Source organism: Vitis riparia, chromosome 10 (genome assembly GCF_004353265.1).
Source record: "Vitis riparia cultivar Riparia Gloire de Montpellier isolate 1030 chromosome 10, EGFV_Vit.rip_1.0, whole genome shotgun sequence".
Classification (NCBI taxonomy): domain Eukaryota; kingdom Viridiplantae; phylum Streptophyta; class Magnoliopsida; order Vitales; family Vitaceae; genus Vitis; species Vitis riparia.
Genome location: NC_048440.1, coordinates 21566497 through 21700390, shown reverse-complemented (window position 1 = coordinate 21700390; position 133894 = coordinate 21566497). Strand labels below are relative to the sequence as shown.

Genomic DNA, 133894 nt, shown 5'->3' with positions numbered 1-133894 from the left:
AGAAAATGATAATAACCCTTATATAAGATGTAAAAAAATAAAAATAAAAAAAATTGAGATTTACTTTAAACAAAATAGCTTATAAAAATAGTTTCTGAGAGTTTGTAGATCTTACGGAATACCTAACAATAAGGTAACACCCAAAGGGAATGAATGAATGATTTTTAAAACTAAGAGTTGGGGTTTTTAACCCAATTAAGCATGTGAAATGGATTTAAATCTTTTTAATTCAATTGAACCTTGATAGATTAAAGAGATCAATGAAAAATCAATCACACACAACATATAATTTTACATGAAAAACCCTTACACAATGCATAGAGATAAAATAAAAATAAAAAATAAATAAAAAAAGCCATGGAATCAAAGACCTTGTGTGCTCAAGTGGATCTTGCCTTAGCTTCTAAGAGAATGCAGGTCTCCTTCACAACCCAACAAATAAAAATCCAAATGTATTTATGAGTTTTGGATTAAGTGCAAAGAATAATGACTAAAAGTATAGGTGCATTCCACTTTGAGAGAACGCTCCTAATAGATATATATATAAGAGAAAATCTAGTGAATTTGGAATCAATTTAGAAATTATATTTTACCAAAATAATAATTTAGAAACTTAAGAATGTTAGAAAGATTTGAAAATTTTTCATATTTTAAATTCAAAAATATTTGGGAGGATTTTCTTTTTAAAATTCTTAATTTAAATTCTTTTCCAAATCTCTTTTCTAAATTCCTTAAAAGATTGGTAGAGATTTTCTTGATAGGACGATTTGATGTTAGAACCACCCGATTTGGTCCAATTTTCAAAATATTGGTTTTGATCAAATTTAAATCCTTAGTTATTTCTATATAAAATATAACATATATATCTTATGTTTTTAAAAATTACTTTAAGAAATTTTAAATTTGATATAGTAAAAAAAATTTAATACCTCAATTTTATTTTATTTTTTAAATTACTATGCTGTCAATGTAAGTCTTTAATAATTCTTACATTTTATATAAGAGTTACTATAATTTTTTATTTTTTAAAATATGAAATGAGAGTATATCCCAAGAACACCTAATTAGTTATAAAGGAGAAAATAAAAAAACCAATTCTTTCTTGAACATGCCAAGATTCTTGATTATAGCATATATTTAGATCATACTCAAAACTCAAAAGGCTCATTAATGTTTAGCCCAAGCCTACCAGTAGGATAAAAAAGGCTTCAATTATTCTTTTAGATTTCATAAAAGAAAAATTCTAGGATATCGATTTATTATCATACTGGATTTTAAATTTGAGTCATTGATTTAGGATATAGATTTGTTCTTAAACTTTTATAGTGGGTTAAATTACAAATTTATCATTGAAAGCTATTGTTGTTGGAGTATTCTACTAGCATAATATTAATTACAATGTGTCTACTAATACAGTCATGTAGAATGAACTACTAGACTTCAATTATTTTCTTCAATGTAATGATATTCCATACCTAAAATGTCATATAATACTAGGTTATTTTCTTATGCTATATTTTAGTATTTTAGTAAATTGAGTATTCCTATACTAGCCTGTTTGTATGTTTCATATAATATTAGGTTGTTTACCTGTAAAATCAATATTTATATGATTAAGTATTTCAGTAATTTATTTTTCCATTTATGAAACATGATCTATATAAAAGCACTTTTCCATCAAATACTTTTCAATATTATGTAAAACCAATCAACAATATCTCACATTTTTGTAAATAGAATGAATTGTGAGAGACTCACCCAACTTTTGGTAGAGGTGGATACTTCATGGGATGCTAGTGGTGATGACCAAAACCCAGTGGAAAGGGCCTCTGAATTGTCCCAAAGACAAGAAGGGAAAATCCCTCAAGGAAGTACTTCAACTAGTGAGTATAACAAAAGCGTTGAAAATCCATTATTGTTGGCAACAATATCAAACATTCAAGAGATTGTCAAAGCAATACTCAATTGCCAACCTCAAGTGCTTGAGCATACCAATAAGAAGTGCGAAGAAAATCCATTATTTTTGGCAATAATATCTAACATTCCAAATATTGTTAGAAAGATACTCACTTTTCATCCTCAGGCCATTGAGCTTACTAATAAGGAGGGAATGAATATATTACATGTGGCAATCCTTTATCGTCATACTCAAATTTTTGATATGGTGGTAGAAGAGTTTGAAGTACTTTCAAGAAGGCTATTATCAGCTAGAGATGATAAAGGGAACTCATTACTACATATGGTTGGCCAAAAAAGAAAAAGTCAAGTCAGTGAAAAGATGCAAAGCCCTGCACTCCAATTGCGACAAGAGTTATTGTTATTTGAGGTAAAATTCTACTTACCCATTAGATTGTCAATCTTTCATTGCCAAAAAGAATAAGTTTTAGGTAATGGATGAGAAATATCCATCTAAGTTAGGAAAATGATAGGGTATTTAATGGGTGCTATATAAATTCCAAATTAATTTGAGTCATCAATGTCTAACAAAATCTAGATTATCAAATAAAAATACAAAATATGATATTTAGATATAAAAAAATAAACCAAAGGACAAAGAAATGAAACTTTAATACAAATAAATAAGACTTAAGTATAAATAAATAAAACATTTAAAAAATATATATTTAACAAATAAGGTCATTTTTTACCATGTATCAATTTTTTTTTCTATCACTTTTCTATATTGTATGAAAATTAGTTTTTTAGGATTATAGAATGATAGATCAAGTTATCACTACACTCTATTTTTAGATTTACACAAGGCTCAATAAACGCATAGGGAAAATGAACACATCAATGAGATTCAAACTAAGGATATCTCATAGTTTTTCTTTCCATTTTCCTTTTTTTTTTTCACAAATTTTATAAGAATCAAAACATAATCTAGAAGTTCATGAATAATTGGCTTGAGTGTCTTTGTTTTAATTTAAAGTATTTTTGTCGAAGGGACAAGACAACCACAAGATTTGGAAAAATAATGTCAAAAAATTGTAAATATAACCTCAATGTAACATTTTTATCCTATGCATTTGTTTCCAAAAGTGTTTGGATATAAGATAGGGATAAATAATAATAATAATAATAATAATAATTTAATTGTTATTATTGATGTAGGATATTTTTGTTTAAAAGATATTATACTTCATGTTTCTAAAATATAAAAATTATTTTTTGGAATATATAATTGTTTATCCCTTTTAATTGAATAACCTTTTTAATTTATTCTCTACAAACCGCAAAATAATTGTATTTAAATGTATTACAAGAATTACTTGCGATTGTATGTGCATGCAGAAAGTGAAGAAAGCTTGTCAGTTGCATGTCACCAAGCCTCTCAACAAAGAGAACAAGACTGCTGAAGAATTATTTGTTACTAGGAATGAGAAACTCCATCGGGAAGCCAAGGAATGGCTAATGCGCACCACTGAGAATTGCACCCTTCTTTCTGTTTTCATAGCCACAGTTGCCTTTGCAGCAGCCTACACCGTACCAGGGGTCCAGGAGGTCCTGATCAAAATACCGGTATTCCAATCCTTAACTGCAAACCCTTCTTTGTGGTTTTCATTATAGCTGATGTGATCTCCCTCACTTTGGCTTTGACAGCTGTGGGTATATTTCTCACCATCCTTCAATCCTCATTCCTATTAGAAGACTTCAAGAAATATCTTTTTGAGAAGTTGATACAGGGAATTATATGTTTGATGCTCTCGGTCTTAATGATGGCGGTGGCGTTTGGAGCAACAATCATCCTGATAATGAAACATAATTGGAAAAAGGCTGTTTGGCATGTTGTTGCATTCCTTCCCGTACCCATTTTTTTCCTCTCATATTCACCTCTACGTTCAATAGTCCTGCTAATTCACATCAAAAAATTGTTGAAAGAAGTTTTAAAATCCATCAAAGGTGTTGCTCTTGTGGCTCTAATAATCCTTCTTGGCCTCATTATTCGTCTCTGTAGAGCTTGCATGGAACTGTTCAATACTGTAGCAAAGGCTTGTGAGTTTATTATATGTAAACCTGTTCGTTGGACATGTTGTCAGCAAACTGCAGCTCTATGTGCTGAAGTTTGAAAGGACAAACAGAAACTCTTTTCAGAGCACGTGCATGGATGAATTGTCTTCTCCTTTCCTATATATTTTCAAGTAGTAACAGAGCATGTCTGTGTAAAGTTAATTAGCATAATGAGAACGTAGTATCAGTTGATGACTCATTATGATGCATGTGTGTTTTAAATTTTAATTTTAGAGACTGTTATTATGTATTTAACTACATGATTTTATTATTTGTTTTTAGTATTGCTTTCCTTTATCAATTTTACGAGTAGATGAGACTTTTTGGGAGAGTGTGGGGTTTAGTATAAGTGTATAACAAACCCACCTATTCGACTCTTCGCCTAATCCTTTTTATATATTACATAAGTTCTGGAGACGAGGCTGCAGAATAAAAACTCTATACTGATATTTTCTCCTATTTTTGAATTGATTTTGATGGGCAACGAGTACACTTAGTTGTTGGAATCAATTTTCCACAACACTTAGAAGATAGTTGTATCATGAGGAGCAGCATATTGGCCTGGATTGTAGCTAGTTATACTTCTTAGCTCTCCTTCTCCTGCTACCCAGCAATCATAAGCACAGGCATAAGACCGATGTTGGAGATTCCCATACCGAATATTCATTATTTATTTGGAGGATAAGATAAGACGTATTACCAAACAACTTAAATTTATAAATAATTTTTTTTTATTTTGCCAGCTCATGTACAAGAACTGTGTACACATATCCACGTGCTTGGCTATGTACACGTGGCATGTGTCTGAGATCCACTTTCTACGGAAGTATGCCACAAATCCCCAGTATTCGCTTTCTTCGGTTCAATATTGACCGTTGATTTTGTTGAGATAAAAATTGACCTGGCATTTGATTTAGGTTAATAATAAATAAATGGAATTCATCAAAAAACGGGTTCCGCTTTCGGAATTTAATATGATTTTGTGTACAGTACACCACATGGGATGTTTCAAAAGGTTTATCCATCCACCATGAAAACGGAAGACAGTGGACCGATTCCAGAGGATAGAGCTGGTCACTAGATTCTCGGCTATAAGTTGTAGCCTAACAAAAATTATTTATTAATTTAATTTTAGATTAAATTAAATATCAGAAATTCTAGTATTAATTGACTAATTTAAAAAAAAAATTAATAAATTTGTTGAAGAATTCAATTAAATAAGAAGGTGTTCCATAAAACTGAAAATTAAGTAATTAAAAATTTTAATATTGCAAATTAAGAGTTAAAAATTATTATTTATTTTTAACAAAAAAAATATGACTTATATTTTTATTAAAATTTTAATATCCATTTTTTATATTTGGGTCTTATTATAATATTGAATTGCTACATATCTAAAAGTACAATTAATAAAATCATGTTGCATCATAATGAGCATTATCGGCATACTTAAACGACATTAAAGGGATTGTACAATATGGTGTAAAATAGTAGTATTGATTATAAACTTGAAGAGTCCTAAGACATATCGCACTCGATGTCTTCGTTCAATATCAAGTGATATATAAAATAAGATAATTAAAAATTATAAAAAAAAAAAATATATATATATATATATATATAAATTATAAAAAAGAGATATAATTAAATAAATATAAAAAATTAATAAAACAAAAAAATTTCATATTTAACTCAAAATTATTTATAATAATACTAAGAATTAGGGATTTAATTATCACTCTCCAATATAAATACATTTAATTTATCATTAAATCCCATTCCATACCATCCACATCATTTTACTTTAACAAAGTGGGGACTCAATTCTCGTAATATGTTACCATTAAATCATATGTCACAACAACCATGTAAATTCATATAAAAGGCAGTTTTTACTTTACCTAATTTCAGCTCCTAATCTCCTCCCCTCCCCTCCCCGCCCTCACAGCACCGTTGCTGTGAAGACCCACAACAGACGACACCACCTGCAATGGTGAATTTGCAACTATGCAAGACCCAACACTGGGGGAGCAATCTAACTGTGAGGGGTTGCCTTGCCGACGTTGCCGTTGTAAGATGCAGTCCACTTGACGAGTCACCACCGCCACACCAAAGCTCCACCCTCCGGTAATGATCGATTTTCAGGAAAATCGGGTAAGTAAATCCTAAATCATGCCCTCATCTTTCGGTGGTTTCTCCTCTTATTTCGGAACGGGTCAAGCGTTGGGTTTTTTCTTCTTCATTTTCTTTGATCTTCTGGGTTAAAAGTTCCAATTTCAGAATCCCGAGTGTTTGCTTTTGAAAGGGGTATCTCTGATTTTTTTTTTTTTGAAAATGTTTTGATATGTTAATGTGATTAGGTTTGAAAAATTTTCTGTAACCGTGCCGAGTTTGTGCATTATATTGTATCTGGTATTGTCGAGAGGCGGATACGACTCAGCCGAGTTGCCGATACTTTGAACCCTGTAGCCTCACCAAATCCACATTACCACCCAGACATATCATGACTGTACTGTAAGAGCCCATCCCTCACTGCTAATTAAGCCTTCTTCTCTGCTATCCCCTCTCCAAAGACGCTCTCATGGCGGACAACCATGATATCAGACAAGAGAGCATTGCCGATCTGTACAAGGCTTTGATGAAGAAAGACTACGAGAATGTGGCTAAAGTCTGCCATAAACTTCCAGAAGGGCCGTTGCAGAGAATCAGTCTTCACAATGACACAGTCCTCCACGTGGCCGCTCACGCCGCACAAAGCGATGTGGTACTCGACTTGCTGAATATGTTGCCTAAAGATCTCAACCGTCCACTCGCTGATATAAAAAACAACGACGGCAACACTATTCTCCACGAAGCAGCCACCAGCCATGGCATGATCGATGTAACAGAGGAGCTGTTGAGGAGAGATGCGGGCTTGCTAATTGCGTGCAACAACTTGGGAGAGAAGCCTATTTTTTGTGCAGCCCGCTATGGTCAAACTTCAATGTTCGACTTTCTGGCTTGGAAAATGGGACTAGAGCAACAAAATCCAGAAGATTGTAAAGCTCATTTGCAGAGGAATGATGGAACAACAGTTCTTCATATTTCCATCGCCACTGAGTGTTTTCGTGAGTTACTTACTCTGCTTTTAATTCGTCTCCAAGTGCTCCTGCTCCATTTCTATTTCTACAATACACCTGAACGTAGGACCAAAAAAAAAAAAAAATCTATTATCCCATTCTATACCCAAAAGTGTATTCTATGACAAAAATAGCAAGCCACTTAAAAGCTCAAGCTTTTATATATATATATATATATATATATATATATTAGACTACTAATTTAATACTCTTGTTTCTCGTTTTATCTCTGTAAAATTGATATGAAACAGATTTAGCCTTGTTCATCACCAAGCGCTACCCATTCTTAATCGAAGAAAGGGATCAATCCTCAATCACTGCTCTTCAATATCTCGCATGCAATCCAACAGCATTTCGAAGGGGGAAAAGACAAATAAGACGAGGTTTCATAGAACAACTCAGCAAATCAAAAATTGAAGCGAGACGAGGATCCATGGGAGAAGTATTTTTGGGGTCTCTCATCTTATTATGTATAGTACCTTCAACTCCTTTATCATCATCATCTATTCTTCATTTACTCAATTATTCTTCTTAGCATTTTTATTTAAAAGTCAAAATTTTGTTGAAATTGGGTATGTGGTTAATGTCGTTTTGGAATGCTAGATATGCTTTTATGTATTTTCTCTTTTTGAAAAAATTAGTTTAGAGTTGAGTTAACTAGCTAACAATCTTATAAAATGCAGTGCATTTTTTTTGTAATTAATTTACATTGCTTTATAAAACAAACATACGAACAAATGTGTTAGATTGCATATAACTACTTAGAGAGAGGTGAATTGATAGTTACAAAAATTAATTTTAATTTAAATATTCAATGAACAAAAAGAGTACAAAAAGTGTTAGGTGATATATGTATATAGACACACACATACTCTCCAAGCTTTTTCATTGAAGTAAAACCATGGATCTAGTCTATTGCATAGAAAATTTAATGAATTATCTACTTAGATTAGATGCAACTTTGTTCGAGGGACTTACTCTAACACTTGTACTCTTCTTTAATGTTTTTTATATCAACCAATCCACTTTAGGCTAGTGCAAGCATAGATTGCTTCTTTCATCATCAACTGCATCAATGGATTGCTTCATTCATGTGATATTCAAAACTCTTTGATTTTGACACTTAATTTTTGTTTTATATATTTTTAAAAGTCTATAGGTTAATTTATCACTCAATTTAATTGACTTATATGGTTTTGACTTCAAAGAAATTCCTAATTTTGATAATGTTCCAAACTAAATTTTACTAGAATCACAAATTGACTTGTACATATATCGATGTGGAAAAAAATAGGAGAAACATATAAAATAATATATGATGTACATTCAAGATTTCAAGTCTATCTAACTCAATTGGACCCATTTTAATTGCTTTAACACATAGCAGTAATGTTTAATAGGACCCATGATGTAAGCTACATATGTAGTAGAATGGAATTGATTAAGTCATATTCCATGTCCCTAAAGACTTGTGTTGTGAAATGGGGGCTTTGATGGATATAATTGTTTTCTTCCCAATTTTTCTCTAACTAAACATATTTGTTCTCGATTGGACTCATTTTAATTGCTTTAACACATAACAGTAATGTTTAATAGGACCCACGATGTAAGTTGGATATGTAGTAAAATGGAATTGAGTAAATCGTATTCCATGTCCCTAAAGATTTGTATTGTGAAATGGGGGCTTTGATGGATATAATTGTTTTCTTCTCAATTTTTCTCTAACTAAACATATATTTTTTCTCATGGATTTTGTTTCTTAGTCTATATATATATGTTCATTAACTATTTATTTCTTTTTTGTTACATATTTTTACTATTTTTTTCCTTACGAATTATGGCATAAACATCTCACAAACAAAGTTCTATTTCAGATAAGCTACTATTGAACCCAAGAAGAAGCATGATAAGAGATGAAAGGTGAGATATGGAAAGTTTTGATACATACCTTGGATATTTAATTTATTTTGATGGTTAGTACTTTTGAAAGCTCTTGCATAAGAAATTTAAAATATAATTAGTTAAAGGAGAAAAAACAAACTTCGACTACTTCTCATTATAGTTTGTAATTGAAAATTATTAAGAGGTTTTGCAAATTGCTTCTCGAATATACAAAGACATGAATTCTTTATCAAACATACAAAAATTCCTAATTTAGCATATATTTAGACCATTCCATAGGCTTGATGTTCAACCCAAGTCTACTATATACTGGGCCCACAATGGCTTTAACGCTCATTGTTCAACCCAAATGTAATACTAGGCCCAAAAATGCTTTAACTGTTCTTCGACTTCAAGATTCATAAAAGGAAAATTCTAGAGTCTTAATTTATCATCATATCAAACATTGAACTTGAATCATTGATGTGTATAAATGAATTTAAATTATTGAACAAAAAAAATTACTTAATTATGAAAAGGAATTAGACGTAGATACAACTAAATGATAAAATTTTAAGAAAGAATAGATATAGAATTAGGTTTTAGATTGATTGTTATCAATCTACTAGTTAAAATTTGAAGATAGAGAATAGGTACCTTATGCCTAACTCATAATATGAGTTGTTGATATATATGATAAAATTATATAAAAGAATGAAAATAAGTTACAAAAAATGAGACATTAATACAAAGTCAATATACAAAAAAAAAAGTAATCATTTTTTTCCATGTGAATATTTTTTATTGGACCAATTTTTAATAACTTCTAAAAGGTTGTTAGAAAAAATTAAAAATAAAAAAGGAAAAGTCTTCTTTATGGATCTTAACCCACTAATTGAAAGTTGTTGTTGCAGTATTCTATTGGTATAATATTAATGAAAATGTGCACAAACATGTTTAGATTCATATTTAGAATAAACTATACATTAGACTTTAATGTCATAAAATACTCGATTATTTAATTACAACAAATTTTAGTATTTCGGTAAATTAAGCATATTTAGTACTAGCTTGTTTCCATGTTTCATATGATATTAGATTGTTTACTTGTAAATTTAGTATTTATATGCTTAATATTTTAGTAGTTCAATTTTAGATTTATAAAATATTATCCATATCATAAAACCACTTTCTATCAAATAATGTTCAGTATAAGTAATCCTCAATGTCTTACATCACTAAAACAGATATTCACTTGAAGAACTTGTCACTCTTTTGGTAAAAAAAGATACTTCATGGGATGCTAGTATTAATTCTCAAGCAATAAGCCTAAGTGAGGGTAAGAAGGAGCCCGAAATAAAAGAACATTCCTCCAAATCATCCCAAATAATGGAAGGACAAAACTCCCAAGAAAGTTCAACTAGAAAATACAAGAAGAGCGATGAAAGTCCATTATTTTTGGCAACAATGTCAGATATTAAACAAATTGTCAAAGCAGTACTCAACTTCCGACCTCAGGCACTCGAGCATACTAATAAGGAGGGAATGAACATATTACATGTGGCAATCCTCTACCGTCATATTGATATTTTTGATATGGTGATAAAGTTTGAAGTGCTTGCAAGAAGGCTATTATCAGCTACTGATAATGAAGGGAACTCCATACTACATATGGTTAGCCAAAAAAGAAAAAGTCAAGCTAGTGAAAAGATGCAAAGCCCTGCACTTCAACTACGAGAAGAGTTGCTTTTGTTTGAGGTGCACTTCTACTCGCTCATTAGTCATAAATATAGACATTGTTCATATTAAAGGGTGTAAATAGGGTCGCTTTGATCAATTTTTGAGTAAAAAAGTGAATCAAATTGATATAGTTGGTTTTATATATGATAGAAACGGAGCTAACCAAATTTGAAGTGAAAAACCAAATCAAACCAAGCCTTTTAAGGTCGGTTTGGTTCGGTTTTTGTGGATTGATTTAGACCCAACTTAATGACCTTCTTTAGTCCTTAGCCCAATTATATATTTATGTTTTTTTTTAGCCTAAAACCCATTAATTTGAGTTTATATTTAGGCCTTAAGTATAATTTGCTTTTAAAATAAATTGAAACCAATTTGGATTTAATGTTAAAAATATATTGAGTACATTTAGAATTAATTTGACCATAATATAAAAACAATGAATCATTTTAATAGAATCCAATATAAAAAAACTTGTTAAATATCAAACAATTATATATAAGTTTTAAAATATTGGTTTGGTTTGATTTTTATCGGTTAAGAGACATGAAAATTGAAAACTAAACCAATAAGGTCGATTTTCAAAATTCTCAAACTGAATCGATCTTTTATTATTAAAAATTGAACCAATATGATCAATTTTGGTTTGTTTGGATTGGTTTGTCGGTTTTTTTTTTTTTTTTTTTTTACTTACGCCCTTAGTTCACATGCATTCACATGTGTCAAGCCATTTGATTCTTCGTCTTCATTACCAAAAAGTAAGTTATTAGCTAGGTAATAGATGAGAAATATGAATTAAATTTGAAAAATGCTAAGTTATTGAATGGATATCACACCTAATTTTAAATTTGAGCCATTATTGTGTAGAGCAAAATGTAAATTGTAAAATAAAAATGCTAAAAGATGAGATTTAGATATAGAGAAATAAAATCAAATTAAGTATAAAAAAAATATAATCTAAGCATAATTAATAAGTAAAACTTTATTAGAAGTATAAACATATAAGATCATTTTTCTCATATATCAGTTTTTTTGTTGGCTATCACTTTTTTATATGGTATGAATAGCAGTTTCCCTATCATAGAATGATCTATTAACTTATCATTGTAGTCTTTTTTACACTGACACAAGGCTGAGTAAATGCACAGTAATGAGATTCAAATTCAAGATTTCTCAGATGCCAAGATACCTATTAAAAGCTACTAGTTGACCATAAGCTTAAGTTGTTGGATAAATAACGATATCAAGCTTACTAAGATTAAAACTTAAAAGTTAATGAATAATTGGCTTGAGTCACCATGTTTGATTTAAGTGTGGGTATAGATGAAGGGGTTACAAACAACAAAAATGCTTGCATGCATTCCAAGAATAACGACTCGTGATTGTTGTTAAACTAACAATTTTTCTAAAAGCCTAAGCTTATAGGATTTAAGTCCAACGATGTATATCATGCTTCCTTAGGCTTTATACCCTCACAAAGAGAGACGGACTAAATTTGGTAAATGCAAATTATGGAGAGACAAACTAAATTTGGGAAATGCAAATTGTGGAGAGGGGGTTGAACCCAGGACTTCTCGCCAATACCATGTTAAATAACCAATTTTCCTAAAAGCTTACACTTACAATATTTGAGCCCAACAATGTATATCATGTTTCCTTAACAATTGTATTGTATGTGTGGGAGCAGAAAGTGAAGTCGGCCTGTAAGATGCATTTCTCCAATCCTCTCAACAAAGACCAGCAGACTGCGGAAGAATTATTTGCTGCTAAAAATGAGAAACTCCATCAAGAAGCCAAGGAATGGCTAATGCGTACCACGGAGAATTGCACCATTCTTTCCGTTTTCATAGCCACTGTTGCCTTTGCAGCAGCCTACACGGTACCAGGAGGTCCTGATCAAAGCACCGGTATTCCAATCCTTAACTCTAAACCCTTCTTTGTGGTTTTCATTTTAGCTGATGTGATCTCCCTCACTATGGCTTTGATGTCTGTGGGTATATTTCTCTCCATCCTTACATCCTCATTTCCATTAGAAGACTTCAAGAGATATCTTTTTAAAAAGCTGATACAGGGAATTATATGTCTGGTCCTCTCGGTCTCAATGATGGCAGTGGCGTTTGGAGCAACAATCGTCCTGATGATGACACATAGTCCAAAAAATGTTGTTTGGGATGTGGTTGCATTCCTTCCAGTCCCAATTTTTTTTCTTTCATATTCACCTCTACGTTCAGTAGTGCTGGGACCTTGTCGAGAATGGTTCGGAAGTTTTGTTCAAAACTTCCTCATAGTTGTTGCCATTCTGGTTGTAACATTCCTCCTTGTCCTCTTTTTTCTTCTCTTTGGAGCTTTTGACGGACTGCGCTGGACCTTTAAAAAGGTTTGTGAGCTTATATGTAAACCTGTTCATTGGATATCTGGGAAGAAATCCGAGCCCAAATCCGATACCCAATCTCCTCAGCCAACTACTCAAGTTTGAAAAAAGAAACAGAATCTCGCTTCAGAACTCTTTTCAGAGCACCTTTTCTATTTCCAAGTAGTAACAGAACATGTTTGTGTGTTAATAAATTAGCATATTGAGAATGTAGTTTTAGTTGTACTACTAAGTTGGTGGAATCAAATTTCCACAACACTTGAGATCTCTGTATCGTGCTAGAGGAAAATCACTTCCAAGCAGAATCATTCTATCATAAGGGAAGAGCGCCAATCAACTCTATGTGAAAGAGGGTGTATTTTTTCTTGAGAGAGCGGTTAGATGATCAGGTTTTCCTAATCCTCATTGTTTTCTGATTAATATAATATTGGTTTATTATAATTAATGATTGAAATTTATGCCTATCAATTACTTTCTATCGATTGCATCCCATTAATGTTCTTTTTAATGATGAACACCCAGCACATTGGACTGGATTGTAGATGGTTATACCCATTAGTTCTCTTGTTACCCAGCAATCATAAGCACAAGCATAAAACCGATGTTGGAGATGTTAAGAGATTTCTCTGCAGATGCTGCCACCTCAGCAACCCCTCCTCACTCTTTGGTCTCCATTTTCCTTCACCAAACTCAAACGATTCAGTTGCAGCAGCTTCAACAAATTCAGTTCCTATTTAACCAGTTTGTAATTCAAAATTTGTTTTATCTTTTCTTTGTATATAGGCATTTTTACGTCTAACGAATTGCATAGCTCTTGTATATATATACTGACCCCGCACAACAAATTAAATCAATGAAGTCATTATTCAAATCATACAACCTTGTGAGGAGAATGTCCAAGCTTAAAGGAAGGGCAGCTCAGCTCCTACGTTCACAGGCTCTGCGCCATTCTATTTCAATTTGCTGCTTTACGAGCCATCTGCTAATTTCATGATTCCACCAATCACCAATATTATCCACACGATGAATAGAGTTTGGCCATTGCATTTTATCTGAGGTTCATTAAGTAATGTTAATCACATTAAAAGATGCTCTAAAATTTAAAATAAATAAAGAGGGGATTTTGCTTGTGCCTATTTGGAATTTCAATTCAAAGAAGCAATTCAAGTAATTGTATATTTTGTTTAATTTATAGCATTATCATTTAGGTAAACTGACGTGTTTCCAAAATGGTAGAGTGCGCGGACTCCATGATTTAATCATTCAAGAAAATATTAGTGATTGTTCCAACTTATGCACGTAAGAAATGTGAAATTCAATTCAAAAGAATCACAAATAAAGGGAAAAAAAATAGACTCCAAATACGTTTTCATGAGATTTCATTTTCTCCAAATACGTTCATAGACTCCATTATTTATGTCTCATGCTCATGACTTGTCCCTTTTAAATTTGCTTAGCTCTCATCATGTTTCTCAAAACTCGAGTCTCTCTTTAAGCATATTTGATCCTTTGCTCTTCTTTGGTTGAAATTGACTTTGCATCTTTTTCCTTTCATAAATATGAAATTAAGCTCAAAATGTATGTTAGATTCATAACTAGCATCTTAGCACCAATTCAAGTTTAATTTGGATGAGTTGAACGTTTTATCATGCATATGATTCGTAAGATTCTTTTTCCAAATCCCAACTTCATTTGTGATATCATGAGCCAACCATTTTGCTCTTTCTATTCCTTATTTAACTCCCCGATTCCACCCGACTACCGTTGTTCATCTTCTCGCCCAACCTAATGCAAATGGAGAAGTCAGAGCTTTAAATTTGAATATGCAGATCTCCATGTAAAGAAAAGAAGAGATGTTTGTCTTTGATTCTTAGGGCTGAAGAAGGTCTATCTATCGTCAGTTTGGAAAAGGTTTGGAATATGATTTGGAATAAAGGACCAGTTAAGGATTATATACGGTACCTACGCTAGTGGTGAAGCCCACTGATGCAATAGGTCTTTGGTAGCAGTATAAGTGAGCTTGCTGCTATAGCACTTGATATATGGCTACATTACAAATGTTCACACACTAAAAGGCCATTTGTAGAGTTCCTCTTATTGCTACAACTATAAGCTTACCATAAAATTTTCGCACCAAACTTTCCCTCTTTCAAGACTTGTGGGCACAAATAAATTTTGAGATTTTTTTTATCCCACTAAAATTATGTGGCTATAGCTTCTAATTTTTGTAGTGATATATGTGTCATTGGAGCACATATTTTGATTAGCTCCAATCATAGCCTTTGAGTCTAAGTAAAATTGTATACTTAATTAATTTCATAATTAGTTATTTTCTATGCATATTAGACATATGGTCTCTACATTTACAGGATTTTTATATGAGACTCTATAAGTGATTTTTCGCACCAATTATGCTTTTCTTGGTGCGATTGTTTGATAATTCTCATTCCTAGATATTTGCATTGATTAAAAAAGGATTAGAATTATGAAAAATAAAATTAATTTTTAACTTAAACAACCGTAGCTAAACACTCCCTCTACATAGTCTCATAAATGAAGATGAACAAACTTTCATATAAGTAGACCATTAAATGGATAATACGAGTTTGTCCATAACCCAAGTAACATAATAGTCATAGGGGGCTACATCATATAAAGCAAGTAAAAGATAAATGGTTGCAATGAAATCTCTATCTTCAATTTTTTTTAGTTCCAACTCCAAATATCTACTCAAGCAAGCAAAAAAATATCATTAATTTATATAAACTTCATTGTTAACTTAAAATATAACAAACAATATTGATAAGAGTTTTTGTATGGATGAGAACTATTACTTACTATAAATTATAGTTTTTAATAAATGGAGAATGGGATATCCATAGTGCATCAAGTCCTGATAATGTTTAATCTTTATGGATTAAAAATGCAAGATGAATCTTAATATATAGAAGCTTATAGAAGTAGAAAGTTGGGGGAATATAATAATGCCTGAAGTACAAGCATCAGCCTTATCTATTTTATGAGTAGCTTTTTCAATGAATTGATTTAAGAAGAAAGATAGCATTTTACTTTGTTTCTGTTATCATATAAATAATTTATGAGCCCCGGCAGTGCACGTGTTCTCAATATCCACAAAAATAATAAATAAAGATATATTATTTGAATTTTTATGAAAAAAAAAAAAAACTTTACATTCACTTGAAGCCTGTAGACGAACTCTCCTAGGTATATAATTTAATGCTGTGTTATGTTAAAACTAGAGATAAATCTAAGTGTATGTTATTACATAATATAAATGTTAGAAAGCTATTAAACTTTTTGTATGGTCTAGATTTTTATCAATATTTCTAATTTTGCAAGAGTAAGTATATATATATATATATATATATATATATATATATATATATATATATATATATATATATATATGTCTTGTTTCAAAATTTCTTGAATTTGTAAAAGATAAAGTTATAAGAATATATAATCATTCTTGAAGGACAACTTTTTCAGTAGGCAACTTTGCTCTTTGCTCTTTGATGGCAGGCTTCAATTTTCCATACTAATAAAAAATGTGACAAACTTTAACTTTATTTGTCTTATGAAATAGGTAAAGAATAAACAAAAGATAAACCTTATGAAGTAGGTAAAGAATAAAAGAATAACTTTGTCAGACTTATGAAACAGGTAAAGAATCATACAAATAATGCAAATGCTATTAATTAAATTTGTTAATCTTGTCCTAATGTACACATTTTTCAAAGCCAAAATGTTCACTTAGCCCACAGAGAAAATTGATTCACTTGGGCATGATCTAAATTTTTATTTATATCATTTTCAATATAATATCTACAAAGGGCAAATATAATTTTTTATTTTTTTTTTTAATTTTCAAAGCATGTTCATACGAATAATCTAAAACCATTAAAAGTCCAGCATGAAAATTGACATGATACAAGTTTATAAAAGCAGAAGCAGAATGTTCTGGAGTCCAGTTCCCTACCACATAGCCTTTATTTCTTTGCAAACTGTTTTGAGAACTTCTCGAAAGCACTTTTATTTTTTTTGGAAAAACAAAAATGTAATAAATAATAATAATAAATTTTAAAAAGCAAGCTTCAAAAAAGGTGACACACATGGCTTTTAGCAAGTAGGGAATTTTTCTTCTTTTTGTAGCATTAGGAATTGGATAAATATGATGAGATATTCACATTTATCATAGCCATAAATTAATACTGTGGGCACACTCAAATGATATAAAATGGATTTTGCTGTGGCCTCACCAAATCCATATAACCACTACTGTAAGAAGTAAGAACCCATCCCTCACTGCTAATAAAGCCTTCCGCTCCGCTCTCCCCTCTCCAAAGACTCTCCCATGGCTGCTACCAATGATTCCGAACAAAAGGAACGCATTGCTAAATTGTACAAAGCTTTGAAGAAAAAAGACAACGAGCATGTGGCTGAAGTCTGCCATGAATTTCCAGAGGGCCCGTTGCAGAGAATCAGTATTTACAACGACACAGTCCTCCACATGGCCACCCACTCCAAACAAAAAGATCTGGTACTCAAATTACTAAACATGTTGCCTGCAGACCGTCAACTTTCCGATATTAAAAACAACGACGGCAACACTATACTCCACGAAGTAGCCACCAGCGATGCCATGAAAGATGTGGCGGAGGAGCTGTTGACGAGAGATTCTGACTTGCTAATTGCGTCCAATGACTCAGGAGAGACGCCTATATTTTGTGCAGCCCGCTATGGCCAAACTGAAATGTTTAAGTTTCTGGCTGGGAAAATGGGGCTAACGAAGGAAGGTCCAGAAGATTATAAACTCTATTTGCGGAGAAAAGATGGAACAACAGTTCTCCATATTTCCATCGCCACCGAGTGTTTTGGTGAGTTATATATTCTGCTCTTAGTTCATCTCCAAGTACTGCTAGTCCATTTCTATTTCTAACGTGTCTCTTTCTCAAGCGCCACGAATTAAGTTTTTCGCTGCTGAATGGCTTAAGAACTTTTTCTGTTAAAAGTTGAAGTATTTGAATATAAAATATGACTTTTAAAATATTTGAATATATATACATGCAAGACATGATAAAATAGGAGGAAAATAGAAAATATGTTCCTTGGAATTGATTGATTTTTTTTAATTTTAAATCATTTTTGTTGTATCTAATTTTTAAGATAAATCAAACAAAACAATTTAAATTCTTTTTATTTTTACATTTTTTTTCCTTTTCCTACTATTTTTTTACAATCAAAGCAGTGCTTTTCATAGTGTTTTGTAATCAAAATAAATACTGAAATTTTAAAAGATTGATTTCATATCCTAATTAAAGCCTTATCTGACATAAGCTAAAAGCTTTAGCTTCTAAAAAATGTAGAAAGAGTTTCTTAAAAATGGATTTGTTAATGCCACATTTAAATGAAGTTATATTATATTCATGGAAAAACCATTTTTTTCTTAAATAAATATTAAATTCGCAAAGCCTTTTTGGTCAAAAGTTTCTAAATTGTAACTTTTGTTAATTTAGTATTTTCATTCAAAGGATCCCCAAAAATATATGTATATATATATATATATATATATGAAAAGAAAATTCATTATACACCCAAAAGTGTATCCTATGACAAAAATAAAACTTAAGCTTTCAAAATATACACTTTATAAATTATTTATAGTAATTTTAATTTAAGCTTTCACTTTATATACTATTTATAGTAATTTTAATTTTGATATAAATATTGCAAAAAGTGTACTAAACTACTAATTTAATATTTATGTTTTTCATTTTATCTTTGCAAAATTGATGTGAAACAGATTTAGCCTCATTAATTGCCGAGAACTATCCATACTTAATTAAAGAAAGGGATCAATCCTCAATGACCGCTTTTCAATATCTCACATGCAATCCAACCGCATTTCAAAAGAGGAAAATACAAAGACGAGGGTTCATAGAGCAACTCAACAAATCAAAAACTCGAATGAAACAAAGCTCTATGCTACAAGAATTTGTAAAATTTTCCATGGAAATTCTCACGGAATTATGTATGGTACATTTAACTCTTTCTTCGTCATCATTTATTCTTCATTTACTCAATTACTCTTATTTGCATTTTTATTTAAAAGGCAAAATTTTGTTGAAATTGGGTATATGGTTAATATAGTTTTGTAATGCTAAATTTTGTTGATTTTTTCAGTGCATTTTTTCATAATTAGTTTACAATGCTTTTTGAAAAGAACATATGTACAAATGTCTTATTGCATGGGACTACTTAGCGAGAGGTGAATGGATAGTTCAAACAAGATTAATTTTAGATTAAATATTCAACAAGATCAAAAAATAAAATACAAAAGGTGGTAGATAAACAGATGATATATATGGGAACTCCGTAGAAACTCTCATTCAAGCAAAACCATGTATCTAGTCTATTGTATAGAAAATTTCATTAATCTTTTACTCATATTAAATGCAACTTTCTTCAAGGGACTTGCTTTACCCAAATGCTTATGCTATTCTCTAGTGATTTTTATATCAACTCATCAACTTTAGGCTACAAAAGTATATATTGCTTCTTTCATCATAAACTGGTCCAATGGACTATTCATGTGATATATATTAAACACTCTTTGATTATGCTACTTTATGTTTTATATATTTTTAAAAGTCCATAGGTTAATTAATAACTCAATTCAATTGACTTATATGATTTTGACTTTAAAGAAATTCATAATTTTGATAATGTTCTAAACTATATTTTACTAGAGTCAGAAACAGACAGACTTGTATGTATATTGTTATGGAACAAAAGAGGAGAAATATGTAAAACAATGTATGATGTACATTCAAGATTTCAAGCCTATCTAACCCAATTGAACCCAATTTAATTGCTTTAACACATAGCAGTAATGTTTATTCTCCATAAATAAAATAGGACCCATGATGTTAGCAAGATGTGTAGTAGAAAAGAATTGAGCAAGTCATATTCAATGTCCCTTTTTTGTTGACTTGTGTTGTGAAATGGAGCTTTTATGGATATAACTGTTTTCTTCTCAATTTTCCTCTCTCTAACAAAATATGGATTTTATCCCCATGGATTTTGTTTCTTAGCCTATCTAATAAAATTTGATATATATTTTTTTTCATTTTCATTCACCAATAATTGCTTACTTTGATTTCTTATAATTAATAACTATTTATTTCTTTTTCTATTACATATTTTTATTATTTTTTCTCTTACAAATTGTGGCGTAAACATCTCACAAACAAAGTTTCATTTCAGATGAGGAAACCTTCAAAAGAGATGTGATGAAAAATAAAAGGTGAGATATGGAATGTGTTGGTACGCACCTTGGATATCAACTAATTTTAATAGTTAATACTTTCAAAAGTTTTTACATAAGAAATTTAAAACATAATTAGTTGAAGGAGAAAAAACAAACTCGAACTGCTTCTCACTATAGTTTGTACTTGAGAATTGTTAATAGGTTTTCGAAATTGCTTCTCGAATATGCAAGGATACGAATTCTTTCTCAAACATACAAAAGTTCTTAATTTAACATATATTTAGACCATCCCAAAGAATAGATGTTCAACCAAGTGTATAATATACTAGGCCCACAAAGGCTCTAATGCGCAATGTTCAACCCAAGTGTAATTCTAGGCTCAAAAAAGAAAATTGTAGTGTTTCAATTTATTATCATATTGAACTTTGAATTTGAATTATTGATATGTATAAATAAATTTGAAGTATTGAACAAAAATAGAAAAAAAAAATGACTTAATTATGAAAAGGAACATGACCTAGATAAAAATTAAAAAAAATTATAACATTTTAAGAAAGAATAGGGAGAGAATTAGGTTTTACATTGATTGTCATTAATTTACTATTTAAATTTTTAAGAAAGTACAGAATAGGAACCTTAAGCCTAACTCATGATATGAGTTGTTGATATATGTGGTAAAATTATACAAATGAATGATAATAAGGTATAGAAAAATAAGACGTCAATACAAAATCAATATACAAACAAATATAGCCACTTTTGCTATGTGACTATTTCTCATTAGCAATGACCCAATTTTTAATAACTTTTAAACGATTATTAGAAAAAATTGAAAAGAAAAATGAAAAGTCTTCTTTATGGATCAATTGACCAACTCATTGGAAGCTATTGTTGTTGCAGTATTCTATCGGTGATATAATATTAACCAAAATATGTATAGGCATTAAGGACTCATATGTAGAATAAACTATTAGACTTCAATATTATATGATACTAAGTTATTTACTAATGATAAATTTCAGTATTTTAATAAATTGAGTATTTAGTATTAGCTTGTTTGAGTGTTTCATATGATATTAGGTTGTTTATTTGTAAATTCAATATTTATATGTTTCAGTATTTCAATAGTTAAATTTTAGATTTATGAAATATGATCTATATTATAAAAGCACTTTTATATTGAATAGTTTTAATTATTACATAAAAGTAATCCTCAATGTCTTATGTTACGGGAAACAGATTGACACTTACAGCACTCGTCAAGAATTTAGCAAAGCACGACACTTCATGGGATGCTAATATTAATTCTAAAGCAGTGGGTCAAGATGAGAGTAAGGAGCATGAAATAGAAGAACACTTCTCTAAATTGTCCCAAAAAAAGGAAGGACAAAACTCCCAAGAAAGTTTAACTAACAAGGACAAGAAGTGCGATGAAACTCCATTATTTTTGGCAACAATGTCAAACATTGAAGAAATTGTCGACAAAATACTCTACTTCCATCCTCAGGCATTTACACATACAAATAAGGAGGGAATGAATATATTACATGTGGCAATCCTTTATCGTCATATTGATATTTTTGATATGGTGGTAAAATCTGAAGTACTTGCAAGAAGGTTATTATCAGCTACGGATAACAAAGGAAACTCCGTACTACACATGGTTAGCCAAAAAAGAAAAAGTCAAGCTAGTGAAAAGATGCAAAGCCCTGCACTCCAACTACAAGATGAGTTGCTTTTGTTTGAGGTGCACTTCTACTTACCCATTAACCACAAGCATATACATTGCTCACATGCATTCACTTCGATTAGGCCATTTGAGTCTTGATCAGTCTTTATTACCAAAAAGAATAAGTTATTAGCTAGGTAATTGATGAGAGATATGTGTCAAGTTAGAAAAATGCTAAGTTACTAAACGATTACCTCAACTAAAAGATGAGACTTAAATATAAAGAAATCAAATCAAATTAAGCATAAGAAAATATAATCTTAGTATAAATAAAGAGAACCTTGTTAGAAGTATAAACAAATAAGATCAATTTTTGTCATATATGGGTTTTTCCTTGGCTATCACTTTTTTTATATGGTATGAAAAGTAGTTTCCTTATCGTAGAATGATGTATTACTTAATTTATCATTGTAGTCATGCTGGACAGACACAAGGCTCAATAAAAGCATGGGAAAATAAACACATTAATGAGATTCAAATTCCAAGACTTCTCGTAAGCCAAGATACCTATTAAAAGCTATACTAGTAGACCTATAAGTATAAGTTGTTAGAAAAATAATGATATCAAGCTTAAAAGTCACCATGTTTTAATTTAGTCTGGTTATAGATGAATGGATTACAGGAAAAAAAAAAAAGCTTGTGATGGTATGTGTGGGTGCAGAAAGTGAAGTCGGCCTGTAAGATGCATTTGACCAAGCCTCTCAACAAAGATCACCAGACTGCTGAAGAATTATTTGCTGCTTCTAATGAAAATCTCCATAAAGACGCCAAGGAATGGCTAATGGCTACTACTGAGAATTGCACCATTCTTTCTGTTTTCATAGCCACTGTTGCCTTCGCAGCAGCCTACACGGTACCAGGAGGTCCTAATCAAGAAACCGGCATTCCAATCCTTCACTCTAAACCCTTCTTTATGGTTTTCATTTTAGCTGATGTGCTCTCCCTCACTTTGGCTTTGACATCTGTGGGTCTGTTTTTCTCCATCCTTACATCCTCATTTCCTTTAGAAGACTTCAAAACATACCTGTTTAGAAAGCTGACACAGGGAGTTATATGTCTGGTCCTCTCGGTCTCAATGATGGCAGTGGCGTTTGGAGCAACAATCGTCCTGATAATGACACATAGTCCAAAAAATGTTGTTTGGGATGTGGTTGCATTCCTTCCTGTCCCCATTTTTTTTCTTTCATATTCACCTCTACGTTCAGCAGTGCTGGGACCTTGCAGTAAATGGTTCAAAAGTTTTGTTGCAAGCTTCCTCATAGTTGTTGCCATTCTGTTTGTAATATTCCTCTTTGTCCTCCTTTGCCTCTCTTTCCTTCCGCTTGCCCTCGCTTTCTTTTCGTTTTCCATGGTGATTGTAACATTCATCGTTCTCCTACTTCTCCCCATTTTTCTTCTCTATGGAGCTTTCGTAGGACTGCGCTGGACCGTGAGAAAGGCTCCTGAGTTTTTATGTAAACCTGCTTATTGGATATCTGGGAATAAATCCCAGCCCGAATCCGATACCCAATCTCCTCAGCCAACTACTTCTGCTCCTCTTACCGATCAAGTTTGAAAAAAGAAACAGAATCTCGCTTCAGAACTCTTTTCGGAGCACATGCATGGATGAATGATTACTTATCGCTGGAATTGTCCTCTATTTTATATATATATTATTATTATTGTTTATGATGACTCATTATTATTATTATTATTATTATTATTATTATTATTATTATTATTATTATTATTTATGGTTGGAATTTAAGCCTATCTAAATTACATTTTTATTGTTTGCATCTTAAATTAATATTTATTCAAGATAGTTTGATGATTGGGAGTTAAAAGATGGTGTGGAGGCTAATGGAGGCCTTTGATGAGTTAAAAATTCAAAAACATTCGGTTTGGTATGATATAGAGAATAAAATGACCTGATCAATTTCAAGGAATGGAAAGTTTTTTGTTGATTAAATATAAAAACAAAAAACAAAAAAATAAGAGATTTAACTTTGATAGCAATTGTGAAACAAAGCTAATTAACTTTAGAGAATCACCCAAGATATGAGTCATATGACTGAATTGGTTTAATATATTAAAACTTTTTTTGAAAAATGACAATAAAAGCAACAAAACAAGTAAATAAATAAGTAGTTAAGATGAGAGAGATGCAAACTCTTTTTATAATGATTCGATAATCTGCTTACGTTCACTCTTTTCAATCTTCTAACCAAATAAAAGTTTCATTAATCACCAAGACATTAAGGTCAAAGTCTTCAACCTTCTTACACTTGAATTCACCGGTTTGCTCGATGAGCTTTTACAATCCTTTCCAATTTTCCACCAACTTGGAAAATATCCCACTCAAGAATGAATAGGTAGAAAGGATTTTAATGTTCACAATCCTAATACAAAAATGGCCCACAATGCAAAATAAAACTAGAATGGAATTCGATGGTGGACTGAAAAGGATTCTTCAAGTTTTGAACTAATGCACTTTAATGAGGAAGTTTTGAAAAAGAGAAAAGGAATGGTAAGCAAATAAATGCAAGTATTCCCTTGTTAATAAATGCATAGACTCCAATTTATAGAAAACAAACATCTAAAACAACAAAGTTGTCTTCCACTAATCAATTTCCAGTTCAATCAATTGACTAGTCGTTGACACATTTAATGCACAACTATTAATTATTGCCTTTTTTAAGGTTCAACCAACCCTTGACTAGGCCTCAATCGGACCTTGACCAGAGTTAGATGTTCTATCAACAACACCAAGCTACTAGAGAGAAAGAAGAATTTTTTTGGCAACTCGATCGATCGTCAATCAAAAAAGCCTAATTGGTTGAACTGATTCAAACAATTCAAGGTATCCTTGATTGATTGGGCTAAAAACAACCCAAAATGCTTATGAACTCATTTCTAATCTTCTAATATCTTGACCAATTCATTTTAAAACCTATGTAAGACATTTTTGAAAGACTTTAACCTAAGGTTTTGAGGTAAAAATAAAATTCATCAATTTTTAAAAATAAAAACCATTTTAAGTTTAGATAGTGATAAAGTAGAGAATCTTTGAAGGGCGTAAAAAAAAGGTTAACCATAAGTGCAACGACAAAAACCATCTTGCAATATTTTCCTAGGCACTTGAGTCTTCATGGTCCAAAACTTCATGCTTTTGAAGTGTTTCCTTAATGCTTGAGCTTTCTTCAAAATTTGTGCTTTTAAACTTGAGCACTTCACTTGACTCAAAACATTAGTAAGCTTAACCTTTGTTTTGTAATTATCAAAACTCAATTAAGAAAATACTTTGGCTAACAAATAATATTAATTAAGGTTAAGTTTCATAAGAAGCTTAATTGGGATTAAATTTTTGTTTAAAATGTACATCTAGATTTAACTATGATTAAGTTTAACAAAATCACCATAATTTTTCATTGATGCAAATTGTTACTCACCATCATTAACCTTGCTAGATAGATAAAATGTTTCAACTCCTTTTAGGTTATTGTTTACCTCTCTTAGATCTTTTTCATAGCTAATAATGAAGAGTAATTAATGGTTCATCTCCAGCTTTTTTTTGTGAAAAACAAAAAAGGATAAGATAAAAAAAAAATGTTGAATATTTACATCATTCAATTATTTCTCATGACCAATGATAAAGATTAGAGGAAAGAATAGTGAGGACTTCTTTTACTTTACAGCAAAGCAAAACATAAGGAGAAAAAAAAAAAAAAAAGAAGGGAGTCATTGGGATAGGTGGGTCAAAATATTCACAAAATTGTAAAAATGACTCTTTTATTAATTTTATTAAAATTTGGCTTCCTTTTAACAAGTTTACCTCTCCATTTTATTGCCCTCCAAGGGTTTCTTTTTTTTTTCTCTCTTTCATTTCTTTTAATCTCTCCACACCTGTTTGTATCCCTAGCTCTCCCATAAATCCAACATAAATTGTCTTTAATTGAGTCACTTAACACCAAAACTTTCTTTTTTTTCATTTACTTTCTAACTTGCTCTCATTTCTTTATTAGTCTCACTCTTTTTCTTTTTTAACTGATGGATGTTCTAGAAAAACCCTCTCTCATGATAATGATTTCTCTCATAAAACATGTTCTTACCATTATTATAACTATTAAAAAAACTAGATAAATAATAAAAATAGAAATAGAAAATTAAAAAAAAAGGGAAACTTGTGTTTTGATACGATGATATGTCAAATATATATTTTTTAGAACCCAATTTTATAAAATCTGAAAACTAGCTGTTAATGTGAAAATTATATTTTTTTTCTCCACTCTGAGCCGGCTCAATTTTTTTGTGCCGAGATTGCCCCTTTTTTTTTTCTTTTTTTCCTTCCGCGCCTCTCCCTTCCTCTCCAGTGAAACTGGCCGGCCGGCGTCATCACCGACCGGCAGGCAAAGGTTGTGTTTTTCAACCTGGCTCAAAAATCGTGCATTTAGGGTTCGTGAAATTTAAATCCAAAGGCACAAAAGCAAAGAGACCCTAGAACAGATCCAGAAAACACAGGGAGCAAAAAAAATTCCAAATCGTGGATTTGGGTTCGTGAAATTTAAATCCAATGGCACAAAAGCAAAGGGACTCCTAGAACAGATCAAGAAAACACAGAGAGCCAAAAAAACAATTTTTTTGGTTTTCCTTGGGGGTTTCGTATGGATTTTCTGGGAAATCAAACGAAGATGAATTTTCCCGGAAATCGTGGATTTAGGGTTCGTGAAATTTAAATCCAATGGCACAAAAGCAAAAAGGCCCCTAGAACAGATCCAGAAAACACAGGGAGAAAAAAAAAAAGCAATTTTTTTGGTTTTCCATGGGGGTTTTGCATGGATTTTCTCGGAAATCAAACGAGAATGAATTTTCCCGGAAATCGAATGGGGGTTGGATTTTCTTGGGGATCAAATGGGGATTTTTTTTTGCTTCCGCTGCCGCTGCCGCCGCCGCCAATGATCGCTAGAGTTGCTGGTTGCCGCCGTCAATGGCAACCAGCAGCGCCTTCTTCCCTCCGGCCCTGGTTCTCTACCATTGCCACCGCCTTCTTCTCTCTTAGTGATGTCGAAAGAGAAGGAAGAGAGAGGAAGAGGGAAGAGGGAAGGGAAAGGGAGAGAGGGGGAGATTGCGCGGCCGATGATGACGCCGGCCGGCTGGTTTCACTGAGGAGGGAGGGAGAGGCGCGGGAGGAAAAAAAAAAAAAAGGGCAATTTCGGTACAAAAAATTGAGCCGGCTCAGAGTGCACAAAAAAAATATAATTTTCACATTAAATGCTGATTTTCAGATTTCATAAAATTGAGTTATGAAAAGTATATATTTGCCAAATTACCCTATCAAAACACAAGTTTCCCTACAAATCATTCTTCTTTTTGTTCTCATTCAAGATATATTGTCAATTCATAAATTTAGTATAAATTAAGAAAAAGCTTTCATGATATACAATGGTTAAATTTATTTATAAAGAATTTAATTAAGATTAAGTTTGTAAGTTTAATTTCAAAATAATTTAATTAGGATTAAATTTCCTTTCATTAACAAAGAACTTTATTAAAGTTATGTTTTTAGTTGGAACGTTTATCTACATATAAATATAATTAAGTTGCATTTATGATATTGTAAGGTATTAAGATTGAAACTTTGATTCCGCAATCAATTGAGTGTGATCCAAGGTTTTCGTTAAAGAACTTGTTGAAAATCAATAAATTTTAAAAAAGAAAAATGCAACAACACCAACTAAAATCCAAAGATTTAATCGATGGTAGCTTTCTAGTTAACCTTATCCTCAATATTATCAAAGTTCATATGAAACTATAAAAAAATCCTAACCAAAAACAAAAAGAAAAGAAAAAAATGGAGGATGTGGCGAATCTCAGAAAACAAAGAAATATGAGACAACATCACTCTTTTATTTTTGACATGAATAAGATTTTAATCTTTAGTTCCTTGATCTTTGCTTTTAGGGTTTAAACTTCATTGAAAGAGGAAGTAGTAAAAACAGGGGGAAATGGGCTAGAAATGAGATATACATAGTGTGTTTAAAGTAAAGACAATGGGTCATTTCCAACTTGGCCAATATCTCTTAACCAACAAATGATGGTTGAAGCGTTGAATCTGATACAGCCCCCTTTCCAAAACCAATAATGTCATTCATATTCTGCAGGATCCAATGAAGCAAGAAGTACTAAATCAATGTAGCTTATGAAATATAAGTGTTATTCTATAAAATGAATTATCTTGGAGTATTAATTTCACATATATGATCTGATTCCTGGCACAGGTGCTAGAAATCTAAACCTTTTTGGGTTTTGTGGCTATGGTCTAATCTATTTTATCTGACGATGATTTATAAACAAGATTCTTCAGTTCATTCTCCATTTATTCTTATATAGAATCCAACATGTCTCTGGAGAAGCATCACACTACTAAGAAATAGTCTTTTGCTTTGGCTCAAGGTACCAATAGGGAGCTGCCTTCCTTGATGAGCACAAAGATACTGCCAGCATCTCCCCTAGAGATTCGAAGATCTTCATCAAGGTATGTGGTTAGCAGCCATGATTCAGCATTGCTGTTTGGGATAGAGAACTTCAATGGTGGTTGGCTGGAGATTGTCTTGGCAACAGAAGAAGCTGTATCTTGGACTGAGGTGATCAAGCCTTTGAAGGGTGTCAAGTCAATATTTTGTCCCAGAAATTCCACATTCTCTGGTAACTCGATCGAGTCAGTCAGCTGTGGAGTGCCAATGATGCCTTCTTGGAACTTGATCTGAATTTAAATAAAAATGCATACCAATTTAGAGCAGAACCTTGTACCAGCCCCAGTAAGAGGGTGGAAAAGAACTTTCTTGTTTTTGAATAGAATTTACAATCAAATAGAACCCTGAAAATGCAGGGGCATATACAGGAACAATAAGGAAATGAAAATCATTCAACTTTGTTTTGGTGGAGCATACAAACAATTCAATAAGTAAACTGGAGTGTTGAGTGGAAAAAAAAAATCTAAAATAATAAAAAATATAAGTTATTGAATTCCAGATACTAATTATTACCATTATGAAAGACGAAGAACCATTTCACCATGTTTTACATGTTGGAAAAAGAAAAGAAAGTGGATCAAGTTCATGCTCATAACCTTTCCTATGGTCCAAATATTCTCCTTCAACTAATTCTCCACCATTTTTCTCTTACTACTATGGCAAGTGTGAGAATTTTTTTGATTGAGTATACACAAAAGAAGGATGATGATCTTTAAAGAAGATACAAATAAAGATGCTGACATGTACATTGAGAATGAATCCTAAGAAGCGGTCAATCACTAACCTTTCTGTTAAAATTTGTCACCATGATAACCAGGGAGTATATGGTTCAGGTACAGAGAAATACCTGCACACGCTTGGGACTTCTGACTTCAAATTTAGCATTGGTACTGATGGAAGTGGTAGCCAGAGGCCCAGAAAACTGGACGGAATTCTGGACTGTGAAATTCTCCGAGTCGATGGTCTGTGATATCTCCTCAACCTTCACCAGCGGCAGTGTACCCCTTGACAACAAGGGGAACAAACCAGCAAAAGATGTGTACCTGCAGCACCACACAAAAATCTCAGTAACACTATCATGCCCAATTTGAATCCCCTTCAAGAGAGTTACAACACACTAACACTGATGAACATGCCATATTCACCATCTCTAGAGAAGCATGCAAATCATAATCACTCCCGGGTTGGACATGAAACAAGAAATAGAATCAGGGAAAACTCCCAAGCATCAGGCAACACAATAGAAAATATGGCTGGAGAAAAGAATGCAGAGTTAATACAAACACGAGTTGACATTAATATAATGTTCTCTTGTGCAGGCATCAGAATGAACTACACCCGTAGCTAAGTCTAGCCATTGGGTAATCTTGATTTTGCTGCCAAAGAAAAGGACTGAACACAGTGTACAATTTGGTGTATGTAAAGCAAAAGCAGAGGAAAACACATAATAACTTTGAAACATATATGAGATCTCCAAGGTTATGTTTGGTTACAAAAAAAATTGTTATGGAAAATGATTTTTCTCATATTTGATATTAATACGGAAGATTTTGAAACCAAAGTCAAATTAATTAAAATTATTAAGAAATTTACATAAAAGAGTTAAATAAATGAAAAGAATTTAAAGTAACATATAAAAAAATAATTCATTGACTTTAAATTCATTTCCTGCTTTCCATTCAACTTTCCAAAAACCAAACAGCGCCAAAAAGATTACAACATAAAACAAGATGATTCTGCACCCTACTTGCACATATTGACTCAGACAGCCATAGAATTATGCAACATCACCAATCAGATTGATGGTCAGAGCTCAACCTCGATTAATCAAGCAGCTGCCTCAAGTTTGATTTTACAAAATCTAAAATAATCAGAGAAGGCAAAGGGGCTTTTCACACACCCGTTTCTTCTCCTTAGATATCTCATGTAAGTCCCAGTCACTCCCTTAATTTTGATTCAGTGATCCATCAGCATCAAAGAAAGCAACTATTACAAATAAATAAATCCGAAGATGCATTTTCCCTCTGTTAATCAGGAAAAATTGAGAAACATGCTCAACAATGATCCGTGAGGGAAGTCATTTTAAATAACTTACCGTTCTTTTTCCCCTAGTCTTTCCCAACAACCAAACGGAGAAAAAAGAAAAAAAAAAAAAAAAACTAAAGCAAACAACTTACGCTAGAATCCATTTCCCATTGAGCAGAGTCAACGCCTCAGTTGGCGCCGGAGTCGGATTCTTCGCCTCCAATTGAGTAATAAGCTCCACAATCTCCGCCCGAGTCTCGCTCGTCGCCTTCAACCCCCGATCAGTCCCGTAAAACGAATCCACCAACGCCTTCTTCAAACTAGTGATCTCCTTCGACTTCTCCTCCTCCACCACCGCCACCGTCGACCCTTCCCCCTCCGGCTCCACCTTCTCCGGCCCCCACTCATCATCCAACGCCGTCCGAACCAAAACAACAGGCCTTCCCCTATTCACCTCCCCCGCCGAAACCCTAACTCTCCCCACTGCCTTCCCCACCACCCCCACCGAATTGGCCGGAAAAAAAGCCAATTTAGCCCCAGACTGTAACGGAGGTGCCGCCACGGCGCAGGTCTTGCAGAAAATTTGATTGAATTGAGAAACTCCAGCCATTTTCAGAATCTCAAAGTTCGAATCTTTCGCAGAGAAAACAGAGAAGAAGCGAAAACGCAACTACTCTCTATTCAGTGAGGAAACAACGTTAGAAATAGGCGGGTACGGAAGACGGTTATGCCCTGGAGACCGAAGGCAGTTTGGCCTCATTGGTAGGGGTAATATCGGGAACCATGGCCTAGTTTTCTTTGCCACGTGGAATTCTCTGTCTGTGGGATGAGTTATTTTTTCAGACAATAAGCCAGCGAGGGGGTGTGAGGCTGAAATTGGTTTTGTATTTTGTGTGAATTTAGCAAAGCCGTGTGGATCCACCACTCCACATTCTTCTCTTTTGTGGGTTTCTATTCAGTGTGAGAGCCTTCACGAAGCTTCCACTAAAATATCTCCTTTATGAGCTAGCTTATTGGGCTGGGCTAGTTGGAAATGGGCCTGTCCCTAGAATTCTCTCCTCATGTTTGGATTTGTTTATGAAAAAGTTAATCAGGGATAGGCCCAATTATTTTCTTGGGCCAGGGCTTGCCCACTTCCTTTTGTTGAGTCCAAGTGGTCCAACACTCCCATAGTATATTCGACTTACCAATAAGTGAATTCCAATAATTGACCCAAAAATATTGGGGTCCCTCAAAAGAGAATCAAGTATTAAATTATAACTATGAAAATTATTTGAATAAAAAGTTGTGTTATACTCAACGTTATAATAATCATAAGGTGTCTACTTTATCTAGATTTGAATCCATTGAAAAAGGAGGTCCAATTATGTGCAAAGGAGTGAGGTCCAATTAGTTTGATAATATAACTTCAACTTTTGGTCAAATTAAGCAAAAATTTTAAATTTCTTTTAATTTGTGATTATGCATTTTGTAATATATTTAAAATGTTGATATTTAATTTAAATAAATGCTTAAAAAAGAAGCACGGCACGACGAAACCTATAAGATGCCTTATATTGTAGCCATGCCAACAACTGCCACATGGCATGCGCCGGCTTCCATGGGCTTTGAGTTTGCTTTGGCCAGCGAAGACCATTTCTTAAGCATTACAAATGGAGTATAATAAAATATGATTAATTAATTAATTAATCATGAATTATTGTCCTAACCGACCTATAATTCATTTGCATTAATTTATTTCTTTCAATTTTCAAATTATCAGTTACTAATTAAAACAATTAAATAGATATAAATAATTTTTTTAGGAAAATAAAAAAATGGTAATTAAATGTCAAATCCCTTCTCTAAGAAGAAAATCTCTCTATTGGATAAATTATAGAATGCTTGTTAGGTATGCAAGAATCAACTCCAAAAAATTCTTCTTAAAAAATAAATATTTAATAAATATATTTATTGGATTTAGTCATTTTCATACTTATTCAAGAAAAAAAAGAAAAGGAAAATAGTCAAAATACAATTCATCAGGGTATAAAATTGAATAAAATTTTATTAAACAGAGGAATAAAGTTGAGCAAGGATGCGCAGAAAACTAGAAGAGAACTGTGTACAGACTCACATTTTCTCATTTCTTTTGTTTTCTTTCCTACTTCTATTTTGTCCTTGTTTGTTTCTTCAAAGCTTGAATACCCATCTCATCGATGACGGAGCTGCCTATGATCTCAAAAACCCATTGTATATTCACTTTCCAACCGTGCAAAACCGCTTTCTTTGGACCCCATTTCTTAGTTTGCTTCTGTCGTTTTCGTATTTGTGAATTGAAGACGAGGTGGGGGTTCTGATTCTTGAAGAAACTCACGAGACTTACATGGATGAAGCAGGCCAACTCGTCGGCGTGATCAGTGATTGTATGTACTCTTCTTCAAACCCCTTTTTTTTATGATTTCTGGAAATTTTTTTTCGTGGGTTTGTGTGAGAATGAATGGAAACGGTGAAAACTCCCTTGTCCGTTTGCAGGAGGCGAGAACGCTGCTGTGGTTCCTGAGAGAGGAAATGGACGGTTTGGATCGAATCGGGAGGTGGAGGAGTATAAAGCGACGGCTGGGATTTAAGAAGATGAGCTGCTGCGGCGCGTCCTGGGGTTTCAGGCCGTCGACGATGACCGTGAGAGAGGATGACAATGACGACGACGATGGAGTCCAAGCCCAAGCCCAAGCGCAGTCCATGGCTCAGGCCCAAGAGGAAGTGGGTCAGGCCTCTCCGGGGATCAGTCCGGACCGGGGCTGCGTGGGCGAAGCTCCGGTGTCGCCGAGGATGAACCTGGCGACGGCGCTGGCGGCCGAGCGGCAAATGAGGGCGGCGCAGGACGTGGCTACCGTGGCGGTGGGGCCCACGAATGGTGGGACAAGTGAGGGTGCACCTGGGACGCCGCTGAGGGTGTCGCTGCTGAGACTGCTGGAGGAGTCGGACGGTGGGGATGGGGAGATGGAGAAGGAGAGAGGAGCGGGGAGTGATCAACTGTGCTGCGTGTGCATGGGAAGAAAGAAAGGCGCAGCTTTCATACCATGTGGTCACACCTTTTGCAGGGTGTGTTCGAGGGAGCTGTGGTTGAACCGAGGCTCTTGTCCCCTCTGCAACCGTTCGATTCTCGAGATTCTGGACATATTCTGAGCCGTCAGATCAACCGCCTCGGGATCCGACGGTTGATGGGTGGACTCAAGGAGGGAAAATTTTTCAAAAGGGTGATTCAATTTTCGATGTTACGAGGATTTATTTGTAATTTGATGATTTTATTGCGACTTCAAATTTGTCTATTTTTGTGAATTTCCATTTTTGGGGTGGTGCATTGGATTCTTGTGAACCCATTGATTGCCCATTTATTGATTTAAGTCCTTAATGGGCCTAGGAGAATGATAAGGGCGAAGAAAAGGGGGATGATATAATGATTGCATTATCAAAAAAATTGTCACAAAGTGGAAGAAAAAGGAGATAATAATTGATTTTGCGTTGATTAGGATGAAAAAAATTCTTTCAATCACAAAAAGTCGTGTCTATCAATTGGGATTTGGCCTTGACTTTTATGTTATGAATCATTAGTTTAATATTTTTTTAAAGGATCATTTTAATAGGAAATTAATTAAATATCAAATAAATTTTTATATAAGTTAAAAAAGGAGTTTTATATGAAATAATATTATCTAGCTTTTACATCAAATTTCCCTTTTTTGATTATAAATTTTTTTTCAAATATAAAATAATTTTTCAAATAATCAAATTAAAACAATTATTAGTGTTGAAGTTTATATGTTAGAATATTTTGTTAATTTTAGTGAAATTGTTTTAATTTTGTCAGGAAGTTAGTTTTATAATGACAATTATCTAAAGCTCTCATGTGACTGTTTAGTAGATTAATCCATTGAGTCATAATTACTTTAAATATTTGCTTAATGTTTCTAAAATAACAAAGAATTTACTAAGTATGTCTTAGTTCGCACAAGATAACAATATCTTTTTTGAATTTCACTTACATTATTTCTCGGTCCCAATTAGATCTCTCAAAAAAAAAAATTCTTTGATTAATGCCACCTAAATTTCTCTAAACAATGGCAACCTTGTTATTTTGTGTCTTTTGCTCTTTCTCATGTAAATGTGCACATTTTTTTGAATTTTCAAATGTCCAAACCTACAATTTGTAGTTATATTGTTTATGTTCTTGTTTCTTCTTCATTATAATTTGTACTTTTATTGTTTATGTTCATCTCTAAGAAAGAATTGTAAATGTTACACTATATCAATAAAATTGATTCGTCCTTTTGTCTTACTTATTATCTTGGTAAAATCCATATCAATAGTGAGATAGTTCATAGAACTTCTTATTCTCATACTCATAATAAAATGGTGTGACTAAAAGGAAGCATTCTCATTTCATTAAATATGGTATCACTTTTCTAACAAGGTTATCTATGCCTTTGAAATTCTAGGACGAGACTTACATATCAACTGTTTATCTGATTAATAGGCTTCTTATACCAATTTTGCACAAAAATCTTCTTTAGAAGTGTTATTCGAAACTTAGCCTAATTACTTCATACTTCGAGTCTTTGAATGTGCTTGTTATCCAAATATAAGACCTTTCAACAAACACAAACTAGTCTTTCATTATATTTATCGTACATTTATTAACTATAGCCTAAATCACAATGGTTTTAAATGTTTAGATCCTATTGGCAAAATCTTTATTTCATAAGATCTCATCTTTGATTAACAACCCTTTCCATCTTTTGCCAGTTCAATCGAAAGTCGGCTCCACGCTTATCTTCTTTTAGTTTAGGGTATTTAGCATTGGTAGCAATCTTATCTCTTCCCAATACATCTATTCACTCTTCAATTCAAACACAATCTAATTCTTCGATTGCAAATGTCCTTGTTGAAAGTTCTTACACAATTCCTACTTCATAAGAAACTTGTTTTTATCAATTACAACATTTTTAAAACCCACTTTTACTTCTAATATGCAAGCTTTGTGGTTGTTACTCACACATATGCTAACAATCCAACATCAATGTAGGCTTAAAAGAAATTAGAAGTTGGTAATGCACACTAAATAGTCACAAGGTCTAAAGTAAGAACCTTTAAACATCAAGTGTTTATGGTAATTAGTGAGTCATGACAAATGAATTTTTTAATTTAGTGAAGAATGGAACCTAGTGTCTTATACTTCTGCCACTAAGGAGAAAGGCAATTAATTAAAAGTGGGTATTTAAAGTAAAAGAGACTAATGGCACCATCAACAAGTACAAAGCTTAACTTATAGCCAAGGGGTTTCACCAAATGGCAAGTTTCAATTTTAACAAAATCTTTGGTCCAATAGTGAAACCAACCAATATTAGAGTGGTTTTGACTATGACTCCAACAAAAGGTTGGACTATTAGACAATTGAATATTAATAATACATTAAAAGAATGTTTATGGAACAGTCTCAAGGATCCATTGATCCTAAGTCACCAAATGTGGTTTTCAAATTACACAAATCCATATTTGGACTAAAGTATGCCCCAAGAGCTAAATTTTAGAAGTTGCATAGTGCTCCTTTCATTTGGTTTAGTCTAAGCTAAATATAATTAGTTTTGGTTTATTCAAATCATACCCACTCACTCAACTTCTGTCCTTATCTATATAGATGACATCTTAGGGATAAGAAGAATTAATATAAAACTATAGAGCTTAATTAATAAGTTGAATCATATTTATGCTTTGAAAGACCTTAGTATTGTAGACTATTTTTTGGGAATTCAAGTTAAGCACACAAAGGATAGGATTCATCTGTCACCAACAATATACTACTAGTCTAAGATCTAGTAGGCTTTTGTGATGCAAATTAGGCCACAGGCCCACATCTCAAGGTATTATGTCTACTTAGGTTCTACTCTAATGTCTTGGTACTCTAAGAAGCTACATATAATTTCTAGGTCTTCTGTAAAAGCTAAATATAGAAGTATAACATATTATAGTGGTTGAAATAACATGATTGTACTTATTATTAAGAGAATTAAGGGTAATTGTTCATAAAACTCCAATTATTTTATGACTACTTGAGTATAATCATGTTGCCCGCCAATTTAGGTCTTCATGTGAGAACAAAATATGTTGAATTAGATCTATATTTTCTAAGGAAAAATGTTTTATAAAAGAGAATTCAAATCTGTCATATGCCTTCATTAAATCATATAGTTGATGTATTTACAAATCCTAGTTCATGCTCTTCATTCCATTAACTCTACCCTTTGAGTTTGAAAGGAGTTGTGAATGCCACATGTAAAATATTCTACTACACGTGTCATTATTTAAAAGGAGTTATTATAATTAGTTGGAAGTAAATTGTATTTGATCAATGAAGGAAGTCATAACAACACACACATAAAAAAAAAACATAAAAACAAAAAAAAAAAAATTTAGACTTATTTTATTCTCTTAGAATTAGAAATAATAGTTTAAGATCTTTAAAATTATGGACTATAGTACTTAAAACAGTTCAAAGATTTGCTTTTCTCTTTTGGGCCTTAAAGCCATGCCCCCTTTGGCCCATCCATCCAAGGTTGCCAGTCTTTTATCCAAATGGGCCTATATTGGCCCATTACTCCTCAACCTCAACCCAAACTTCAGACTTCAAACTCCAATAATATTTAATTTGGTATCATATATATCCCACGTTTGTAAAGCCTTTTGGCCAACTTCAAACAATAAAATAAATGTATTTTCACCTTCACATACCAGCATGCAATCTAATTAACCTCAATACGCTCAAAAAATAATAAAAAAATGCCAAAAGCAGTTCCCAGAAGTGCTTAAATGGTAACGATTCTCGTTGTCCAAGCACTTGCCATTTATGAGTAAAAGGGCATGCGGGCGTGTAAGAAAGGAACAAGTGGGGAAGGTGGATAAGCATTAAAGCAAATAGCCTCTTTCACAATGGAAGTAAAATACAACATGCGTTTTGCCAAACAGTGGCATGTTTTTAAAAGCAGAAGATAGCTGATAAGCATATAATTCTGAGCAACTCTGAAATGGATGTTTCTGCGTTACGTACAAGGGATGTGTTTTTGAAGGCAAAATAAAGGAAGGGGACAACTCGAAAAAAGCTTCTTCAACTTTAGGAAAAGCCTCTTTTGAGGGTTCCAATTATTTCATTTTTGCCTTCTTTTATTACTATTTTATTTTTTTTGGGGGGGGGGGGGGGGGGTGGTTCACCCTTTTGTCTGATTATGATATATACAGTGAAGGTCTTCCCATTTTCTTTTCAGTTTGTAGATTTCATGGATTGCCTTCGGGTGGTATTTGAGTACTTGTATGGCCTTCTAAGCTTTTCATGTTCATGCATTTGTGTAAAGTACCACCATGGGATTTGACATGATAGAGGATGAAATGAGTATCAAACATCATAGTGGGAAAGATAAGTCAAATAATGGAGCAACACTAGATCTTTCTGAAAGGAAAGAGGTCACTACTCAAATCTCAAAAACTTTATTGATATTTTGTACATGCCTAAATTCTTAATTTGTTGGGCCTAGGCTCATACATCAAACCATGCATTATTTTCTAAGACATCATTCTTGGGAAAGTTCTACATTTATTATTTGTCGAGACACGGTATTTTGTAAATATAGTAATCTCTCCCTTAACATTTTTCAAGGAGCACAAAACATTATTTGTCATTTCTGTAAGAATTTCTATCTCAATATAACTTTTTCATGACTCCAGTTTATAACCCATATATGGTATCATCTGTTTGATTCAAACTTTAACTATCTCGATTAACTTTTAAGCTTCACTTCATAAAGAATCTCTCTTCAAGTATAACTTTTTCATGACTCGAGTTTATAACCCATATATAGTATTATTTGTTTGATCCAAACTTTAACTATCTTATTTAAAAGTCATTTGATTTCCAATCTTAAAGCTTAGACCCTAAAAAGTGGTATGGTAGGGATTTGAATCACGGAAACATGATGCAAACTCCAAAATAGGTATGAATACCTAACTTCTTTTCTTGTCAAATGTCATGGGTCCGAACGGTAATAATATCACATAAATTTCAACATTGGTGCATTTACTATAAAAGGTTTAGTCTCCATCGCTATCACCATAGGAGGTAGTTGAGGATTCAAGTCACTAGAATATGACGTGAAAACAATAAAGTGGTGAATTAGGGTTTTAGAACTATAAATACAATCACAATGATTTAGTATAACTCCATAAAGTAGATATATCCTCGTGAAACAAATGCTTGAAATATGTAGAACTTTCTCATCAACAGTATATGATGAGAATACTTACACGGGCTTTTGTACAAATTAATTCACAGTAGCACGGAAAACAAAAGGGCAGTGGTTGGTACAAAAGATTATTGATTCCATTCAAGGACTAGAAGATGAGCAAGTGGTCAATCACACGATTAGCACGCAGGATAAAACTAGTGCCACAAATCAAAGATGGTCCCATGAATCCCATGAAAGATTGAGGCCACAAGACCCTTTGATTTGATATCCTCTGACCCATTCCCGAGGAGAAAAAAAAGGAATCCCTAATTAGAATTTTTGATACATGGACCACATAGTTGGAAGGAAAAATGACTCCTTTACCTAATTAGAACTTCTCAATCTTATCAATATATTTTTTTTTTCTTTTATACGACAAGACCGTAATCATCAAGCATAAATTTAATTAAAATTATAGATCTAAATTTAAAAATTAATTTAAGACCATAATTGATAATTACGATTTTGATCATTTAAAATAAAATTCAAAAATCATAATTACTAACTTTTTATACGAAAAAGAAATTTTCATCGAAGTTTTATTTTAATTGAATTATTTTTGCTCAAAAGCATGGATGATAGATATCCATGGTGGGGGCCCAAGAAAGGCATGGTGTATCCCCACAAGGGTGGCACGCCAAGTGCATAACTCCAAGGTGTTATCTTTGGTCCATGGTCACTATTGAATTGGCTTCCCGTGTAACCTTTCTTATATGGAAAAAAAATCATTGTTTTCATTCATTAGGTTCTCTGTACAGCCATCGTCCACACAAACTTTGGTCAAGAAAAGAATTCCATGGCCATCTTCCCATTACTTTTCTAGAGAGGTAGTTGTAATGCAACTTGGAGATGTTGATGTTTTTCTTTTAAAAATAATAATGATAATAATAAGAGTTTCTACGCGTTTGACGGGATTTTATTTAAAAGCTTTTAACTTAATTAAAAAGAGTTTAATATAGAAATGAGAACAATTTTGCTTTGGGTAGAGTTGTTTCTTTTTCATTTTTTTTATTAAAAAAATATATTCATATTTAATGTAACTTTTATGCTATTAATATTAATATCTCCTCGAAATTATGAACTTCGCATGCATTTCAATTTTCATTAAAAGGCAAAATAAAAAACCTAACCTAAAAGTCAAGCTTTAGCTCATTACTAAGGGACAATATCATCCATATCTTAGAGTTTGTTTGGGAGTGGAGGAGGCTAGAAATGCCTTTGCTTATTTGAAAGATTTTGAATAAAGTTGACACGAACTCAAAAGATAACTATTGTGTTTTCTTTGTAACGTTATTTCATGAACGAACAAATCATAAAAAGAAACTTATCTCTTTAGAATATTGTTATTTTATATAATAAGCTCTAAAACCCTAATTAAGTGAAGGGAGAATTTTCATAATTAGAATGTTATTTCATGCAATGAGCTCCCCTAATTATCTACTCAACCGATCATAAGAATTTTATTCCCTTTAGATGTGGTATATTTTCTACATGGAAGCTGTATATAAAGACCTATGATGATTTCATTAAATAATTAGCTGTCCAACTATAATGGATTGGTAGGATGTCCATTTCAGAATTTATGCAACAATAACTGATCATTTTTGTGGAGGAAAGAATGTGTCCCCTCCTAGCTTTTCCAAAATTATGACTCATCTACTACCCTCTTTCTCTCAACTTTTCTTGTTTAGATTATCATCCTTGGTCCTTTTCTCAACTATTTTTTTCTTTATCTAATAATTATTCTCTCTTCAACTTTGATTGAGAAAAATATCTACCCCAATTTCACCCCCTTGAATGTGAATTCAATCTAATTTACAAATTTTGGTATGGAAAAAAGTGAATTCAGAGGCGTCCCGTTTTCAAAATTTTGTTTTTTCAAGTCCCAAATTTAAAATTTTAATGAAAAAATAATAAAATTAAATAATATTAATGACATAATAAAATGTAATAAAGTAAAGAGATTAAAAATAAAAAATGTTTTATTGTCGAAAATCTTGTATATATCCACACTTTTTCCTAGGCAACAAAAGACCTCTATATAAGTTTTTGGTCTTTTTCTCGTACCTTTACAAATTTAAATAAATTTCTTATGAGATTCCTTAGTCTTTCACAAATTTATTATTAAAGAATGATCTAATAAGTGATATATACTAATATAATAAATTCTCAAAAAAGGCTTACACTTAATCTAATAATAATGTGCAAGTTATAGATTATTATAAAGGAATTATGACATTTTAAAGAAAATTAGTAGTTAGACACATTTTTCACTCAACCAATCAACCATTATCCTTATTTAATTATACGAACTTAAGATGCTTAACACATCAAAATCCTATTAGAACTTTAATGAGTCTTCCTTTACTTTCACTAAGACATTTTAAGCTCCTTTATGTATAGGTTTTCCTTAATCGATCCATGATGATATTTGTACTTGAAATTACTTAAATTTATTTTATTATTATTATAAAACTTAAGTTTAATCAAACATTCAATTGATATTGAAAACTCGAATTAAGATTAACAGTGAAGTCTTTACCTAATACCGAAAAATCGAAACAAAACTAGAAATAAGATTCGAAGAATTTTCTAAGATTATGATATTTGAAATGAACTCGTGTATCATTTGTGCAATTAACCATAACAACCAAATATGCTTAATTTAAATTACTTCGATTCAATTCCATTGATACTTTTATTTAAAAACAAGGCAGTCGATATGGATTACATTTTAAAACACGAATTAATTCCACTTTTAAGTATTTTATATAAAATCTAAAAGTGATTAAGTAACTAAAAAAATAAAATAATCTAAATTAATTTGATTCTAAATTAAAAGCAAGTTATAGTTACCCCACCATATATATATATATATATATATATATATATATATATATATAATGCATACTTTCTCCTGGAGATTTTGGGCTATGATTCATGCATGTCTTCATTGGCATTCATTGAAAGATTCCATGCTTTATTAAACCATATCTATAGAATTTATTACAAAGGAGCATAATCTCACTATCAAAAAAGAGAACCAAAATAAAGCATGAAGTCAATGGAGAATCCACCCAATTGCACCATTTAGACTGCAATCTTTTTTACTTTTGATGGTTAGAGGAATCTGATCCTCAAATATCACCTCCACATCTATTTCTTTCAATTTTTTTCTTTTTTTAGATTGAGCATTTCAAACGTGCTTTTAATATGGCTGCTAAAACTTGATTTTATCATCAATTAAATATAAATTAAAAATAATAAATTTTGAAATAATTCTTGAAATTGGATTCACACACAAATTTAGTAACTTGTAATTTTACAAATTAGTTAAAATGAATTTAGCATTAAGTTCTTAAGATAATTCAAGACTTAAACCCTTAAATTCATATTAAAGTTTTGATATCTTATTTATTTGCTAATTTATATATATATATATATATATATATAATATATATATATATATATAATATATATATATATATATATATATATATATACACTACGACAATGAAAATGCATCATCAATCAAATAGTATTAAATATACATTTTCAAGTCTTATTTATTTGTATTATCTTATTGTTGGTGCATGGCTAACAATATTTTTTTTGGAACTAGCTTCTTTCAAGAGAGGTATATAAAACGTTGTCAGAATAAGAGATCATCAAACATCAAATTCAAATATAACCTAAGCTCTCTAAAATTATTATAATTCGTTTCTTAAAGAAAATTGACTTAAACTTTGGAGAGATGTATCCGGAAAAACCATCTGAACATACTTTGTTATAGGTATGTTTGTCGTTCACTCAGATGAAATTAATCAGAAAAAAAAAAAGAAAAAAGAATATTATTGATCGTGTACCAATACTTACCTTGATTTCATTTATTTGTACTTTCATCCAACATTTTAGATCTCATTACACATATTCAACCATCCAGATTTGGATATCGATCCGTATCATAGATTAACATTTTCCTTTCCCTATATACATATAAAAGTATTTATAGAATTTCATTTGTTGGGATTTGTGTAGAAACGAATAGAGACGTAGGCAAATGGCAAAGTATTTGGAGTTAAGGAATGGGATCCACGTCCTCATCAACTTGTGAGTTACAAAACATTGCATGTGCACTACATACCGAACTGTATTTTTCCCCAACTTGTACTTCTATTTTCTCAGCAACCAAACACCATGTCAGCCACTCATATTACCATCAACTCACACCAGCAAATTTGAAAGTTGATGAAGAAAGTACCTCAAATGAACACAATATGATGATTTATTTTAGATATGAGACCTTGCATTATTTGAAGAATATTAGAGACCACAAAAGAAGCAAAGAGAAAGTTTAATTGAATGTGAAGCTTGACCCCAGCATCATAAATTAATAGAGAAAATATAGGATCATGTCTCTCTACTAGGGCTTTTAATCATGTTATAGTTAGGAAGGACACATCAGAAATCAATGCAAATTCATGTCATGAACAGAAAAAAACCAAAAACAAGAAGCTCTGGGAATGTCTGTTTGCCCCACTTATATTAGATTGGTTTGAAGTAGAATTTACCCAAAAAAAGAAAAGCATGATTCATCTTTATCCAAAATATTGAACTATGTGATGCTATAACGTGTGAAAAGAAAAACGGAAAAAGAAGTCGGCATTACAATAATGTTCTAAACATATGATCAACACAAGATCATAATTTTTCGAGAAACCTTAGAAGGATGACCGTTAGCATTACGTATCTCGAATAATCAAGAAAAATCAGTCCAATCAATCGATTTGCCTATCGGAGAATAGGAAACAAGATCAGACAATGAGATATAAAAGGATTGTGAAAACCTGATAATTATCCATTAAAGAAAAAGAAAATGAAAGAAAATAAAAATTAGATTTAAATTTATTTAATTTTTTTTCATACTAGTTATTAATATAAAAATACTTTTTTTAAAAATATATATATAAATTTATAATTTCCATCATATTCAATTTTTCTCAATACCTTAACTTTCTAAAATCCAAATGGAGTCTAAATAAATTCTTTAAATACTATATAAATGTCTAACCTTTATAAAGATTATATAGGCAATTTTTCTTTCTATTAAGGGAATAACAACTGATTTCCCTATTTGAATCAAACTAAATTGACTATAATATAAGCAATAATAGTAGTTATCCAGAAGTCTTCTTTGAAAGTGTAGGCTTGTATCAGGTTTCATCTTAGCAACTCTTGACTTGAGACCTGCATAAAATATTCCTCTCTTCTCAAAAGAATATGCACTCAAGGTATAACCCTTTTTGGCTCTTGTTTTAGGTACATCAATTTTCAAAGAGTGGGCCCACTAGCTCTTATTGCCCATCAACAAATTCAATTTCTTTACAACTACCTCTTTCTCATGATAAGTTTCTCAAAATTTTACTATGAAAAATATTTGTAACATCCAAAATTCACTCATATATTTTCACCCATTTTAATTTAATTAATTGTAAATATTTTTTCAATGATATTAACTCTACATTATGTTTAAATTTTTAATTTTTTTTAGAAATAATAAAATTAAGAGTATTTAATTAGATAAAATATGACATAAAAATAAAAAAATAAAATAAATAAAATAGTTTGGAGGGAGATGAGAAAATGCACTAACATTTACCAAAAGACATTGCATGTGCCCATGAGACCAAAAGCTAAAAAGTTTCAAAGGAGGGGCCAACTGTTGTCAACTCGAACTCAGAACCCCATAAGCTTTTTCTTGCCTCAAATCATGAAATCAATGGAAAAAAAAGTAAAAAATAAAGATAAAAATAAAAAATAAAAAAATGGGAAAGCCCATTGTTTAAGTAGCAGAAAGAAGAAAGCAAATTTATAAAAAAAAAAACACCCACTTGTAACTCCATTTTTTTCCTTTTACAAGCATGAAGCACCACAGTACCGAGCCAGTACAATTCCCACTCACATTGATGTTTCACAAAGCCCATTTCCAAGAAGTAATTAAAGAGGGAAGGAAGGCATGCATCTAAAGTGGGCGTGATTGAAGCAAACTTTTACTTTTTCTTCCATTTTATCATTTCAATTCACTTAAACAGACTTTATTTTCCTCTCTCTCACCACACTTGTCTTTCTTTTTTTCCATCTATCCTTTTGTTCCCCTTGTTGATGATGGACCTTCATTATGTATCTTGCTTTTGTTTTCATGTCATGGTTTTGCCATAAACAAGACAAAGAAAATGGCAAAAAGATCCAACATGACCTACTTGATTGGGTTGGTAATTATTCCCTTCTTTTTCATGTAGAAAATTCCTATGATATATGCTTTCTCGTGGCTACTATATCTAGCTTCTCATAATAAACCCTAAACCATTGAACACTGACGTAAAGAAATAACACTCACCCAAGTACGAATAAATTGGTTATAAGTATAAGGAAATAAGACCATTGTTAATATGCGAATAAAAGGAGGCCTAGCTATATGATCTGTTTGCTACTTTCAATTGGGTTTTGCTTCTCGGTACGTAGCCAAGAGATATCTTTTCAATACTACCCAAAAGAAAAAACCCACCATTCATAAAAAGAGTGGTTGTGAACCTTGTGGCAATCCCCTACAAAAAGGGAAAAAGAAGAGATCATTGTAGAAAAGTTTTGACAGGATGTATGATTTCATTGTATAGAGAAAAAGTAGAGTAAAATTGGTTCCTTGTAAAGTCCCTCCATTATTTTTCTCAATGGGTTGCATCATTGGATCATGCACTTGGAAATGATGAAAAGAAACTACAAAAATGGTTGGAAAAGGATTCCAGAAAGCTCCCCCTTGAAGACATTGTTTTTGTGGAATCTTGAAAGATGAGGGTTTTTCCTTTTTTTTTTCTTTTTTTTAGTGCAAAAATAATTGTTTTTGAGTTTTACTTAAAATGAAGCTTTTTAAGCATGGGCATGCAAATTATTATACCTCAAGATGGGTTAATATGAAAATGATAAGCCACAACCTAGAGGTAAAACCCATAATTTGACCTAGAATATTATGGACTCCACATCTTAGACAAATGGATTCAAACTCAAAATCTATGCTTAATCAAAGTTCTAATATCTTATCCCGGAGAGGAATAAACAAACGATCATATTTGCTTTTCGAAAAGTATTTAGAAAAAAAATTAAGAAAAATAATTTTCTCATATTAAATTGTAATATGAAAAATAATATTTAAAGAAACATACAAAAAGAAATTATTTTTTATTTTTATTTACATTTTCTTTCAAATTTTTTGAAAACCGAACACAACAAAAGATCCCAACTTGAAATCATTACTTAATTAAAACTTTGATACTATGTTAAGCCATGGATTTGATCCAAAAACTTATACCATTAGATAGTGAGGCAATGATGTTATCAGGCCAATACTTTCAGCTGTTCTAATTGTTATGGAGGGATTGGACCACAAGAAATTTATTTGATATTTACCTTAATTTGGTGGAGGTGCGTTAGCCCAGAAGTCCCAGTGGAAACTTCAATTATATCATGTAATGTCATGTTCATGCCAAAACAAGTTAAAGAATGGCGCATGCATGGGAAAAGCAGCAGCCACCCTGGTTTGGCCAAGAACCAATCTAGGAAGGGAAGGGTGACCAAGGTGGGTCCCAACCACCTAAGCATGATGGCTCAGCAAGGAAGAAGAGACCATGGTCCATGGCCATGGATTCAGCCAAAAGAAGGTAGGGGTCCATCAGGATGTGTTCACATACATCCTCCACGAGTCCTGTTTTTCTTTTTTCTTTTTTTAATTAAAAAAAAAATTCTTGCTTTATTTTTTTAACACAGATTTGGATATATAATTTTAATATTTTTGAAGCCCCCACAGTCCTCTATCTTTTTCTCACCTCCCACTCCTTGAAATGACTATAAATTGGAGGCCACCCCCACATAGATTGATGCACAGATTCACAAACACACAGTGGGAGAAGCAGTTGAGAGAGAGTGAGATACACAGAGAGAGATGGAGAGTTTCCCAGTTATTAACATGGAGAATCTCAATGGAGAAGAGAGAGCAGCAACCATGGAGAATATCAAAGATGCTTGTGAGAACTGGGGTTTCTTTGAGGTATACACATATCACATATACAGCTAGTTATAAGCTCTTTGCTTCTTGCTTGTAAATTTCATCCGCAACTATTTGCAGAGCTTTACTGAGCTTGGTTATGGTGGGTTTATGGTTTTTCTGCAGTTGGTGAATCATGGGATATCCCATGAGCTGATGGACACAGTGGAGAAGTTGACAAAGGAGCATTACAAGAAGTGTATGGAGCAGAGGTTCAAGGAAATGGTGGCAAGTAAGGGTCTGGAGGCTGTTCAGTCCGAAATCAACGATTTGGACTGGGAAAGCACCTTCTTCCTCCGCCATCTTCCAACCTCCAACATGTCTGAAATCCCAGACCTTGAAGAAGATTACAGGTCACAATTATAAACTCTACTCGTCTTTCAGTTCACAGTATATTTTTTGGTGTGAAGCCTATGAATTTTGTGAATGATATAACAGGAAGGCGATGAAGGAGTTCACCGCGCACTTGGAGAAACTCGCTGAGCTGCTTCTAGACTTGCTGTGTGAGAATCTTGGGCTAGAGAAAGGGTACCTGAAGAAGGCCTTTTACGGGTCTCAGGGGCCAAGCTTTGGCACCAAGGTCAGCAACTACCCTCCATGCCCACAGCCAGAGCTGATCAAGGGTCTGAGAGCACACACTGATGCTGGTGGCATCATCCTACTCTTCCAAGACGACAAGGTCAGTGGGCTTCAGCTCCTCAAGGATGGCCAATGGATTGATGTTCCACCGATGCGACACTCCATTGTCATCAACCTAGGTGATCAGCTTGAGGTATATGCCCAGAAGACCCAAGTTTCAATCACTTGTTTCTGTTTCAGTCTATCAGGGATACTGACTGCAATTTCATGATTTTCCCATGTTTTTCTTGTATGTAGGTGATCACCAATGGCAAGTACAAGAGCGTGATGCACCGGGTGATCGCCCAAACTGATGGAAACAGAATGTCATTAGCATCATTCTACAACCCAGGCAGTGATGCAGTCATCTACCCAGCACCAGCATTGGTGGAGAAAGAAAAGGAGACAAGCGAAGTGTACCCGAAATTCGTGTTTGAGGACTACATGAAGCTTTATGCTGGTTTGAAGTTCCAGGCCAAGGAACCAAGGTTTGAGGCCATGAAGGCAATGGAACCTACTGTTAATTTGGGTCCCATTGCCACAGTTTGAGTCCTTTGCCAACAGAAAACAAATGGGGTTTGTGTGTTTCTTATGCTACTATGCTAAGCCTAGCTACTGGTGAGTGTTACTGTAATAATGTTGGGAATCTAAGTTCTACTTTATATTGTGGGTTTATAAGAAAGATGTTTGGCTAGTGTGAAACTTAGGCTTGATGTACCATGCCTGCTGCTGGTGTAATGGTGGGGGAGATGAGGTGTTCTGTTGTTGAAAGTGACAAAAACTTAACCTCCTTTGCTAAGAACTTCAGATTCCTTTTGGCCTTTTCCGCTTAAGAGCATTTTTACTGTTTGATTACTGTGGATTTGCCCAAACAAGGATGTGTTTATTAATTATAATAGACGAAAAAGGACTTTCCGTAACGCAGAGATGACCCAGTTTAAAGAGCCACCCCAATAATTAAGAGCATTATACCTCTTGAATTATCAAACACCTGAACATGTTATTGATGTTGAACTTCAACAGAGGAAAGAATAATTTAAGGCAAACAAACTGTACTGTGTCATGTACAGGGATAGCTTAGAATAGTAGGGGAGAAAAAACATGGGAATCAGCTTTTCAGATTGAATTAAAGGAGATGCTAAATGGTTACATCTCCTTTAAGAATAAGGTAAATTTTGCCTTGATTATGATCCATCACAGTGTTTGCTTACCTCATTATGCCTCGATATCCAGCTAGAGATTCAACTAAGGCAAGTGGAGCACTTAAAAAACAAATGAATCTACCTACCACGCCATGGAAAGATGATCTCTGCATGACAATTATGAAGTAATTCTAATTGCTAACACCGAAAGCACGCACACGAATCTGGGATATGAATCCAATAAATCCATGTTACAGTTTCCCCACTAATCTGGGGGACCCAGATTCTTCTCTTGTGGTACAGGTTCATTGGGATATATAAGAAGTATGTTGATGGTCACTTTCTTAAAAAAGAAACAGCACTATAACATTTCTTGAGGTCGCATCCCTCCTTCTAATCATCATATAAACCACACAATAACATGTTGATAACTAAAAGATAATGGAGTCATCCTGGTATCATTAAAATTTTAAGTTTTCTTTCCATCCTTGTCAGCAAGGAGAGATGGCATTGATGATACATTGAAATCCCATAATATTTCTTCTGATTAATCAAGCTTCTGGTCTTGATCATATCTAGAATGTAGAGAATCAATTGAAATAATGATTATCAGTGACATCAAAGGGAAAATTTTCATGCCAATGAGCTGCCATAGCTCAGTTGGTATGTGGGTGGTGAGGTTTGGGGAGGGAAGGATGCATGAACATGGTGGCAAAAAGAGAGGTTGGCCAAGTAAAACGGAAAAATAAGATAACACAAACAACAAAGTCAACTCTATAATGAGAAAACATCTGACCGAAGAACCAGTTGCCTAAAAGTTTGGTGGGATGCCCCATTTGCTTGAAGAACCACAGCTACTTCTTTGCTCCAACTAGTGCTGTCTAATAATGGGTAAGACATCTGAGGAGGAGAAACAAAGTGTTAGAGATGAAGTACTAATCAAGTTATCACTAATTCAATGAAAGTACAATCAAGTTACGTAAGCATTTTGCATTTTTCTTTTTCAGAGAAAAAAAAAACAAAAAAAAAAAAACCTTTATCGCTCACATAATTAAACCATCTGAAACAGGTCGGCAAGGTTATGCTTAGTGTGTGTTGAAAAGTTCAGAGAGGATGTGAATCTTCTAACAAGTTACCCATGAAAAAACTAACTAAACAGAGTAGATAATTCCAGTCTAGGATTACAGCAGGGAGAATTGAGGGGGGGAAGGAGAAAAAGAACTGGCACCGATACTCCAAACTATTAGCAGTAAGAATTGTATGAAAAGAAAGCCTGGGAAACCACTTTAATATGTCAAATGTAATAGATTCTAAACCTAAAAAATAGGTAAAGATGGAATATCAACAACTACAATAAGAACACCAGTTTGTGGCACAAATTAAAGCTCAAGGTTTACAGACAACTTGCATAATTAGTTTATGTTAAAGAAAATCCCCGAATGGCTACCATGTATTAGGATAATCGAACCAACAAGTAAATGTCACACATGAATAACACATTTAGGAATTGAAAATGTTCGACACTTGCATATTTTTCAAGTTTAGACTACATCCTTGGTTGCCCGTGTCAAAACAAATGGTTGCATCCTTGGGAATTCAAGGTAATAGGTATCAGAAGATTATTAGGGTGTATTGACAGTCACAATATATCTGGTCTCTAAAGCTTACATTAAAGGGGATATAAGAGAGGAGCTGGGAGATATCATAATCAATTTAAAGCAAGCTTTTTTTCTCAAGGACACCACAGCCTCATGTTCCCAAGGGGTAAAGCAAAGGAATGTTGATGGGGGCTTTCAATGGGGAGAAACAAAGCAATTCACTTATCAGGGGAGATGAATGTGCTCCACAGTGGGTTCCTAGAAATGCAGATTTGGAGGCAGACAGCTTCACCTAAAATGTGATCAACATCACCAGAGGACTTCTTTAGCACTACTATGCCCTGCTAGACTGGTAAGTTTCCTCTTGTCTCTCTTCAATGGTTTCTGTGGTTTTCTGGTCCAATAATTTTGCTTCGATTGTTTGGAATCTCTGCCACTTGCTTAATAAATCTCTGATTATTTAGAACAGAAATTTTGTAGAGAGAATCAAACATAGACACAAAAGAATAACAGAGTAACTAGTTGAACCAAGACTCAATGAGATTGTCTCACAAGCTATAAATCACCAAACTGTCTTAAAGAAAATTATCCAGTGTGGGATAAGATGAATGACAGGAGTCACAAGTTAGTAACCATTGAACGTCTTTAGAATCAAACAGAGCAACCAGTAAAATCAAACTCAATATAATGAGATCATCTAATAATGGAATAACAAGTTTTTTGCTCAACCATGAGGCTAAATGTAAAAAGCAGAGCAATATCAGTGTTCAAATACTAAGCCATCTTTTGATGAAGGCTTTTTTTAATTTTTTTTTTTTATAGGTACTGTCTCTTTAGATAAAAGTTACCCATAACAAGTAACAAATCAATCATTGGAGCCTCTTCAGATACCAGACCAGTGCTAATAAAGATCTAGCAGCATTTTTGAGACAAAAAACATAGATCAGAATAAGACTTAATAGAAAATATTTCCCAACAAGACAACGAGAGGAAATGGTTTAACTCAAAAGGACACCTAGAGAATATGATTTAACAGAAAATATAACTTAGATGGAGAGAAATTATCTTGATATTGATGGAAGGGACATCTATTAGTTAAAAGGTCTCATCAACCCAAATGCATTTCTGTGTCTCATCCAAAGTCGATTCCTAAGTGTTTGAGGTTACCTTTCAACAAAAATCCTGTCCCATTCTCTCAGTTTAATCCTGGATCATCACTCATGCAATGCTGCGGAAACCTAACATGGAAAAAGAGTGATAACAGTTTCTAATGACCCAGTTATATTGGAAGTCTAAATTTCTCAATGATTGGGGGAAGTTTTCACATACAGGCCCCGAAGTCTACTCTTCATATGCTTACCCAAAAAATGTTCCAAACATCTGTTAATAACATAAAATGAGTGGATTGTATTTAATATGCAAACTACCAGTCTACTACTTAAAAACTTCCATCCTGGGTACTAAAGCCACTAGTTTCAAGAATTAAAATAGTTAAATGATAACAAATTGTTGAGACAAAGCTTGCCATGATGAATCACCATACATTTCAAGATGGAGAGGCCAGACCATAAATCAGATCCTGAAGCACATAAAATTGTTCACAGAAAACTCATTGGTGTTTCGAATAATGTTCTGAACAAGTCATTTTGAAGGTTACCATGAAGAATTTAAAACCAAAACTTCTCAGTGATTACACAGCTTTGCAATGTTGCACCCAATGTTTCTATTTAGACACAAATCCACCCTCTTGCTGAGACAAGTTCTCCCTTTTGCCCATTCAAACTTGTGGTTAGGGAGAAAATATGGGCCTAATTTTGTATTGAAACTCCTGCACACAGAATATATCACTTTCCCGATACTTGATCAACTTCATTCTTATCATCTGTTGTCCCAGCCACATCGGTGCTTAAATTCTCAGATTTTTTTTCATTGCTTTCTACCGCATCCCCATTGGAGGAATGGTTCTTCAGAACCATTGAAATGTCAGCCTCAGAAGCTCCAGCAAGCTTAAAGCGCTCAACAGCGGCATCCAGGTTCTTCTTCCAGCCATCCAGCCCTAATTTGCATTCAACTTGGGATCGCTCAAACAGCATGTTACCCCAGAAGAGATGTATCTGTGATCTCATCACTGCTGCTTGTTCTGCTGCTTCTTCAGCCGAAACCTCTGCCTGCCCACCAATTACAGAGGACTCAGTTTCAGTACCACTTCCTTGTTTCTTCCTTCTCTTTAGCAGTTCTTCTCTCTTGCTTGCACTTGGATCTTTTAGCTCATTAGCTCTCTGCTCCTCCAGCTTCTCCCACATCTCAGTCGCAGCTTTCATCTTCTCCTCAGCACTATCAAAAAGCTTAATCGTTTCTGTAGCATCCCAGCCTGAGAGGTCTAATTTCTTAGCCAAAGCAAATGACCAATGAAGTTTTGCCATTTCAAATTGCTGTTGCCCCAAGGCCAGCAACCCCTCATAAAAGTCAGGCTTGATCAAAAGGGCCTCCTCATACTTCTCTCTGGCCAAAGAATATTTTTCTCTGACCCAATCATAAGCCACTTGAAGTTGGGTTGCCATTACATCTTTTGCAGCAGATTCATCCAAAGGAATGCGTTTCCTTGCTGCACACATATGAACATTCCCCCAATTGAAGAAAGCCAATGCAGCTACCTCCTGGAATTTTGAAGCAGCCTTGTCAAACAGGCTTTGAGCCTCTTCACTTGTCACTGTCTCCTCAAGAGCTTCAGAACAGAGCTCCATCCCAAGCTCATGTAGGTCAATGTGAGCATCTGGGTCAATACCAACATGGGTTCTGAACAGTTGAGCAAACTCAAAGAGCCAATCATCCATCTCCACTTCCTTGGACTCAGGGTCCTCCGAAGCTCCAGCTTTCTCCTTTGGAGCTTCCTTCTCTGTCTTTTCAATCTCTGTACCTGCAGTGTCCAGCACTGAATCACCTAGTGAAGAGTGAGACCCATTATCCTCTCCCTCAAGCCCCTCGCTCTCAGGAGGCCTCTCCTCCTCTTCTTCCAATAAAGGCGGCTCCTGCTCAGGATTCACCTCAACAATATGCAACCTCAACATTCCAATTGAGTCTGTTTTATCAGTTTCGGTTTCCTTCACAATAAGGCTGTCCACAAAGGATTCTGCCAATCTGAGTTCTCCTGCACAGGTTATGGTCACCAAATCACCATCACTATCCTTATACTTAATCAAAACAGACTTTGATGATGGAAAGCGTTTGCTCACAATCTCCCTCAACACTCTAAAATTACAATTCACTGGCATTTGGGCAAGCCTTATGTCATGATCATAAACAAGCTTCAACGGCCTCCAACGAATCACAGCCTTAATAGCCTGCTCACCAGCAGACAATGCACCCAATGAAGATGACTGTTCCTTCTTGTTACTCTTACTTTGATTAGAATTGGGTTTGGAAGAACCATTTGAAGGCTTCAACACAAGTTTCGGAAGCTGGGTCTTAGTATCAGAACCATATTCAGCAACAAAATTGGATTGAGCCTTCTCTGGCTTATTATTTGGTGACACAACTGACCCCACTTGTGCTGCCGGCACTGCCTTTTTCTGCACCGGCCGAGCTGGTAAACATGGTCCAAGACCACCAATTGGTGCTCCTCGAACTGCTGAAGCCCCAAGGGCAGCCGGGGACGGGCGGCTCTGCAAGTCCTGCTGAGCCTCTTGGCGTGGCCCAAGGGCGGTCCTAATCCTGCGGGCAATCTCCAAAGCATCTCGATGATTCGGGTCAGCACCCAACAGGGCTTGCACATCCTGCATCGCCATTTCATACTTCCCTATCGCCTCAAACGCCCGAGCCCTCCTAAGAAGAGCCCGGACAAACCGGGGCTGAATCTGAAGCGCCATAGTACACTCAGAAATAACAGTCTCATAATCTATGGGCTTCATTTGCATCAAACAAGCCGCTCTATTGCTATGAAACACCGCCCTATCTGGGTGGGTTTTCGGCGTAAGCCGGAGCGCACTATCATACTGCTCAAGGGCACCCACATAATCCTTCGATTGAAACCTCTTATTTCCCTCTTCTTTCAGCTCGTGGGCTCTTCTCAAAAAGATTGACGAGTCCAAATCAACACCCCCATTAGCATTTGGAATTGGGTTATCTCCCGACTCTGGCTTCACACCACCACTCTTCTTTTTTCTCCCTCCAGATTTCCCCATATAATACCACTCTCACCCACCCCAAATACAAAGAGCTTGAATCAAAACAACACAGAAGACGCAACTTTGCAGTGTCCACTACGATGATTTCCTTCTCTGAGTAATGAAATTCAGAGCTTTTACAGATATTGCGAAAAAAAAAAAACAGAGAGAGAGAGAGAGAGGGAAATGGCAACTTACAAATGAAAAAATCCAACCTCTGTGTAGATTCTGATGCTGAGTGATTCACCTGCGGAGTCCCTAACACTAGGGTTGGATGGTTTGATGAATAAATATCGCAGCAAAGCCCCTATAGGGAGATGGGGTTTTCAGAAAAGCGAAAGGAGTTCAAACCCTAGATAGCAGCATCAGAATCCACCTTGATCATAGCCTGACCGTTGGATCTGTAGACTTGTTGGTACAGTCGTTGATTTCATCACGTCACAAATGCACCTGAGGGACCCATCAATCTCTGCTGTGAGGATGCAACACGTGGCAGATAAATAGACGTTGAATTCAGGATTATTTCCATTTACCACCTCGAAGTTTCTAGAAATTACAAAAGTTACATCTTCTGATTCTTCTCTTTTCAGTTGCCCATTTATAGGCATATCTGTTTGGTCCGGCCCAGATAAGGGGCTGTGATGGACCAAACCCAACTCATCTCATATATTTAGTTCTTATTTATTAATTCTGTTTTTTGTGCTTAAAATTAGAAAATAATACTAAATTTTTATACAGAAAAAAAAAATTAATTTACACAAAAATAATAGTTTTAAAAATTATTTAAATTAATTTTTAAAAATATAAGGTGGATTTATACCTTTTATATAAATGTTTCTTATTTTAAAAGCAATCCAAATTAATTAAATTGGAAAATATCTAGATGTCCAAAAAATTTGTTTCCATGCTCTAACAAATTTCTACTTCGATTTTGAATTAAAAATGTTAGGGTAGCTACATCTACTTATTAGAGGCTCTTTTGGCAGACCTTTGATAAAATTTTATTGAACATCATTAAAGAATTATATTTTAAAAATATTTAAATTATTTTTAAATATAAAGAGATTATAATCCATGAATATATTATCATAAGTGTAATATTAATTATTAATAATGAAAAATATAAAAGTAGAATTAAATATTTTATTATTTAATTAATTCTTTGTTTGCAAATATATATATAATTTTGTTTGGTAATATTTTTAAAAATATTTTGAGAGTTTTTAAAAATTGTTTTCATGATTTTGTTTTTTTTTTGGGAAAAGTGAGATTTTTAAATTAGTATTATCTTCATTTATTTAAAAATGATTTAAAATCCATACACTTTTTAACGAACCATGCAATTATTCCCAAAAATGTAATTTTATTTGTCATGTCATCCAAATCAGTTGATAGCTAGATTCCTCTATGTTGATGTTTTTCTTCCTTTTTAATATTTTATTATTATTATTATTATTATTATATTGTTAAAATTTCATGCACTTTTTTATATGCAATTATTCTCAAAAATGTCCCTTTATTTGTCATGTCATCCAAATCAATTGACAACTAGACTCCTCGTAGATATTTCTCTTTCTTTTAGATATTTTATTATTATTATTATTGTTTTATTATATTATTTTATTATTTAAGATTTTTTTTTTCTTTAGAAACATTCTAAAGTAAGAATTTGAAAAAAAAAATTATTCTAGTATTAATTAGTTAAAAATAAATTCATATTATTGATAATAAATAAACCAATAATAAATTTAAATTTATTATATAAAATTAATAGTTGTTTGATATAATAGATAATAAAATTTGTTGGAAGAGTTTTTCAGATATAACATGTTTTACAATATGGTTGTATTTTGATATATGATATAAAAATAAATAAATAAAAATTTATATTAAATAAATTAATCATAATTAAAATAATTATATATTATTAAAATTATTATTTATTATTTAATAAACAATCTTATTACTTTTTGAATTGATAATTATGATCAAATAGGTTTTGTTTGACAATATTTTCTTTTAAAATTATAGGGAATAAAAAAAATTAATCCTATCTAAATAGGATTTTTTTTGTACAATATTTTCTAAACTTGTAGAAAACTAAAATAAGAATCCCACAAGTTATTTGTTTCCAAATAAAAAATAAATAAATCTCAAATAAAATAATAATAAAATATCTAAAAGGAGCAAAAATATTTATACGGGGAATCTAATTGTTAATTGATTTGAAAGATATGATAAGTAAAAGGACATTTTTTAGAATAATGAGATGACTCATTAAAAAGTACATATATTTCAAATTATTTTTAAATAGATGAGTATAATACTAATTTAAAAAATTTTGAGGTTTTTTTTCATGTATTTTCATATTAGTGAATTAAATCTCACTTTTTTCTTGTTTTTTTTTTCTTAAAGTTTGGTCATATTTTCTAATGTTTGTTTTTGAAAGATATTTTTAAGTTAAAAAAGAAAATGTTTTTTTAATATTTTATAAAAATAAAAGTATTTGATAAGTAATTTTTTAAAATAAATTCAATTAAATTTAATTCAAATATTATTAAAAACTATTAAAAATAAAAATAGTTTTGTAATTATAAATAAATTTAAAAATAAATAGTTTTAATATATATATATATATATATATATATATATATATATATATATATATATAGTAATATTATAATAAAATCATAATAATAATACTTTTTAAAAAATAAATAATAATAATTATTAATAATTTATTTAAAATAAATAGGGGATAAAGTTTATCTTTTTTAACATTGGCAAAGGGGTATTATCGTAATCGAGTAGTATCAAAGGTTACCTTAGGGTTGGTGATCGCTCCCTATAAAAGAGCATGCCGCCTTAGTCTCTCCTACACTCTAGATCCTTTAGGGTTTTCAGATTTCGTCACTCCAACTTTCTCGATCCGTAAGGGTTTTTGAGGTCTAGGTCTAGATCTTGATCTTGGTATGGCGGCTTTAGGAGTAGGTTCTTACTCGATCCGTAAGGGTTTTTGAGGTCTAGATCTTGATCTTGATCTTGATCTTGGTATGGCTTTAGGGTTAGGGTCTTAGTCGAAGATTCATTGATTTGGATCTTGATGTGGCTTTAGGGTTAGGGTTTTAGATGAAGATTCATTGATTTCGAGAAGAAAGCCTCTGCTTGACTGAGAAAATGAGAGACGAATGTGAATGTCTCGTCATTGATATCAAGAGGAGGTAGAGCGAACGGAAAGGCGAGATATCGTTTCAGTCGTCATTACTCTGGATTGGCGATTCGATTGTTGCTCGTCTACATTTCTTTCTTACTAATGTATTTTTATCTTATTTTCCTCTGGGAAAATTATTGGGTGAAATGGGAGGGTTGTTTCTTCACTTCGAACCGATTGGAGAGTTATAACTTATTTCTCCATGCGGACTGCTCTACGCCCTAATGCACTCTCCTTTTTCTTGCATAATGGTTTTTTTTTTTTACCCCAGGAAATAAAATGAAAGAGAGGATATGTTTGGACACGGGAAAACGTGTTTGGATATCAAAAAAACAAAAAAAAAATTGATTAAAATGTTTATAGGGAAAACGTAAGTTTATATGTAAGGAAAAAAAACGGAGGGAAATTGAATGAAAGTAAATAAAATGTAGATTTATTATTAATAAATTATTTTTATAGGTAATAAATAAATTTGATTTATTTATTTTTCTTGAATTTTAGTTATATTTATTTTTAAATACAATGTGAAAAAGTTATGAATTGTTGTTTAGCAGCTACAAGTAGTTAAGATTCAAATTTGGGTGTTTTTTTTTCTCATTACCTTAAAATGGTCGAGATTTGAGAGCATGAGTAGTGTGAAAGTGTTTTTGCCATTTTTTAAAAATAATCAGAATTTGTTTGATGGGTTTGAGAATGGCACTGAAAATATGAGAGTATCCACTCAAAAAATGATTTGAAAAATATTTTCAAATCTATAAAGAATCAAACATTAATTTGAAACAGCTAATTTTTAGAATTTAAAAATATTTGTTTTAATATAATTTTAAATTTTATTATATAAATTGAAATTATCTAATCTATAAAGACTTATAAAACATTAATTTGGAACAGCTAATTTTTAGAATTTAAAAATATTTGTTTTAAATTTTAATATTTGAATTGAAATTATCTTTTTAAAAATAAATCATTCAGATTTAAAGATGTTTTTTTAAAATAGGATACTAATATTACAGTGCCTGGCTAACCACATTACAATCTTTTGTTTTGGGACAGGAACTTTATTATAATTTTCTCTACGCAGACACTCCCAACTCAAACTCAATGCCAGTTCAATCCATCCCTATGAATCAATACGCATCAACGAACAACTCAAAACTCAATCCATCCCAATGAATATTTTGAATTGTTTCAACTACTACTCTTTTACGCGGGCGGTCTGGTCTGTATGGTATCTCTAGTTTTTTTTTTTTTTGTAATCTTAAAAAAAAGAAAAGAAAAAAAAAAAGGAAGACTCCAGAAACCTTCTCTGGTATTTTAGCTTTGGCACCTCCTAGAAGGTGGAGATGTCATTGGCAAGTGCTTGAAGCTGGAAATATCAAACAACTCCATAAACCTCTGGTCTGATATTCTAGCTTTGGCGGCAGCAAACCTCTGGTACTCATCAAAAATTGAAGACAGGCACCATCGTTGCAGCTTTCTTAAGCATCCCACAAGGCAACCAGTGCGGTGCTGCAAAGCATAAAAGACATTGCGCATTAATGGACAGAAGATTCAGAACCGAGGCATCTTTGTATGAGGTTACACCAAGCAATCCATCCTAAGAGGAGAGTACCTTCCCTCGTTTGCAATGAATGAGGAGTGGGTGATTTCTTTTATCTGCATGGCGGACAATTCAAGCATGGGTGAGCAGATTCTAAAGCAAGCAAGCAACCTATGTTGGGCACAAAGTTATTTAAAAGTTGAAGTGATTGTGATACCAAGGACCACTTTCAATGCTTCACGAATTGTGTCCTCTGGGATGTTTACGAAAGGCTCCTGCCAAGTGCCAACATTATCAACTATCAACTTTTTGAAGACAAAAGGAGTTTTTAAATGCAAATTTGTGATTATCTTTCTGATAATTATATAATGACAAACCGAAAAATTCCAACTAATTGTATAATGACTAACCAAAAATTTCCAACAGTACCCCTGTCTATTGGTAGAAAGTAAGAGATCACAAGGAGCATTGGAGCAACGTAAGGTTCAAACTATGGACAAATATATTCTGTGAACAAATTCATACCTAAGATCACAATAGAGTTCTCTGTGGAACAACCCACATGGAGCAAAGTTTTCTCTCTATGAGTCCATTCACCCAGGATGTTATTTTGACTTCAAATTTTGGGTTAATCAAAGAACACTGTTTCTGAAACAGATGAATGTTACTTCGCACGGGTCACATGGATTCATATGGATGTTATTTGGATACTCACTCTCAAACGAATGTTACTTGAGCTATGAAATTATGGTTAATCTAACAACTGCTTGTGAAGAACAGATGGTTATCCGAGAAATTCTGAGTTCTGGAATCAAATAGCCTTAGATCGAGCTATTTAAATTCCCCTAAAGCGTTCTTCAATCAAGACTAATAGCTATATTTAATAACAAGCAGAAAATAATATATCTCAGGAATTTAAGAAATTATTAACAAATATTTCGCTTTATCCACACAAAATATGGCCGTATAAATAACTGAGTTCGATTCTCATCTCCGTCTCAATTTCCAAGCAATTGAACCACATACGAGATTATGCTTTACCAGAAACTTATCAATTTCTAGAAATCAATACCAGATTTGGAACTTCATAACATCGAATCTTCAACCAAAATTCAAAATGAACAGCTCAACTTTTCCACTATCGATAATCAAAATTCCAGTACCATATACCTCATACTAGTAATTCGATTAGCTTCTCCGCATTATCAAACGCCAAATCGATATTTAAATTAATTAAAAAAAGAGCAAAACCGAACCTTACATCCATCGATCCCGAACTGGAAGAGCCGAATTCCATTACATTTGAGAAACTCGATGTTCGGTTCAGGATAAGGCTCAGGGCAGAGATATCTACATTAAAAACACACATATCATCAAATCCAAATCAAAACACCTGTTCACAACAAACAATAACCGAAAAAAAGAAAAAAGAAAAAGCAATAGCGATTCACTCACATGATCGAACGAAGGCCAAGCGTCTGCAAGAAGGTGAAGTTGGCAGTATCGGGAAAACCAGACCTGAAAACGCCACAATCAACCATCGCGAAGTTCAGAGGCGGCACGAACAGCTCTTCTCCATCTCTATCAGCTTCATCAACGCTCCCCTGAACCTTAGCCACCAACGAGATCTGCCCGGTCGGAGATGGAGCTCCGACAACCGTCGTACAGATCTCGACCTCCGAGCTTTCTAATTTCATGACTTCTTTTTGGCGCGAAAGCTTTGAATTTTAGGAAGAGAATTCAAGATTAATTTTCCGGATTCATCCGGGTTTCAGAATCTAAGAGGATCTGAGGAATGAACATCTTCTCCTTCTCCTCCTCCTTTTTATACACAGTGGAAAGGGAGGGTGACGTTTGATAACATGCGCAGTGCGTGATGAGTGAGCAGGGAGTGTCGTGGAAAGAAAGAAAACTGAAATGGTGAAACATTGACCGGAAATGAGAGAGCAAAAGCAAAAGGAAAAAGGCCAAAAAAAAAAAAAAAAGTTTAGAAATTGGAGGCTCCACTTGGCATAACGGAAATCCAAGTGTGAGGAGGGGGGAGTAGGAAAATGAGGAAACAAAGAAAAGTGGGCGTGCAATAAGCTTTGATTTAATACTTTAATTAATTTCTCCACACATCTTTTTCCGATGTAAAATAAAAAAAAATTAAGAGCATATATTTTTATTTTATGCTTTATAATAAATGAAATAAAATAATTTATCTTCTTCTATTGTCTTTTTAACCACCAAATATGGTATGACAACACATACGCCCGCGTGTTGACACATGTTCTATCGTTCCCGGACATGATGATTTGGAATGATTTTATAGTTTTTTCGTTTTAAAAACATGATGTGGAAACTTTAAATTATAAAAATAAATAAAAATAAAATTCAACGTAAAATAGCATATAACTAAAATAAAACTTGACTTTTGGCCTCTTTCTTCTTTTTTTTTTTTTTAAAAGAAAAAAATATATAAACTTCTTAAAAATTGATTCAAACAAAATTACATTTGCTTCAAAAAAAAATTGAGGAAAATAAAATAAAACAATTATTATAATATATGCAAGGATTGAAATTTCAAGATATTTTGTCGACTAATATCGAAAGTAGGTGAAGTCGACCATCGATTATTGATATGAGGATTTTTCATCAAAAAAAATTGGGTGATATATCACCAATATTTTTGTAAAAATCCAAAATTTCATAAATAAAAAAAATCGAAGCAAACATTTTAAATATTTATCCTTGTAATTTTATTTAATTTTAAATATTTTTATTTTAAAATATTAAAAATGTAATTTTACTTAAAAATGGTTATAATATAAAAAACTTAATGAAATTCTAATATTTTATAAATTAAAATTAATTTGATAAGATAAATTATTTAAATAAATTAATGTTAAGAAAAAGTTTTCACCACAAATTTGTAATAAAATCTTAAAAATTAAATCTCAAATAAAATATTTTATATAAATCAGTTTAATTTTTTATTTAAAATGTAATAAAACATATTTTAATAAAAGTATATTAAAAAATTTTAAATAAATAAATAAAAATTATTTAAACTATTTTTTTTATAAAAATTTGATAAATATCATCTTTAATCATACTTATATCAATTACACTTACAAAATAACTTTAATATATACATTCTTTCTTATTTTATTACTTTTTAAAAGTTTTTTAAGAATTTATATGAATTTTGAACAATTTTTATTGAATTGATATTTTTGTCAAAATCTCAATCAATATTTTCGTCAAAATCTCAATCGTAAAATCCAAATACCGATATATTTATGTTTATTGATATTTCAAACATTGAATATATGTATCTATAAAAGATTTTTTTTTTAAAAAAAAAAAATACACTTCATCCAAGATTCCAAATACAAAAGTTTATTTTAAAATATTTTTTTAATAACCAACGTAGCCTAAACGTGTTTATTAAAAAATATATAAATCATTTTTCAACCTATGTTATAATTAAATAAAAGAACTGCTTTATTTTAATAGGTCAGTGAAGCTTCTTGAATAGAAGCCACTAAGCTTCGATGACATGGATGACTTCTTTATGAACCTTGAAAATTAGAGAATTCATGGTTGGTTGAGCATCTAAAAAATTTATATTGAGGAACTCAAGTTTGTGGACTGCCTTTCGGCTTAGGTCCCATCCTAATCTTGAAATCAGTTCACATGTAAGGGATGGGACCTGAGGTTTCCTTTTCGTTTATGCTTCTTCCTCTTCCTGATAAAAGCTTTGAAATCAATCTGGCATTTGCCGTGTTTAATTTTCATACCAGTACCAAAGCTGTACGCTATTTTCACGTGGTATTATTGAAGAAATTCTGGAACAACAATTGAAATATTCAGGGGAGAAAACAAAAAGGCTTAGAAAAGCTCACAACAATTGGAAGGACTTCAGAAAATCACCATTCCCATTAAGGATATCAGTAATCAAAAGACAGTGATGATTCCCTGAAAAATGTTGGCAACTTAGTCTACAATTCTAGTTGAAATTCCAAAAATAGAATACATTTGAGTCTCTGGGTAACATATGATACACTTGCAAAGGCCGCAGTTCATCGGTTGAGTAAAAGGCAAAAGTATGAAGTCCTAGATTGTGTTAAAGCCCTTGACAAGAAGTAAGCAGCTATGAAGCTATATGAATGATGATTATATACAAATAAATACCCTCATAAATTATGTGGAGGGTGGGGAGGGGGGTGCAGTTCTAAAAGTTGATAATATAATCTTAATTTTATTATCTCTTTTACCGTTCAGGCGGCGAGTACGAGGACTTTTATCGTTCCTTGGCTATTTGCAGTCAACATTGTTGGGCTATCACTCTTCCAACACACAGCACTGATGAAATATGATCCATTGTCATCATCAGTATCATCCAAATCAGATGAACCAAACCTGTGCCAAGCTGCAGGTTTGGAGATGGCCTGCAAGTGAACACAAAAATTAAATTAGTTTGGGACTAGATGCCTAATGCTAGCTTCTTTTAAGTATTTTGTAACCTTGTGATACGCGAACACTTCGTTTGTTTCACTGCCACAGGCAATGTATTCGCTGTTTACTGTGAGACCCACAAAATTCTTCTCATTTGAATGCCCTCTAAATGTGCGAACCTAAGAAAAATTATGAAAAAGGAATTGAGATGAATTAGTTGTTCGTACCATATGTAATTTCCACAAGATTTTGCAAAAATGGATGGTCAACATAGTAAAAAAATTGGCAGGTATCACCATACAGAGGGATTTATAATGCGGGGATAGAACAAAATAAACAATAAAAACATAATAACTTACAGGCATATTTTCCTTTACGTCCCACAATCGCAATGTGCTGTCAGTGGATGCGGAAGCAAGTTCATTGTTAGATAAGAATTTCACATACGAAACAGCTTTTCTATGCCCACTGAAGACATGCAGTGGTTGGCTGATATTTCTCAGGTCATAATAGTGAATGTGATGATCTGCAGAACCCACCTGCAAAATGCCAATAGTTAATGTTATATATGGATTTTATCCAACTACATGCCCAAAATGATCTGATAAGTTTTATTAGGTTGAATTATTATTATTTTTCCATTAAATGAGAAACAAAGAAACAGAAAGAGGGTGTCTAAGTGCAAACCTCCTTTACAATAGTTATATATTTATAGACATTTGTGCCTAGAGGGAACAATAGAACAATAAGTATCAAGGTTGGGAATACATACTGCGACGTAAATGCTAGATCCAGGATTATACTTGACCGAACAAATATTTGCTTTCATGTCAATGTTAAGAACGCTAGCTTCCTGCTTTGTGCACCAAATTTTGACCTGTTTGATACATAGAACAGAGATACACAACACACTGAAACTCATCTAAAATGAAAAATCAATCAGAGTTAGCTTACTGCTAAAATTCCACATACTCTAATTACGAGTTTTCAAATGGGAACTGAGAACCTAAAAATTCCACATACCCATCAAAATGTAATGCAGGGGAAGAAAAAACAAGATCAGGCTAAAGGGAAATGCTTTTGTAATAAAGAAATTTAGTAATTCTATTTTGCCACATTGAAAGCTAATCCAGAAAAATTCAGATTCTTCAGCTTCTGACTCAGGACACCATAAAACAGACTATCTTGATCCAGTCACCTTATAAAGCAAAAGGGAAAACATTTTCAACAATGAGGTTGTGTGTTCTGTGAAGTACAAACACATTGGTACAACCAGAATTCATACCTCAAAGAGTGTAAATGACACCTCGACCTCTAATAATAGATGAGCACTACAAAGATATGCTCAGGTCAGTACATGACAAGACACTTTATGAACTTCGTATCAATATCCTAAAAAGTTTTTACTTTATCAGGATAATCTCAGATACCACAACGAAACCTTACACATATGGACTTTGCTAGTATTCATGCTAACCTAAGGCTCTGCTTCCAAGAGTGTCAATTTGGCTTCATTTTGGAATAATATTACTAAGTTACCTTTTAAAGATGTAACCAACTTCTTAAGGAATAATTTGTGTTTCTCGATAGCTAAGATTAACCAAAATATACGAGATATATGAACAATCTCCATGCCTAGGTCTCCATATGGTTTTTAATCCTTTTCTATTTGCTCAATTCTTTCCGAGTGCTGAAACATGGCTAGCAAATGCTTTAGAGATGGTTCTGTTCTTCCTTGACTCCTCCACACATGTGACCCATACATGGAATATAGTCAATCTTCAGTCTATATGTCAAGATCACACAATGTTCCATTTCCCATAGATTTCAAATTCCAACTACCTTGCAGTCATCACTGCCGGATACAAGCATTGAAGGTTCAGTGCGTGAAAAATCAACACTCCATGCTCGCTTTTCATGCTCCTCGTATTCCATCACACTCTAGAAGAAAAAGAATCTTAGTGAACAAACTCGAAATCATTGGGAGGTTAGAAAATTGTGAATGCAGATCAACATTTGTGCATATATGATGTAATTGAGATTAACAGAAGAGAAGAGATACAATTTCTACCTGACGAGTAGTTACATCCCAAACAGTTACTATCCCTTCATAATCACTGCTAGCTATATGGTTCTTTGTGTACTTATTCCAACTCAAGCAACTAAGTTTTGATCGCGTGGACATTTCCACAACTGGACAGTGCACATCTGCTGGTTCATTCACTACCTAAAAAACAATCAAACACTTGCAACTCTCAATAGAAGACACAAGTATAATACATACATACTGAAACATGTTTTGTTTAAGATAATCATCAGCTGGTAGCACCACTTGAAGGGGTCACGGTAAAGAGATTTTAGGCATAGACAGTTGAATAATGCTCGTAAGGCAAGATGGAAAGTTCCAAATTAAATGGTCATGTGATCAGTTGATCAACAGCCAAAGCAATGAAAAACCTCCATAGCAATACAAATAAGAAAAAAACTATTGTTCAGGAAACAGCTTAGTTGATACAGATATATTAAGTAACTGCATATTTTTTTCCATATCAAATGCATGAAAATGCATTATCAAATTTAAAGATTTGATAGAATATCATAAATTTTGCACCCACATAGTCTAGAAAACTAGCTAGGCAACTATGCATATGAACATTATAACAAGGTAACAAAGCAGCACAGAACAGCACTCATACCCACCAGTAATTGGAATTTGAGTATAGGTAGCAACGGACCACGCAATGAATGGAATCATAAGTCATTTGCCCCAAAGCCTTTCTGGGAAATAATTTGTAAATTTACTAGTATAAACAATTTGTCCTGGATCTTTTCTTGGAAATATTTTTATAAATTTACCAAGTAAAACTCTTCCCATCAAGTTGGTGGCACCATAAGGACTCACAGCCCAGGATTCAAGCACTCAATGAAGAGTAAATACTTTGACAGATCTAAAAGCTAAACAGGATTCATGTAGTTCACACTAAATAGTTAGGCTTAAAGATTTATCAAGCTGAATTGTGCAATAACAAAATCTATCTGAAAGCAGCATATGTTGTGCAACCCTTACAGAGGAAAACTCAAAAACTTTGATCCGCCGTGAAACTCCAGCAGTAGCAAACAATTCATCGTCTCGATCAAATTCTATACTGCAAGAAAATATGGGAAATACTCAACTCAACAGTTTGTTCATTATTTACTGAAGTACAATTAATATGATGAATGCAAATTAACAATTCAACAACAGCAAAAAGGGTAACATCAAGAAACGTTTTCTGACCTCGGGAGTTAAAAAAATAATTGTAAGTAATTAGTATAGAATGCATTTCAACACACCTTGACACAATATTGGCAGAGTGAAAAAGATCCCCATGCCTAAGTTCTGCAATGACTCTCAACCGACTAATTCAAACAACCAAATAGAGGATGTAAGCAACAAAGGGTGAAGAAATTATCTGAAAATTTGTAATGCAGATAAGCAGCAATAAGGACATCACAGAAGGCTCCTAAAAGGGAAACAGGAATGTGGAACTAAAAACAAATAGTGGAAGAAAATGATCAAAATATATATACCTATATCGCGTAAACGTAGTTAGCACAGATTGGAAATCCTCAAGACCTGCATGATAACCTTCTCGAATAGAATTTGTGTCCCTTTCTTCCTGTTTATGTTGTTGCCGCACCCAATGCCTCCGTTTTTGCAAGTAACAATCTTGTAGGTCATTGAACTATTACAAGAGATGGCAACATGAACATGTTTGGAACAATTAATCTCTAACAATAGGTTTTTAATGTCATTATTAGTCTTTCAACAACATGCAATGAGAGAAGCTGGTCAACAGCATAATAGCACCATCAAGCGCATTAAGGATATAAAAAATGAGCAAGGATATTTTCTAGCCATCCAAAAGACAGAAACCGATTTCATAAAAGAAATCTCAAAGGATTTATAGATTTGGTCCAGATTTCTTGCATGCTCACTGGTCATCCTCTGATCCAACCAGTGGGAAATTTGGATATTCTCAAGTTGGTATCAATGATTATTAAAATAAATATTTATCTGATAACTCAAACCAATAGCCAGGTTAGTGGATGTGAAATCTCGCAAGAATACTAACCTGTGCATGGAGCCGCCTTTTTCTTGCTACAACCAGCCCTGATTGAGTAACATGTGAATCTGACCCACTATAAGCCTCTTTTCTTTGTAATCCATGAGAACTTACTTGAGCCTTTACATCAGCTTTCTTGTTCTGTGAACTACCTGCACCCATCCGGCCTTGTGTACTATGGGCACTAGAGATAATTCCACTACTATGCTTATCCGTCAATGAAGGCCATGCTTTTGTTGCAATAGGATCATCAGCCAGCATCCTCAGTTTCACTGAGTATCTTTCCCTTGATCGATATAAATCTATTCTGTGTCTTTCTACAGCATTTATGTCCTCCTTAACGTACTGAAGATCAGTTTGTATCTAAAATAAAAAAAAGAAAACTATTAATACATATTTAATCTGGTGCAGTTAAAAAGGAAACAATCTTTTTGGTTAAATTCTTAAAGCAGTCATCCAACAGGGAAAAAGATCACATCAAAACAAGAAGGAAAATATCCTCTGTAGTTTGATCCTTGGTAGTATTATTCCCCTTTTTGAGGTAAACCCCGCCAATGAGTAGCCCACCTACCTCCAGTTTTACCAGTGTATATCTACAAGAAAATGCTACCACTTCCACTTGGAAGAGAACCAATCCTTAATTTAAAAGAGGAAAAATGTAACTGCTGGAAAGAAATAAGTTCAAGTTCAAGAACCTCGTTGAGCTCTTCAAGCTTTTGCTTCCTTAGACAATGCAAGAAATCAAGCAGAATCTGCATATTTGTCTCAGCTTCTTCTTGCTCCATTTTCCTCCTCTTCTCCACAAGGAGAGACATCAGACTGTCTAGCTCCTTAACTGACACTTCACAACCCTGTCTAAGAATCACAAGCAAGTCACACTCTATACAAATCAAAGCACAATTACATGGGTGGTAAAATGCAAAATTTAAGTGAATCTGGATCCAATACATTAGGAGAAGAAATAAAATTGACACACTAAACTGGCGAAAAATCCTGTTATCCTGAAAGATCAATGGAAAAGTTGCAGCTAGTACATGACCGTTCATGATCATATATTGGAGTCATCTCCCTTTTATATCCAACAATTTGTGCTCTAAATAATGTGAGTGATCATAATCAAATTCAAGTAAGAAATAAAATTCATCACCTTGCTACACAAGGATAATATCACTCTTAGCAAGTGATATATAGATATATATGAGCCACCTGAAATATTAGGTAAAGCAAGCCTCAAGGCATGAGACAAACATCTCATGTATGCCTTGATCTCACCCTAAGTTGTAGGAGATCTGCAAAATTCACTCAAATGTAATAAGTCCATTCAAGAGGACCCATATTGAAAATAATCACGCCTGTAATGCAAGAGGATATATCAGTCTTTCCCTATGGAGTAATACATTAAATATTGTTACCATGAAGTTATTGTGCACTAAAATTGGAAAATAGGTGATTTTATTACTTTCTAACCCAAAGAAGAACAATTATAAGTTTGTTTTGCAAAATTTTCAAATTTGATATAATAACTGACCTGCTGTAGTGCCTGGCGAAGATGTTCAAAAGGAGTTGCAGTTTTCGCTATTTGACGAGCAGAAGTCTTCATTAAAAACTGAAATTTTTTATGAAGAGAGTTTATACATAAGCCTACCTTTCAAAGTAGATAATTTCAAGATGCTAATAATTTTAAAGATAAGAGAAGGCAATCAAAAAAGTAGAGCCTCATGTTTCAGAGTTAAATTTAGTACTTAAATATCCACATATCAGTTTAAACTAGACATACACAGTCACATATAAACGAGGAGAGTTCCTTTTCCCTAGAGTAACACTAAGTTCTTCAAACAAACCCTCCAACAAAATACTAACAAACAAATTACCCTAATTTTGCAAAAAATTTAGAACACATACCTATTTGTTCATGGGATGGGCAATTAAGAGAGTAGTGTGTTCTTTAGAATTATTTAAAAAAAAATAACAACAACATTGAAGTTGAATCCAGACATTACATCAGGTGATTGACATTACCTTAATGGTTTGGGCACATGTGAGAAAATTAACCAAAAGTAAAGTTGCAGAAAGGTGTCTACATAGAATATTTATATACACACTTTATTGTCTCTTTATAGTAAGCTCTAGTATAGAGGAGGTTTAGCCACACGGATAGTGAATCACCTCAGCTTAAAGGGAAGGCAGAGTGGATTGTGAGGACACGCAGGGTTGGAAATGTTGATAGGGAATCCTAAAGGTTAATCAAGGATTGGATCAGATACCTTCTCAATAATGGAGGTGAGATTTCCCCTGCCCTTAAACTGTGGCCATTTGGAATTTGTATAGAGGTTAAGAGGATGCCACAGGGATAAGTAGGACCAGAAAAAAAAATTCCTATTGTGACTGATATCTTATTTGTTAATAATTTATATAATATCACCCAGTTTCAAAGATCATTTTGGTTTTAATACCATTTTCTGGGGAATATGGCATTTGGTAATATGAAATGCTTGTCGACTTTTGTTCAAACTAAGAGGGTTTTCTTTGGGCAACAGATATCAAGAAAACAAACAAAGTGATGCAGACAAAAAAGGTTCACTGAATAGTGTTATTGACACACTCATGAGCAAAACTCATTTCATAAAAAATTACACACAATGCTATTGAATTTGTTGGCAATGCTATTCAATAAATCTGTTCAAACTGAATAGCATTTTTTTTTCTTGAAACATGTTATTCTGTCAGTAATGCATTACAATCCCAACATTTCTCATTCTATCAGGGGAACAGAAACTTCATTTTTGTTTCCTTTACCACCTTCAGATTTGTTATAGAAAGTTCAACATCAGCATTAATAGCAATAGGCTTCAGCCAAGTGAAAAAGAACCACCGCGATGGAGCAATTGAAATTGTTAATGATTCCTATCAGGACACTCTCCTATAGCTTTTTTCTTCTTTTTTTATTTTTTTTAGGGTGGGGTATTTCACTCTTCCGTATTCATACTTGTGAAGTTTGAGGGATAATAATACTCGATAGTCAATAAAGGTACTTATGATAATTTAATTATATGTTTCAGGGAATGCATAAGGAAAGAAACAGCAGCTCATAAAGTGCTGATTGTTTCAGGAGACTGAAGCAAGTCCTCAATGAATTGCTGCAAAATCCTACCCAAATGAATAAAGACTATCCCTAAAATTATAATGTACATTAAAATATGATTCCTAATTTTGTAATAGAAACCATAAAATATCTCAAGTGCCATCAGCAGATATTAACCGCGCTAAACAAACACTAACACAGCGCAGGTTTGAATGCTTTCTCCATCTCTGGTATTGTGTACCCCTCAGGAAAACAGTAACAAGATAATTGAACGCAATTTTATTGTCTAATGAGGAAACTAAATTGACAGTTAAACAACAATAAAGAAGAAAAATTAAAACACCAACTTGATCAAACTTCATGAGGATACAAGATCCACAAGAGTTTCCCTTACCATCCATTTGGTTCTGAGAAAATATTAGAAAAGAAACTTTCGTCTCTTACAATTCCTCTTGCTTTTGTTCCGAAGAAGGAAAAACTCAACTCACCTAAGCTGAATAGTTGATCTTATCCGGCTTGGTTGAGTGTAATTTCTAATTTTGTCCGGATCTCAAGCAATGAAAATCCAAGACACCAAATTTTAATTTCCTCTCTTTCACCGCATTTTCTCGGGAACTAAACGATGCATTACCATAAACAGATCCCAAAATTCAGCAGACCGACAAATTATCACAACAATGTTCGACAAAAAACTGACCGACCTTATTGAGGAGAAAATTAGGGAAGAGATGGTTGGTGGTGAGGAAGTGACCACAGCAGGGACAATCGTTCTTGTTGTTGAGATGAGTCACAATGCACATGTAGCAGAAGCTATGGCCACAAGCCGTGAGAAATGCGTCCTTGATGATCTGCATGCAGATAGGACACAGCAAGTCCTTGTCAACCTCGCTGACTCCGGTTTCCGCGGCCTCCACGGCGGGGACCTCTGCCTGCTCCTCTGGTGCCGGCTCCGGAGGTGGCGGTGGAGGCGGTGCAGTCACGGCCTCCGACGAAGATCCGGCAGGCTCCGGCGGCTTCACGGTGGGGACCAGAGCGCCCATTGAGCTGTCCCCCATGACTCTCTCTCTCTCTAGATTCCTCTTTCTTCTGCTGGTGATGACGGTCGGAGGGAGGGAGGGATGGAAGGATGAACCTAGTGTTTCCGTACAGAAGAAGAAAACGAAATGAAATGCTGTGTAGTGAGTGGCTGTTCATGAGAGAGAAAAAGGTGAAGAGAGAGAGAGAGGAGAAGATTTTTGTGAGGGTAGAAACGGCCCACGTTGGGCGGGCGTTTTTTTGATTCGTTTTCTCGATAAATGCGTTTGTTTATACGCTCCTCCCTGTGGCTCGTAGGGACGCAACCATACGATTCATACAAATATATTAAACGGCGTCGTTTCCAGTTTTGCTTTGTCTTTGCTTCATTCAGCAGGCTTAGGGGCCTGTTTGGGAGTACGATTTAAAAAATAATAATAATAACCAATATTTGGAACCATCACCTACAGGCTACAAAGCACTAAAATTATTAAACATTATGATAAACCCTTATTTTAATTTTTAATATATATATAGCCTTCAAGTCAAAGCGAAAAGTCAAAAATTAAAAACTATTTTAAATTTCAAATCGACCCAAGGTCAATTCACACACACCTACATTTTTATGATTAAAAATCAATTTTAATAATTAAAATTAATTTTCAAGGTGATTATGGAAGTTCACTAGGTTGTTGCATTTAGGACAACTTCCTTTTCGGCTAACGACAAATAATGAAAAAAAAAGTAACTTTATTTGAATGTCCAGAAACGATTTTTCCAGGCACATCCAAACAAATGAAAATTTTTATCATTTTTCTCTTTCTTTGCTTACAATTTTCTTTTCTATTTTCCTTCCCTTAAGCTCTGAAACCAAACATAGCCTTGTCATTTTCTCTTTCCTTTGGAATTTCCTTTTTCTTTTATTTTGGTCAGAGCAAGAATCTGGACTCACCAGCTGCATTCAACTCATGTTACACGCCACTAGCTTTGTTTCCCACAAAGACCACTCGTGTTTCTCTTCTAGTCATAAACAAACAAACGAGGAAATGTGGGAAAACCTGAAAACCCATTATATAAAAGTAGATCTACAACATAATTTACCAGATTCTCAAGATCTCAAGATCAATTTACACCAGAAAACTCAAGAAATTTTCCTATCTTTTCCCCATTGGTAGACTAAAAACCACAAGCAGGATCCAGTAAAAGCAATATCATGCTTTATGAATGATTCTGAACAATAATGTCAAATAAGAAACTTCCAACCTCTTCACTAAGTGGTAGTTGGAGCTCATCAATAAACAGCCTATCATAGTTGAACATGACATTAAAAGATCAGAAACACATTTATTGAACAACCCAAAAAAAAAAAAACCTATATTCTGATATATATTCTTGTGTAAATGTTGACAACTTTTGCCATGTTGGTGAATCAGTTGTATCAGTCTTCTCTTTGCTATATTGTCTGTGTCTTGTTTAATGAGAAGAAACCGATTTTTTTATACAATCTACAATACCCTCACACTCTGCTTGAGGCAGGATGCTGCCAGACTCGTCATCAAAGGCATCCTCAGGATATGAATGAGGAGACCGGAGATTCCCATGAGTCTGGCAGGCCTTCATTGTCTTGCAGTGTTCTGCTTCATCATCTCTGATATTCAGAAACACGTCGTACAAGTTTTCTGAAAGAAAGGAAAAAATAGTGAAGAGGAGCAAGTAGAATTTGTAGTGGAAACCATTGTTATGTTCTGAAGACTAGGTGATAACAATAACTTAACAAATTAAGGGAGTTTGTGTTTTTTCCCCCACCAACATGTGAAAGAGAAAAGCCCTAAGCCTCCAATAGGTGCAGACTTGCAGGTATGTACCTCGAAGTAAAGGTTGTTCAATCATTTCATGAAAAATATCAGCTGCTGAAATCTATGTTCCATTGCTATTTAAGCTCAAGCAAAACTAGACATCAAAATATGGCAAGTGTACAAACACTTTCTTGGCTTCTCTATTCTAAGTAAAATTGGATATTTGGTTATAGTGGTAATTTGCTAAGAATAACAACTGGTAGAATTAAAATGGCCCCATTAAATCAAAATCACAATATTTTCCAAGATTTGCATATAATGGAATGATTAAAAAAACATCTAGTATTTGAACAATTTATTTTAGACAGATTAATCTATTTTTCTAACCTAAGAAAAATTTTGTTTTGCAATCCTATCTTCATGTTCATCGATATCCATGATGACTATTTAGGTTCTGGATTTCCCAACTCAAGTATATCATAAATCGTGTAAATGAAATAATCTTCCAATATAGTTAGTGAAAAGCAATTATATGAAGTTCCAGCAACTTTCAGCTTCAACTCCATGAAGGGGAATTAAAATATTACGTAGGGAAAAGGAGGGGTTGGATTTTACCAAGTAGGTGCTATTTGTGTAAAGCTGATGAAGAATCAGCAAATCATGTGCTTATTCATTGTCCCACGGCAGCTATGATTAGGCACCTTATTTTTACTCTTTTTGGTGTTCATTGGGTTATGCCCAATTCTATCAAGGAAACCATTCTTGGGTGGAACGGCTCCTTTGTTGGAAAGAAAAGAAAAAAGGTGTGGAATGCAGCCCCTTTATGTTTATTTTGGACTTTATGGAAGGAGAGAAATAAAAGAATCTTTGAAGATGCTGAATTAGCGGATCAAGCTATTTTACGGTCTTTGTTGTACATGTTTTCAGATTGGGTTAGGGTGCATGTAGATTGTACATCATGGTCCATTTTCGATTTCATTCATTGGTTGGGTTGTAAGTAAGGGGATGATTTTTTTGCTATTCCTTTTCTTTTTGGCCTTGTTGCCTTGTATACATCGTGTATACTTTAAGGTGTACATCAGGCTTTCTTAATACAATTGCTTTTACTTATCCAAAAAAAATATTACGCAGGGAAAAGTAAACTATGAACCACAAAGAGCCATACTCAGGACTTGATTGTTACCTATTTTAGGCCTCCGAGACTTTGGAGCTCTGGCAGTTTGAAATTCATCTGGAAAGAAATAAAAGGAAATGCTAAACCAAGAGTTCAATTAAGAAGAGAGAGAACCAAAGGTGGTAACAAATGGACTTACCAAACAGATACAAGTCACCTTCAGTATAGTACCTCACAGCAATCTCAGGAGCAGGTAAGTTTTTCAACTCATCTACAAATGAAACAGAAGGGTCACATGTTATTCTCATGGACAGGCCATGTTAGGATTGTCAAAGTTGAAACAGGAGATCAAGAGGGGATTTGTTAGGCAACTGATCAGACGTTAGGACCATGCAGTTGGATCCTTTGGCATGTTCTAAGATGTTGGGTATGACATAATGGTCAGAAGGCTAACCCCTCTGTATGTTGCATGCACTCTGGCATCTAGTATTTTTTATGTTAGTCTCATTTTTCATGTTGCCAAAACTTAAGCTCTTTAAGTCTTACCTCCTTGGCTCTTGATAAACTTGTCATAAGTTTCATATGCATGGCTCTCCACACATTCAGAAAGGTGATCTGCATGAGTGATAAAAGAGTCTATTAATCAGCATCCAATAATTAATGCTATACAATCCATGTACATGACAATTCATTCATATCGTTCAGCATAAAAAAATTACACTCCAGTATATTCGAACAATGAAGGAAATGTCCAAAATGCTTTTGTCCATGAGGTTATGGTATGGTAGCTACCAATGCATAGGCTAAGTCTCCAGTTGCTATTTCATTTCCATTCTTTCACAAGGTTCCATGCACATTTTTGGTGAAGGGAGCTTTGAATTTAGAAAGACAACAGTTAGGTAATTTAAGGGATATGTTCATTCAAATATAAATACATTGTAGATACAGTAAATGGTTTTAAAGAAGAGGATAATAAAAGAGCACAAAATGATCACTTAGCTAGAGGTCAACCTTAAAAAGGTTTCTTAGAAAAAATTTGTTGTGGGCTTGCAAATAAACTTAGGGCATGTTTGGGAATTGTTTTTTAGAATAGTTTTTTAATCATGCACAAAATGTTTTTTTTAGAACAAAAAACATAGAAAACACATTTGACAATCAAAAACTGTTTTTTGTTTTTTGTTCTTAAGAACAGAAAATAGGATGTTTTCAAATAACATATTTTAGTTGTTTTATTTTGTTTTTTGAAGACTGTTTTAAGAAATAATTATACAAACATGTAGAATGATTAAAAATAAAATACTAGATGTAAAAATCATTTTAAATTTCCAAACAGACTTTTATTTTACAAAATTTTGAGAACAGTTTTCAAAAACTATTTTTCAAAATTGTTTTCGAAAACGGTATACAAATGGGCCCTTAGTTTCTATAACCATTCAGAACAATAGAATAAAGAGGCAATGAGAGACATGATTTTGGGAAGAGGGAAAAACCACAACATTAACCATAAAATACAAATGGGTAGTAGAAATTTGGGAGAAGGTGGGAGGTGTTGCACATTGGAGCCCTTGTTTTTCAAGATTTGGGGTAGAAATAGTTGAAACTATCCTTATACAAATCCAAGATACAAGGGTCAAAAGAGATTATGAGGACAAGTCAGTTTGGAAATTGAACAAGGGCAGAAGTTCTCTGAAAAATACTATTATAGTTCTTTGGAGTTAGCTTTTGGAGATCTTTTTCCAGTCAAAGAAGTTTGGGATTCTTGGGCTCCTCCAAAGGTGGGTTTCGCTCTGGCTTGGGAGGCTTTTTGGGCAAAAATCATGACATTAGACCAGCTAAGGAGGAGAGATAGAACCATAGCTACCTAGAGTTGCTTGTCTAAGAATGACTCAGCTACACATGTACTTCTTCATTATGGTGTAGATCATAGTTTTGGTACCTATCATTCTCACTCTTTATGGGAGTTCCCTTTTATGGTGACAGATGCTTTCTTAGGATGAGGCGGGTTTTTTTTAGGGAAAAGGCACAGAAAAGCTTGCAGGTTAGCCTCATTATGTTTGTTCTAGACTACTTAGCAGAAGAAAAATCAAAGCAACTTTTGAAGGAGTGGGGAAATCAATTTCAATTGTTAAAGAATAATTTTGTTTTTTGTCAAAGTAACTTTGTTTGGTTCAGATATTTGTGGAGGAACAGAATGCTCATCTGTGCTTGATTTTATGGATAAGGTGGAACTGCGGTAATGTGTTTCCTGTTCCTTTTCTCTACATTTGGCAACCTTTCTATACTTCCTGTGTACTCAAGTTCTGCCCTCTTGTTTATTAGCATTTTTTTAATTAATTGTTCCTTTGCCTATCAAATAAATTAATAGATAACCATAAAATAAGAACCAGAACTGCATACTTACATGCCATTCTAGGGCTCAATACATACATGAAGACCGTCATGAAATAATAGAAGATTGCAATATGTTGAGCAAGAAAGCGATCGAACCACCAAGCATTTCCCCCCAATTCCTGCAATAAAATCCTTTTATTATATAAACAGCAAGAGAACAAAATATTCAAGAAAAAATTTGCAAATAAACAAACCTATGGTGTAATTTGAAGATTGCATCATAACAAATGGTAGGAAAATAATACAACGATGAAGCTAGAAATGGTCTAGAACTTCCTACTTGTGCATATGACTAAATTCTAACCATGAAACAGAATTTGGATGAAATATAGACACTGACATGACAAGACTAGCATAAATTATGGCAAAAACAAAGAAACATCCCTCATAATTCATTGATGAAACTTCTCCAAGATGACACACCATAATGAAACAAAGAAAAAAAAAAGAGGAAGCTTGAAAATATGATTAAGGTCAAAAATTTGAAGTAAGAACAGTACTTCCATGATAAGCAGATGATGCATTTCATTCCAGCTCTCTGCAAAATGCACCTTCAGATAATCCGCCCTTCTCCACCAGCCAAAACTCTCATACATGTGCAGAACAGACATAAAGGCTGCAATGAAACAGAACAATGTCACAAGTCCAATTAAAATAATATAAAATACACTATTTTAAAAAAAATTGCACTTGGCTAATCACAACATTGGCTGGCCAAGGTGTTGGCTAATAGGTTGAAGGGGGTGTTAGCTAAGGTGATTTCTGAGACCCAAAATGTGTTTGTGGAGGGTAGGCAAATATTGGATGCAGTGCTCATTGAGAATGAAGTAATAGACTCGATTTTGAAAAGCAATGGAAGGGCGATTCTTTGTAAGTTGGATATTGAGAAAGCCTATGATCATGTGGAGTGGTCTTTTTTGCTTACAGATATGGAGAAAATGGGGTTTGGGGATAAGTGGTTAAGGTGGATTAAATGATGTTTATCCACAGCCAGGTTTTTTGTTTTTGTTACCATAACACATTCAGGCTTCTTTCAAAGCTCTATGGGCCTAAGGCAGGGAGACCTGCTTTCATCTTTACCTTTTTGTGATAGCAACGGAAGCCCTTGGTTGTCTTTAAAGAGAGCAGTCTGTGGTGGCTTTTATCGGCTTGTCAAGTGCGAGGTAGAGGAGATGAAGGGGTCAAGGTCTCCCACCTGCTGTTTGTTGATGATACTCTGATTTTTTGTGAAGCACGAGAGGAGAAAATGACGTTTTTGTGCTGGTTGTTGATGTGGTTTGAGGCAATCTCTAGGTTGAAGGTTAATTTGGATAAAAGTGAGTTGATCCCGATGGGAAGGGTGGAGAATGTGGATGATTTGACTTGTGAGCTAGATTGCAAGGTGGGAAGTCTTCCATCCACTTATTTGGGGATGTCGTTGGGGGGCTCCTTTTAATTCCGTGACAGCTTGGGATGGAATTAAGGGAAGATTCCGTAAAAGAATGGCTATGTAAAAGCAACAATATATCTATGGCTATGTAAAAGCAACAATATATCTCTAAGGGTGGGAGAATCACTTTGATTCATGGTACTTTGTCCAACTTGCCTATTTTTTTCTTGTCCATCCTCCATCTGCCAAGAGTTGTCAGAATGAGACTGGAGCATATCCAGAGGGACTTTTTGTGGCGAGGTAGGGCTCTCAAGCGAAAACCTCATTTAGTCAGGTGGTCAACAGTTTGCACAAATTAAAGAAAAAGGGGTTTGAGGATTAAGAGCCTCACTCTGCTCAACAAGGCTCTCCTTGGCAAATGAACATGGCGTTTTGCAACTAAAAGAGAGGCTTTTGGAACCAAGTTATAAGGGAAAATATGGGGAAATAAGGGGAGGATCGAGGTGGGCGATGTTCCTGGGAGGTTTGGGAGGAGTATGGAGTAGGGTTGTGGAAAGCAATTAGAAAGCTTGGCCACCTTGTTAACACTAGACTTTCTTTTGTGGTGGGTAATGGTCAGAGGGTGAGCTTTTGGAATGATAAGTGGTGTGGAACTTCTTCGTTTTGTGAATCTTACCCCTTTTTATTTGTTTTCTCTGCAACCAAGGAGGCTAAGGTGAGTGATATGCGGACTGTTTTAGCAAGTGGGGAAAAGGGGGGAGGGAGGGAGTTGGAACCCTTGTTTCACTAGGCCCTTCAATGTTTGGGAGCTGGTTGAGGTGGAGAACCTGTTGGGGCGCTTGTGTGGGGAAAGAGTGTTGTTAGATGAGGAGGACGAGGTGAGGTGGTTGAAGTCCAAAGATGGCAACTTCTCAGTAAAGTCCCTTTACAAAGTCTTAGAGCCAGACTCATCGGTTTGTTTCCCATTGAAGATAATTTGGAACTCTTGGGTGTAACCAAAAATTAGTTTCCTTGCTTGGGAAGCTTTTTGGGGAAAAACTCAAACTTTGGACCAAATTCAAAAGAGGGGATGGGTCTTAGCAAATAGATGCTTCTTGTGCCAAGCTCATGAGGAGACTACTGACCATCTTCTCCTCCATTGCAAAAAGACGAGGGAGGTGTGGAAACTGTTTTTTACCTTATTCAGTGTATTTTGGGTGTTCCCTTCTTCATTAAGGGAGAACCTCTTGGGATGGAATGGCACTTGGGTGGGCCAAAAGCAGGGTGGTGTGGAAAGCGGGCCCTTTATACTTGTTTTGGTATGTTTGGAAGGCTAGCAATAGAATTGTTTTTAAGATGGGGTGTTGTCCTTGCAAAGGCTGAAAGCTTCTTTTGTGTATTTACTTTGGTCGGAGACCAAACTGTCTATAAAAGATGATCCTTCGTCATTAATAGTTTTTATAAATTGGGTGGGATCCCATTGAGGGAGGGGTTTTTTTTGTACATCTTGTTTGGACAGTTTTCCTTTTTGTTCCAGCTGTAAGGGGATGAGTTTCCTTCTCTTGTACATTTTGGGCCACTATTTTAGCACCTCTTTTTTAATAAAATACTTTTACTTAGAATAAAAAATATTGTATAATGTCATAGAGTAATATCAAATACAAAAGTTTTAGCAAAACCTAATAAATTCGTCTAAAGGAACTATGTACATGTGAAGAGATTGAAAATTTGAGCATACCTTTCCATGCATTCACTAAAACTATGATTATATATGGAAAGAATAAAGGAACATCTCCATTTCCTACTACTGGTTATTTTGGATTAATCAATGTTACCCTATTTTAGATGGCTACAGATAAAGTTTGATGTGTGGGAGGGTATGCAAAATCAAGTTTGATCTGATTAAAAGTTTAGCAGGATTAAGTATATGCCAGAATTTTTAGGTATCAAGACCTTTTACTAACATTTTAATGGCCAAACACTAGAAAATTTTTCCAAAGAAATCATGAGACCCTCCCAGAGGGCTAAACCAGTTGAGGAAATAAAGAAACTTAAGCACTCACCAAAATAAGGAACTCTTGCAATTGTTTCCAGTACAAAAAACCTTGCATAGTCTCGGTCATGATACAACGTGTCAAGTATCTTGATCACGGACTCCTGGAATGGTTGATAGAGTTAAACCATAATTGCAGAGTATCAACTTCTGCAAGAGGCAGATGCCTGTCTAGCAGCTCCAAGATTCCAAAACGTGAACTCCAATAGGAATATGAAAATGAATCAACAGGCACCTCAAATCCCCACTTTCTCAAGCTAAGGGTATGTCATTGATTGAGCACATGGCAGCTAGAAAACAGACTACGTAAAAGATTCTCAAAACATAGGGCCATAGTTTGCAATAGTAAAGTGTCATCGTTTTGTAGTTCAATTTCCCAAATTATAAATTACAAAAAGAAGAGGCAATGTGAAGACATACAATCTATTATAAGAACCTTATAAACATGATCAGGTTATCATTTATAGATAGCATGATGTAGAATTTAGAAAAGGGCTTTAAAACTAAACACTCTGAATATAGCCTTCCACCCAACTGAGAATTGGGTCTATCATCCAAACATCAAGCAAGGAATATAACCAAGCTTCAAGTTATCATGGGTTCCAGCAGACAATAGTAATCCAGAATTACACATCAAATCATCTGCCCAAATTATAGGCAACACTTTCACTCATTCAAAAATCTAGGCCTAGATTATTGGATAAAGTAGTGAGCCCAAAATAAAAGGAACCTAAGAGGAAAAAAAAAATACTTAGTCATACACAATTACAGAATACTAGGCATAGATTATGAGATAAAGTTTTCAATTCAACATATAAATTTTACTTTACATACAGCATAGTGGAAGTCAATCGAGTCAGATAAAAAAGAATGAGAAAATTTACCGTTAGAAAGACATTGAAAGATTGCTCAAACTTGATAACCCATCTATTCAAGACACTGGATGATGAACTGTCTTGTGGCGCCCCACTGCATCCTTTACTGTCATCTTCAGGGAAACTGTTTGACTGAAATGATTCCTCCACAGTTACTTTCTCCTCGTTTTCTTGCAAAATTGTGGCTTGAACTGAATGAAATTTTCTGCTCAAACCAAACTTCAAATTAACAACTAATCAAAACCCCCATTTCAAAATTTCCAGCATGCAGAAATTTGACAACAAGTATTACCAGATTGACAGTCTGCCTATCCAATACACATGAAAAATCTATAACAAGCACAATTTGATTCAAATTCAATCTAATTATCTCACGAAATAGAGAGTTTCTAACACAACTTCGAACAAGTCGATAAGAACAACCAAAATCAACATATTCTTCAGGATTTCCATCAAATACGCTATAATTTTAACACCCAATACCTAAACTCTAAATCCTCAGTTTCCTCGCCAAACAAAGAGACAGAAAATAAATGAATAAGCCCTCATGCTGTATGCTGTTCGGTCATCAAATAAGGAGAATTGAACTCAGCTAAGCCAAACAGTTGACTTGTCCTGACCTAATCGTCGAGGTTTTCAGCTTTCTCAGCTCACAAACAATGAGAAAGCAAACTCAAATTCTAAGAATTTTCCATTTCGTACCTTTTTCTCAGCAACCAAACAAACTATATAAAGGCCAAAAAGGGAAAAATACCTGGAAAGGAACCGAGAAGAAGAGAGAGGACTGCAATGAAAAGAGTTTGGTGAGCTGAAGGAACCTAAGTGTCTACCCTTCTTTGCCTTCAACGACGGAACGGATACCACAAAGACTGCCGATGATAGAGAAGCCGCCATCGTCCCTCTCGATACGACGTCGTTGCAGAGAATTGAAGAACGAACTTGAATTTAGAGAAGTTGAAAGAGGAAACTAAGCAGCAAAAATGGATTTGGCAAGCGGTAGTGCAGAAAAATGAAAAATGGGTTGTGTTTTGAAATATTCGGAGGTTTTGTCCTTATTAGACAAAGGATATTTTGTTAGTTTTATGCCTTTGGTCTCCGTTATGACCAAAGCAGGATATATTTATGAATTCACTTAGAACATGCATTTATTCACATGGAACATACCCAAATTCATTTCTGAAGTTTGATTGAAGATGTATGGATCTTTTAAGGCCGAGGAGGATAACCACACTGGATTTTCTCTGGCAATGGGAAGCGGGAGAGATTATGGTTCTGTTCTATTAAAAAATGTGATCATTCAAAGTGAATAGACCCTTGACCTTTTATACTCTCCTGCCTTAGGGACCATACCTATTGGGCTATTGGACTTCACGAGTCTTAGGCCCATTATCTAAGGCTCGTGATGGCATTTGGGCTCTACACATAGGTGGCCCATACTCTTGAACGAACAGAAAACAAATTGAAGAAGTGAATAGCTTAGTCATGAATTATTGTGAGATATGTGAGTCCATATCTTAACATATTTAGCGGAGGATTCGTTTGTAATTGGCGGGAGGGCGGCGCCGATCGGCACACATTCCCTGTCGTCGCAGCCGATTCTACTTGTCCGTGAGGAGGGCCCAAGGCCCACGAAGGACCATAGAGCCCAACTCGACCATGGCCCAACTTTGAAACTTTTGTTTGATCCAGTTTGAGGCCCGTTTGAATTTGTCTCTACCAATGTCCTAGGTTTAAATAAAGTGTTTTTAATAAGTAAAGTAGAATATTAAACTTGGTCTTTCTTTTTCTTTTTAAACTCAAGTATAAAAGAAAATTATTTTTAAAATTTAAGATATTTTTAGATCTGTTCATTTTTTCTTTAATAATGGAATAAAATAATTATCATCAATTATAAGAAAATTCTCTAATTAAAATTTCCAAACATAGTTCACACTTATAATAAAATTTTTCAATTACTTTTCAAAGAAAAAAAAACTCATATTTTATGCTATTTTCCAAATTAAAAATTCTAAAATTAATAAATTGATTTTTGTTATAAAATATGAGAATTTATGAGACTACGAGAACTTGTAGATGATAATTCATAATGATGTATATCTTTTTGTGACTATCTAAGAGACCTCTAATGAAAATTCATTTTGTTTTCTTCCTACATTTTAATTTTTGTTTCCTTCTAATTTATTATTTTACAACAATTTTAATAATAAAACATAAATATGAAAATACACCTTAAATAATTAATAAACTTAATTTATAAAATGTCAAATATTTTCTTAGCAACCAAATATAATTAGAGACCCTAATTATTGTTTAATTACCAAAATTTTAGCTAATTGTATAATGAATCATTATAAAATATTTATTATTAAAGTAAATTCTTATATTTTAAGATAATTGAAAATATATTAAATTATTTTTTTCTAATAAGTTAAAATAAAATTATTATAAGAAGCAACAATTTTAGTGACTTTAATTTAAGTTCCCTTTCTAGGGGTGATTTGGTAAATTAATTTGATTATTAAATAATTTAATTTAAGTAATTAAGTAAATTAATTTTTTTTAAAAGTAACTTAATATCACAACTCAAAGTTAAAAATAAATTTAAATATTAAGTTAAAATAATTAACTCATTTTTAATTTATAATTATTATTATTATTATTATTTTATTTTCTCACAATGTATCTACCAATCATAACTCCTTATCCATGATTTGTTTTATAATAAACATCTTAAGGTTATATATTAAAAACATCTAAGTATGGTGCTTAATAAACAAATTTATTATCTAGGATTAATAAAAATAAATAATCATTAAAATTAATGATAATAAATATTAATTAGAATAAATATGTTAATTTGATAACTTAAAATAAATTTTAAATTAATTTTATTAAACATCATTAATATTTAAAGCAAAAAATAAAATAAATAATAAGTTTTAAATTAACAACATAAAAAGTAATTTAAATTAAAATCAATTTAAATAATTAAGTAATAAATATTAAGTTTTATCACGTACTTACTTAATCACAAGATTTTTTTAATACAATTAACCAAACAAATATAAAATCTTTTTATTGAACTTAAAAATAAATAAAATTGACTTCTCATAAGTCATCCAAGCGGGACCTAATGTTTTTTTAAGCGGCATCAATTATACAAGCATTATAAATTACTTCCAAGTATTTGGAAGCATTTTTCTTATAAAAATTACGCCTATGATAAAGTAATTTTTAAACCAACATTAATAAGGCGAGAAAATTAAGGTAACGTCTCAAATAAAACAAACATCAACACTACAAGATTATAAGAATTCCAACTGTCCATGTTTCTCGGTAAAAAAGAGGACACGTAGCCAATAATGGAATATGAGGAATCAAAATAAAAAAATATATTGAGTGAGGAGTGATAATAAAAAAAGAATAATCAAAGAAGGGGCCTCCAATATAAAAATATAAAAACATACTGGAGCTGATGACTCATCCTAACACGTATGCCATAATGCCAACTTGGCATCAGCTCAATGGAGTAGGTTCCTGAAGTTTAGCTGTAATCCAAAGGGCTTCATGTTCTCTATTTTTATAATTTTTTTTAATGAGACAGATGAAACTTGTCAGCATCACCGTCTTTTACGCGTAGAAAGGCCCCAAAGCACAGGCCACATGCCGCCGCTCGGATGCCCTCTTGGCTCTTGCCTCTTGCCTCTTGCCTATCACTGTCGCTCACGTCCGAACCGTGGCTTCTCCGTCACTGTTGGATTCGTTGAGGCGCCACCTACACCCCCGTTTGACCTTAAAGGAACAGGGGAAAGCTTGGTGCCATAGCAAGAGTGAGGTTGTCAAATGGCTTGTACTAACTACTAACTACTAAGCTTTTATTGGTTTGTATATTAATTTATAGGTATCTACTGCATTTTTGGTAGGCATAAAAAAGTTACCACTAATCCATTGCATCACATAACCACTTTTGGAAGTTATTATTAAAGTATTATATATAAAAATTATTTTAAAAAATATTTGAAAACATGTAAAATAAGAGGTTTAGAATATTTCAAGTTTTTTATCAGACAAACCATAAAAAATAGTTTTCAAAAACACTTTTCAAATATAATCTAATTTTCTTAATTTATATTCATGAAAATATTATACACATTGTTGAATCGTAAATTAATAATGTAAATTTTAAAGGAATGAGTGATTCACCAATGCATTTAAGGCTTTCATGCTTCACACATGTCCCTTGAGAACTCACCGATGCTTTTAAGAGTAGACTTTCGAAAAGACTAGATTCATCATACTCACATCAGAAAGAACCAATTAGCCACTGGCCACGACAGCTACACGCAGGTCTCCAGGAGCTATCCCAAGTACTTGTATTTTCTGTACTTAAAACAGAGACTGTTTTTTGTCGTCTGAGTGCTGAAACTTGAAACGACTATTTCTCAAATTCACCTGATCATTTGCAGAGCTGTTATGATCGGGAGGAATGGAAGAAGAGAGAGAGTTTTTCCTGAGAAGCAACAAGGCATTTTCAGGGTACTTGGGTCTTGAAGGAGGTGAATTGCAGAGCTTCAGATCATGCCTTAAGTGGGTGTGTGTGGATCAGTCCAATCTGTGGAGGACCGGCCTCTCATGGTCCATCTTCTTTGTTCTGGCCATTGGCGTTCCAATCCTCTCCCACTTCCTTTTTTCTTGCTCCAGCTGTGACGACAAGCACGCAAGGCCTTATGATGTGATAGTGCAGTTGTCTCTTTCTTCTCTTGCCGCTCTCTCATTCATCAGCCTGTCTGCTCTTGTAAAGAAGTATGGGCTCCGGAGGTCGCTTTTCCTCGATAAGCTTTGCGATGTGAGCGAAAAGGTTCGACTGGGGTATACACAGCAGCTCCATGTATGTTTCTCTTCACCTTTTCCTTTGATACGAGTTTGAATTCTGAGTAAATGTGAGAGGTTTTTGGGTCCCAGTTCTTCAGAATTGGCAGGACCCTCATGTGTGGTAGCTCTGTTGTTGAATTTGAGTGGGTTTCCATTAACTGACTGATGAATCAGAAAGTGGGTTTTTGGGATTTAGTTTTTCTTCGCCATTTTTTCTTTGATTGTCCCGTTTCATTAGAACTGCCAGGACCCCTATTCACGGTTGCTTTGTCATTGAACTTGAATTGATTTTCATGAACTAACTGATGAATCAGAAAGTAGGTTTTGGGGATTTAGTTTCTGCTAACATCATCTTTATTTTTAGGATCAAGGAATTCAAATTCTGAACATTCATATGGGTTTCAGAGATAATTTCTGAAAAAAACCCTTTAATCAGTGGTTCTGGAAATCTCCATTGACAGTAGTCCCTCTGTTACTCTATGTACAGAGCAAGAAACAGAGCAGTCTAGTTTCTTCCAGTTCCCTAGTGGTATCTGATTCTAGGGAAAACATAGGATCTTTGATTGACATTGACACAAGGGGATGAAACTGGAATCTCAATACTATGGGAAAAATAGTAGAAGAACCAAAAGTGGATCCATTTTTTCTCAACCACAAAATCAACTTCTATTTTAAGCCAATAACCCATGTCCCGCACTAGGACAACATAAAGAGAATAATTAATTTTGAAGCTTAGCATAGGTGCCATCGCTTTAAGGAGATGTTTGTTAATGGCGTATTTCTCAATCAATCAAACCCTAGATTATAGGGAATAATGTATCCTTTTTTGACAGCATAATATTTTTTCCTTGCAGAGATCAATGAAGATACTGTCTCTTTTTGTCCTCCCCTGTTTTGCTGTGGAGATTGCCTACAAAATATGGTGGTACATCACAGGAGCCACTCAAATACCTTATCTTGGTAACATCTACCTGAGTCACGCCATTGCCTGCACATTGGAGCTGTGTTCATGGCTTTACAGGACCGCAATTTTCCTCCTCGTCTGCGTTCTCTTCAGACTGATCTGCCATATGCAGATACTCAGGCTGGAAGACTTTGCCCAGGTTTTCCAGAAAGAATCTGATGTGGGATCGGTCTTGAAGGAGCATTTGAGAATCAGAAGGAACCTCAGGATCATAAGTCACAGATTCCGGGTTTTTATTTATCCAGTTTGATCCTGGTCACAGCAAGTCAGCTAGCATCCCTGCTCATCACCACCAGGTCCAGTGCTAAAGTGACAATATACAAGGCTGGAGAACTAGCAGTAATTTTCTAGTCTCCACTCCTCAAGTCCCAGCTGATCAGCTGCTTCTTATAGTACTAATTCTTCTGGTTTTGTGCTGCAGTTATGCTCCATCAGCCTGGTGACTGGGCTAGGCATATGCCTGCGCAGCGCAACAAAGATCACACACAAAGCACAGTCAGTGACATGCCTTGCTGCAAAGTGGCACGTCTGTGCAACCATCGACACATTTGATGCAACAGATGGTGAGACTCCCACTATTCGTGCTGCTTCCGCCCAAGTTTTTCCTGTCAATACTAATTGGGGATCAGATGACGAAGAAGGAGATGGAGATGATGCTCTCGATAATACTAAAATGATCCCAATTTATGCACACACCATCTCCTTCCACAAGAGGCAAGCTTTAGGTGAGTGGAATCAAACTACTAATTTGTTAAGCAGTTTGGTACTATGATATATAGTAATCATCAAATGGGGTTGAATGTCCTGCAGTCACATATCTAGAGAACAACAGAGCAGGGATTACAGTTTTCGGGTTCATGCTGGACAGGACATGGCTGCACACCATTTTTGGGGTCGAGATGTCTCTTGTGCTCTGGTTACTCAGCAAGACAATCGGTATTTCTTGAGCTTTCCTTTTCTACAGGAGAAGAAACAACGATTTTTTTTTTCCTTATTGATTCAAATTTTTATTTCTTCCTTTTTGTGATCATTCACTTGTAAAAATTGAAAAGGACATCGTGTCATTGTTGAATGAAGCTCTGAAAGTATCCTGTTTGATGTTTCTTTGAAAACTACTGACCTACTTCACAACACACACTCTAACATATACAGCTTGGACATTGAAAAAGGCGTGAAACTGAGAAAAGCTAAAGGCTCTTCACAAGGGAAACAGATGGAGGGGGTGCAGGAAAGCAGTAGCTAGCTGCCTGTGATTATGGCACTTTGCCTTGATCTTTTCTCATGAGAGCCTTCCTGAGGGGACTTTCACTTTCATGTGAAATACAGACTTTTCTGCATTTTAGTCGACCAACCCGAGTCCAACCGGAAGAAAATGTTCACAAGAAAAACCAGAAAGATCTAACTCTCAACAACTTCTTAGATCTATAAATTTAATGAAAGGGAGCTGGTCACGGAACATATGGAGGAGAGGACTCAATGTCCCTGTTCTAGATGCTATCTATATACATTGATGCCCAGTAGAACTATAGATTTGTAGTAGAAGACTGTAACCATTGATCTTCAAGAATTTAAGTGAAATTTCAGATTCTGTGTTGATGAATTTTTCCAACTGCTTATGATAAAAAGCTTTCCACTTAAAGCGCAGGGAAGAGAGCCATTCGGCCCATTCGACATGTAAAATCACAAGTTGGCTTGCCTCCGAAAGGGCTCAAAATAATAATAATAATAATAAAAACCTCTTTAAAAACATTTTTATTGATTTATATGCAAATAATTACTTGAGTAGAGTTTTTGAAGAAAAATAATTTTTTTTGGTAAAATTTCAAAAATATTTTTAAAAAGTTACAACTACGCGTTAATACAAACATATTAAAATGAAGAACATAAAAATAAAATAAATCACATAAAAAAATATACTAGATTTTATCGTGGTTTAACCAATTATGTCTACTTTCACGAATAAGAGATAACATTATATTATATGATAAATAATATTATAAAAGATAAAAATTGAATAAAACAAGTTATATAAAAGGTAAACAAGGTTTTAAATGCGGTCCGATTAATCATATTTACCTTCGAAAATAAAAGAAAACATTTTATTATGTGATAAAGAATATTACAAATTATAAAAATTAAATATAACTATTGGTGTTTTTGTATCTCTATCATAAACCATGAACCATTTTACTTCATTAAGTGTTTGTAACTCTTTTTCATTTTTAACAAGTGTCTCATATTATTCTTTATATCTTTATTTCATATCTCTAGTAACTTTTTCCCTTTGTAGCTTAAAATGTTTATAAAAATATTTTCATTAACTTTCTTTATTTTATCAAAAATCTATTTATGATGATATATAAGATTAAAAAATATTCTATATAATTTTTTTTTACAAGAAGAAGTATATTCTAAATAGGAATTTCCTAACAATTTATACTTGCTATTTTGGTTTAATTTATTTATAACTTCATCTAATAATGTATATTTTACCACATAGATTTTATAATTTAGATTTGGAGTTTGGTGCTTACAACTTTTTATATTTTAACATTTTTTGAAAAGATCAACTATAGGCTAGTCAAGGATATGACTTAACAATTTGAAAAAAAAATTTATTTATTTTAATTAGAAAAAAATATGTTTTATACATTTATATAAAAATAATCATAAAATAAGAATTCTCTAAAAATAATTTAAATTTTATGTATCCATTAAATGTAGTACTTAAAATGCTCAAAAGTAATTCTCATATCATTAAAATATAGTATTTAAATGGTCAAATATGATATATTTGATTAAAAAATTGTATAAAATATTAATTATTTTTAGATAATTATTTGAAATTTATATTTTATAAATTTTATTTTTGAATTTAATTTTCAATATTACGCTGCTACAGATCACAATATCTAGAAAGTACCGTCATGCCATGACCTTAACACGAGAGAGCACTGAAACGCTGCCGTTTTGGGAATAATGACGAAACGGCGTCGTTTCTCCCTTCTCGTAGAACGCGGAACCCATTGAACTATGTGGCCCACCGGTCACTCCGCCATCTCGCTCTTCCGTCTCTTCGTTGAGCGAGAAAAGTGGAGAATAGGTATATATCTCTCTATATATTTGTATTGTATTGATTTTCTTCTTGTTCATGGGATTCATGATTGAGTTTAGGGCAAACCAAAATCACTCTTGATTGTAATTCACACATTAATTCATTTGCAGATTTTAGAATGCTTATACTTTATCTATTCACTGATTTTTTATTTTTTTTTTCTTCTTGGAGAAATATGTTTCCTGTATGTTCTGTTTGATTCCAGAGAAATGTAAGGAAATAATGAAAATCACAATATTGATCTTAGATTTTTCAGTACGTGGAAAAGAGACAAGAAATGCCTCCAACCAAATGAGCATTCTACAATTATTTGGCTTAGTTGAGTTGATCTGAACTTGACACATTGTTTGGAAAACAGAGTGACTAGAAAGTTTAATGTTGGATCAGTGGGGAAAATGGATAATTCTGTTGTTAATTCTAGCAATGCATTGAAAATTCAGGACTATAGTTCTGTGTGGTTGATGGAGAACATGGTCTGATTGAGATGAGAATTTATGAATTGTTGGAGCAGAATCTGAGCCTTGAAGGACTCAATTAAGGCTAGGGATCTGTTACTAACATGTCTGTTGAGAATTTTTTGAATTGTGAGTCTTACTTGAATAGATATATCTGGTTGATGGGATGTTCAGGATTCACAACCTTTTTCTATTCTGCTGTGTTTATTTTTTAGCTGATTAGACCAATTTTCATTTTGATAGGAAGACTAAGCCAATTTCTAAATATGCTTACTCTGGAATGTTATGGAAGCATTCTGATTCAAAGGGATTAAATTATCGAGCAAAAGAAAAAGAAAATGTAATTGTTTCCTTTTGTTTAAATAAGTTGTTTCTAATGGGATTGCTAGATATTTATTTTTACTCTTTTATGAGCTGAGCACTTTATTTTACTGAAATTGCACTTGTGAAGAATATGGTTCTGATAATAAGGTGGCCTCTTTTGATTGTACCTTACAATCATCAAGGTGTTGCTAAAAAATTTCTTATTCATTTCAGATAAGCTATGTGGAATTATCCCCCTATATGTGCTTGTGAAACAATATGAACACTGTTTTTCTCCCTGTCATCAACTGAGGTAAGAGTTCTAATTTTACGCATTGATGAAAGAATAATTGGAAGCAGCATAAGAGTTTCTATATATAAATCAGTGGTTATTTATATGGTTTGGGTTTCGTAATACAGGTTCCAAACAGTGGAATCTCTTAAGTGACCACGTTAAGCATTCCTACTTTGTTGTTTGTGCAATTCTTGGCTACATCTTAAGTTTAAATCTGTTTGAACGGTAAGTGACATCTGATATGCAATTTTATTTCCATATGTCATAGAAGTTAATAAAATGATCATTATATCATACAACTATAATTGAACACTTTGTTCAGAGGTATTGTATCTAATGTTGATGACTGATTGAGGGCTCTCTTATGGGAAGGATTTATAAATTAAACTGGTTGTCTTGGCATATTTCTTGAATGACTGAATTAGGGTACCACTGGGTATTACCAATTTGGTGTGGATAGAAACCAAGGTCTGATGATCATCTTTTATATTTTGTAGGCTGGACCAGAAAATATAATCAAGATACTGTTTAATTTTTTGATTTGGAGGAGAATAAGAAAATGCTTGAGTAGAGAAGAGGATGGCTGTGTGGATACTCACATTAATAAATATTTACCTTCCAATTAAATCACATTTCTTAGAACTTAAATACTATTTGTGTTGATTCCATCTTTTGTGATAATTAATAAATTAAAAATAAGGGCATTCCATTCCAAAAAAGAAGGCCAAAACCCTAGTTTCATGGTTTTATCACTTCCACTGTCATTATTTTTGGTTTTTATTAATCCGTACAAACCTGTAATTTACACCATTTTCAATTTTTTATGTAGGCATTATTTTTTATTTGCCCCATGGTCAGTCTTTATGCTCAATCTATTCAATAAGTCTTTGCATATCCCATGTCAGAAATTATGGATCAACAGAACCATCAGTTTGAATTAGATATTCATAGCAAACTTGCGCCTCAATGACTTAAACCTCTTTACCAAACCCACCCAAAATAGTGCAGCTGAATTCCAAGAATCTGTATTGCTCTCTATAAGTCAATTTAAGAAATAGGAAGTTCTAACCCCACATGCTTGCTCATCCAAAATCCAGCCAAAGGGAAGCCAGATATGCAGTTTAGGTGGGAAATCATCTGCCTCCACCTGAGATGATCACTTGCATCCCTTTGATGGGAACTGGTCTGTAGAGTCAGCATCTGTAGCATTTATTTAATGGGAACAGGAGACTGATCCTTGTTCCAGTCCACACACACCCACACAACAGATATAAAATAGGAGGGAGAGAGAAGGGTGAATACTAATTTCCCGTGGAATTTGTGACCTAATGGGTACCATAGCAACTTACAAAATCCAATGATGCAGTCCAACACATGGACACACAGAAAGAGAGAGACTTCAACTTGCACATTATAATGATTTTCACTCCAACATTTGCCAGCATCTTACTGATATGACCATTATTATGTAAAGTTCTTCTAGCTCCATCATGACCATGAACTTGTACATGAAATAAAACGCAAGTCTAATTATCTCACTATCCAACCATTTTCAGATTGCAGAAGCATTTTTTTTGTCATACATAAATGAACTGATAAGCATAAACCAAAAACAAACACCCAGTAGCAGTCCCATTACTGAAACTTTAGCTTGGGAATCGATCAAACCCTGCAAAAACAAAAGATGACAAAAAATAACAACCAAAAAAAATTTAAGTTTTATCACCTTTGTAAAGCCAGAAAGCTACGAAATTTCTTTTTGTGTATGTGCACATGTTGTTCCCACATAATGCATACATGCACTTTGCATGCATGTATGTGTTGTGTGTGTGAGAGAGAGAATTTTGTGTTTTTGCATGCATATGTATGTGTATATGTCCGTGTAACAGGGAGAGACAGAGAGAGAGAGAATGAGTTTTGTGCTTATGAGTGCATATGCATGTGTGTAAGGATGAGAGAGAAAGAACTAACTTCTTACAGTCCATGTCTGAGGTAATGGTCATGTTCAGATTGAGCTTGCAGGATGATAGAAGTTGATTAGCTCTTCTAAAATTAACACCAAGAGTTGGTGCAATCTGCATGAAACACTCACACAGAGACTGGCGGTCTGGCCTGCTTACAACTATCTTCTTCAGAGCCTGTGCACTATTACAACATGGCAAGGTAGGCTTGGGATCTCCCATCCCAAGCAAGTAAGACTCACAAGAGATTAATGCAGACACTGCATCACCGCAATTTATCCCTGATGTGGGAATTGCCAGCATAAGAATTACTGACAAACACAACATCCACCTAGAAAACACTATCTTCTTTGCCATTCTAGTTATTCAATCTTAGAATTCTTCTTCTTGTATTATGCTCAATATAGAAGCCTTCTGAGTGTTGAGTGGAACAAAACAACACAGACATGGTTATATATAAGCTTTAGAGTGGAGTTGTTTGTTTACACTCTTAAATGACTTCAACTGCACCTCTGTAAGAATCTGTGTGTTCAAGTGTGTGTGTGTGTGGTGTGTGTGTGTGAGAGAGAGAGAGAGTGTTTACACTCTTAAATGACTTCAACTGCACCTCTGTAAGAATCTGTGTGTTCAAGTGTGAGTGTGTGTGTGTGTGTGTGTGTGTGTGAGAGAGAGAGAGAGAGAGAGAGCATATCTGAATTAATGTTAGTTAGTGAGAGAGAGAGAGAGAGAGAGAGAGCATATCTGAATTAATGTTGGTTAGTGTTGTCAGAAAAGAGGTTGGTTGATTATGTAACACCCACTTGCTTGGTGGGTTCCGTATGTGTGCAAATTGCCAGTTGTCCAATTGGATGTTAGTGGCTGGAAATGTCATGTTAGAAACCCACATGCACTTTTCATATTCAGCTATATCCTCGTGGACCACACATCCAAGTTTTTGTTTAATGTTCCACCTTGAGTTCTCCCACTTTGATGGTCAACAGATTCAAATTTAGTTAGCATCAAGGAATGAGATCTATACAGTGTCACTTGAGCATGCATCATGTTGAAAATTTCATACTTAACATGAATAAGCCAACAAGCATTCATATTTTAGGAAATACATATGTTACAAGACCATACTTCATTTTAGGTTATCATCTTGCTCTTGTTCAGCTGACCTTTATCTTTTCGTAATACATGTACAAGAGAGGGTTCTGATCCAATATTAATTTTTTACCTGGAAAATGCTCTGTTCCATTGGCTCTTTGTGCTAAACCGTCTCCCAATGTTCTTTGGTAATTAATTTAGTAACTTTAACTAGGTCATTTATAAGTTAATACATTGTATGACTGGGAACGAAGGAAAAATTGATACCAGGCTTACTAGTCAATCTCAATTTAAATAACAGAAAAATAATCTCTTTGTATCAATTTTCGTCTGATATTTAGATGATGATTGTGGTGGATATGGATTCAATTAGCAATGGAATGATAATGTTGATTCCCAAGTTTTCTTCTATAGGTTGCTTCTGAAATTAATTATGATTTATTATGTCATGAAGATGCCTTAGTTCTGGCAAGATTCGTTGTATGTGTTAATTCTTTCTTTTGGGTTTTCATCACTCTATGTTTGACTCTGAAATTAATACTTCTACTTTGTTTTCTTATACAGTGAGTATTTTACTGAAAGTGAATTTTTATCTAGAATAGTGAGGCCGTCAGCTAGCCTTGCTTGAGTATTTTGATGACTATGTTATGATCTCATAGTGTCAGCCTGCTGCAACACGGATTTTTTTCCCTGCAATGGTTAGAAGCCATCTGTTGAAGTTTTGGCATCGAGTTCCATATGATTTTGAGCTTTATATTTGCAGATCTTATACTTTCAAGGGAACATGGCTCCTGTTTACCCTGGAAATGAACAGTGTTTGAAAGAAATGGAGAAAAGAGGAAAAGAAAAAGAGGAAGGACTGTTGTTCTTGTGGGGTATTGGGTGAGGTGAGCATTCATAACGTACTTTAAATTCTTTTTATAGCTGTCTTAAATTTGACATAGTCCATGTAAATAGTCGCTGGATACCCTGTGGAGCAACTCATTGAAACACCTATATTATGGGTCTGTTTAGTCCATATCAGCAATATCGCTGATTCTCTTCGAGCTCGGCCCTCTGCCTAGTCCATATCTACAGTCCTCCATTTAAATATCTGAGGATAATCTGACAATGGAAAAAAAAATACAAATCATGCAGGTTTATATTTATTATGCCTGTTGTTAGTTTGACAGCAGGATATCTGTGGGGCTGACATTTACTCGGTTCGTCTGTCCTCTACCTACCAATTTGACAAAGGAAAACAGCAGTCTTATCACTTGAAATAGTAGTTGATGTGCTACATGCAATTACATTATTGCATGATGGGTGGTGCTAAAGGTAAAGTGGCAGGAAGAACTGAAGAAGTAATAAGTTCTGGTTATTCTGCTGGTGAAAACAATTAAGTTCTTTCAATATGTATAGATCTAAATAGAATAATTCTGCATTATTGACCTGAATTAATTGTGTAGTTGGTCATATTGGATTTGGAATCATGTCAGAGTCAGGCTTCACTGAGTAGTTCACAGTTAGGGTGATTCATTTGCATCCTGATATGGAGCAAGCATGGATTAAATCAACTATGGTTGTGGATGCAGAAGATTTGGTGTCATTTTGAAACTTGCAGAAAGAAGTTTAAGAAATTTAATATTTTTCTGGGTTAGCATTGCTGAATACCTGAATAACAATAGTACATTTTAATATTTTTGTTGATTAATGTGTAAATGTGGACATTTATAGAAAAATTAGAGAAATTTGTAAATATTGGGGAACAACAGAATCAACAGGCAATTTGAACTTAGGATCCTGGCATCTGTCAAATGCTTAGTTCATAAAGTTCAAAGAAATCAAACTCAATATCAGGAAAGTGACGCTGTAGATAGTCTCATTTATTCCCATTTTATTTTATTTTATTTTTTCCTGTTGGAAGGGCTATCAGTAACTGCTGAGCTATGTGATGTGATCAGTAATTGGAAAATTGCAGGATACTTAATCCTGATTATATTTGTCCAAAAAACAGTCAGTGATAATTTTTCATTAGATTTTGGAGGCAACTTGTCCCTGAAGTCGAGTCCAATTGCACCCATCATCAGATGCACCTCACTGCATTTGGAGATTTCAGTAGCAAGACATCTTCATCTTAAACTGTGAGTTACTAAACCTATGTTAGATTCTCTTTGGTTCTGCTTTTATCCCTTGGAATCAGGACCCCGGATCTTTTGACAATGTTTGAGTTGTTCTTAAATGCTCACACACACACACACACACACACACACACACAAGAAATTGTAAGTGCTTCTTTGTCATTGTTTTTTTGGGTCACATGCCGTGTTCCAAAGTACACCACCTCAATGTATGATGTGTTCAAGGATGGTTTTGCTTATAGAACATCAAGTGGGTTTGATTTCTAGAAGGGAAAGCTTCAATAATAATGATATAGTCTTTGATTGTTTTCAATATATATAAATAGGTTTCAATGACTTATCATAGTAACACTAAATTGCGATATCGAATCTTTAAATATATGGATGTTATTGAGTCGCATTTGGTTGCTTGAATAGTTAATGCTGAGGCCTGCATGTGTATCCTTTGCCCATATATACAATTTTTAGAATAGTAAAAAGGCAATTGTACTGCTGCATACATCCCATTCATAAATCCCTCAATGTTATATAAATGCATTTGAAGCCCATGCTCCAAAAGTAGGTAGTTAATTGCAAAGCCCCAAGACATTACACCACATGAAGAAGTAGGGCCACGGTTAGGTCATATGGCACTTATCATGTTATATATTCTAATATGTGAGCTGCATGTTGATATGTGGGTTATTAATTTTCCATGGGAAGTGACACTTATCTTTGTTCTTAATTTTCATGTTGTGATTTTGTTGAATCCTTCACGATATGTTTGGTGTCTAGAAAGTTTGAGGTAAAGAAAATAGAGAAGAAAAATATACGACAAAAAAAGGTGAGAAAAATTTATATTGGTGGTCTATAGAAAAGTTGAGGGAAAGAAAATTAGATTATTGAGGAATGTATCTTCTTGAAATCTTTCAACATTTTTCCTTCTCTTTTCTATAGTATTTTTTCTTGCCTTTTTTGTAGTATTCAAACATAAGAAAATCATTTTCTTTAATTTTTTTTAGAAGCCAAACATAGTCTCATTTTCTTGATCTCAAATAAAACATAGTTTGGGATCTGGGTTACATTCTTCAAATCCTGCATCTCATGAATTATTGGGAACACTGCTGAAAGGTGAAAGAAGAAACACAGGTCTAGGAGAACAAGAAAAGGAGAAGAGAAAGAAAAAGGAGCTCTTTAGCCACCATACTACAATCTTTGTCCTTCTCCCACATATCTATGATCCAACAGGAAACAAACAAACAAACTACAATAGTTTAATTTTTGCACAAAATCCTCCACACTGCCACTCCACCAACTTTTATTTAGTTTTCTTCATATCATAGTCACTCTAGTACAATTTCCACGTTTCACTGAACCCTGCAAATTCAAACTCAGTGAGTAGCCAGTATCATAAGAGATTGTGAATAAATACTCTTAATTTTATGAAAAACTCAAAATCTAAATAACAAAATTCTAAATCCGAAAGAATGAAAGGTCATAGTGTGTAAAAGAGATATTACTTGTTGCAGTCAACATTGGGGGTGACAGGAATGTTGATATTGATCTTGCAAAGTGAAGGAAGGAGCTTGGTTCTGGCAGGCTTAACCCCAAAAGATGGGCCACTCTTCACAAAACATTGACACACAGCCCTCCTATCTGCAGTAGTAGTTGTTAACTTGTTCAAGCTTTGAGCACTGGCACAGCACTCACTGCTAGGCTTAGGTGCACCCACGCCCAACAAGAACGATCCACAAGGGATCAAAGCTGAGACAGCGTCACCACACGACACCGCATCCACCACCGGGCTGGCAATGATCAGAGCCAGGACCACCAACCCATGAACCCACACCATCTTCTCAGCCATTCTTTCCTCTTAAGAAGAAATGGTTGTTTGCTTGCTTAATTGCTTGCTTACACGTTTGGATTGTGAGGGGTTTGCTTTATTTATAATGCCTTGGGCTGGGGCCAAGGCATCTCACCTGTGGCTTATTATGAAATATAACTCAACTTACAGTTATTTTTAAGTGAAAATGGGGATACAACAGAGCTTTGATTTGTTTGACTGCGTTTGTATCTGCATGCGTGTGGTGAGACTTAACAGCTTATATTGATGGTTAGAGTTTGTTTAGTTCAAGGAATAATCTCAACAACTAACCCTGTAGGAATTTTTACTAATAGTTCGATTGTCTTAATCTTATTAATAATCTGGTGGGAGTTCACCTAATGTCCATTACAGCATTTAATTTTTGTAAATGCATAAACAAAATAAAATAAAATTTAAAAGCCTTTTCATTTCAACTTAGGATGCGTTTGGTAGACAGGTTATATATATCTTTAACTAGGAAATAAATAGATAGAAGATTACAACGTTTGGATATATATAATTTGGAAAATCTTACAAGATTTTTTTTTCTCTATTATTGATTCTTGGAGAACAAATAAGGGAAAGAAAAAAGAAAAAAAAAAAGATTTAAAGTTAAAAAGTTATTTTATATGGTTTTAAAAATTATTTTATTTATTTTTACAACAATTAAATGACTTAAAATATACATGTTTTTAATTAATTTTAAGTATTTATATATATTTTTATGATAAATTAAATATGAGATTTTATTTAAAAATTTTTTAACTATTTTTTCTGGAATCTTTAACTTGAAAAACTTAAATTCAAAGGAACCAAGTACATACACAGGAAAGAAAGATGAAAATGAGGAGTTTTAAATATCACTCTACCTACCCCATTGACCAAAATTAATTTTGGTTCCAATAATTATGAGTTTAAGAGGTTGTTGGGGGCTACATGGGAAGTTGAGTGGGAGGTGATGATTTAATGAAATTAAATGCATCCAATAATTAGGTATAAAAATAGTAATAAAAATCAAGTCACAATTAGCATTTATCTACCATCACTCTCAAGTCAACATTCATTTAATATTTATTTATTTATTTATTATTTTTCTTGTTCCAAATTCATTTATAAGTACATGATAATTAAACAAATTTGAATGTTAAGTGGTTTGAAAAGGTTTTTTTTAAAAATATATATATATATATATTTGGATATACTACACTTCAAAAACATTTCCAAATCTATGCCATTTTGTCCCAACAAGACACTACATAATTTTGAAGCGATTCCTCTACAGTATTTTGCCAATAAGGATAAAAGACAAACAGAAAATTTAAAAAAAATTGAAAAAAATAATAATTTAAATTACCATTTTTTTTATAAATACATTCTTTTTATTTACTATAAATTTATCAAAAATCTTAGGAAAATGTGATTGCGAGGGGCCCTGTTTGAGCAGTGGGATTGATGGATATCAGTATGCATTTATGATGATTTCTAGAGAGCTTTCTGGTGAGCCAAGTAGGATAATATAAAAATTAAGAAGAAAGCAAATTAGGGAGAAAAAGGGGGGATTATTTGGACACCCTTTTTAAAAATAGTTTTCTTAAAATCAATTTTATTTTCAGTTTTTAAAACAGAAAAAACAAAAACAAGAGGGTTTTCGTATATTGGATTTTTGAGGAAGAATAGTTTATTTTTAAAATTTTATTTTAAAAAATAAATTTGAAACATATTTTTTAAAATTTTTATGGAATGTTATAAAAAATAATTAAAAAGATAAAACATATGTTAACATTTTTTGTATTATACATGTTTATATAGTATTTTCACAAATAAACAATATTTGATTATATATAACAAAATAAATTTAAAATTTTTTTTATTGAATTTGTATCAAATTATTTAAAAATAAAATATTATGAAAATTATTCATAAATTTAAAGTATTTTCACTAATTTTAAACATAAAAATTAAGTTTTTGAAAATAAATTCCACAATTATTTTTAGAAATAGTTTATAGAAGTAAAATAAAAACAATTTTTACCCGCCTAAAAAAGCTAAAAGTGCTCTCTTCTTCTTCTTCTTCTTTTATTTTTTTAAATAAAGAAGAAAACAAGAACAAATAAAAAATTATTCAAAGAAAAAAATAAATTTAAATAAATATAAAAGTTGATTATTATATTTTTCATGGGTTTTCCTTTCTTCTGGCTTGTTCCTCCATGTTTCTTAGCGATGGACGTCTTCAAGAACAGACATGAGGAAATGCCAAGGTAATAGGTTGCTGCAAGAGGCGACAAAACAACCGATTTTTTGCTATTATATAGATTGATCTTCCATTCAGTTTGTTTTCAGATTTGAAGCATTGAAATCATCGAATCATCGAATCATCTGCCTGCAGCTGCAGGCTCACCTCCTCGAGATTTCCGGGTCCAAACAACACTGAAAACCAAGCTAATACTCCACCACTTCAATCCAAACCAGACTTGAATTGGGAAAAATAAAAATAAAAACCAGGAAAATCTCCCCCCACCCACTTGATTATTCATGGCTGTAAGTGTTTCTTTCCTTCCTTTTTTTTTCTTAGCACTATCAATTTTCACGTGGGTTTCTGAGACTTTGGCTCTGTTTTCAACTGTTTCATTTGCTTTAATGTGATGCCTGCCATCTGTTTGATTCAAATCTCTCTGGGTTTCTGATTTTGTGGTGTTTATTTGCTCTCTGGATTGATGGGTGTCATGAAATAATGAATTTATCTTCTTTGGTAGTTGTTTGTTGGAGGTTTAGACTTTAGAGTCATTTAATGCTGTCTTTTGAGGATAGTACGGTTGAGAAAAGTTAATAGAGCCATGAAACTAATTAATTGAAGCTCTAGTCTGAACAGAACTCATCCGCCATGGAATTAAACCAGCTAAAAGCAATTAATTTAACAAGAGTTTTCCCAATTAGATACAAAAATTTAATGGAAATTTCAACTATCAAATGTTTGATTATATTGTGATGGGCCATGCTTACAAATGAGTTGGTTGCAGCAAAGATCCCATGTTCCAAAGTTCGGAAACTGGGACAATGACAATGTCCCATACACAGCCTACTTCGACAATGCCCGCAAAGAGAAAACCGGTCCTACTGGATTGAGGATAAACCCTAACGATCCTGAGGAGAATCCAGAAGCCTTTATGTTTGGGAGGAGTGAAGCCACTCCTCCCCATCATCTCAATCCACAGAAGCCCCCCCCAGAAGAAAACAACCAGGTAGAGGGGCACAGGAGGCGGGATTCTCACCGGAGAAGCACTTCTGATCATCAGCAGAGGAGTGGGGGTACTAGTAGGAGCATCAACTCTGAATCTGGCAGCGAGAAAAGCAACTTGGATTACTCCCATCTCCGGAAGAAGAGTCAGCTCAGTGATGGTGGTAGTAGTAGCCTCTCTCCCTCGGTCCCAGGACCTTCGCATGCTAGACTGAAAAGCATCGGAACTCCTCCGTCTGATGATCATGTAAGTTATTTCCATTGTCTAACAATTTAAGCTTTTTAGGTTAACTAATATACTTTTAGTATTGTCTCGAAGCTCTGGTTAACTAGAGGCCTCAGGTTTTTATGTGTATTGGGTTGGCAGGCTCACAGAGTGGCATCAGTGCCCAAATTTGGTGCTTGGGATGAAACGGACCCTACTTCAGGGGAAGGTTTTACTGTGATTTTCAACAAGGTCAAACAGGAAAGACAAGTTGCAGCTACCACGCTTCCAAGAGCGCCCCCACCACAAAGTGCTTATTCAAACAGCCACAAAAAGCATCAAAATTCTTCCTCTGGATCAAAGGTGTGTTTGCATCACTAGTTTATGGTTTATGTTGATCTTATGTTTGTTCAATCCGAGCTTTTTCTGTCATTTTTATGAAGCGATTCCTCTAAACCTTATAAACATGTTTTAAATTCCTAGAAATTGATAACCTCAAAATGAATGATGGATAGCATTTATGTGTCACGACAAATTACTAGAATCAATTCCCGCTTAGAAATATGAAAGCTTGGCCAACTTGTGACCTCACTCCCATGATGAGGATGTCGTGCCTATATAAAAAAGCGATTATGATACCAATATAAAGAAGTTGTTTTTAATACTTATAAGTAACGACTCATCTAATTTATATAGATATGTTTTAAAGTCATAAAGACCCAAGACACAAAACGGACAATATGAATGCAAGGGGACCTACATCATAATGTCATGCCTTCATAACTCATATTTGTAGTATAGGTCGATGAGTTTAAAATGAACAATATCTAAACAAAATCATAATAATTAAAAGTCAATTCTAGTTTTTGTTACCCATTTCTTTTCAATTTTTTCTTGCAAACCAAACAGGGTATGAACTTAATATTCTTTTCCATTTTTATCTTCTTACCCTTGGCTTGATGCTTCCTTGTATAAATTTATCATGTTCTCATGCTGCCATGCAGATATGTTGCTGCTTCTCGGCGGGGAGGGACTGATGCACACGGCTTTAGCTTCTCCAGCCCCTTCATATAAGAAAGACACATTTTCATACATATTATTATTCAATTTTTTTTCTCAGCATATTGACAAAGGATTATCCATTGTATAAATTTATTCTTTTATATTTATATATACCTTTGCCTGATATTTATTATTAGATAGGCTTAGTTTGAATTCAGCTTTTTTTTTTAAAAATAATAATATTATTGCTCTCTAGATGATCATTTTGCGTTCAATTTTAATTTTTAACTAAAGTTAAAAAACATGACCTCTAATAAAGCAAAATTTAAGAGTCAAATAATATTTTTTTTAAATGGTTTATAATCAGATTAATTACCAAGCTTTGATATTTTATGGTACCATTTAAATTCTGGGTCTACTTGAATTGATGGGTGTAGGCTATTTTTTTTTTTTTTTTTTTGGTTTTTTCCTACATGGCAATTGATTGACTGGGACATCAGTGGGCCACCTTAGAATGAAATTATTAGATGCAAATGTGGGCCTACCAAATGGCCTGGTTGGCAGATGCCGCTCAAGGTTTCAAACTTCAAATAAATACAAGATTTAAATTACAACTTTAATTAAATTAGCCAACAGGTAATCTTAACCCATCTAGGTAATTCAACTTCCATCTTTTTATCCCATTATTTCTTTATTTATTATGACTCGTGTAATATCAAAATGTATTTATGATATTTTTTTATAATTTTATCAAAATATTCATGATTTAAGAACATTGATATCAAAAGAGGGGTACAAATGTTTCAATGTCATACAAAATTTCGAAAGTAACATAAAGATAAATTCAAACAATTTTTTATTTATGATAAATTATAAACAGAGATCAAAACAGTTATATAGAATTATATTGATTATTATGTGACATAGTATCAATGTGTGTTCTTTTATTATCAAATATTAGTATATGACTATATAAAACCTATATTATTTTTAAAAATAAATAAATTTAATATATGTATTGTTAATTATTTTACCATTTATAAAGTTTTATTTATTTTTAGTCAATTTTCATATTTTTTTATATTAATCTCTCTCTCTCTCTCTCTCTATCTCTCTCTCTCTCTCTCTTCTCTCTTCTCTTCTCTCTCTCTCTCTCTCTCCTCTCTCTCTCTCTCTCTCTCTCTCTCTCTCTCTCTCTCTATATATATATATATATATATATATATAAATTTTAGGACTTATTTAATAACCGTTTTCTAAAACAGTTTTTAAAAATTGTTTTCAGATGTAATTTTATAGAATAAAAGTCTGTTTGAAAACTTAAATATTTTTAATACTTTTAAGATAATTTTTATATCTAGTATTTTATTTTTAATTATTCTACTTATTTATGTAATTATTTCTTAAAACAACTTATAAAAAACAAGTGAAAACATGACAAAACAATTAAAATACCTTATTTTCTATTTTTTAGAATAAAAAATAGAAAATAGTTTTTAATTTCTGAAACGTGTTTTCTATATTTTTTGTTATGAAAAATAGAAAATTGTTTTAAATAACAATTCCTGAGTAATTATATTTTTATATTTAACGGTCAAGACAATTAAACGAAAAAAATAGTGCTTAGAGACAAACTAACGACGTCGTTTTACCTTGAGTGTGAAAATTTGCCTTGGCAATATAACTTTCTCGAGCGCCAAAACTGTTATAAATGGGGGCAGAACAGAGCATCTCTATCTGTTAATTCATCTTTCAAAATTTGAATATCCTGAAGTTCCGAGAACCCGCCGATCATCAACCGTTCTGTGTTGATCGATGGAGATAGCATCCGTTCCGATCAGTTCGTGTTCCAAACACAACCAAAAGATCTACCAAGAATGGTTCAACTACGCCGATTCAGGTCTCTTTCCTTCCCTTTCTCACTAACCAAACACCCTCTCTCATTCCATTCTCATTGCTTTTATTTGTGTACTTGTTTAGATAACGATGGACGCATTACTGGAAATGATGCCACAAAGTTCTTCGCAATGTCCAACCTTTCCCGTTCGGAACTCAAACAGGTTCTTTTCTCCAGTTTTGTTTTATTTTATTTTTTGCTTCGAATATATATATTTAATATCGGCATTTTATTGCTTTCAAATAGGTGACTGGAGCTTTTGAATCAAAAGAGTTTTAGGCGGAAATGATGAATTATTTGGTTATAATACTGATAGATGTTTAATCAATTAATCAAATCGGTTCTGGACTCGAAATTGCTTGAGGCCATAGATAATTTAATTGTGATTAGAACATGTTTTCTCAAGCATTTCATTTATTTTCTTTTGTATTTACAGGTTGAGAAGGTGAATAATATGTTTAATATGTAGGAACTTGTTGTAAATCTAACTTCTATTTTCTTCCATTTTCCTTATTTTATTTTTTTTCATTTGTTTTAATCCTCCGAACTAAAATTAAAAGAATTTAAATTTTTCACGGAAAGAGAAACAGGGAGCAAATGATTGTCATGCTTTTTAAGCATTTGATAATCTGATTTTGCTTGAATTTCCATTATTCTGTAGCTGTTATAGAATGCACATTCAATTATAGTTCTATTCACTCTGTGTGGAAATGAAATCAGCCGGTGATTTTTAATTTTGTTTGGTGGCTGCTGAATTTAATGATGGGATCTATTTCCTTGCCACCCCTTTGCCTTACTATCAGGGTTCTAGTTGTTTTAAACTTATATTCTTTGTGTTTGTTGAAGGTTTGGGCTATTGCAGATTCCAAACGACAAGGATTTCTTGGTTTCAGGGAGTTCATCACTGCAATGCAGGTTCCTCCTTTCAACATTCATTCTTGTATTTATATCAACTAATTTGTAAGAACTCGATATTTATTTATTTTGGTAATGAACAGCTGGTTTCTCTGGCGCAAGCAGGAAATGAGATTACTTCGGACATCCTTAAAACTACAGGCAAGCGGAATAATATGTTTTGATTTTCTCTTTCTATGAGCATTTGAACAACAAATTTCAATTAATATAGATTGGCATTTTGACAAAAAGAAAATAAGAAAAAAAGTAGCCTTGCCCTTGTTATGCATTTTTAAATTGGTTTATTCATCCGGTACATGTATTTAAAGGAGCGAGGGAAGAGATGGGGCAATGGGACCTTATTTTTTTATAGATCATAACCCTCAAGGTATGATATTTTCTTAAACAAAAAAAATCTGAAGTGAGGCATTAAGACATAAAGGTAATGTTCTGATGGAGACCTTATCTTTGAACTTTGCTCAAAGGCGGTTTGCACACTGCCCTACACAAGGGAATGATTGGGATTTAAGGATTAACCTTCTGTTAACAAACACTTGTAGAACATTGTTTGTCTTGCTGTTTAACCTGAATTGTTACATCTTTCCTTTATTACAGTGGATTTGGAGAATTTAGAACCTCCATCAATGGAAGGTTTGAATGCCTTACTAGCTGTAAGTTTTCTTTCTTATCTTTACACTAGTTTTTTATTCAAATGACCTTTTTAAGTTTATTGAATTTCTCCTTGTTCTTTTTCTTCTAGAAAATAAGGTCTCAACAAATAATGGCGAGCTTGAATTAAATGGTTAGCAAATTTCTTATCTTCCAATGGTAAATTTGAGATTGGTTTAACTGTTCTTTCCTTAAAATCAGTTTACTGGTAATGTTGTAGGAGATTCTAGGCCACAGCCATCACCATCAGCTCCTTGGTTCACCTCAAAATCTGTAAAGAAAGTAAGAATTGTCTTGCCTAGTGATTTTAATCTTTCATTTCGTTTATGGGCATTTTTCCAACTTGGAAGATTAGAAGCATTATTATTATAAAAAAAAATTGGTGGGATTTTCTATTTAATAACTGTCAAATTTAGTTCTTCACCTACTCTCTTATTTATCCATTTTAATGAATCTGCCCTTGCACCATGAAGATGTTCTTATATATTTATTGAAAAATGTCCTCCTTTTGGTCGTTTTACCAGATATTCTCTCCTCTTCTCTTCTTTTGTAGGCACCTCTTAATTCCGTTACATCAATAATAGATGGCTTGAAGAGACTATACAATGAAAAGTTAAAGCCATTGGAAGTCACCTACCGCTATAATGATTTTGTTTCTCCCTTATTGGTAAGTGGACTGAGTATTTTAGTTTGTTTATGATGAGATGTCTCTCCCTTTTCCTATGTAACACATGTTCTGAAAAATGTGATATTATGTATGCTCTGTTCTCGTAGATTTCTGACTCTAGCTCCAGAAGTTCTATTTGAGAGAGTATGGAAATATTTTTTCTTTTTCTTTTGCAGACACATAGTGACTTTGATGCCAAACCCATGGTTATGCTTTTGGGTCAGTATTCAACTGGGAAAACTACATTCATAAAACATTTACTCGGATGTAATTTCCCAGGTAAGTAAACTTTCTGTTTCTGTTCTTCCCTTTTTCAGTTACAACTAGTTGAGAACAATTTCGTTTCTTGGCTTACTATTTCCTTCTTTTTGGATAGGAGCTCACATTGGACCAGAGCCTACAACCGATCGTTTTGTTGTTGTCATGGTATCATAAAATCATTTTCATGTTTCCATTCTGTTACTGAAATTTAATCAAGCACTGCTTTTCTTTTAGACGTCTTCGCTTATCTTCTTCTCCTATTTCTCCCCATATCTGTTGATTATTTGAGGTTCTGTGAAATCAAATGCAGTTTTTAGTAACTTGTTGTGTACTCGTTCTCAGTCTGGACCTGATGAAAGGAGCATTCCTGGAAATACCATTGCAGTTAATGCAGAGATGCCATTCAATGGACTGACAACTTTTGGAGGGGCATTTTTATCAAAATTTGAGTGTTCCCAGATACCACATTCTGTGAGTTATAAATCCAGCAGTAGGAATATTTTGGTTGTTACTATTGTTAACTCTTCACCACCACTGGCATATGATCTTTTCTCTTTTAAACTTGCAGCTTCTAGAACACATCACCTTTGTGGACACTCCAGGGGTCCTATCTGGAGAAAAGCAAAGAACACAAAGAAGCTATGATTTCACTGGTGTAATATCTTGGTTTGCAGCAAAATGTGATCTCATTCTTCTTCTTTTTGATCCCCACAAACTTGATATCAGTGATGAATTTAAGCGTGTGATTGCATCTCTACGTGGTAATGATGACAAGATACGTGTAGTTTTGAACAAAGCTGATCAAGTCGATACACAACAAGTAGGATTTACAATGTTATCCTCTTATTTTTCATTCCTCTGCATATTTACCTTTTCTCCCAGCAATTGATCCGCATTTCTTGACTTGATTGCTTCTTGTTATACCACAGCTAATGAGGGTCTATGGTGCATTGATGTGGTCACTTGGGAAAGTTTTGAATACTCCCGAGGTTGTGCGAGTTTATATTGGGTACGATTCTTTTTCTTTCCTATGTAATTTATTTTGACAAACCTCCTTGTTCTTGGGACTAAAGGCCTGCAACCAGTGAAGAGCTGTGCGTGTTCTTTTGAAGTATTTATGTTTATATTAGAATTTCTTAGCTTGGGATTGGAAACTCTTTTCCAATTCCTCTTTCATTGGTTTCATAAGTGTGATGGGCCCAGAATTGAACTTAAAAAAGGAGAGTAGGGGAGTCCGAATCATATCCAATCATCAATAGCTTGTTTTGGATTGACTGATGGTAGAATGTCAACCATGAGGATTCCATATTGATCCAGGACACTGGGTTTTTTGTTTGGCTCAAACAAACTGGTTTTGGGTTTTGTTTGAAATATCATTCATATAGACCTAGTATTTCAGTTGAATTATTGAATCTGCTTGTTCTGGGATAACTTTTCCTTTCTTGGTTTTTGTAGTTCATTCAATGACAAGCCTGTGAATGAAGCAGCCGTGGGTCCAATAGGGAAGGATCTTTTTGAGAAAGAGCAGGATGATCTTCTTGCAGACTTGATAGATATTCCAAAAAAAGCTTGTGATCGTCGGGTAAGCTCACCATTCTCATTTTTTTCTGCTTTCTGAGTGTTAAGCAGAATTCTGACAGCATTTGTATATTGCAGATCAATGAATTTGTAAAACGAGCTAGAGCTGCCAAGATCATGCCTATATAATCAGTCACCTCAAAAAGGAGATGCCTGCAATGATGGGCAAAGCTAAAGCACAACAGCGACTAACCGATAATCTTGAAGATGAATTTGCAAAGGTTGCCACCTTTCTGTCTCTCTCTTTCTATATCTATATCTATATATGTATATATATGAATAGACTAGTTTATGACTCAATTTTTTTTTATAAAAAAAAAACAGATCCAAAGGGAGTTTCATCTTCCAGCTGGTGACTTCCCAAATGTGGAGCACTTTAGGGAGGTTCTGAACGGCTACAGCATCGATAAATTTGAGAAGCTGAAGCCTAAAATGATACAAGCTGTGGATGACATGCTTGGCTATGATATTCCGGAGCTCCTGAAGAATTTCAGAAACCCGTATGAATAAACATGTTGTTGCAGCTGAATACACCACTATAAGCTGGGCGAGAGGTGGAATAGTTTTCCACAACATATATATATATATATATATATAGCAGTTTGTATGCTTTTATACATATTTTTGTTTTCATTTTCAAATGTGTTATCTGTGAGCATTTGAAGATCCTTTCTTGGACTTTTGCTATTTGTAGAGGGACAGTTTTGCCATTTTTACTGTTCCTGGTTGGAAAAGTTTTGTTAGGATTGATAATATTTGATATCATACGTGGATGCAATTCAATTATTATTTATATTGTGTTAGGGTTAATCAATGCCTAAATTTTTAGGCAATATGAACATTACCCACCAACTAAGGATGTCTGATGTTACAAACTTGCAATATCCTAGGGAAATTGCTTTTTAGGTATTATCTTTTATTGATTTTTATTTTTTAATAGCCATTTTTAGAAAAAGGTTAAATCGCTATGGGACAAGAATGGAAAGGAAACAATAAATGGGATATTTGTATTGGTCGGCGGAGAGGATCCCGACGAAAGAAATGATCTAACGGTGCAGATTTATTGTGGACAAATCTCGTACGCTGGTCAAACTCTAGCGCCCTGCTTGTAATCTCTGAATCGAGCAAAAAAACGCGTTTTAGTGAGGAAAAATGGAGAAGATCGGAAAGAGATTTCAAGGGAAGGTGGCGATCGTGACGGCGTCTACTCAGGGTATCGGCTTCAGCATTGCAGAGCGGCTGGGCTTGGAGGGCGCCTCTGTTGTACTCTCGTCTCGCAAGCAGGTTCGTCGCTGTCCCTTCAATCCTTCATTTTCCCTGTTTCTCTTGGAAGATTAGATGTTAATCCAGCGGAGTTTGTCGAATTTTATGAACTTTTGGATTCTTTTTGTGTTTTTAAGTATCCTCCGTTTGGTCGGTGAGAAAATGAATAATCATTTTAGGGTTTTAAGATTGTTGTCTTCCTTACATGAAGAAATCATGAAGTTTTCTTAGCTCAATCCTAATACGACTACTTGTTGGGTCAATCAAGGTTTTACTTCAATTCAGTTTCTCATTAATGCTTTTTCTTGTATACACCGATTGGTTCCTGAGAAAATGCAGGAAAAAGAAAAAAAAAAAAAAAGTACGATAACAAGGTTTGGCATGCTCACTATTCTAGAACTGAAACAAACTATATATTTGGTTGATGTGTGATTGTTTCACTCTTTCGGATTTGTTTCTGGTTCGTTTTCGTTTGTCCATTTTCTCAGCAGCCAAGCATGGAAGGGCCTACTGGTGTATTGATTTGATTTTGATTGCCTTTGTGCAGAACAATGTAGATGAGGCAGTTAAAAAGCTCAAAGCTCAAGGAATTGAAGCGATGGGCGTGGTTTGTCATGTGTCCAATGCCCAACATAGGAAGAATCTGATTGAAAAGACGGTTCAGGTAAGCAATTACCTTTCTCTCTTATGTTTTCACTCTTTCAACAAAGGGATTTATAATTTATCTTTTAATTGAGAGAATTGAATTTTCGTTGATGATGTAAAATTGGGATTTTGTGTTTTAAGCTGTGTTTTTCATACGAAGAAGTGTGGAGAAGCAAAAGTGACTGTCCTGAAAAAGATTTCTGTTCTTTAAAACAAAAAATTAGAAAAATTGATTTGATGATCCAAAAACATAAAACAACTTTTTATTATTAAACTGATTTTTCAAAACTGTTTTTCAAGAATGCTTTGCAGACAAAGCCAAAGAAAATTTTCACCTACTATGCCCATTTTTCAGTGGCTTTAGTGTGTGCTAAGTTTGAGTGTTCTTGTTATTAATGAAGTTGATTCATGAAGATGGTGAGAATAGAAGTGTTGGATATGAGTAATTGTTGTTGTGTTAAATTGCAGAAATACGGAGCAATAGATGTGGTTGTGTCCAATGCTGCTGCCAACCCATCTGTTGATCCTATTCTGGAAACACGAGAATCGGTTCTAGACAAGCTATGGGAAATCAACGTCAAATCTTCTATACTCATTCTACAGGTATGAATTTCACACAATTTTTGCGGATAGGGTAAGCATGAGACATGTTTTGCATGAATGGGTCTATGTGGATAGCCCTCTTCAACCATTCTCACATCGGTTGGGATTCCTTCTTGGCGTTTCTCTAGCATTCTTGACCCACATATCAAACACCTATTTTTGCAGGAGGCAGCTCCTCACTTGAGAAAGGGTTCGTCGGTTGTCCTAATTTCCTCTATTGCCGGCTATCAGCCACAGTCTTCCATGTCTATGTATGGAGTGACAAAAACAGCCCTTCTTGGGCTTACCAAGGTAATATGGATTGTCTCCCTGTCTTGTTTTAGATCAGGTGTTTGCTTTTGCATCTGCACAAACCATGAAAATCTACTTCCAGTGTGGCAGTGTCATTGAATGATTTGTGAACTTGTTCTATGCCTTATAATTCTTGCAACTTTTTATGAGTTCTACATTTGTTTTAGCTGGCTGATAAGATGTTTCCCTGATTCCCGCATGCTTGCCAAGTATTAAATTGATTAGATATTAGTAGCCATAAGATCCATGAACTCTTTTTTTTAAAAAATATTTTTTATATTTTATATATTTATTTTTATGAAAAAAAAAAAATTGAGAACATTTTGATTCATACTTTGCTTTGATCTGCGTTTAGGCCCTTGCAGCTGAGATGGGCCCAGACACTCGTGTAAATTGTGTTGCGCCTGGTTTTGTACCAACACACTTTGCCGAATTCCTCACGAAAAATGCTGAGATTGTAAGTACATTTCTGGCCTTGTACTCAGGTGCTTAGCTTTCAATAATGGAGTTTGTCAAGGACTAGCTATGGGTTTGGATATTTCAATTTATTTTATTCTTTCATGCAGAAGAAGGACATTGAGGATAAAACTCTACTCAACAGGCTTGGAACCACCAAGGATATGGCTGCAGCCACGGCCTTCCTGGTCTCCGACGATGCTTCTTATATCACTGGAGAGACGCTGGTAGTGGCTGGTGGAATACCTTCAAGACTCTAGTCCTTTTTTCTCTGATTTGTACTAGTCTTGCAGTAAGGCATGGTATTCAAGTACACAAATAATGAAGATTTGAGGAAGATCTTCAGCAGTTCTCAATGCAATAATAAACATGTTCTCTTCTTTCAAAGTAGGAATTAGCTTTTCGTACACCATCTTTACCGTAGAAGAACATGATGAAGATGAGAGTTGATCAGAGTGAGATAGTTGCAAAGAAATACATACCAAATATTACAGCCCCGAAGAAGAAAGAACAAACATAAATATTTGATTATTCTTCTACCCTCCATGCTAGAATTGAATGTGTCTGAAGAAAAGCAACATTGGCATGATGCAAACGGGAACCCTTTTTTAGAGAACCCCATGCAGCTTATGTACATGGAATCAGCTAGAATCAAAACGTGTAGCATCATCACAATACATCATTTTTTCCTATCTGCTTGGAGAAGGAAAACTTTTCCCCCCATTGGATTCCCCCATTAGAACCCCAAAGCATATAAAATAAAAGCCTGACTAGATAACCTTATCCTCGCTTATTATGCATCTTCTTCGGGTCTTCCTGCTCTGCATCTACTAAGCCCACTTTACATATGCTTAAAAAAAACCTGGAAAGGGAAGAAGAGTGGTCTTGGTGCCTTTTTTCTTTTTCTCTTTTTCCTTTTTTTTTTTTTTTCAAAACCTTTCAATATTTACTCGTGATATCCTTTAGCAAAAGAAAGTTGAGGCGTGGCATGGCATGGCATATCTACACGGGAACCACATCTGCATTTTGATTATCGTCACACATCAAAACAAGACCCTCGACATAGCTGGGGAGGAGGCACCGAGCCCATTGACAACCTGTTGAAACAGGCTCAGCTGGTGGAATGATCATGAGGACATTATCGTGGCGTCGGACTACCCCCATCACACTAACAGTGCTTCCTTCTTTAATATACCTGACATGAAATATTTTATCATAGGAAAATTTAATTGCTTCGGCTCAACATGCATGGAAAGTGGGAAAAAGAACTCCAAGAAAACCAACAATCAGGCTCTCAGTTCCATAAACTCAAATGAGCAACATATGGCCAGCAAACTCATTGTTAGAACATAACGCATGGATGAATAATGAAAGTAGAGCACAACGAGGCTAAGAAAATCAACTGATCAGTTTCAGGATTCCATTCTAGAGGGTAAGTGAAATGCCACGATGTGATGAAGAAGCATGAGGCACAAGTTACAGATGGAACAGAGCAAAAAGAGCCTTACCCTTCTTTGAGGCGCATGATGCGATCATCACTAGAGAGGTTGCGATCAGCTAGCCAGCGAAGAAAGCTTGGAGATAACTCTCGCTTTTCCTTTGTCACATTAACCACTGTTGCTGGTTTGACAAATGCAGCGACCTTGGCCCCATAGCCTGCTTTCACCATTGCTCTTAACCCAGATTGGAAGTCTGATATGTAGAAGTCGGCCACATGTTTCTGTGAACAAGAGAAGGGCAGGTGATTTCTCCATGAATAGTCAGAAATTCAAGCAGAGCCAGAGAGAAATACTACAAGATACTACCAGTCCTATCTTTCCTACTTGTAAATAACATATCTGCAAAATAGTTGGAAACTTGGAAGACAATATTCTTCTATGTTAACTAGTTCATCCTAAATGGCAAAAACCGGTTCCCAACACCATAACATCAACTCAAGAGTCATGTTCTAGACTGGACACCTCCTGCATGGTCCTTGGCAACTCCATCTTCTCGATCTTAAAAAGAATAGGACACCAGTTTATAGGATCTCAAGATTTGGAATCTCAGAAGCTGACCTTTTGGCTAATACAGGAGCAATTGTGAGTGAACATTATAGTAGCTTCCTAAAGCTTAATTAGTTTAAAATTCATATGTTGTTCTCTCTATGCCCCTTTAACTGCTTGGCTTGTTTTTCCTTCTTGAAGAAACCCCCACCTTTTCCATTACAATGGGGAAGTAAAAACCGAGAAAAAAAATAAATAAATAAGAATACCAAAGAAGAAGCCCAAACACCCCAAGCATGTCATTCCTAGTTGGAAATACAGAAGTGAAGTATTTGCTCTTCTAAAGGTCTTGGTATTGACTAAAATCATAAATTTTGGAAGAAGTAGCCTCCTACAAAAGAACCTCCAATGTTAAAAGCATTAAAGCAGTCAAAGAGTTCCATATTCTTTAGACAGGCTAGGCATGAATTTGAACATGTATCCTGAATCAAGAACCAAAAATGCATGTCAAAAAGCATTGAAGCAGCATGAATGAGAATCCAGAGCAAAGATGAGTATTCCTCTCACCATGCATGCTCAACTTACAATCAGGCAATACTTAATAATTGTCACTTGTAAGTCTGATATCTGGTGGATATTGCATAAAGTCAATCCTAAAATTTACATTGGAGAGAAAAGACTGAATAAGCATGAAGAGGTTTTAAATCATCATTCAGATATCTTAGGCACAGATGGATATACTTCATAAACTCAAATATTGTGGAGTGAAGAAAACAATTAGTTTAGCAAGTCTGGGTAATCATTCAGGGTCTAGTCAACTGATTAAACCAGTTCATAGATGACACTGTCGAACATATTCAGAAATTTGCAGAACATTTCCAGGAGTTAAGATTCAAGTTGAAATTTTTAAGCTAAAATTTCAGCAGCTTCTGTGGATTTCCCCCTTAAAGAGCATTTTGATGTGGGCCTTACAAGCAATCCATGTGCCAAATTATGGTCTGTACCCACACAAAATGATCAGATCTTCCCGTAACTTTTAGCCTTTTCTCATCATTCATGGCATCTGATCTTACTCTTTCCCAAAGATGAAAACCAATACAAACATAAATAATGAACATAATAGAATATGTAGAACTATATAAGTACCAATGAATCATATCAACGTCCATGCATGTGGTCCACACGCATTGCATGCTGAAGAAGCACACAAATGCATACTTCTACTGTGATATGTTGCTATATTAACATGTTGATATGGTTATTGTTTATATTAATTAAATAACCACACATCAAACCACGACCTCCAAACAATTCATCAGTATATTTATAGTTTTCCACGAAACACAGTTCTTTACTCTTCAAGATCTTAATTTACAGAAAGCTAAAACAACCACTTCAGTTTTCCAAGAGTTGAAAACCTAGCTACCATGTCAAGGCAGTATTTGAAACTAATACAATTACTAAGCTTTGATCCTCAATGTTTAAGACAGGGCAGATTCAACATGAACAGTTCATTGAACTAACCTCTGAATGTCTAGAGCCCCATGAGAAGAAACGGTGTTTAGGATTTGCAGATTTTCCACACCAGCCTCTATATTCGTATAACTCTGTGGACATGTACACGCATCTGGGTATCCTCTGGTAAGATGATTCTAGTGGAATACTGCCACAGGTGACAACCTACATGAAGAAAGATATTAAAGAAAATTAGAAGTATAGAAAAAGAAATGAGCAAAAAACTTTAGAAGGAATATTGACCTAGTATGATTCACAGTTTACTTTTGAAGCCACCCATCTTGGTTATTTGGGCCACTTCAAGTCAAATTCCTCAAATAAAACCAAGACTTGCCATGATTGGAGTTGTAAAATCAGTTTAAACAATTTCTGATCAGAAGACGATATATAACTTAAAACCAACAGCTCCAGATACATAACCTTTATACCTTAGAAAAAGTAATCTCATACCTCGTAACTTTGGGGATTAATTTACGATGAGCTAGTTAATTATTTGAAGTTCCAAATTCCATGTTAAGCGTGTAGAATCTTCGAATACAGCTAAATAACTTACCATACAGTTAGAAAACTAAAAAGGCACTGGCATTAGAAACATCAAGATTCAGCTAACCACAACCGGGGAACAGAATGCCAGATTGTTCATAAAATGGTTTTGACCTTGAAATCATCCATATTTACTACACGCATTTTTTAGGTGGCATAGAATGCAATAACCAAAATATATCAAATCTTCTAATGCCAAATAATAGACCCTAGCTCTATGATAGGAAAGAAGCACAATAAGTAAAGGTGAAGACTTGATCACTCTACTAAAGAGAATGCAATACCCATCACAATCATTCCTGTTATAATACTGGAATAAGACACCATATGGAATTATATCCTTTAACCCCAATAGAAGCAAATTTTGGTCCATAAAAACTTAACTGGCACATGCAACCTAGAAGTTATCCTCAACACCTTTGCTTGCTAAACTCTATTCATCACACGTATCAAAACCTTTTGATTGCTTCCCTTGTGTTGTAGAACATACAATTGCAGGCGCTGCAAGTATGTAGAGACTCCACTTTTGCTTCCAGCATCATTTTGCCGATCACCCACTCAGTTTATTAGAGTCGTGTAGAGGAAGGTCCAACAATTCACTGAAAAATCTCCAATCCGCCATTATTTACTGAATTGTGTTTAATGCTTAAAATTGCCCATATCTGAATCCATTCCAGGAAAGTGACTATTCGTAGGAACAACGAGCAGTTACTGATTCTACTTCCAACACATATCTATAGTATAATCCGGGAATGTTCACGGATATATGTTTGTACGTAAGATTATATATAGTATGCTCACATATATTATATAACTCGGCAACGAATTTCAATGTTTCTAATAAAAGGGCTTAAAACTGAAGTAGAAATCATCTTAAGATAGAAAATTACCCCTGTAACCTTCACATATTGTCCGTCAATGGCACCTCTGAGCTCAGCATCGGGATACCGCTTCAGAAACCCTAACAATCCTCTCTTCCCCCAAGCATAATTCCACAGAACAAGCATTATTACCGGCACCAAAATCCCGGCGACGGCCACCAAAATCACCGCCTTCTTCACGGCCACCATCAAAAACGCTCCAACCAACAATCCCATCGCCACCACCACCAGAAAAACCCACATTACCGCCTTCGACACCTTGAACCCGAACTTCGCCTCCTCGTTCAAGCTCGTCACTGAAGAACCGTACACCGCCTTCCCCATCGAACCTGAAGGCTCCAACTGCCCTGACCGCCGCCCCCCGATGCTGCCGGAGGAGCCGAGCGGACCGGAAGTTATAAGTCCCGTTGGCTGCAGCGGCATGGGACCGGACGATTTCTTATGGATCGGCCCCGAGTTCGAGAGCTTCGGTAGCTGCCCTGAGTTTGGGCCGGATCGGACCGATCCGCTGGTGTGCTGCGACGAGGACGAGTGCCGAGAGGGCTTCAAAGGTGGGGGTCCGCCGGCCGATGGATCCACGACCGCAATATCAAACATTTTTCCGAGCTCGCCGGATTTCTTCACGTCACCTCCGGTATACGGCACTGCACGTGACCCTATCGTCGGCTGCCGCTCCTTGTGCTGATCCGGCCGCCCAGACACGTAAAGGCCATTGCTGAGCTGGTGAGATGGAATTCGCGTACCCATTGATAACCTAGAGAGAGAATCTACAGAGAGGAAGATAGAGAAGGAGCGAAATGGAGAGGTGCTTTAGAGAGAGAAAATACAGTTGCAGAGGAGAGAGTGTGTAGGTAGTAGTGGCGGAGGGGGTGAACCTTGAAATGACGTGAATACCCCTGTTTTTTGTGATAATGACGTGTGTGCCCCTGTCTCGCCACTGCAGTACAGTGTCCGTTGTTAAGGAGGTTACACTATGATGAAATTAGTTTAGGAAGTTGACGCATACGCCTACCTTGATATTACTCCTTTGCCCCTGTCGCCACCAGAATCCGGTGCTGCGCGGACCACCGGTATTTAAATAGTTCCTCTCCATTACCGGTTTTGAACGGCTAGAACAAACCCATCAGAATCGAATGAATGGGACCAACGATCAAGCGTGTTCCCCAAGCTGCAGATCTACGGTCCACATCAGGCACATCTACAGTAAGATTCTTGCAACAATAATTGGGTCCCGCCGCTTGTCATAACTAGACCCGATCAATTAGTGACGGTTAGAGATTGGGACCGGAGATGTAATTTCAACCAATTTGAAGGTCAGTATTGGAAATCCGTGAAAATATAAGTCGGTCATGAGACATATACGGCCACGAAGGCTCTTAAAATTGGCCGTATATGGACAAAAATATCCTTGTGCGCTTGTACAGAAGAAGCATGATTTCGGTTTTACTTATGTCAGCTCAAATAGTGCACACTACCGAAACGAACCGGCGGCGCGTGGGCACCACTCGTAAAAGAAAAAAAAATGAAATAGTACACATGTGAATAATTAAAATCGGTTGGCTTTGGTTGAATTAATATTATATTATTATTATAATTATACCAACACTTAGCCCATTAATTTTTTTTAAAGGATGAAAAAATATTTTTTATTTTTAATTATTAATTAATAAAAGTCAAGCACATATGGGGCTAAATTATTTTTAAATCATCCAAAAAGTTTCTTAAATAATAAAAATAACATTATCGTGAATAGACATTTCTCCAATTCAATCATGAGCTAATTCTATATTAACTAATAAATATAGTGAAATAGCTTAAAAATGTTTTAAAAAAAACACAGCTTCGACAAGAATTCGACCCAATATAATCCCGTGCTTTAATTTTATATTAAAATATTAAAATATCAATTTAAAAATATATATATATTTTATATTTCTTAAATTATTTTATAGGATGCTTTAATCATTTCACTCCTACAATCGATTTATGAGATCGTAATTTTCCCTCTTCTCTTTTTCTTGTTTTGAAATTTACGTAAGCTTAAATGTCTTCCATATCACCCTTTTTCATTAAAGAAGGAAGACTTGTTTCCTAATTGTCCACATACATGGTTATCAATGGTCCATATTAAAGGCCATGGTGCACATGGGTGCATTCGTGTCCATGATTTTTATTTTTGGGTGTGTCTGTGGATTCAATGTTGGCATCGATGGACCGACACACCAATAACCAAAAATAAAAAATAAAATAATAAAATAAAAATAAAAAAACCATGGCCCCCAGCCACTTGTAAAACCAACATATCTATAAAAAGGGCAGTGGAGATCCTACTCTGGGGCGAAGGAGGGTCTCCGAGTACTTAATCACAATTAGTTGTAGTCAAGGGGGCCCATTTCGGAAATCCGTTGAAAAATGTTTTTTTTTATAATTAATTAATTAACTGTGTCGTTTTCGAAAGTTTCATACAAGGAAGGTGGTGATATTTTGTTTTTATTAAGAAAATGACTGTTTTAAGTTGGCGTATTATGGAATCGGTTTGTTTAATTGATGGAATTAAAATAAAATGTGTTTTTCATCACACCATCGTTATCATAATTGACCATGTCGTCTTAGGACAATCATCTGATGGTGATAATTTCACTTTTGGAGAGAAAGGTGGTGGGAAAATGTTGACCAATGAGATTCAAATGATATGTAGCTTTTCGAAGTGTTGACTCTGGGAATTTGTGGGGGGATATATATTTTATAATATGCTTATTATTTTAAAATTATTAAAATTAGAAATTAATTCTCTTTTTTGTTGTCAATTAATTCTAATATCCTAGTCAAATGCCTCTTCACTTCAAAATTAATTTTTAAAAAAATTTATAATAAAGAATAATTTTTTAATTTTCACATCAAGTTTATTTTATAAAATTAGGTCATGTTTGGAAATGATTTTATAATATCGATAATAAATTTTGAATGTTTTTAGTTGCTTTTTTTTTTTTAAAGTGTTGACAATATTATGAAAACTTGTACTATTGTGTATAAATGCATAATATTGAAAAATGTAAGAAGATTATTTTTTTACACTCTGGTGTCTTAAAAGTTATTTTTTAAAAAAATATTTTATTTATGAAAATATTTCCAAACAGACCTTTAACTTTTCATGTATATTTCACCGAAATTATGGAGTTAATGATAATTAGGGTAGATTATTAACCATAAACCCATATCAATTATCTTAAAATGTAGGGTGGCCATGTGAATTTATTGAAAGGGAGTGAGAAGGTAGAATTGGGTTTAAGTAGGGTTTTGTGGGTACAAATGAAGATTTATGGACATCTACCGCACTAGCTTCCTTTCAAAGACCCCACTTCCTCCATAATGCACACATCAACTCTTGTACGCAAGGGCTATACGTAGCATTCACACTCTTTATCTCTAGGCTCAAGATTTTTTTCATTTATTTATTTATTTATTATGTTACAAACTTATACAATTGATTGTTCTTTACAATCCTTGTTTTTTTTTTATTTATTTGTGAAGCCATGAAAAATGGAAAGAGAAAAAAAATCAATAATAATTTTAGATAGAAAATTAGAATTATGAGAGAATTTTAAAATCAAATCCTAAAATAATTTTTTTAAAATTTTTTTATTTTCTAGTCCTTCCGTCATGTAATTAAATCATCCATTGTGTTAGAAATTAAGCTTTGACATTGGTTGCGTGTAAATCATCAAATATATGATGAGAGTGTTAACCTAATCATATATAAATATAAATAAAATAAAAAATAAGTAATTTTTAAGGTAGTTGAACTATCAATGTTATCTCCATGTTCACGCGAGTGCACCAACATTAAAAAATGTATTAATTAAACAAAAGGGAAAAATTACATAGTGGTGATTCTCCTACTTATTTCTTAATTGTAGTCACACTCTAATTTTTTTTTTTTTAAAATAAAAACCTAAATCATAAAGGGATTAAATTATAATAGGGGTGAATTGGTCATTAAGATACGTACAAAAAACCTATGTGAAATGCAACAAGATTAATCAAAATTCACAATCCAATACAAAGTTTGACTCATTTTTTCTTCACAGTAATCACATGTAAAAAAAAATTTATCCCATTACATATTGCGATAGTTATTGAAAAACTATAATCCAAATATATTTAGATTTTGGTGTTACAAAATGTTTTGTCGTGAATTGTTTCTTAAATAATTTCTCCTGAAAATAAATAATAAAATTTAACAATAATATCATAATTGAATAAAAATAAAGTTCTCATATCCACATATTTTAAAAATTTATTGAAAAATATGATTTTCAATCCATTGAATGGCTTCGTCAGCTATGACCCATTAACATACCCTAACCACATGTCTCCTTGTTCACTTAGACCACCATCACCCTCATCCTCCCCATCACCATCTTTGTCAGAGTATCATTATCACAACACCTTCACCTCTACTATCCTCAAATGGGAATCCCTCTTTACAAAGTTGGAGTCCAAATTTGCCTAGGCCCAAAAACAAGCCCATTCCTTCTTGGGCTGGGTTTAGGAAACCACACAAGCCCAAGCTCTCTCATCCGAATTGTGAGTCCCACCACAATACCGCATCGGTGTCTACCAAAAAGCATGATCCCATCGCTTTGTATCTGGCCTCATTTATTTGTACTTTGATTCTATATATTTATACTCTCATCCAACGGCTTCAATCTGATGATACACTTTCAACGACTGAGATTATAAGTTCGGTCGGTACTGAATCGATACCCTAGAACTTTCCGATTTAACATGATGGCCCGTCCTCTGAAGGACGGGTGTGATGAGGGCTTGTTGGGTCTAGGACAAAATGTGTGACGTGGCAAGGTGCCATGGTTGGGCTTTGGCCCATGAACAAGGCAAGTGGGGCTTGGAGAAGTTGACTCCCTTTTTACATCATCCAAATCCACCACAGCGGACAGAGACAACTCAAACCTAACTTGCGAAGGACGGCATGCAAATGGGTCTCAAATTATTTGGTTCTCAGCTGAGCGTTGGGGGGAGTAATTTCAAGAATTTTATTTTATTTTTAAAAAAAACCACTTCCGTCCATATTATGGACTGAAAAACCAAAAGTTTTAATTTCAAATTTTCTAATTAAATTGAATTAATATTAAGAATATGTTTGAGATTGCTTTTAAAAATGCTTTTGGAGAAAAAATTCAATCCTTTGACAAGGTTTTGAAAATTGTTTTTAAAATATTTAAAAACATTTATAGTGATTTTTGAAAAAACATATGATTAAATGATTCTTTCAAAAATATTTTACTTTTTAAAAACACTTTAAATAAAAAGCGTATTAAATAAAAACATTTCAAAAATCACTCTAAAGAGTATGTTTTGTCATGTTTTTAAAAAACACTTCTTAAAAAAATAATATATTTGACAAGACTCAAAAAATAGTTTTAAAAAATTTTAAAAAATCATATATATTATTTTATGAAAAAACATTTGATCGATGATTCTTATCAAAACACTTTTATAGATAATATTTTTATTAAAAATGCTTTAATAAATGAAAACACAATCCGTCAAATACATCTTTAAAGTGTCGATTCTCTTTAAAGGTATTTTTGAATCAAATGCTTCTTTAATAAATGCTATACGTGATTATTCAATCATTTTCTTAATAAATTGATTCTTAAATTTTATCAGATTGATTTTTTTTTTATTTAAAAAAAAACACTTTTACGTCAAAAATACATTCCAAAAGCACGGGGAAATGGATTCTAAGATTAGGAGAGTATGCTCTTTCCATTTGATAAGGAAAAAAAATGGTGCATGATTCTTTGTTCCCGGAATGAAATGCTGCACCCCATTTCACTCAAGAAATATGAAGTTTGATGCCTTGATTCTAGAATGGAATCAATATTTTCCAAATAGCCGTAGAATAAGTCATCACTAAAGTGACTTTTTTATGCCTTAATGGTTTCTAGGCATGTTCTTGAGTTCATATTTTAATTAAATTAAGAAGAATTGAATTTGGACCCACCCACCATAAGATCTTTGTAGGACAAAGCCCTGCGATATGCATGGGGCCATTGGAGATTGCGGTGAACATAATCCATAAGCCCAGTCCACTATATGTAGAGTTGGCCATTATTCTATTATATTATATACTTCTTCTTCCTTCTAATATCATTGAATTGTTGTTATTATTATTATTATAAAAAAATTAAAATAAATATTTTTCACATTCAATCACTAATTACTATAAGTGTTATGTATATGTTTATTTATTTTTTTGTCTATTTATTTTATAACTAATCTAACATTTTATTTATAGATAAAAAATATACATGGTTCTTGAAAAATACTAAGTGCACTATAAAAAAACTATAAAAAAATAAAATATAATAAAAATTAACTTAAATTTTATATATTTTTAAATTATTTAATCTTACTGTAATAAAAAGAAATAAGTAAAATGAGTTTGAAGAAATGTACAAAAATATTTTATTAAATTTAAAGTTTTTATTTTTTTACTTTTTCTTTATTTTATTTCCTTTCAATTTTCCCTCGAATATTCCAAAAACTAAACATAGTCTTAATGAAATTTAAATTAGATATAAGAGAAAGAAAATAGAGAGAAAAGTAGAGAGAAAAAAATTTTAAGTTAATAAATTATTTATATATATTACTTAAAATATATTTAACTTATTTGAACTCTATGATATAGAAATTAAATAATTTGAAAGTGCATAAGTTTCTAAAATAATTTTGATTATATTTTATTCTCTTTAATATTTTATATAAAAAACCAAATATGTAAAAATCATTTTTCATATTCTTAGCATTTTTTTGGGATTGAACATAACCTTAAGATTTAAATGAAGTGTTAATACATATTAGATGACATTTTCAAAAACTGTTATCAAAAATTAATTTTTTCAAGACAATGTTTTATTGTTTTTAGAAGTAAAATTTTATTTAAAAAGCTCAATCATGAGCAATGGTTTTATTTGTTGTGTTTATATTTCCTTAGTGGGCCTTTTTATTTAACAAATTTATTGTTTTCTTAATTAAAATTTTCAATTTATTAAAAAAAGAAAAAGAAAAATATTATCATTAAAGAATCAAAGTTATTCCATTAAACAACTTAAGAACATGCACTATCACTATTTTCAATTAGATGGTGTGAGTGATGTCCACTTGTTGATTCATTCTTAGAAAGTTAAATAAAATTAAATAGTATCTACTAAAATAAATAAATAATAAAAAATTCATAAGATGGAGGCATATCCAGATATCCAAAAGTGCTTAATCTATTGCTGAACTTTTTGCTACTGTGGCCACTTAGCATTAAATGATGAAAAAAAAAAGCTACGAGAGTTGGATTCGATTGAAGGAGAAAAAAAAATCTCTTTTTCTCTCAGCCTTCTACTTTCAAGCCAAGCAATCACGAGACACCCCTGAAATCTCTGCTTTGAATTCATCTTTCTACTGCTAAACAACCTAATCCTCTCACCATATTTGAAAAAAGCCGTGAAAATCTGCACTCTCCTCTCGCTTTCGGGGGGAAAAAGGGAGGAAAATTTTTTTTCATTTTCATGATTTTTTTTTTTTCATTTTTTTTCATTTTCTGTTCATTTCATTGCAATTCTTGGAGTTCATGAAACCCGATAGATTAGTCTGTGTGTGAATTTTTTTCTCTCTTGTTTTTTCATGGTTATGGTTTTGAAAATCCATGCAAAACGGCGTCGTTTTCTGGGTTGTCATCTAGAAATGGAGAGGTGTTGGGAGGTTTATCTGTGGGTGGATTTTGATTGGGTGTGCTTGGTTTTGTGATTGTTTGGATTGATTCATGAAAACCCATCTCCCTTTTCCATTTTTCTTCAGAACCCATGTTTTTGAATCAGTTCATGCACTTTCTGAAATCAATTCACACATTCAGAAGAAGAACTCCTCTTGACGGTTCGTTTTGATCTTTTTGTTTTGTTTTGTTTTGTTTTCAATAATAGAATATCATCCTTTCTCTTCTACAAGGCGTTTGAGGGCAGAGGACTTCTCAAGGTAGAGAAGTCCAATTCAGGAGCAGAGCTTCAATGGCGACCTCGTTTTTCCACCGTTTTCGCCTTCGAAAACCGAAGAGCAAACCGCAACCATTCCCTTCCACGTCGAAAACCAAGTCGAATTCTGATATGGACATCATGGAGAGGAGGAGATTTGACAGCTTGGAATCATGGTCCATGATACTGGATTCTGAAAATTTGGACAACTGGGAGGTTTCAAAGGACGATCAGGAGGAATGGACTGCTGATCTTTCCCAGCTCTTCATCGGAAACAAGTTCGCTTCCGGGGCGCACAGTAGAATTTACAGAGGAATTTACAAGCAGAGAGCAGTTGCCGTGAAAATGGTGAGGATTCCAAACCAAAATGAGGAGACCAGAGCTTTGCTTGAACAGCAATTCAAGTCTGAAGTCGCCTTGCTTTCTCGCCTTTTTCATCCCAATATAGTTCAGGTAATTCCAAACTTGTTCCCAATCCCATACAAGACTTCGTTCCAATTCAAGCATTTTCGGGTTTTATCTTCTTGTATATTTGTTTTCCTCTGCTTTTCGAATTCATTCTTTCAATTATCCCTTCTGGTTCCTTGTTATATCCCTTTTCTCTAAGTACATAGGTGGAAAAACTATTTTAAGGATTGAACATATAGATCAGAGTCTTGTGTTTCTAAATTGGTTAGTCGGCTTCTTTGCAGTTCATTGCAGCCTGTCAAAAGCCCCCTGTCTACTGTATAATAACAGAATACATGTCACAAGGGACTCTTAGGATGTATCTCAACAAGAAAGAGCCATACTCACTTTCAACAGAAACAATACTGAGGTTAGCCCTTGACATATCCCGGGGAATGGAGTACCTTCATTCACAAGGGGTGATCCATAGAGACCTCAAGTCAAATAACTTGCTTCTCAATGATGAAATGAGGGTTAAGGTGGCTGATTTTGGTACATCTTGTTTGGAAACACAATGTCGGGAAACGAAAGGAAACACGGGGACTTACCGGTGGATGGCCCCTGAGATGATCAAGGAGAAGCCCTGCACTAGAAAAGTTGATGTGTATAGTTTTGGGATTGTGCTGTGGGAGCTCACTACAGCTCTGCTCCCATTTCAAGGAATGACCCCTGTGCAGGCTGCATTTGCTGTCTCTGAGAAGGTCAGTAGAATTTTGCTTTCACAATCCAAATTCTTTCTTCTTTTTTTTCCTTTTTTTGTTGAAGCATGTGAATTCTTCTTAGTTTTAATAGTTCCATACATGAAAATCTTCTTAACTTTAGGATAGATCATGGAATGCCATTCAGAAAAAAGAGGATTTGGGAAAATTTGTAGATCTTTGTTCACAGAAAGTTCTGGAAAAAGTGGTACTATAGAGAAGTAGAATCATGAACATTGTCAATTTACCAATCCTATAGAAAAGGAAATCTGGCCTTATTAATGTTCTTTCCTATGATTAGAGAAGAGTAACTGTCAAAGTTTAGGCCTATTCGTGTTTTGTTCAACATCATAGGAGAAATACTATCAACAGATGTCCTACACTTGTAGGTGATGTATCAGGAAGTTTCTTGTGTCATCTACAGATCCTTTCCATGTGGGTTCAACTTAATTGTTTTTGTATCTTCTGCACGATGGATTGCCAATTTTGTCTGCTGACTATCATTTTGTTTGGATGGTCATTTGGTACTTGGCCAGGGAAACTTCCCGAAATGGGAAGGCAGACTCTCACTGCAGAATCCTACATTTCCTCGGGTCATTTTCTTTCCTGTTGTAAAGAAAATGGGGCCACCATGGATGGACAAACCCTAATCAATATTTACTCATGTTATTGATTATATCCATAGAGACTCAAGAGTTTCTGCTATGGATATTACTGGGTTTAAAAGCATTCGAGCACATTACCTTATACCAAATCTCCAATCTATGAAAGATTTGGTTTGATTCAGAAAATTCACAGTAAAGAAGTTCCACTAAGAACATAACTCAGCACACCCCACAACACGGGCACAACGACAAAAAAAATTAAAGAAAAAATACATTTGGTATCAGATTCTGCACCTGGTTCATGGCTGAGGGGGGGTTTGGGAGTTTAGCATTTATAGGGCTCTTCCATCCCAGTTGGTCAGTAGTGGGCATCAAGGTATGGGAATAGCATCACAAGAAAGAAAGGGATATGCAGGGTGTCTGATGTGTGGATTTGATATATTTCTTATTCCTCAAATGAGCCCCCCTTGTTCAATTTTCGTGTTTTTCTTTGTCTAATTCCCATGATTTAGTCCTGAACATGGGGCATGATTCCCTTTTGGCTCTTTCCATTATGCAGAATGCTCGGCCACCATTGCCTGCTAGTTGCCAGCCAGCACTTGCACACCTCATAAAGCGCTGCTGGGCGGCCAACCCCTCAAAGCGGCCTGATTTCAGCTCCATTGTTTCCGCCTTGGAGAAGTACGACGAGTGTGTCAAGGAGGGCCTCCCCCCTCACTTCCCACTCAGGACTAGTGAACCGCAACGCCATTCTTGAACGCTTGAAAGGCTGTGTCGCCATGAGCTCATCAATACCTGTACATGCCTGATCCCAATGGAAGGTATGCATCATCCCCTAATCCTTCAGGCCACATTGTAATCTGTCCATACTTGTTCTCCTCAACCATCTAATGTAACCGTACCCCAGGAATCTAAGACTGGTGGCATTTCAATACGGTACAGCAGATGAATCCATAAATCCCCTAAAGCTAATCCTAACTGTTTGATATTTGGTAGAAACTGTGATGCATGTAAAGAAAGTTCTTACAGATTGCTATATGCCATAGCAGACCATGTTGATGAATTCCTCATTGTAGTTGTCCTAATGTATAAACAGATAAGCCGATAAACCCCATGTTCCTAATGTTCTATTGATTCAGTAAAGGATGTGTTATTTTAGACTTAATCAAAGTCATGGTCATGTGGAGGTTTTCTAAGCGGCTGGGAGGAAGATTTCATAGTTCAATAATAGTGATAGTAATATCTCACATCACATTAAATAACGAAAAGAATTTTTGAGTTTATATGTATGAACTCCTTTTAACTTTATAGACACGTTTTAAAGTAATGAAAACTCATTGGGTTCAAAATAGATAATATTTACATGATAGTGAACAGGTTATTACAAATAGTACTAGTCAATATCTAAATTCGAGTGTTTCAAATAGTATCAGAGTTAATCCTTACAATGGGTATTTGTCTGTTTGGCTCATAGTCACGAGTTAGCGGATAGGGCTCCTCTTAACTTTATAAACATATTTTAAAGGTTCGAGGGTCTATTGACCCACAAAGTGAATAACATTCATAAGATTTGGAACGGGTCGTTACACGATGAAAGAGTAAAATAAGGAGCAATTTGATCAAGTCTTCACCAAATTATGCTTCTATTAGTCAAGCTTGATAATGGCTCTTGCTTTTCAAACTTTCAACACCAGTTTTGTGGGGTTTGGTATGCTTTTGAGCAATGCCCAGATCATTTTTTTTGTTAGGAAAAGGGCCTTTTTATGTAGTTATCACACACTGTTCAAAGTTGGAAAACCATTCAACTAGCAGTGGAGAAGAAGCCAAAATGATTAGGACATTCTGCATTTGGTGGAAGTCTAGTTAAACATCATTCTTGGACTTACTCCTGATTAGTCTTTTTTTCAAACTTTCATGGATTTGACACATTATATTTTTTACTCTTTTGGAAAAATCTTTTTATTAAAATCAGGATTAGGATGCTTTACTTTTTATTACAAAATAAAAAAATAAAAACATAAAAATAAGACTTTTTTTCCCCATAAATTTGTTATCTGTTTTTAAAAATAAAATAAAAAATTTACACAAAAATATAAATTTATCACTTGTTCTTAAAAATTGCTTTTAAAAATTTTTAAATTTTCCAGCTCATAATTTTTTTTAATACCCCAATTTTTTTAATAAGCTTTTAACATTTTCAATGTAAGTCTCTCAATACTAAAAAAAGAAAAAAAAGAAAAAAAAGGGGATTTCCTTGAAACTACAAAAAGGGTTAAAAATTTGAGGAGAGTGATCAACACTGCACTTCTTGAAAAAAAGAAAAAAAGAAAAAAAAAAGGGGATTTCCTTGAAACTACAAAAAGGGTTAAAAATTTGAGGAGAGTGATCAACACTGCACTTCTTGACTAATGACCCATTCCAAGTCTCCAACCATAAAAAATAAATTATCCATTATTAGGGTATGTTTAGAAAAGCTGATTCAAAACTGTTGACTCCCCACATCCCTAAACCTTTGGGCATTGACATAAAAAAATTTATGATCACCAAGCCTCCATGACCCAGACAGAATCAAAGATTGAAATGGGAGCAAAAGACTAAGAAAAAAGTGTGTTTTGGTGCACACTTTAAAAAAAAAAAAAAACAAATTAATTCATTCGATTCAAAATAATTAAAATTTCAGACATTTTAGAGGATTTATTTTCTTCAAAAATATGAAAAAAAGAAAAAAGAAAAAAAAGAAGATGGGTGTATGGTGGTACAGAGAAGCATGGTATTATTATCATTGAATATTGAATTGAGGTTACAGAGACTTGAGCCCACTGTCCATTTGTCCCCTTTGCCTATCTTTCTTTATAAATGACCAAACAGAAAGTAGGCAGACGAGATGCGCATTTCTAAGATACCCCCACTTCATTTTTCTTATAAAATAGAGTGGCAAGGGATAAAGTCTAAAGACTAGAGTCCAAAAAATTATTGCAAGAAAAAAATTCTTTTCCTTTTTTTCTTTTTGACTAAATTACCCATTCATATAGTGTATTAAGGATAATAACCTAAACTTGATGGAAGGGAAACTACCAATTTGAAGGGCATTTTGTTTGGGAAAATTGAGGAGTAGACTCCAAAAATATTAATGCAAGGCTCCCACTTGTTTTTGGAGTTGAATGAGAGACAAAAGACAACCATTGTATTAAATGTGTAATAAAAAGGATGAGCATGTCATGAGACAAAAGTTGAAGGCATTTGCAAAGACAAAATAGTGGGTGAAGGCAATAAAGAAAGGCACTATATAATATGTACTTTGATTTATCAACTTCTCATGGCATGCCCAAAAGCCAACTCAAAAGAGTTGTGACATGGGGTTCTATTGGCTTTAAATTGAATCCTTGGTTGAGTTCAATGTCACTACTTTTTAAAGCCTTTGTTTAATTGTGTTATGGGATGGCATGCAAACCTTTCTTCCCATCCTAAATTTGAGGATGGTACAAGGATAAAATAATGGATTAAAGAATGAAATAAATAAATAAATAAGTGAAGAAAAAATAATAAAAATAGCTTAAAAGGCATAAAAAAAAATTAATATGGAGTAGTATAAACCATGTCTTTACCCTAGATTATTTAATTACTAAAAAATCTCAGAATTTGTTGATTTTTTATTTATTTATCATTTTCTAACCAAAAAACAAAAAATTTCAAATTCTTTCTTTCTCTCATAATTCAAATATTGGGAAATTTTTGCACAAAAAATGGAGCCAGCTCATAATGTATAAAAACAATATTACTTCTCATATTAAAATTTGATTCTCATATTTTATAAAGTTAGATTCCAAAAATAAGATATTTTCCGAATGGTCCCATTAAAACATAAATTTCCCTTCAATATTTCACCATGTGGTTTAAAAACAAATATTTGCTTTTAAAAATAAAAAATTGTTTCAAAATTTTTTGAACACACCATTATTCTCTAAAAATAAATAATTTTTAAGAGTTATTTTTATCGGTTTTTAAAAATAAAAGACAAAAATGGACATGCTTCACCATGTTTTCTAAACTTGTTTTTAAAAATTATTTTTGAGTTAAAGAATAAAAAATAATTATTAAAAACAAATTTTAAAAAACATAATCAATCGAGTAAGATACCAAAAATAGTACAAATTTGCAATATAAATAAGATGTAACATTAAAAAAACTACTCTTTTAAAAAAAAACAAAAAACCATAATCACTCTTTTTTCATAATTTTGGTCTTTTTTTGTTAATAAAATGAAACCATTTATCTCCATTAAAATGGACCGACCCAATTATATTCCATGATGGGTTTTCAATTTTCTTTTATCCACAACATGAAAAGAAAAAAAACGGAAAAAAAAAGGTGAGAATCAATATTAAGAGGTCTGTGAGGGGCAATTCGGTCATTCTAAAATTCCAATGTAAAATATCAGTTTAAAGAGGGGTAAAATGGACATAAAAATGGCCTAGGAGTTTGAGAACAAGGATTTAGTGGTGGCTTTTTTGCCCCCTTTGCTTTAATCGAAGCCTACTTTTGCCGACCTCGTCAATGGCGACACCTACCTTTCAGGTTTTTTCTACTCTGACCATTCTACCCTGTACAATTACGAGGTGTATTATTCCCTTAAATGAACCCTCCTGGGGTACATTGGTATATCGCCATTTGTTCGTTCCTGTTTCTTAATCTCCGGCGGAGGTGGAATGGTAGTGAGTCGAGTGACCCTCTGTACGACGTCGTTTTGGAAATGAATGTGGAGTCATACGAAGCCGTTTTCGATGGCCTTGTCTCCAGAAAACATGGTAGGAGGAAAATCACAGAGAGAAGCACCGTCTGATGAAGGGATATGATCGGTGAAACTGGTAAGAAAATTCATTAGGAAAAGGGAACCCAAAATTGATTACCCAGCTATTCATCATTCCTTTGAATATATACAGAGAGCTTTAACATAGAAAGCAGACATGGATATTGGAGAAACAAAGTCCTGATGAAGATCAAAACTAACCCCTTTTTTTTTACATCGTAATCGGGTTATTCAAAAAAACCAGAATAAAAGGAAGTTTTTTTAGAAGAAGAAAACTGAAACCCACCTTTCCTCCAACTTATTGGGTCCAGACACCCCAAATCCTCTCTCCAAGAAAACTCACAAACTTTCTCACTGATCCCTTCTCTGACCCTTCTTCTCCATCATCACCACAACCCTCATAATCGTCGCCGCCGCCGTTTCCACTAGTTTCCGCCACCGATTCTGGCTGACCCAGCTCGTCCTTCCCCGAACTCAGCTTGGACTGTTTCAACTCATCTGACCCAGTACACCCTTTTCTCCTCCTTTCTTTCCTGCTCTTTGGGTTCTTACTCTGCACCAACCCATCTTCGACCGCGTCGATGATTTCGTGTATGAGCTGACGATTCGGCGACGAGTCCCACTTCACCCAGTAACTCGTATAGCATCTGAAACAGTTGCAGTTGAACAGGGGCGGATGGTCCCCACTCTTCTGGGTGGTGGTCTTCCTGTTGCCGCTAGTATAAGTGCCGGAGCACGACAGAAGGTACGCCAGAACCTCCCGGTCCTCCGGCGAGAGAGCGGCCGCGAGGGTGAGGATAGCAGAAGGAAGAAAAGCGAGGTGCTGGTCGGAGATGACCGGCGGCGGCGAAGGGTGAACAGTGCCTTTGCGATAAAGCTTCTTCATGGGTGTAGGTGGGTTCAAGCTCTAAAGGGTCCCTGAGTGAGGCTTTATTCTGGGTATTGAAAATGGTGACGAGTGTGAGGAACCTCGAGGGGCGTTCCTGTGCGACGCGGGTGCAGGGTTGTGATTGGTAGGTGCGTCGCAGTGGCTGCTGTGATGTGATGGGACCTACACGACCGGTCTCCATCTTCGCCAGTTAGGGATTTCAGGCCCCATGGGCTTCCCATATCTGGGCTGGGCTGGCCTTAGTGCTCCATGTGTCAATCCCGGGATCGGTCACTTACTTTTTCTTTTTGGCTTTAATTATTTGCAAAATCAACTATAAAGGGGCTTGTAAAAGAAAGTATGAACATTGAATTGGAATAAAAGATTTTCTTCTTCTGACCCCATGGTTTTCAGTACTTCTTGGAATTAATATCCTTCGATATCCTAACCTTTTGACATTTTCTTCGAAAAACCCAATAAATTCTAAGAAAGATTCACCCCCTTTTGTTACATAAACTTGATCCTCCATGCACACTCTGATCTACTGTACTTGAATCTTATACAAGTTGGGACTCCTTTGTCAAGTAGACTGATCATTTTCCCAAGAAAAAAGAGGCATGGGAGAAAAGGGGAACAGAGATTGGACACCATGGTCAAATTCAGATCAAGTCACTTGCAGAAAAGTGAATGCAGGTCTGTAGAAACCAGAGTGTTATACCCAAGACTTTAAGCTGGGAGCAAAGCATATTTCAGTTGACTGAAAGTAGAAGCAAAAGCAATGGACCCATCTGGAAAATAAAAGCTAAAACCTAAAAGAATACGGAACTCCATTTTCATGTGCGGAAGTGCCATGGAAATTACTCTTCAATTTCTTACACAGGCCATTCGGGTGCTTACCGCGAGGCTTGTCCCTTGTTTCAGATTTTCCATTGAACATTTCAACCCATGGACTATTTCCCTGCTTTCGTGGTCCCTTTCCTCTCCATCTGCGAATTTTCCCAGTCAGTCAAGTCTGAAAACACTGTCTCACACATGTTCATATCACAAGATCAGAGGTTGGTGGTAAACCAATGGCTTGCATTTGGGTCATTCTTTTGTGACCCACAGCTGGGTCCATTATGTCAATATCACGAGGAGAAAGAATCCAAAAGAAAGCTCGGAGACCCCACTATATTAGTAAATTATAATGCACTAAATTTTCCTATGTTGACTTGACCCTGCTAAATTTTTGAGGTTTCGGGTA

At 34.0% G+C, this 133894-nt stretch overlaps 18 protein-coding genes, 2 long non-coding RNA genes, 1 other non-coding gene and 1 pseudogene across 31 annotated transcripts; 13 read left to right on the top strand and 9 right to left on the bottom strand.

Moving 5' to 3' along the window:
• Window positions 1–956: 956 nt before the first annotated feature.
• On the top strand, window positions 957–4292 carry LOC117923454 (ankyrin repeat-containing protein NPR4-like). Its single transcript, XM_034841744.1, has 2 exons — window positions 957–2326; window positions 3295–4292. Exons 1-2 carry the CDS (start codon window positions 1739–1741, stop codon window positions 3568–3570), a joined length of 864 nt encoding a protein of 287 aa, XP_034697635.1. The 5' UTR covers window positions 957–1738; the 3' UTR covers window positions 3571–4292.
• Window positions 4293–5925: 1633 nt separating this feature from the next.
• LOC117924082 lies at window positions 5926–13518 on the top strand. Of its 2 annotated transcripts, none has more exons than XM_034842636.1 (6): window positions 5926–6165; window positions 6372–7118; window positions 7382–7600; window positions 9005–9050; window positions 10259–10769; window positions 12436–13518. In XM_034842636.1, the coding sequence occupies exons 2-6, from the start codon at window positions 6593–6595 to the stop codon at window positions 13222–13224; spliced, it is 2091 nt and encodes a 696-aa protein (XP_034698527.1). In that variant the 5' UTR covers window positions 5926–6165; window positions 6372–6592; the 3' UTR covers window positions 13225–13518. The 2 variants fall into 2 exon arrangements, with proteins under 2 accessions (XP_034698527.1, XP_034698528.1); XM_034842637.1 differs by lacking the exon at window positions 5926–6165 and having other exon boundaries at window positions 6628–6708; window positions 6752–7118.
• A 3926-nt stretch (window positions 13519–17444) lies between these two features.
• Window positions 17445–23805, top strand: LOC117923508 (ankyrin repeat-containing protein At5g02620-like). Of its 2 annotated transcripts, XM_034841829.1 has the most exons (5): window positions 17445–18017; window positions 18944–19171; window positions 20407–20446; window positions 21650–22157; window positions 22801–23805. In XM_034841829.1, exons 1-5 carry the CDS (start codon window positions 17495–17497, stop codon window positions 23692–23694), a joined length of 2193 nt encoding a protein of 730 aa, XP_034697720.1. In that variant the 5' UTR covers window positions 17445–17494; the 3' UTR covers window positions 23695–23805. The 2 variants fall into 2 exon arrangements, with proteins under 2 accessions (XP_034697720.1, XP_034697721.1); XM_034841830.1 differs by lacking the exon at window positions 18944–19171 and having other exon boundaries at window positions 17446–18017.
• Window positions 23806–28298: 4493 nt separating this feature from the next.
• Window positions 28299–31473, bottom strand: LOC117924283 (plastid-lipid-associated protein, chloroplastic-like). The gene is made up of 3 exons (XM_034842880.1): window positions 30829–31473; window positions 29499–29694; window positions 28299–28881 (listed from the first exon to the last, which is right to left on the bottom strand). The coding sequence occupies exons 1-3, from the start codon at window positions 31284–31286 to the stop codon at window positions 28567–28569; spliced, it is 969 nt and encodes a 322-aa protein (XP_034698771.1). The 5' UTR covers window positions 31287–31473; the 3' UTR covers window positions 28299–28566.
• Window positions 31474–32830: 1357 nt separating this feature from the next.
• Window positions 32831–34019, top strand: LOC117924037. The gene is made up of 2 exons (XM_034842586.1): window positions 32831–33081; window positions 33191–34019. Exon 2 carries the CDS (start codon window positions 33227–33229, stop codon window positions 33842–33844), a length of 618 nt encoding a protein of 205 aa, XP_034698477.1. The 5' UTR covers window positions 32831–33081; window positions 33191–33226; the 3' UTR covers window positions 33845–34019.
• Window positions 34020–46911: 12892 nt separating this feature from the next.
• LOC117923450 (1-aminocyclopropane-1-carboxylate oxidase) lies at window positions 46912–48534 on the top strand. The gene is made up of 4 exons (XM_034841739.1): window positions 46912–47086; window positions 47210–47436; window positions 47522–47855; window positions 47960–48534. Exons 1-4 carry the CDS (start codon window positions 46982–46984, stop codon window positions 48248–48250), a joined length of 957 nt encoding a protein of 318 aa, XP_034697630.1. The 5' UTR covers window positions 46912–46981; the 3' UTR covers window positions 48251–48534.
• A 765-nt stretch (window positions 48535–49299) lies between these two features.
• On the bottom strand, window positions 49300–54954 carry LOC117923449 (protein CLMP1-like). Of its 3 annotated transcripts, none has more exons than XR_004652623.1 (3): window positions 54803–54954; window positions 52099–54718; window positions 49300–49743 (listed from the first exon to the last, which is right to left on the bottom strand). XR_004652623.1 is itself a non-coding variant. In XM_034841738.1 (2 exons), the coding sequence occupies exon 2, from the start codon at window positions 54620–54622 to the stop codon at window positions 52286–52288; it is 2337 nt and encodes a 778-aa protein (XP_034697629.1). In that variant the 5' UTR covers window positions 54623–54718; window positions 54803–54954; the 3' UTR covers window positions 51951–52285. The 3 variants fall into 3 exon arrangements, 1 of the variants encoding a protein (XP_034697629.1); XR_004652622.1 differs by having other exon boundaries at window positions 49420–49743; window positions 51985–54718; XM_034841738.1 differs by lacking the exon at window positions 49300–49743 and having other exon boundaries at window positions 51951–54718.
• Window positions 54955–57775: 2821 nt separating this feature from the next.
• Window positions 57776–57904, top strand: LOC117924423. Its single transcript, XR_004652789.1, has one exon. It is a non-coding gene; the product is annotated as a small nucleolar RNA snoR111 (small nucleolar RNA).
• Window positions 57905–58798: 894 nt separating this feature from the next.
• Window positions 58799–61251, bottom strand: LOC117923291 (probable tyrosine-protein phosphatase DSP4). Its single transcript, XM_034841516.1, has 5 exons — window positions 60811–61251; window positions 60612–60705; window positions 59573–59630; window positions 59428–59471; window positions 58799–59324 (listed from the first exon to the last, which is right to left on the bottom strand). Exons 1-5 carry the CDS (start codon window positions 61050–61052, stop codon window positions 59130–59132), a joined length of 633 nt encoding a protein of 210 aa, XP_034697407.1. The 5' UTR covers window positions 61053–61251; the 3' UTR covers window positions 58799–59129.
• A 2002-nt stretch (window positions 61252–63253) lies between these two features.
• LOC117923835 (E3 ubiquitin-protein ligase COP1-like) lies at window positions 63254–72237 on the bottom strand. 3 transcript variants are annotated; one of them, XM_034842316.1, is made up of 13 exons: window positions 71688–72237; window positions 69433–69510; window positions 68600–68755; window positions 67914–68267; window positions 67369–67523; window positions 67132–67197; window positions 66866–66944; window positions 65870–66025; window positions 65641–65739; window positions 64571–64675; window positions 64158–64337; window positions 63867–63977; window positions 63254–63791 (listed from the first exon to the last, which is right to left on the bottom strand). In XM_034842316.1, exons 1-13 carry the CDS (start codon window positions 72039–72041, stop codon window positions 63621–63623), a joined length of 2064 nt encoding a protein of 687 aa, XP_034698207.1. In that variant the 5' UTR covers window positions 72042–72237; the 3' UTR covers window positions 63254–63620. The 3 variants fall into 3 exon arrangements, with proteins under 3 accessions (XP_034698207.1, XP_034698209.1, XP_034698208.1); XM_034842318.1 differs by lacking the exon at window positions 71688–72237 and adding an exon at window positions 71381–71680; XM_034842317.1 differs by lacking the exons at window positions 69433–69510; window positions 71688–72237 and adding an exon at window positions 69052–69233.
• A 904-nt stretch (window positions 72238–73141) lies between these two features.
• On the bottom strand, window positions 73142–82586 carry LOC117924230 (ubiquinol oxidase 4, chloroplastic/chromoplastic-like). The gene is made up of 9 exons (XM_034842818.1): window positions 82332–82586; window positions 81587–81782; window positions 80713–80806; window positions 77802–77917; window positions 77312–77420; window positions 75457–75525; window positions 75110–75181; window positions 74980–75027; window positions 73142–73679 (listed from the first exon to the last, which is right to left on the bottom strand). The coding sequence occupies exons 1-9, from the start codon at window positions 82469–82471 to the stop codon at window positions 73474–73476; spliced, it is 1050 nt and encodes a 349-aa protein (XP_034698709.1). The 5' UTR covers window positions 82472–82586; the 3' UTR covers window positions 73142–73473.
• A 3278-nt stretch (window positions 82587–85864) lies between these two features.
• On the top strand, window positions 85865–89013 carry LOC117923366 (annotated as a pseudogene).
• Window positions 89014–90484: 1471 nt separating this feature from the next.
• On the top strand, window positions 90485–95472 carry LOC117924077. 2 transcript variants are annotated; one of them, XR_004652712.1, is made up of 4 exons: window positions 90485–90516; window positions 91521–91599; window positions 91707–91806; window positions 95392–95472. It is a non-coding gene; the product is annotated as an uncharacterized LOC117924077 (long non-coding RNA). The 2 variants fall into 2 exon arrangements; XR_004652713.1 differs by lacking the exon at window positions 90485–90516 and adding an exon at window positions 90824–91323.
• LOC117924075 (non-specific lipid-transfer protein P3-like) lies at window positions 92867–93967 on the bottom strand. Of its 2 annotated transcripts, none has more exons than XM_034842631.1 (2): window positions 93553–93967; window positions 92867–93250 (listed from the first exon to the last, which is right to left on the bottom strand). In XM_034842631.1, the coding sequence occupies exons 1-2, from the start codon at window positions 93897–93899 to the stop codon at window positions 93244–93246; spliced, it is 354 nt and encodes a 117-aa protein (XP_034698522.1). In that variant the 5' UTR covers window positions 93900–93967; the 3' UTR covers window positions 92867–93243. The 2 variants fall into 2 exon arrangements, with proteins under 2 accessions (XP_034698522.1, XP_034698521.1); XM_034842630.1 differs by having other exon boundaries at window positions 93560–93967.
• On the top strand, window positions 95470–96267 carry LOC117924078. The gene is made up of 2 exons (XR_004652714.1): window positions 95470–95515; window positions 95766–96267. It is a non-coding gene; the product is annotated as an uncharacterized LOC117924078 (long non-coding RNA).
• A 1492-nt stretch (window positions 96268–97759) lies between these two features.
• Window positions 97760–98653, bottom strand: LOC117924076 (non-specific lipid-transfer protein-like). Its single transcript, XM_034842632.1, has 2 exons — window positions 98248–98653; window positions 97760–98104 (listed from the first exon to the last, which is right to left on the bottom strand). The coding sequence occupies exons 1-2, from the start codon at window positions 98589–98591 to the stop codon at window positions 98095–98097; spliced, it is 354 nt and encodes a 117-aa protein (XP_034698523.1). The 5' UTR covers window positions 98592–98653; the 3' UTR covers window positions 97760–98094.
• Window positions 98654–100805: 2152 nt separating this feature from the next.
• On the top strand, window positions 100806–103217 carry LOC117924074 (RPM1-interacting protein 4-like). Of its 3 annotated transcripts, XM_034842629.1 has the most exons (5): window positions 100806–100849; window positions 100978–101129; window positions 101609–102073; window positions 102194–102394; window positions 103036–103217. In XM_034842629.1, the coding sequence occupies exons 2-5, from the start codon at window positions 101124–101126 to the stop codon at window positions 103066–103068; spliced, it is 705 nt and encodes a 234-aa protein (XP_034698520.1). In that variant the 5' UTR covers window positions 100806–100849; window positions 100978–101123; the 3' UTR covers window positions 103069–103217. The 3 variants fall into 3 exon arrangements, with proteins under 3 accessions (XP_034698520.1, XP_034698519.1, XP_034698518.1); XM_034842628.1 differs by having other exon boundaries at window positions 100845–101129; XM_034842627.1 differs by lacking the exons at window positions 100806–100849; window positions 100978–101129 and having other exon boundaries at window positions 101172–102073.
• Window positions 103218–104792: 1575 nt separating this feature from the next.
• Window positions 104793–109792, top strand: LOC117923602 (EH domain-containing protein 1-like). The gene is given in 17 exon segments (XM_034841970.1): window positions 104793–104933; window positions 105014–105093; window positions 105777–105845; window positions 105929–105986; window positions 106440–106499; window positions 106585–106626; window positions 106714–106775; window positions 107047–107160; window positions 107337–107439; window positions 107537–107586; window positions 107764–107892; window positions 107990–108241; window positions 108351–108430; window positions 108877–109003; window positions 109078–109114; window positions 109117–109220; window positions 109324–109792. Coding segments are annotated over 17 exon segments (1638 nt in total). The 5' UTR covers window positions 104793–104848; the 3' UTR covers window positions 109510–109792.
• A 249-nt stretch (window positions 109793–110041) lies between these two features.
• Window positions 110042–112644, top strand: LOC117923601 (tropinone reductase-like 3). The gene is made up of 6 exons (XM_034841969.1): window positions 110042–110283; window positions 110810–110926; window positions 111376–111510; window positions 111676–111801; window positions 112157–112258; window positions 112368–112644. Exons 1-6 carry the CDS (start codon window positions 110152–110154, stop codon window positions 112515–112517), a joined length of 762 nt encoding a protein of 253 aa, XP_034697860.1. The 5' UTR covers window positions 110042–110151; the 3' UTR covers window positions 112518–112644.
• Window positions 112645–112759: 115 nt separating this feature from the next.
• On the bottom strand, window positions 112760–118051 carry LOC117923600 (uncharacterized membrane protein At1g16860-like). Its single transcript, XM_034841968.1, has 4 exons — window positions 117191–118051; window positions 115767–115922; window positions 113766–113977; window positions 112760–113452 (listed from the first exon to the last, which is right to left on the bottom strand). Exons 1-4 carry the CDS (start codon window positions 117926–117928, stop codon window positions 113260–113262), a joined length of 1299 nt encoding a protein of 432 aa, XP_034697859.1. The 5' UTR covers window positions 117929–118051; the 3' UTR covers window positions 112760–113259.
• A 6555-nt stretch (window positions 118052–124606) lies between these two features.
• On the top strand, window positions 124607–128141 carry LOC117923448 (serine/threonine/tyrosine-protein kinase HT1-like). The gene is given in 5 exon segments (XM_034841736.1): window positions 124607–125131; window positions 125204–125679; window positions 125919–126374; window positions 127536–127685; window positions 127687–128141. Coding segments are annotated over 4 exon segments (1122 nt in total). The 5' UTR covers window positions 124607–125131; window positions 125204–125262; the 3' UTR covers window positions 127786–128141.
• Window positions 128142–131839: 3698 nt separating this feature from the next.
• LOC117924215 lies at window positions 131840–132709 on the bottom strand. Its single transcript, XM_034842802.1, has one exon. The coding sequence runs from the start codon at window positions 132667–132669 to the stop codon at window positions 132082–132084; it is 588 nt and encodes a 195-aa protein (XP_034698693.1). The 5' UTR covers window positions 132670–132709; the 3' UTR covers window positions 131840–132081.
• Window positions 132710–133894: the final 1185 nt, after the last annotated feature.

Coding starts and splice junctions, on each gene's coding strand:
- LOC117923454 (XM_034841744.1), top strand. CDS start 1,739: ATGAATTGTGAGAGACTCACCCAACTTTTGGTAGAGGTGGATACTTCA. Junction 2,327..3,294: donor AAGAGTTATTGTTATTTGAG/GTAAAATTCTAC, acceptor ATGTGCATGCAG/AAAGTGAAGAAAGCTTGTCA.
- LOC117924082 (XM_034842636.1), top strand. CDS start 6,593: ATGGCGGACAACCATGATATCAGACAAGAGAGCATTGCCGATCTGTAC. Junction 7,119..7,381: donor CATCGCCACTGAGTGTTTTC/GTGAGTTACTTA, acceptor GATATGAAACAG/ATTTAGCCTTGTTCATCACC. Junction 10,770..12,435: donor AAGAGTTGCTTTTGTTTGAG/GTGCACTTCTAC, acceptor GTGTGGGAGCAG/AAAGTGAAGTCGGCCTGTAA.
- LOC117923508 (XM_034841829.1), top strand. CDS start 17,495: ATGGCTGCTACCAATGATTCCGAACAAAAGGAACGCATTGCTAAATTG. Junction 19,172..20,406: donor GGAAATTCTCACGGAATTAT/GTATGGTACATT, acceptor GTTTCATTTCAG/ATGAGGAAACCTTCAAAAGA. Junction 20,447..21,649: donor GATGTGATGAAAAATAAAAG/GTGAGATATGGA, acceptor TACGGGAAACAG/ATTGACACTTACAGCACTCG.
- LOC117924283 (XM_034842880.1), bottom strand. CDS start 31,286: ATGGCTGGAGTTTCTCAATTCAATCAAATTTTCTGCAAGACCTGCGCC. Junction 29,695..30,828: donor AATGGGAAATGGATTCTAGC/GTAAGTTGTTTG, acceptor GTGGTGCTGCAG/GTACACATCTTTTGCTGGTT. Junction 28,882..29,498: donor GAAGTCCCAAGCGTGTGCAG/GTATTTCTCTGT, acceptor ATTTAAATTCAG/ATCAAGTTCCAAGAAGGCAT.
- LOC117924037 (XM_034842586.1), top strand. CDS start 33,227: ATGGACGGTTTGGATCGAATCGGGAGGTGGAGGAGTATAAAGCGACGG.
- LOC117923450 (XM_034841739.1), top strand. CDS start 46,982: ATGGAGAGTTTCCCAGTTATTAACATGGAGAATCTCAATGGAGAAGAG. Junction 47,437..47,521: donor GACCTTGAAGAAGATTACAG/GTCACAATTATA, acceptor ATGATATAACAG/GAAGGCGATGAAGGAGTTCA. Junction 47,856..47,959: donor ACCTAGGTGATCAGCTTGAG/GTATATGCCCAG, acceptor TCTTGTATGTAG/GTGATCACCAATGGCAAGTA.
- LOC117923449 (XM_034841738.1), bottom strand. CDS start 54,622: ATGGGGAAATCTGGAGGGAGAAAAAAGAAGAGTGGTGGTGTGAAGCCA.
- LOC117923291 (XM_034841516.1), bottom strand. CDS start 61,052: ATGAAATTAGAAAGCTCGGAGGTCGAGATCTGTACGACGGTTGTCGGA. Junction 60,706..60,810: donor CTTGGCCTTCGTTCGATCAT/GTGAGTGAATCG, acceptor TTTTTAATGTAG/ATATCTCTGCCCTGAGCCTT. Junction 59,325..59,427: donor TTCATTGCAAACGAGGGAAG/GTACTCTCCTCT, acceptor TATGCTTTGCAG/CACCGCACTGGTTGCCTTGT.
- LOC117923835 (XM_034842316.1), bottom strand. CDS start 72,041: ATGGGGGACAGCTCAATGGGCGCTCTGGTCCCCACCGTGAAGCCGCCG. Junction 66,945..67,131: donor TCTGCCAATATTGTGTCAAG/GTGTGTTGAAAT, acceptor ATTTTCTTGCAG/TATAGAATTTGATCGAGACG. Junction 66,026..66,865: donor AAGTTTTTGAGTTTTCCTCT/GTAAGGGTTGCA, acceptor ATTGTTTTTTAG/GTAGTGAATGAACCAGCAGA.
- LOC117924230 (XM_034842818.1), bottom strand. CDS start 82,471: ATGGCGGCTTCTCTATCATCGGCAGTCTTTGTGGTATCCGTTCCGTCG. Junction 81,783..82,331: donor TCTTCTCGGTTCCTTTCCAG/GTATTTTTCCCT, acceptor TGGTTTGAGCAG/AAAATTTCATTCAGTTCAAG. Junction 77,421..77,801: donor ATCATCTGCTTATCATGGAA/GTACTGTTCTTA, acceptor ATTTTATTGCAG/GAATTGGGGGGAAATGCTTG.
- LOC117924075 (XM_034842630.1), bottom strand. CDS start 93,899: ATGGCAAAGAAGATAGTGTTTTCTAGGTGGATGTTGTGTTTGTCAGTA. Junction 93,251..93,559: donor CATTACCTCAGACATGGACT/GTAAGAAGTTAG, acceptor TTGTTTTTGCAG/GGTTTGATCGATTCCCAAGC.
- LOC117924076 (XM_034842632.1), bottom strand. CDS start 98,591: ATGGCTGAGAAGATGGTGTGGGTTCATGGGTTGGTGGTCCTGGCTCTG.
- LOC117924074 (XM_034842627.1), top strand. CDS start 101,594: ATGAGTTGGTTGCAGCAAAGATCCCATGTTCCAAAGTTCGGAAACTGG. Junction 102,074..102,193: donor CTCCTCCGTCTGATGATCAT/GTAAGTTATTTC, acceptor TTGGGTTGGCAG/GCTCACAGAGTGGCATCAGT. Junction 102,395..103,035: donor ATTCTTCCTCTGGATCAAAG/GTGTGTTTGCAT, acceptor GCTGCCATGCAG/ATATGTTGCTGCTTCTCGGC.
- LOC117923601 (XM_034841969.1), top strand. CDS start 110,152: ATGGAGAAGATCGGAAAGAGATTTCAAGGGAAGGTGGCGATCGTGACG. Junction 110,284..110,809: donor TACTCTCGTCTCGCAAGCAG/GTTCGTCGCTGT, acceptor GCCTTTGTGCAG/AACAATGTAGATGAGGCAGT. Junction 111,511..111,675: donor CTTCTATACTCATTCTACAG/GTATGAATTTCA, acceptor CTATTTTTGCAG/GAGGCAGCTCCTCACTTGAG.
- LOC117923600 (XM_034841968.1), bottom strand. CDS start 117,928: ATGGGTACGCGAATTCCATCTCACCAGCTCAGCAATGGCCTTTACGTG. Junction 113,978..115,766: donor GGGGCTCTAGACATTCAGAG/GTTAGTTCAATG, acceptor TCTTGTTCACAG/AAACATGTGGCCGACTTCTA. Junction 113,453..113,765: donor ATCATGCGCCTCAAAGAAGG/GTAAGGCTCTTT, acceptor ATTTCATGTCAG/GTATATTAAAGAAGGAAGCA.
- LOC117924215 (XM_034842802.1), bottom strand. CDS start 132,669: ATGAAGAAGCTTTATCGCAAAGGCACTGTTCACCCTTCGCCGCCGCCG.